General features: G+C 39.6%; 11 protein-coding genes, 1 non-coding gene and 1 pseudogene across 32 annotated transcripts in view; 6 read left to right on the plus strand and 7 right to left on the minus strand.

Moving 5' to 3' along the window:
• The window catches only part of stxbp5b (syntaxin binding protein 5b (tomosyn)), a 25,526-nt gene extending 5,194 nt beyond the window's left edge, over positions 1–20,332 (minus strand). The window contains exons 1-24 of one of the 9 annotated variants that reach the window (XM_027011209.3): positions 19,829–20,332; positions 18,150–18,247; positions 12,312–12,393; positions 11,833–11,933; positions 11,204–11,338; positions 10,286–10,349; positions 10,099–10,182; positions 8,240–8,363; positions 7,980–8,058; positions 7,714–7,868; positions 7,409–7,481; positions 7,180–7,327; positions 6,978–7,045; positions 6,817–6,857; positions 6,430–6,650; positions 5,975–6,162; positions 5,674–5,799; positions 5,360–5,511; positions 4,409–4,471; positions 4,119–4,175; positions 3,970–4,017; positions 2,933–2,980; positions 1,452–1,568; positions 8–247 (exon numbers count right to left, since the gene is read on the minus strand). In XM_027011209.3, coding sequence (XP_026867010.2) covers positions 8–247; positions 1,452–1,568; positions 2,933–2,980; positions 3,970–4,017; positions 4,119–4,175; positions 4,409–4,471; positions 5,360–5,511; positions 5,674–5,799; positions 5,975–6,162; positions 6,430–6,650; positions 6,817–6,857; positions 6,978–7,045; positions 7,180–7,327; positions 7,409–7,481; positions 7,714–7,868; positions 7,980–8,058; positions 8,240–8,363; positions 10,099–10,182; positions 10,286–10,349; positions 11,204–11,338; positions 11,833–11,933; positions 12,312–12,393; positions 18,150–18,247; positions 19,829–19,972 — 2,656 coding nt within the window. In that variant the 5' untranslated portion in view covers positions 19,973–20,332. Of the gene's footprint in view, positions 1–7; positions 248–1,451; positions 1,569–2,932; positions 2,981–3,969; positions 4,018–4,118; positions 4,176–4,408; positions 4,475–5,359; positions 5,512–5,673; positions 5,800–5,974; positions 6,163–6,429; positions 6,651–6,816; positions 6,858–6,977; positions 7,046–7,179; positions 7,328–7,408; positions 7,482–7,713; positions 7,869–7,979; positions 8,059–8,239; positions 8,364–10,098; positions 10,183–10,285; positions 10,350–11,203; positions 11,339–11,832; positions 11,934–12,311; positions 12,394–18,149; positions 18,248–19,828 lie in introns of all 9 variants that reach the window. The other 8 variants (XM_027011202.3, XM_027011201.3, XM_081721506.1 and 5 more) reach the window with 8 other exon arrangements.
• An 8,902-nt stretch (positions 20,333–29,234) lies between these two features.
• grm1b (glutamate receptor, metabotropic 1b) lies at positions 29,235–45,875 on the minus strand. 2 transcript variants are annotated; one of them, XM_027011198.3, is made up of 9 exons: positions 45,506–45,873; positions 44,272–45,125; positions 42,960–43,209; positions 40,630–40,865; positions 37,623–37,869; positions 37,227–37,395; positions 36,354–36,480; positions 33,707–34,637; positions 29,235–33,200 (listed from the first exon to the last, which is right to left on the minus strand). In XM_027011198.3, the coding sequence occupies exons 2-9, from the start codon at positions 45,050–45,052 to the stop codon at positions 32,369–32,371; spliced, it is 3,573 nt and encodes a 1,190-aa protein (XP_026866999.2). In that variant the 5' UTR covers positions 45,053–45,125; positions 45,506–45,873; the 3' UTR covers positions 29,235–32,368. The 2 variants fall into 2 exon arrangements, with proteins under 2 accessions (XP_026866999.2, XP_026867001.1); XM_027011200.3 differs by having other exon boundaries at positions 32,913–33,165; positions 45,506–45,875.
• Positions 45,876–46,143: 268 nt separating this feature from the next.
• On the plus strand, positions 46,144–60,042 carry shprh (SNF2 histone linker PHD RING helicase). Of its 9 annotated transcripts, none has more exons than XM_027011186.3 (28): positions 46,144–47,225; positions 47,545–47,674; positions 47,808–48,026; positions 48,168–48,246; positions 48,405–48,555; positions 48,758–48,851; positions 48,973–49,223; positions 49,594–50,271; positions 50,936–51,187; positions 51,310–51,388; positions 51,496–51,659; positions 51,855–52,111; positions 52,345–52,466; positions 52,572–52,660; positions 52,780–52,872; positions 53,519–53,626; positions 53,710–53,852; positions 53,931–54,104; positions 54,268–54,330; positions 54,455–54,818; positions 54,928–55,029; positions 55,466–55,537; positions 55,715–55,903; positions 57,554–57,646; positions 57,899–57,985; positions 58,156–58,334; positions 58,440–58,520; positions 58,632–60,042. In XM_027011186.3, exons 1-28 carry the CDS (start codon positions 46,674–46,676, stop codon positions 58,726–58,728), a joined length of 4,962 nt encoding a protein of 1,653 aa, XP_026866987.2. In that variant the 5' UTR covers positions 46,144–46,673; the 3' UTR covers positions 58,729–60,042. The 9 variants fall into 9 exon arrangements, with proteins under 9 accessions (XP_026866987.2, XP_026866990.2, XP_081577672.1 ...); XM_027011189.3 differs by having other exon boundaries at positions 48,973–49,217; positions 49,597–50,271; XM_081721546.1 differs by having other exon boundaries at positions 58,156–58,520.
• A 586-nt stretch (positions 60,043–60,628) lies between these two features.
• Positions 60,629–67,469, plus strand: si:dkeyp-110a12.4 (pancreatic secretory granule membrane major glycoprotein GP2). 2 transcript variants are annotated; one of them, XM_027011231.3, is made up of 11 exons: positions 60,923–61,058; positions 61,218–61,239; positions 61,413–61,528; positions 61,661–61,749; positions 61,888–61,992; positions 63,968–64,128; positions 64,435–64,570; positions 65,205–65,299; positions 66,281–66,449; positions 66,756–66,861; positions 67,006–67,469. In XM_027011231.3, exons 3-11 carry the CDS (start codon positions 61,501–61,503, stop codon positions 67,176–67,178), a joined length of 1,062 nt encoding a protein of 353 aa, XP_026867032.2. In that variant the 5' UTR covers positions 60,923–61,058; positions 61,218–61,239; positions 61,413–61,500; the 3' UTR covers positions 67,179–67,469. The 2 variants fall into 2 exon arrangements, with proteins under 2 accessions (XP_026867031.2, XP_026867032.2); XM_027011230.3 differs by lacking the exons at positions 61,218–61,239; positions 61,413–61,528 and having other exon boundaries at positions 60,629–61,058.
• Positions 67,470–67,726: 257 nt separating this feature from the next.
• fbxo30a (F-box protein 30a) lies at positions 67,727–73,229 on the plus strand. Its single transcript, XM_027011210.3, has 3 exons — positions 67,727–67,885; positions 69,311–71,417; positions 71,541–73,229. The coding sequence occupies exons 2-3, from the start codon at positions 69,348–69,350 to the stop codon at positions 71,742–71,744; spliced, it is 2,274 nt and encodes a 757-aa protein (XP_026867011.2). The 5' UTR covers positions 67,727–67,885; positions 69,311–69,347; the 3' UTR covers positions 71,745–73,229.
• Positions 73,230–79,528: 6,299 nt separating this feature from the next.
• LOC113578166 (utrophin-like) lies at positions 79,529–99,022 on the minus strand. The gene is made up of 17 exons (XM_027011250.3): positions 98,021–99,022; positions 97,588–97,876; positions 93,120–93,247; positions 91,039–91,168; positions 89,709–89,832; positions 88,339–88,457; positions 87,594–87,731; positions 86,528–86,606; positions 86,312–86,372; positions 86,093–86,154; positions 85,819–85,893; positions 85,013–85,214; positions 84,657–84,742; positions 84,284–84,441; positions 83,000–83,166; positions 82,674–82,785; positions 79,529–80,217 (listed from the first exon to the last, which is right to left on the minus strand). Exons 2-17 carry the CDS (start codon positions 97,777–97,779, stop codon positions 80,080–80,082), a joined length of 1,971 nt encoding a protein of 656 aa, XP_026867051.2. The 5' UTR covers positions 97,780–97,876; positions 98,021–99,022; the 3' UTR covers positions 79,529–80,079.
• Positions 99,023–100,454: 1,432 nt separating this feature from the next.
• On the plus strand, positions 100,455–109,321 carry LOC113578133 (uncharacterized). The gene is made up of 4 exons (XM_027011173.3): positions 100,455–101,538; positions 105,556–105,664; positions 106,768–107,176; positions 107,396–109,321. Exons 1-4 carry the CDS (start codon positions 101,252–101,254, stop codon positions 108,778–108,780), a joined length of 2,190 nt encoding a protein of 729 aa, XP_026866974.3. The 5' UTR covers positions 100,455–101,251; the 3' UTR covers positions 108,781–109,321.
• A 3-nt stretch (positions 109,322–109,324) lies between these two features.
• Positions 109,325–115,945, minus strand: LOC113578134 (kelch-like protein 10; annotated as a pseudogene).
• On the minus strand, positions 115,905–115,987 carry trnal-uaa (transfer RNA leucine (anticodon UAA)). The gene has a single exon. It is a non-coding gene; the product is annotated as a tRNA-Leu (tRNA).
• Positions 115,988–118,086: 2,099 nt separating this feature from the next.
• On the minus strand, positions 118,087–120,940 carry stx11a (syntaxin 11a). 2 transcript variants are annotated; one of them, XM_027011237.3, is made up of 2 exons: positions 120,605–120,940; positions 118,087–119,650 (listed from the first exon to the last, which is right to left on the minus strand). In XM_027011237.3, the coding sequence occupies exon 2, from the start codon at positions 119,643–119,645 to the stop codon at positions 118,761–118,763; it is 885 nt and encodes a 294-aa protein (XP_026867038.1). In that variant the 5' UTR covers positions 119,646–119,650; positions 120,605–120,940; the 3' UTR covers positions 118,087–118,760. The 2 variants fall into 2 exon arrangements, with proteins under 2 accessions (XP_026867038.1, XP_026867037.1); XM_027011236.3 differs by having other exon boundaries at positions 118,089–119,650; positions 120,600–120,934.
• Positions 120,941–127,756: 6,816 nt separating this feature from the next.
• On the plus strand, positions 127,757–139,273 carry akap12a (A kinase (PRKA) anchor protein 12a). Its single transcript, XM_027011185.3, has 3 exons — positions 127,757–127,977; positions 131,200–131,299; positions 139,073–139,273. The coding sequence occupies exons 1-3, from the start codon at positions 127,873–127,875 to the stop codon at positions 139,270–139,272; spliced, it is 405 nt and encodes a 134-aa protein (XP_026866986.1). The 5' UTR covers positions 127,757–127,872; the 3' UTR covers position 139,273.
• On the plus strand, positions 131,486–136,748 carry LOC145659469 (uncharacterized). Its single transcript, XM_081722213.1, has one exon. It carries the CDS (start codon positions 131,582–131,584, stop codon positions 136,520–136,522), a length of 4,941 nt encoding a protein of 1,646 aa, XP_081578339.1. The 5' UTR covers positions 131,486–131,581; the 3' UTR covers positions 136,523–136,748.
• A 99-nt stretch (positions 139,274–139,372) lies between the features above and the next one.
• The window catches only part of zbtb2a (zinc finger and BTB domain containing 2a), a 2,725-nt gene continuing 411 nt past the window's right edge, over positions 139,373–141,686 (minus strand). Inside the window, exons 1-3 of one of the 2 annotated variants that reach the window (XM_081722214.1) lie at positions 141,525–141,686; positions 141,019–141,199; positions 139,373–140,874 (exon numbers count right to left, since the gene is read on the minus strand). The exon at positions 141,525–141,686 is cut by the window's right edge and continues 237 nt beyond it. In XM_081722214.1, the coding sequence (XP_081578340.1) occupies positions 139,734–140,874; positions 141,019–141,191 (1,314 nt within the window). In that variant the 5' untranslated portion in view covers positions 141,192–141,199; positions 141,525–141,686 and the 3' untranslated portion in view covers positions 139,373–139,733. The remainder of the gene's footprint in view (positions 140,875–141,018; positions 141,200–141,524) is intronic. The other variant, XM_027011218.3, reaches the window with a different exon arrangement.

Genomic DNA, 141,686 nt, shown 5'->3' on the forward strand with positions numbered 1-141,686 from the left:
GTCTTACCACAGAAGGAGACGGCTACGGCTTGCTGCAGCCTCAGCTCTGAGGCAGAGGGCACCAAGAGAGAGATTGCCAGCACAGTGCCCAGGGAGGTGCCCAGCCAGAGGCTGGGGACTGGCACCAGCTCGTTCTTCCTGGACAGAGTCTCGAAGAAATGAAGGGAAGAGATGACCTCGCGAGCCTCTCTGTCAATACTGCCCATGCTGGAGCTGCGGGAGTGGATGAAGGAGCCATCCCTGGCATCTGCGAGAGCAGGAGCCCACAAAGGACAAAAGGAGGAGAGAGAGAGAGAGAGAGAAGGGGTTTAAGGACAAAAATACTTCAGTTAAAGCTGAAAGCAAAGGAGGAGTTTAAAAAAGCATTCAGATCAAGTCAATGAGCGACATGTTTGTAAATTTATGCTTTCTGTGCTGTTTTCTGAGGAACAACGATGCTTTAGAATACCACTCCTCGGCTCTGAATGAAAGAACGCAATTATTAAGCACACCTTTGGAAATGCATATAGAACAGTCAGCAAGTTAGCACTGTAAACTCCAGAAAGTGTACTTTCAGCCTGTAAAATTACTCAAACATCACATCTCTTTGTTGTCATTGTAGTCATTCATATAATTAGATCAGCATCACATGCTCTAGTGGATCATCTTTACAATGTGGGTTTTTTGGCCAAAATACAGTCCATTGAAAATCAGGTGTCCAAAGCAAAAACTGCAAGCATCTTTAATTTTCAAAAAATTACAATGTAAAGATGTCCAGAATCCACCAGCAGTCTTAGTAGTTTCAGAGCTTAATGTATATGAAAGCTCAACCTCCAGAGCCCAGTTAAATGCATAAGAAACATTAGCCTGGTTTCCTAACAGCGTTTTAGCATAAAAACCATTTCAGTTAGTAAACCGAGTTCTCCCTCTGCAATGATCTGCCATGACAACAGAATGTCCAGTGATACAGTTTACATCAAGTAGCATCTACTTTGCATTAAAAAAAGATTTGCCCTGACCTTACAATTGTCCCTGTAAATAAAATTTACAATTAACAGGTTCCATGAGAGATGCAGTGCTATAAAAGTCCCCTTTTTGTTGCTGAAGATGATTCAAGTTATACTCTGGATACACATACCGCACCTTAGCGATTGCTGCAACTTTAATTGATGGTTAATTAGTGGTAAGACCATTTGGTTGATATTTGGTTGGGGAACACCAGTAGGAACAATACAGGAAGGTGTGAAATGGTCCTTCTTCCAAACAACTATTAATCTGCGTCATTTATTATTTTGTACATATACTCTCCTTAACTTGTCTTAATCCATAATCTGTGCAATATATATGGGGAAAAATCCAAAAAAGAGAATGTTTCTGCTCCACCAAGAACATGGCTACATTAGTGAGCATATTTGGGGCCAGGCCCCATTGCAGTCAGACTCAACTCACAAAAGACAGACAGGGCCACGCACTGAGGCTGGGCTCAAAGTGTGTCCCATAGACAGATGCTGCTTTTCTTCGGGACAATGCCTCCTCTGCCTCACACACACACTTATTAACAGGGAGAAAGAGCTGCCGCCACACATCCCCTTCCACAGACAATGCAAATAATCAAAATAGTGACGCAGACAGACTGATGACCCCACAAACAAGCATATACAGGGGAAACAACAAGACTCCTACCTTCAGTCAGGTAGGACCTTCTTTAATATAAACATTACACATCCTTAAAGGGTTGCTTTTATGAATACATGTTATAGAATCAATCACTGGCCACTTTATTAGGTAGACCTATTCACCTGCTCGTTCTAAAATCAGCCATTCACATGGCAGTAACTCAATGCATTTAGGCATGTAGACATGGGCTGCATTTGAATTATCCTACTACATACTACTCACGAACTGACTGCATCAGAAGTGGGGGGAAAAAGATAATTTAAGTGACTTTGAACATGGCATGGATGTTAGTGCTGGATAGGCTGGTCTCCAGTTTGCTGGGATTGTATGCACAACCATCTTTAGGGTTTACAGAGAACGGTCTGAAAGAGAAAATATCCAGTGGGCAACAGTTCCCTGGGCGAAAAAATGCCTTGGTGATGTCAGAGCTCAGAGTGAATGGCCAGGCTGGTTCAAGCTGATAGAAAGGCCACAGTAACTCAAATGACCATTCGTTACAACTGAGGTATGCAGAAGAGCATCTCTAAATGCACAGCACATCAAAACCTGAAGCAGATGGGCTGAAGCAGCAGAAGACTACACTGGGTGTGACTCCTGTCAGCTAAAAACAGACAACTACAGAGGCTACAATTTGTACACCAAAATTGGACAATAGAAGATTCGAAAAACATTGTCTGGTCTGATGAGTTGAGTTCTGCTGCAATATTTGGATGGTAGGGTCAGAATTTGGAGTAAACAAAATAAATGCATGGAATCATTCTGCATTGTATGAACGGTTCAAGCTGGTGGCGGTGTAATAGGGTGGGGCATATTTTCATGGCCCCTTAATACCAATAGAACATAACTTAAAATCCCATTATGACCACAGGGTACCCATCTTCTGATGGCTACTTCCAGCAGGATAAGACACCATGTCAGAAAGCTCAAATTATCCCAATAGAGTGGTGGAATGTGAGATTTGCATCATAGATGTGCAGGTGACAAATCTGCAGCAACTGCATCATGCGGTCATGTCAACATGGACCAAAATCTTTGAGGAATGTTTCCAGCACCTTGTTGAATCTATGCCATAATGAATTAAAGCAGTTTTGAAGATAAAAAGGGGGTCCAACCAAGTACTAGCAAAGTGTACATAATAAAGTAGCCAATAAGTGTATATTCATATAAAAGATGCATAATTGGCCTCACCAGACCCTGTGAACAGAGAACTTCATAGGATCTACAGCTACTCCACCTACCTACACACGTAAAGTGAGAGAGCAAAGTTCAGGCTTACCATCATGTTTCTGATCAGCAGCCATGCTAAATATCCGTGACATCTTAGCTGGAAAAAAAACACATTACAGCCCTGAACAAAAGTGATGCTGAGGACAAAAAAATAATTCTGAGAAATACAATCATCTCTGGACAGACTGGAAAACAAGAGAGAAAGAAAAAGCAACTAGACAGTCTTCATCTTCCTCCATTTAGCTCGAGACAAAAAGCAGAAGCTGGTGAAAGAAAAACTGGTTGGGGGGGAAAAAAAAAACAGGTTGGAAAAAAAAGTGTGGGTCATGATAAAGTCAAGCCATTAAAGTCATTCATGAACTCTACAGTATCCCTTAAAAAGATTTTAGATTTAGACCCACTGCAGTTTGACCATGCATAGAGATAGTAAAAGTGAGGACTAGCACCATCCAAGCAGCGCACCAGAGGACTCAGAGACTCGGAGAGAAATTCAATGTTGTGATTGTGTTCTGTGCAACCAGAATCTCACATGAACAGACTGTTAATTTGTAAACATGTATAAAGTGACTGTAAGGAGACAGAAGTCTGGATGCATGTGTTACCCTTCCAATGTGTCACAATGCTGTGCGCATCTTCTGAAATGTTAAACAAGGTTAGACACAGTAAATGCAACATCTATATGCCTTTGAAGAAAAACTGGAGGAGACAAGTTAGTAGAGGGTGACTGTTTTAAAGCTAGATATCTATGGCTCAACAGAGGAGTTGTTAAGTTTTCAAGTCTAAATTACTGCCCTGTGGACTAATACAGTTGAAGATTAAGTTCTGATTACTTCACCCAGAAGACAATCATTACAGAGACCAAATCACCATGCAAAAGCATATGCAGCTATTCCAAGCTGTGGTTATCCCAAATCACTCAAATTTCCATTGTACTTTTTTGTTTATTACTACAGCCTGCTTCACTGGAGTTATTGAGTAGTATAAATGTCACTTTTGTTAGGAGCTCAGAATCAAAGCCCAGTATATTAGTGGAAAGAAAGCAATAAATCAATCAGTCAAGCAAACAAACAAAAACTCATACAGTACCAAAGTCATTGGCAACACTCTTTGATATCAGCCTGCTTTTGGATTTCACTGGAAAATGTTTTAAAAAAGAATATGTCAAGGAGGAGTGCAATCTATAGTACAATTACTATGAAACTTGGGTAATTACAGTAATATCGCCAGTGCCCTACCCTTTTCCAGAAACTTCTGTTTGCTGTCTTCATCTGAATGGTAGGGAGAACCACAGCCTACACAGTGACAAGAGATTCCATAAAACTGTGCACCATTTCACAGTGGTACCAGACTACGGACTCTCAGCTCCTCGGTAATTTTTGCAGGCCAGTTGTATAGACTGCAATACGCAGCACATAAGCTGAATACCAAGAAATGCACATTATGAGTGGATGAGGTTTTATAGAACAAACAAAAAGAAGTTATTCTGAAATGAATAACGTGGGTAATAAAGTGGATTATAAATCACCTGATGTAGGTGACTTGCAGCGGTCTTCCGAGGTAGCACCACCATCATTACCATCACAGAGACCTACTGAAGACAAACAAGTTATAAAGAAATTAATCCTAGATGGCTATACAGGTTACCGCATGTTAAGTCATGTGATCATTTAAAACAAAGTATCGAACCAAAAACTAGCCTAGTGACAGGCGTAACCACCACAGTGAAAACGGAGAGAGGGAAAAAAATAGATGCTACATGATATCTGGTGACTTACTGAAATGAGAAGAGTGCAGTTTTTTCAGAGTTTCAGAACAAAAGATAGAAAGGCCAGGCATGCAAGACTTCTTATGTAGATTGGCTTTACAAGACCAGAGAGAGAGACCACCAAGGATGAGTACAAGCAGCCACAGAAAACAACAGTTAAAATGCCCCCGAACCAACATAGCCAATAGACCGAATTCAGAACTGTGTGTTTACACTAAATATTCTAGTAAAGCTTCTATTCAATGAATAACACTAAATAATAAATCAGGCATAGATACGAATCCAGTCCTAGGCCACAGAGGTTTCCAAAGGCTTTGAACTTGCACAACAAAGAGAGCAGATGGAAAAACTCAGACCAGATCAGAAAACGGAGAAGAATTTTTTTTTTTTTTAAAAAGCACCCCACATATGAACATTAAAATATAAAAAAGGTGAAAATGATGACTTCACAAATAAGTTCCCGCAGGTACTGCATATGATCATATTCATTCGCTTTGATCGCAAGGCCAGATGGCCAGGCAGCCAGGAGCAGCTCCGTGCAGTGCCAGGGTTAGCGAGCACAGCAAGGACACATGGGCTTTAGAGCTGATCCTGCCCATCAGGTGCCCAGCCTGCATAGCATGGCAGCCAAGCAAACACGTAGCCTGGTTGATGCTCATCCACACTGTCCATGAGGGCTAGTCGGAAACACGCCGTGGGCTCCTGGCTCACCTCCGGACGGGTGCCTGCCCTTGCGGGGTGAGCGCGGTTGTCTCTGATGGGGATCAGGCAAGCCGTGCATCTCTGCTGTGGTCACGTTGAGCAGCAAGGTCTTCTGGAGGTAGTCCACTACAGCCACTCCATTACCGTTACCCAGAACCACTCTGTGACACATGAGAGAAAGAGAGAGAGACAGACAGAAACAGAAAAGCAGGTCCAGTTTGGTTCAACATCATTAAAGTTCTCAGCGGAGGACATGTGCAAGGCGTGAGGTATGGTGGCATGCAGTAAGGTGAGATATGAGAGGGTGGCATGTGATGGCTTACAAGCCGTAGGCGGAGTTGACAGCCAGGCTGGAGATCTGCTGCGGTGGCTCCCCACTCACCCACAGCAGCTGGATGACCAGTTCCACCTGGTAGCCGGGGGACTGTTTGAGTGGACTGCTCCTGACCCTGCAGCACACAACCAAAGCCAAACACTACAAACAAAACCACCAAACAGCCTGGGCACTGCCATTGAAGCCACACAACAAGGGTAACAGCACACAAACACACACAGCGCTCCATCTCTTGATACTGAAACCAAATGCCGACAGCCTGAGCGAAGGGAAGTGCAGGTTGGTCATACTTGAGGCAGGGCACGTTGTCCCGCAGGCCCTCGGAGGAGCTGGTGCTGCTGCTTGATGGGTGCGGTTGCGGCGTACTGCCCTGAGGGCTGGACGAGGCTCCCGGAGTGGACACAGCCGACGCCTGCTCCCCGCCTCCCTCCAGACTGTCCACGTCATTAAGCTCACACTGCATGCGCACCTCTAGCAGCTAGGCACGCAGGAAACAAACGCAGCAAAACCACAGCAAAAAATGTTTATGCACTGTGCTTGAATCAACATGTGAACAAGCAAAGACTTGATAGCTTTTTAAATTGTTTCCCCTCATAACTAAAGGAATGTAATGCACCCATGAGTACTTTATCATTGCAGAGGTACAGTTCCTGAGTCAGGCAGAACAGCACAGGTATGGAGCTCTGTTCAGAACACCCTAGCTCAGCACTCTCAGAGCTGCTTAGTGAGCGCAGGCTAGTCATACCTGAACAGTTTCCGTGGTGACTTCATGCTTGCTGAAGCGGTAAACAATGACATGGGCGGAGACAGCTGCCAGACAGAGCACGCGGCTCTCTGGACACCAGGACAGGCTGTGGATGGCGAAAGGGTCTTCATCCACGACATCAGGGCTGGGCTTCTCCTCCTTGGCTGTGACCTTCTCAAACACTTTGGCTGTCTTCAGCTTGTACAGCACCTGCAGCATCACTGAAGGAGGAGACAGTAGCAGACAGACTCAACCCGCACAGTGTACATCCACAGACCTTTCTTTTAGCAAGGTGTATCAATGATTCCCTCTAGATGTTATGAGGAAATAGAATGTAAGGTCCAAAATATGGTGCTTAACATTTAGTAAAGGTTCCAGGTCACTCACATGCAGAAGCATCCCAGAATTTGACAGACCCATCAGCATGTCTGCAGTTCATAAAAAGATTTTAAAAAAGTAGTGAGGTAGCAGCACATATGATGGGATGTACATGATGTACAAGGATGATAGAGAGAGAGAGAGAGAGATAGACAGACAGACAGACTCACCCTGTGATAATGATCTCGGGGTAGCTTTGCGCTCCCTGGCCCCAGTTACCACCACTTATAGGCCATTCCTGGAATTCAACACAGATCTTGGGTCACATTTCACCACTGAATAGAACACCTTTTTACCAAGAACTGGACACTAGGACATTCATGCTGAACAACATTGTGCAAGTAAGCATGGACCCCAGGTCCCAGGGGTTACCTTTTTACTATAGCCCTGTCTCTTCTGCCTGGAGCCCACAGAGTAAAGAGCAGGAATGAGTTCAGCAGGGCAGTCAGCAAAGTACTCGCAGCAAGTCACCGGGGACTCGTGGATGCTCAGAGGATACGGGTTCTCAAAGCTAGGGTACCTGCAGAGGAAGATGTGGATGTCTGCAGTCAGAACGTGGAAACATCCTTCCTTTTGTATCGTATCTCAAGCATTTACTCACCCTGTTTGTGCAAGGTCAACAACTACTAAGTCCTTCTCCAGCAGGACCACTACAGCATATGGCTCCTGATAATCTGGGGAGAGTGTTTGCATCCATTTTTATATACTTACATTAAATGTAATGTAACAGCACCAGATGGTGCTGAAGCAAAACAACAGCTCTTGGGAGTGGTGACCCAAGGCTTTTCACTATTTAGCGGTGTTGGCAAAAAATGAGGTTAATGAAACATTCCTCATGAAAAGACAACCAAGACAAATGCAACTTCACTTTGGCAGTAAACGGTTTGGTCTGGAGCAATGGCTCACCGTTTGGATAAGGAGTTTCACAGAGCGTTAAGAAGTCCACGATGGGGTAGTCCATCTCCAGCACAGCGGTGCTTTTCCCATGCATCACCGTCAGACAGGCCCTGCGCCCCACTGTATCATATGAGAGACCTCCAGACAGGACCATGAAAGGTTCCCTAAAACAAAACCAGAGGGAAAAAAAATTCCAAGCCAACATAGGAGACAAAACCAGGAAGTGTGAAGAGCACAATCATGAGGAAGAGCTCTCAAGAATGCCACATCCTTACCCGGCCTTGGCCGTTTTGTATTCCACTTTCAGAATGGGCTTGCATGGGTCAGGTTTTCTCCCATCCCTGGGCTGTTTGCCTGGAAGGACATTCCAGGCAAACTTCTAATTTATTTTTTCCATTTGATTATATTCATGAGGATATTTATCCTGTTAAGTTCAGCCATCTTAAGACCACAGAAGCCTTTAATACAATAGCCTGCAGTACAGTTCAGGCTGAGGTATGCATGTGAGGGAGTATACATTTGTGAAGGTGTTTACCGTGCGGTGTGATGATCTGGGCAGGCTTTGCAGGTGAACGTACATTCCATGTAGTCAGTGTGCCATCTGAGTGACTGCACACAAATTGTTTCCCTTCATGGTGCCAGGCCACAGAGTGGATTGCCTACAGGCCAAACAAAGGATGAGTAATCAAACTTGGAGCATCTACAGAAACTATATATAGTGACTTCTTATAAGGTGGAAAAAACCCACAAAATTTTAAATCTACTTTTTTATTCATGGAAACGAGTTTACATGAAAAATAAATGACTAAATTTTTAATAATTGGATACTCATTACAGAGGCTCTTTGCTTATTGGTGATTGTGTGCAGCTCTGGTTCCCTGAGCTGTTCCCAGTGATTGTGTGCAGCTCTGGTTCCCTGAGCTGTTCCCAGTGATTGTGTGCAGCTCTGGTTCCCTGAGCTGTTCCCAGTGATTGTGTGCAGCTCTGGTTCCCTGAGCTGTTCCCAGTGATTGTGTGCAGCTCTGGTTCCCTGAGCTGTTCCCAGTGATTGTGTGCAGCTCTGGTTCCCTGAGCTGTTCCCAGTGATTGTGTGCAGCTCTGGTTCCCTGAGCTGTTCCCAGTGATTGTGTGCAGCTCTGGTTCCCTGAGCTGTTCCCAGTGATTGTGTGCAGCTCTGGTTCCCTGAGCTGTTCCCAGTGATTGTGTGCAGCTCTGGTTCCCTGAGCTGTTCCCAGTGATTGTGTGCAGCTCTGGTTCCCTGAGCTGTTCCCAGTGATTGTGTGCAGCTCTGGTTCCCTGAGCTGTTCCCAGTGATTGTGTGCAGCTCTGGTTCCCTGAGCTGTTCCCAGTGATTGTGTGCAGCTCTGGTTCCCTGAGCTGTTCCCAGTGATTGTGTGCAGCTCTGGTTCCCTGAGCTGTTCCCAGTGATTGTGTGCAGCTCTGGTTCCCTGAGCTGTTCCCAGTGATTGTGTGCAGCTCTGGTTCCCTGAGCTGTTCCCAGTGATTGTGTGCAGCTCTGGTTCCCTGAGCTGTTCCCAGTGATTGTGTGCAGCTCTGGTTCCCTGAGCTGTTCCCAGTGATTGTGTGCAGCTCTGGTTCCCTGAGCTGTTCCCAGTGATTGTGTGCAGCTCTGGTTCCCTGAGCTGTTCCCAGTGATTGTGTGCAGCTCTGGTTCCCTGAGCTGTTCCCAGTGATTGTGTGCAGCTCTGGTTCCCTGAGCTGTTCCCAGTGATTGTGTGCAGCTCTGGTTCCCTGAGCTGTTCCCAGTGATTGTGTGCAGCTCTGGTTCCCTGAGCTGTTCCCAGTGATTGTGTGCAGCTCTGGTTCCCTGAGCTGTTCCCAGTGATTGTGTGCAGCTCTGGTTCCCTGAGCTGTTCCCAGTGATTGTGTGCAGCTCTGGTTCCCTGAGCTGTTCCCAGTGATTATGTGCAGCTCTGGTTCCCTGAGCTGTTCCCAGTGATTATGTGCAGCTCTGGTTCCCTGAGCTGTTCCCAGTGATTATGTGCAGTGGTGGGAAGAGGCAGAGGAAGCTAACAAGAAGCAGGGAGCTAAGCATTACTTCAAGCACAGTACATAATTACAAGCAGGGCTGGTAAACTGAGAAGTCACAGTAAACAGCTTCTCACAAGACTAAAGAAGGCATGGGTTCCCGTAATGCCCAGTACCGCCATCTCAGGGGAAAGACTCAGGGAAACTGTGTAGTCATCAATCGATCTAGATGTATCCCTAAATGAACCCAGAATGAGCAATCTATCTAAACCTTTAAACTGCATCCATCCTCTCAAAACACACCAATTTATGTAATTTTTCAAATAAGTTAAAACAAAGATAATAGAAGTCATCTTCATCTGGAAAATTAACAATTAGATTTTAAGAATCAAAGATGCATCATACCTCATCGTAACTGTAGCGGTAGTCAGCTTTCTTTGATCTCAAGTCCCACAGCACAACAATACCACATTCAAAACCAATCAAAAGCTATAAACATGAACAAAGGCATAGAGTAAAACATTTTAATTTGATATTAATAACACAAAACCAATGCACAAGTGTGTTATTATTGCAGCTAAAGGTCACTTACCTTTCCTTCATCCATAGGGTTATCACTGATGTGTACCACAGGTCCAGGGTGGTTCTTTGAAGAGCTGAAAATTGAGTGCAGGAAGCCAGAAAGACTGAGGTTTAAAAAAGGAACTGAAAACTGTCTGACTTAAAATAATCTAGAAAGAGGGTGACTGTGAGAGGAACAGACATTTAGGATGCACTCCGATGACCTCAAGCACACATCAAAAGAACATTTATCTACTTCAGTGGTCTTGGAAAGTAATTTAATTACACCCCCTGGAATATGAAAGATTCAATCTCCATAGCAACAGCAGCAGGAACAGCCAAGTGAAGATGGACACCAGAGAGGCAGCATCTTTGTAGACTGACCACACATTGTTGCTCATCTAACTACTCTCTTCGACTGCATCATTACCATGTTCTAAACATAAGAGAAAACTATTGATGTTTTCAATGTTTTCACCTTTTAGTGACCAACATGTAGATAATCAGCTCAGAACAGTTCAAAATGTCTTTGAATGAACAGTTTTCTCTGTCTCGTTATAAGGCAGAAATGTGCCTACACTTTATGAGTGACACTTCAAAACATTCAGTTGAGCAATTCTAACTTTATTGCTTTAGAGCTTAGTTCACAGCTACAAAATGAACAAAATCAAATGTTTGCATTCTTTTAACTTCTTTCTTGTTTCTATGACAACTCATCTGGAGGTCTGGATCTGAGACAGACAAGAGTGTAGATGGGCAAAGATGGCCACAGTGCGGTAATATAAAACAGCCTCAATATTAAACAGGCGTAGTCAAAGGAGACCTATAAATCCCAGTGAAAGAGAAATACTTCTTGTGCTAAGTGGAGTATGTTGCTGAAAGTACAGTCATAAACAGAGACAGGGAGAGGGCCACATACCCAGGTAGGAATAAATTCAAGCAGACTCACAGCTCAATGGCTTTGTTCCACATGATGACATAGCCTGAGAGAGTGAAGGACTCCACATTGACAATGTGAATGTTGCCTCTTTCTGTGCCAATGTACAGCCACTTACTCTGGAAGGGCAAATGGCAGAACGTAATCCTGGCAAAACACAGGGAGTGGGAGAAAGCTGGCATCATGCATGGCAAATACTCTCTTTTTAACAAACATCCCAAGAACCCAGCAAGTCCTGACATTATGACAGCTTTGTGGTTTAAGCAGGACAAAGTGTCAACAGCAAAATCTATACTGCGAAAAATACAGTGACATCTGGCAGAATGAATGAAATATCTGCATTCTACACATGGCTATGGCTCTATGAATCGGAATAAATCAAATGATAACAGACTATGCTTAGCCGTCCTGGTGTAATATGCCCTCAGGGAATGTCAAGGCAAAGTTGGAGACTCTAGCCACTTAAGGATAGGTCTTTATTTTTTCTTTTGAATACTGATGCAACTGAGAGAGTTAATGACAGGTCATGGTCAACAATGCATAGTTCAATATTGGAGTCTCAACATTGTTTCAAAACATTTCAAACATTGAAAATGTGGCTGTGAAGACAGCTATTGACATATATGCAATGTCACATGTACCTCTCCCTGTTGAATTTAAGGGAATGGAGAATTGCTGGAATCTTCTGTCTCAAATTCCATAAGTGAATGCTGTCATCACTTAAAGCACTCACCAGCGCCCCCTGTGGAACAGACCAGAGAACTGCTAAACCCGCAAGAGAAACCAAATGCATGATAATCATTTCACTTTAAAAAAGCAGAATAAAAGTTTTCAAAATCACATTTAGAGAATTTGTCAGACTATTATCCAGAGCAATTTACACATTTATTAGGATTGCCAGGGAAGTGCATGAAGCAATGTACTGCTAGTTTGTGCTGGAAATAGAACCCCACTACCTTGGCATTACTGGTACCTTGCTTTACTAGCTGAGCTACCAGTTGAAGGACTTATTTACACGTGGTTGTTCAAATTTCAAAAACAAAAAGACAATAAGGGCAGGCTGGCAGCAGGGGGTGCAGGGCTAGCTGATGAAGCTGGTCAGGCTCAGATAAGCACTCACCTCATTGATGAGAAACTGCAGCTGGATGACAGCTGAGTTGCCCTCGTGCTGGCAATAACACTCCAATCCTGCTCGGCCAAAGCTGGGTAAGCTCAGTCAAGGTTAACTTAACTTACTGGAACTCTAATATGCACAAAACTCTGAACAACTCATTTTCATGCCCAAACCAAAGAATACATGGTTAAGATATGCATAATTAACATGAAATTTCCCCATGAGTTTCCTCCTGACAAATAAAATCAGTGAGCCCTTCATGCCTGGCACTAGAGGGAGCCTAGTTCCAGAGGGACACTAATGAGGGTCTCATGCATTGTCTTTGATAAAAGGATTACGCAGGATTCCTGAGCACAGGACTGAGCCATTTATACATGCGGTTTACACAGCGGTTCTTTAAAGAATAAAGAAACACCATCACCCTCCACCACAAGACAGCCACATGGTCTGTACATGGCCACACAGCTGTGTGGGTGGTCATATGGCTATGAAGTTGTCAAAGGCCAGTACATGTGCTTGACCACACCGTCACTCCCACTCAGCAACAGCAGGCAAGGGTTGCCATGTGCTAGGCCAAGGCATCAGGGAGGAGCGCAAGTAGACAGCACACCTGCAGAAGGCCACGCAGACCAAAATGGGACATGCTGGGGATGGACACAACCTAGTGTGTTACTGGTGACAGATTCCATGTGGTCCAAAGTAAATAAGCGGGCTGGGAAATAGTGGAGCTGATTGAGAAAAATACACAAAAGGGAACACAACAGTTATTTCACTTCTGGTTTCCTCCACCCTCCAGAGGGACATTTGTGCTTTATAGTCAGGTGATGACCAGGCCACAGTAGTACTTGGATAAGAGTAGAAGAAAGCCCAGCCCCCAAAGGTCTGTGGGGCTGTCTTTCTCACAGGCAGGGAGGGCCCCAAAGCAGGGCTCAGCTCACCAACACATTCCCTGGATTAAAAGAGCTATTTAATCACAGTTACCAAACGGTGATAGAAATGTGACTATTAAAATGAAAAAAGCCTTTTGGTCATTTGAAAACCAGACATCCTGCCAATTAAATAGAATCAAGGCTAAAGTGCTTGAAACTATAAACAGAATATGTCAGTTATGCATAAAATGTGCAGCTAGGTCATGATATATAATAGGAACAAACTATAGTGCCAAAGTAGCTTTACCAAGGGGGGCCGGGGGGGTTTAAGGCACTTCTGCAAAGTTTTTCTTATCAATAACCCCAAAGCTAATTGTACCAGCATGAGCTAAAAGAAGAAATCTTCTATAAAAGCTTTGTTAAACATCATGTGGCAGGACAGGAAATTGCATCAGTGGTGAATAACTCACTTTGCTGACTCAAACACTTCGCATTCAAGTACAAAAGGGCAAGCGAATTAGATGAAGAGAGAGAGAGAGAGAGAGAGAGAGAGAGACAGAACACCACTACCACCACCAAATGGATGTTTATGTCTTCCATGACAGCTTAATAATTTATGTTCAAAACCTGGAGAATCATCTCTTCATTTGGTTATGGTAATACTTCACATCACAACGGATGAGGGCTCTTGCTGAAAAATACGTGACCTAATCTGGCAGTGGGGTGTAGAGCAGTCTCCCCTCCACTCATACGTACTGGGGAAGGAATGGGGCTCTTCTTTACCCAGCAGGCTTAGCTTCCCCACACTCAGTACTGGGGCTAAATAAATAACAGTGGGCCATTATAAATAAAGACCAGTGGACCTTGACTGCATCATTTGTTCATAAATGCATGTGTCAGGCAGACGAACACGGGTGGAGGGGGCACCTGCGCACGCTGCAGCTCAGCATGGAGTGGAGCTCAACAGCAGGCAGCAGCGTGTCGTGCTACTCAGGGGCAGAACCCCCAGACACCACAACAGGCCTGCTGTACAGTGCTCGTATCACCACACAGAGAGCTCACTGTGGAGCCACCAACACAATTCAACATTGCCAGATAGCTGACTTCAGATCTGATGGTAGACTGAAGAGACACACGGCAAAGACTGTACGAATGTTCTTACAGCAATGGACACACACACAAACTTGGAATGGTACAATACTTCTGACATGGGTTCTCTCATTGCATGCATTTTAGTTACTGCTGTCTGTTGAGCTCTCGGGCTCAGCCTGCATGAACATGTTCGCCCTTCACTTTGTTTCTATTTCTTGGACTCCTGTCTCTCTCAGACTCCTATTTCTGCCCTGCAGTTGCTCTGTAAGCTAGCTCTAAAGACACCTTATCATGCCGCATTGTGCTACTGTGCTACATGAGGCGACTCATGTCAAACAGCAGACATTTCCGGTGAAAAACAAACATCCTCACCATCTGATAAGGCTGCTGTCATACACTTAGCACACCTCAAGTGCAAGATATATGCCTTATTGGTATAAAGGTTCAGGTTGACAGCTTTCCTTGTAACTTATGACCAATGTCAGACAAGGTAAGAGAACTTGTGTGCGAGCATGCGTGAGAGAGAGAGAGAGAGAGAGACTGACATAAATTCTCATGTGCTTTAGAATAAAAACTGAGGAAGTCTTAAATCCAAAAAATGGCTTTGAAGTTTTGAACATTTTTAGCAACATTTTTCGAAACCTCTGATGTTTGCACAATACACCTCCATACAAGGGCCAGATCATAGAAAATATTACCTCCTTTCCTTTCATAACATAATGACTCAAGAGTGGGTTACACCTTAACAGTTAGTTATCAGATATGAGCTGGTATTCAGCAAAAACCCAGCATATTACAACATTTCAGCATAATCTAAACACTGTCAATTTGAAATCTTCACCACAAAATTCAGTGTGTAAGAACAATGTTATCTAGGCCTTTCACACATTCTTCAACTGTATGAAGTAAAACTCAATACAAAACATGGAAATTAAAGGCTTTTTGTTTTTTTAACTAAGTACTCACACATGGAGCCACAAACATTAATGAATGACAAACTGCACACTGAAATGAAATCGCATCAACCTACCGACTGAGAAGACAGTGCTTTCTGTGTGAATGCAGGCCTCATTAGTGCTGTTCACAGTGGCAAAATGGAGATAGGATTTGCTCAAACAAGATTATTACTGGTGTTACCAAACTGGCCCTGTATGCTTTAAACAAACTCCAGTTAAGTCTCGAATGGCTGACAGTTGTCATATTCCATACAAATGCAGCTTAGCCCATATGGCAATAAGCAACAGCAGAAAGAAAGATATACTAGTCAACACAAATGCCGTAGACATGTTGAACAATAAAGACCTGGACTTGCAGGATGCTTTCATTAAGCAATTAAGACAATAACCTTAGGAATTTTTATCAGTTCCTTAATGAAAATGTTTTTCAGTGAAATAAAATAATAAATGAAGGAAAAGTCAAAATGTTAAACAAGCAAATTCTTTTTAATATTTATTTATTATTTTTTATTTATTTATTATGTGTTGAGAATCTACAACTTGAAACAACTTATTTCTTATTTTCTCAGTCCTACACTACTGGTTACACTACACAATTTGTTCTAATTCTACTTTTTTAATAAACAAATCCAGGAAATCCCTCCCATGCTGCAAATGTGTGTCAATTCAGTGCTAATCACAGGTAGGGGTGGTGTTTCTTGGCTCCAATTGTATGTGTAACATTAGCCATGTTAGAGGATACATGAAAAAAAGAGGGGGAGCAGGATACGGAAGGCACCATTGCGGTCTTGGGAATGATCCTGAATACAGAATGTCAGTGGAATGTTGTCACAGGAAAAGGGAGTCATGCGGCCATTAACTGTTTAACGGCTCGATTCACTGGCTCTTACCTACTCTACTCCAATCTTACAAATTATTCTTACAGACTACCCCACTCTTCTTAACCCTTACAGGTTACTGTATTCCTCTTATAGACTACCTCACTCTACTCCACCTTTAGATTACTCCAATCTTACAAAGTACCGCACACTTCTCCACCTTCAGAGATTACTTCAGTTTTACACACTACCGCAGCCTTACAGAATACTCCACCCTTCTAGAGGACTCTACTCTTACACACTACAAGGCCTCAGAGATTACCCCACTAACACTGCCACACACTACTTCATCCTTAGATTACCCTATTCACAGACTACTCCACTTTACTTCACCCGTTGATTACTCTCACATACTACCCCATTCTACTGCACCCTTACAAACTCCAGAACTCTGCTGCACTCTTAAAACAAGAGAACTAAGAAATTTCTGGCTCCTTGACAGAGAAACACTTCCTCATTTGGTAAACCAAAGTGGTCTGTGGTGAGGCACTGAGTGAGCTGCATGACTTTGATCACATCACAAACAGTCACAAGGACTGTAAGAGCATACAAAACACAATACAAGTATGAATCTTATCTTTTTCCATCCCAAAACTTACACCTACTTAATTTTTAACCACTTAGGTCCCAAAACGTTTTGCGCTAAAAAAATCTAACTACTGAGCACATTTTGCCAGTGGCAGACAGGATATTGCAATGATATAAATTGTTAGTATACTCCTGATAGTTGATAGACATAAAACATATCCTATACTATTTCACAAGCACTACTGATCAGAAGTAGAGACAGTACAATACCACTTTTTGGTTTTCAGTAACGATACTGAAACATTAAGGATCAGCTGGTGCTGAACAGATATGCATTTCCTTTAAAAATAGCCTACTAATTTCTAAAATTAGTTGTTATCAGATTGGAAAGCTACCTGTCTGTAGTTCACATAAAACAACAATTCCACTAACTACCTGTGTCAGGGAAAGCACCACCTCCATAGAAAAAAAAAGGATGCCAGGATACCTTTAAACAACTGGACACAACTTTTCCTCTGTTAAAAGTTCTCGAGAAAAACAAGGCCATTTTAAAGAATGAAAACAGAGCCCCAAAGACATGATGAAATGAAATGTGTATTAATCATGTTAACTTTAAAGTAAGTCAGTTTGGCTGTGATACCCAGTGCTGAGAGGGATGAAGCAATTGATGCAGCCCTTTTTTGATAAGCAGACCAAGCAAGCCAAACGTCAAATTCATCAACACCCCCCAAGCACATTAACACATCCAGACAGCCGCTGATTTTCTGATCTCAACACTCCTCAGTACACTGTGAACAAAATGAGCAAAATCAAGCAGTCCATGGGCTTCTGGTCTAACAAAAAGACAACAGACACATCTACACAGCAGAGCCATCCCATTAATACATTTGCAGCCACCATGAAGTAAGAATCGCAGTAATGCTACCCTAAAGACAAAGCACAGTCACTCAGAACATATGGCCAATCAGAATTGAACCGCAATTTGTGCCCGTGCAGACTCGTGGCACTGGGATCCAACATAGACAAAGGTGATGAAGGAGCTCGACTGTGGAAACGCACTGATAGACGGTTAACATGTCATGAAAGATATGATGGCCAGGCCACGCAGGCCAGTACACAGCTTGCAGAACCTATGCCGATTCCAGCACGTGTGAGGTGCAGACAGTTAGAAGCGGTGAAGATGAGGCCAGCTCTGCGGCATATGGTGAACACAGCTGCTCGTGTCAAAGCACAGACATCATTAATGAGCACAACTCTTCCAGGAATTCAGCAATTCACAGGCGGCTGCTGAGAAACACATCACTGAAACCACACAGAAAAATAGGAGAGAATCTGAACCACCCAGTGGCCTGACTTAAAGGACTTATTACTAATGAATGTCCAGCTTCTAAATTAAGATGGGAAGGAAAGAAAAATGAATGTCGAATACGTTCAAAGATTAGTCCTTACTCACATTACTCAGGTATAGGAGATGCATCTTGAGCTGTTTACGGTTATTGCTATGGTTAGGGTGAAGGATACAGCCTTAGGGCTCCACTTTGTGTTCCAATGACTAGTATTTTTTGCACAGGGTCAAAGGCCATGGCAGAGGGTTGATAAGGGAAGCCATGTCGCACTGTCTGTGAAACAAAACAGGAGTTGCATGGGGAAATTTTTCATTACCAGTAAGGGACAATTTACATTGTACAAACAAATACTCAATACAGTATTAATGAAATACCCACATCACTCTGACTAAGGAGCAGCCATCCTTATGATGCACCAAAACTTTCACCAAACTAACTGTTGACATAATATCTCTGTTAAGTTAAGAATTGCCTTATGCACAAAGCAAAAAAGGGATACAAACAATAAGTCATACCTAGTTATAAAAAAAAAAAGGTTTAATACATAAAACATAACAGCAAAACAACAACAACCACACAAAAACCAGAAAGGTACTGTTTAATTGTACACGCATTATACAGAAGACCTGCTGTAGTGTTAAAAGGCTAGTTTTAAATAATCAATATTTAGCTAGTGGTCTAAACAAATTCAGGTGCCTTGGGTGTGTTTTGGCAACAAAACCGTGGACACAACTGTCAGTTGTGGCGGACACAACTGGTTAGTTCATAACAGCAGCAAATCTAGCTAGCGTTAGCCAACACAGTACCAGGTCCGTAAAAAGAAACTTCACGAGTTAACCATACTAAGGTTACTTTGACAACTGTAGACAGCCTTTGGCATTTAAGACATTACTAAGATAGAGGGCAATATCTGAAATATTCCAGATATCGTTTAAACTAGCTAGGTAATTTACTAAATAGCACTGAGAAGTCGCAAATAACAACGGCAGTAAGTTAACATAGAAAACTTGTAACAAATAACACAACGGTAGAAAGAAATGTTGATACACAACTGCAGCTACATGTATAGTAAAGAAATCCATGTCTACAAAGGTAACTAGCTAGATAAATAGGGAAATACAACTGAAATTCTATCACATCAACTGAAAGGCATTAAGCAAGCCAACACCATGCACACTTAATTTGGATAGTTAGTTAAGTATAAAGTTAACGTGATCATTTAGAGAATTACCAAAGCCATATCTATCTGGTTATCGATCTACCTCATGGGTCTCATGACAGTAGTCTCTGGGACCTCGGCTTGCTGCATCACCGATTACAACTAATTCGTTCAAAACAAACGAGGGTATCTAGTTCTTAACAAGCCAGCCTAACTAACGCTAGCGTTAGCCAAGTTATCAAGAAATCTGATCGATCACGTTTTGTAGTTGCCAAATGTCTTCTTACACAAAAGATATGTCCAAGATATAACATCCGCACCAAACTGCCTAAGACGCTCCAATAATAATAATAATAATAATAATAATAATAATAATAATAATACCCTGGCTGTCCAGCTAGCTAGATTAACCCACTGAAGCGCTTGTACTACGAAACACTGCTAACAAGCGTATTTTTGTCACAGCTATTCCGAGGTTTACTAAAAAGCATTACTGTTGACAAACATGGATCTGGTTTTCTATATAGAAGCGAATTACAGATTGGATGGCAGCCTGGTGCTGTTATTGCGCTGGCTAAGAGGGCGCTAGCTAGTGTGTGGGATCGAAAGGTGACCAATATTAGCTAGATAATATAACCTAGCTAGGTAGCAACCGTCTGCGACACTCCACAAAGCCTATTTTTTATTGAACCTACCTTACACAGCTGAAAATGTTCTGACTGCAAAGTCTCCTGAATAATGTCATTTTCCCTGTTACTCGGCTGAGGTGATGCGGATGAGGAAGAGGAGGAAACCGCAGTCAAGCCATCAAACACCTTTCTGATATTAAACTTCTTCATGCTTCCTCCCGTAGACGTGGATTTTACCTAATGCATTAACAGAGAAACCGTAAAAACGTATAACCTAATTAAACGTATAACCTAGGGTTAGCTAAGGGAGATACAGCCGCTCTCCTACAGTTTTGTTGGACGTTTCACATGACAGGCAGTGTTACTAAGCTGTCCCTCCTGCTGAAGTTAACAGGTATACTTCGGTACACATTATACAGATCTTAACGCGTTGTCTAACAGTAGCTACTTTTTTCCATTTGTAGCTCTGCACTGGATAAATCAGCCGAAATCAGTCAAACGCTACTATTTCCTTCCCTCGGTGCCCGACACGGAAACGCAGGCAACTGCAACCTAAAAGGAGTCGGCGGGTCGGAGCGACACCCGGATGTGTGGCAGAGACAGTACAGTACAGTTCAGCGTGTCACATTTCAAATTACGGGTTTTTGCATCGTTCAAGCATGAGTCTGTCGAGATTTTCAAAATGTGTTTTCTTGTTATTGTTTAGATTATTTTTTTTTAAATTAGCTTTGTGTTGGAAAGCTAGCAATGACACTTCGATGGTTCCGTTATGTGTTTTGTCAGTAATATAACGTTTTACGTGTTGTTCCTGGTGCATACAAACAAGTGAATAAACATATGTATTTGTTTGTTTATACATCAAACATCAACCATAACACAGTGTACAGTCAAGGTTCTGTTACAGACTGATCTGTTGGAATATAAACTCATTAGTCTTCTTCTACTCTGTGTCACTGGTCACGTTTTTCTACATAGTCTCTGCTGACTGGTCTTCATTTGGGTGGCACTTTGGGTCAGGGAAAACTCTGACCGGTAGTGGTATGGTTCTGGGTGTGAGCTGGTACAAGTTTATCAGGCTCAGCAGTGGTGCTGGGATTTGGCTGTATATCCAAAGTGGCTGATGGGTGTATATCTCTGTCAATAAGCATATTTCATGGAAATGTATATAGAAAAGCCACATGCCTGATTATGTCATATTAATTTCCTACCCAAGTACTGGCACAAAAACAAGTTAGTTGGATGCTCTGAGGAAAATCTGTTCCCACAGGAATGACTGGTTTTTCTGGCTGTTTTGGGGCTTAGTATTACATCAATCCCTAGGGTCACATTTTACGGCATCATTAAGGGCTGGATTCACACTTGCTTTTCTGTTTTGTTGACTGCATTAACATATCTCTTTCTGTGAACTCAGCTGTTTGATTAAGACAATGGCAGAGGTACAATCGAAACCATTAGCATGGGAATAATCACTTTTTTGTGCACGGCACAATGTCTCCTAAGTTATTAGAGACATATATGCATGTTTGACCAAACGCATAATTTTGTGACAAAGAAGAGAAGCTTAAAGCAACTGGCAAAATGTACACGTGTACTATTGTTATACTGTGCTTTGGTAGCTTCTGCTTTGAGTTACGTATGACAGATTTAAATAATGCACGCGTTTGGTTTAACCACTAGATGGTGCCATATTCCTTGTTAGAGTTTAAATATATGGTGGGAAAACTGGTGTAAAACCTAAGGAATGTTACTAAAGCTAGTAAAGTTTTCATTTTTTTAACACCTCGGCATATATGATAAAGTAAAATTAACACACACTCAACATCCACATTATTAGAAATACTGCTTCACCAAAAACACCTTGTAGAAATACAGTTGGAGTCTATAGCCCATCTGTTTCAATGCATCCTGTTAGGCACATCATCCAGTCAGTTTCTGAACAAAGGAACAATGCTGGCTGTATATTTTTGAGTTACTCTAAACCTCTTAGCAACACTGCTGTGCTTATTGAACGTGGACCAGCTCAGCATCCAATAACATGTCACAGTGGTCCTCTGGTCAGAAACTGACCAGTGATGTTTGGTAAACAGGATGGCTAGTGAACTGGGCCAAAAGGTGGGCTATAGTCTATATCTATACACCTATAAAAATGTTCCTACAGTATAAGATAAATGTATCATTAGATTGATCAATGACAGCAGGTACAATGTAGGTCATCCTAATGAAGTGGATATTAAGTACAGCATACCAGTTATTCAGGCTCATGTTACAAATTTGGATATCAATCACTGTGTTAATTTGGAATTTAGAGCTGTTTTTGTCTCAAATATTAATAATTTTAATTTCTCTTTGATTATATAAATGTGCCAGAGCATATACATTTTTACCCATTTGTTAGTCTTATTGTTTCACACAGCTTTTTTTCCATTTAGAACAGCATAAAAGGGTTTAAGTAAATAAGACAATCACGTAATAGTTACAAGAAAAAGCATGATTGTCTTCTGTCAAATACAGAATCACTGCCATCAATCACTGTCTTTGTGTACTTCCAGAATGGGCAAATACTCAAATAAAATACATCAGAACTAAATGTCCTCAGTCCTTGCCTGTTTTCCTCAGGCTCCCCATGCCTACAGAATCATGATCCACTTCTCCACGAGAGCCATCTGCTCTCAAGCATGGGACTGCTGCCATGTCTCACTGGATGAGCTCTGACCACTCAGGATCATCCTCAGCCCTCTCTCCTCAGCTACCTCTCATACTGACTCCCACAGCCCTAGAGCTTCTGCCCACTGACACTGACACCTCAGCTTTAGGCTAATATAGTGATCAGGGCAATGGCATTTTCATCAGATTTCATATTTAAAAGCCAGTTACAGGTTTAAATTTGGCAAAGAAGGCAGTGTCACACACTGATTTTGAATATTAAGAACAAGACTATTTTTTTAAAAATGTGAACAAAAACATTGCACTAAAGCTCTATAAGATAACATTTTTGCTTTAAAGCAATTAGTCAATACAATTATAATGAAATCGTTAAAGATATATACCTACTAATTCAGTGAGAATGCATATCTGGAGTAATTGGAGTATACCACCAGGCAATTGTTCTGTTCATCTAAAAAACAGCATCTTTTTTTATTCAGTACCATCTTTCACTGGTATGAGTCTTCAAACCAGGTGGCAGTGCTGCACTTCACACTGTAAAGACAATCCCAATTAGACCGCTTACCTACAGCCAATACCACATCTAAATCAAACCAAACCAAGATTACACATTTTACACATTTGATTACCTCTGTATTTTAATGATGACACTGTTGCACATGATTTTATTAGCATTATTAGAATGATTTAACTGTTGCATCTTATCACTCAAGACATATATGCAAACATCCTTTCAAGTGGCCTCTGAAACTGGGTCTGATGTATCTAGGGCATGAGCTCTTATTTAGAAATGATGCCTCTCTAATACATCTTTTTTCCCAGTACAAGATGCACTTAATTTAACAGTCACTCTACTTGAACTGCACTGCTGCATTACTAATGCCAGTAAGATTAGGCATATGGGACTCTGGGAATATGGGAATGCCCTTAAGTTATCTTAATTTATAGTAAATGTGACTGATCAAAATCGTCAACATATTTTCCAAGGATATTCACCAAGAGAACCTGTTAATTGAGTGTAAATGTTTGTAAATGGGATAAAGACACTGGAATAAGTGGTATGTAGAACAGATCCCCAGACACAGAGCAAGGACACTGGAAAGTAAAATTGCCGGACAATGCAGAACAGATGGGTTGAGTAAAAATATCTTCCTTCCAAATACACTCCATGTCAGCAAAACCCAGACCTAAGGTATGGCTTTTACAGACAAACATAAGTCTGGCACGAGACCACCTCAGTGCTCTGTAATCGAGAAAACAGTCGGAAGAGCGTCAGCTAAAATTCACTAACAGGTGAGATTTGGTTGGCATGTTTCTGTAGATGTGAGGATTTGTCCTAATAAGTATCAGTTAAAAACATAACTAAAGTTATTTTAGCAGTTGCTGCTAGCTAGTGCTAAGAACTAGAACACTTCTCCATGTGCATTAATTACATTTCCTTAAAATAATTGTATCATTTACTGTCTCCAGCAATTAATTACCTTAATTAATTCACCCTATTTGATTTACTTAATAATGAGTCATGAAAATGATGTTGTTGTTCATCTGATGACTCTATGAATGCACAGATTCCATTTTTGATTAGTATAATTTTGCTATTAAAGGTATAATTTCCATCATAACCTCCTCATAAAGGCTCAAGAGTGAAGCAGTAATATAGACATATTCATTTATTCACTATATTTGTTTCCAGCATTTTCATCTTCTCACCATGATTCTGAATTTCTCTGAACACAGAACAAGTGCAGAAAAAAACAAGTGCAGAACAAAATTATACTTTGTCGGAGACTCCACTGAGCAAAATAATGTGAAATGTGAATTTATCACCTGCAAACATGTTTAGGCAGGTGCAGTATGTGCCAAGCAAATCAGAGCAAACATAATTTTGGAAAAGGCTGTGATAACTTTAGATGTGTGATTTTAATTTTATCTCAGAGAAGTCTTGTTTTTTTTTTGTCTATTTACATACCAAACAGATGGTAGGTATTTCTTTGGGCCTCTAGGGAAACACTATAAAAGGTATGCATGGTAAAACATAATCATCACACACTTGCGACACTGTTTTCACTATGCCTGAGAAAATCCCATATAAAACGCATAATATCCTAAAACTAACCTACAGATCTCATCACAGTACAGTACAGTGCTGGTCAAGACCAATTGAAATCATTAATCCAATGTAGTTCACTGAATATAGCACAGGTCTCTAGGGACTACAACAGTATGTTGCAATTCCAAACACTTCCTCAAGCAAACATCGGAGAACTGGGTCAAGATGGTAGTTACCACCTGTACCTGCATAATCCAGTAGTGTGTCTGAAATCTCATCACTTCTAGTGGCTTCTCATGTCCTGGATACTTTTGCTTGTTGTTAATGCTTGAGGAATAGCTTGCTCTCTGTTTCTGTCTTCTCTGAATTTTTGAGAGTATTTGACTAAGAAATTACAAAGCACCCTGTACCACCCTGTATTACATAAGGGAACTATATGATAAAAAAAAAAGGTTCCCTGCAGCAGCAAACTATTAGAACAGTGCCAAAGAACTCCAGCCATGCTGATCTGTTAATTAGCCTGTGAGCTGCTGCCAGATTAACAAAGGAAATAAAATGAGACACCAGGGAGGTGTTTATTAGACACTCTGCATGTGCACCACACTCCAGGTATCATCGCTACCTCAGCTGAATATTACTCTCATCGTTTATGAAGGAACTTAAGTGCACACAAAACTTTGATCAGACCAAACAACTGGTTGATGCACACTGAATTTTCATTGCTTTTGTCTGTTATTGTTGCAGTGCAAAATCTTTGTTTGGTAAATCTTTTTTGTTTGCATTTTTTGGGATTTTTATATTTTATTGTTTACTTAATTTTAAGGCAAGTATTTGATAAGTACCATAAATTGTTAATTACAATGAAACGTTTGCAATTTTTGAGAGCGGGGGGTGTAACTCATAAAATGGCAGTCATTTATATGAATAAGTTTTTATCAAAATGCTTATATTTCTAATTTGCTCCAATCCTAATTTTTGTTTTAAAAACATGTTATCTCTCTTATTGTTTGCAATAAACATGTCCTTATATTCCATAAATACAGCAGGAGACTGTCTTAGGCAGGCTGCTCTTCTCTGTGGTCTTTGACTGCATTTGCAACTGAATCCTGGCTCCTAGATGGTGGAATGAACTTCCACTTGCTGCCCGGACAGCATTTGCAGTCTTCAAACGCAGACTGAAGATACAGCTATTTGTGGAATATTTAAATGACCACTGACCCTGCTCTTATGTTGACTAACTTAAACTAGTACTTATTGTAGGGTATTGTTTATTACACTGATGTAGACTATCAAACTAGTTCTTATTGTTTATTGCACTTATCATTCTCTAAGATAGAGCTTATATATTTTATACTAATGGGCATTAGCACTAACCCCTGTATTTGTACAGTATTCTAGTTCATTGGTATACTGGATTCTAACCTACTCTGCTGGCAAGGATATATTCTATGAGCAAATGACAAAGCACTTTTGTAAGTCGCTCTGGATAAGAGCGTAAATGTAAATGAATCCTCTCCCAGGAGAATGTTTCTCAAGAGCGTCACCAGCTCCATACACATTATCACTCTCCCAAAGTCAAATCCTCGGTTTCCACTTAAAAAAAGGAAAAGAAAATAACAGGTTGCTGCATTTTTTACAAAAAGGGACTACATCAAAACTATCGCCAAGTATATCATTACTTTTTTACCTCCCATATTTACTTCAGTATTTCAACAGCTTCTAGATGTGGGTGTTTTATGCATGTGTCATTTGATGTCTATTTAATGTATTGTTTATGTAGCAAATCTTTACACACTATACTAAATGCGTAGATAAAAATGGTGTTTGCACGCCTTTTCACCTTGTATTTGTCACGCAGCCCTCCTCAACTCACTCGTCCAGGTGACGGACTTTCCTCCTGGCGTTTGTTTTGTTTATAAGTGCGTCCGTGAGTCTTCATGTTAATGTTTCGTTATTTTTGACTTAGTGTTTTCGTTGTCTAGTCTTTGCGTGTTGAGCGTCTCTTTTTACTTTCGTTTTCATTAAACGGTTTTTAAAATCACATAAAACAACCCATGAGTTGAGTTAACTCACCTTTGCAGAGTTCTCATACCATTGTTTTCCTGCAGAGTTTAATCATTAGGCAGCAACCATACCTGTATTTATGTAAATTACTTAAGCAGGATAGAAGACTTTGCAATCAAGGTCAAGTTTCCAGTTCCAGCCCCCTTCATCAATAACTCCTCTGCCATGCCATATGACTTAAAACATTTTTTTCCTAAGGTCAGGAGAATTAACATTAATAGTAAACAGTTACTAGTATCTGGAGTAGGAAGGTTTTGGATTAAGGTTAAAATTCTGACTAAAGGTATAAATTGAAAAAAATTAATGTGACATCTTCAAGGAAGGATTAAAATGTGATTGTGAAGAGAGAGCAACTTTACTGAGATTTGGTCAAACAAATAAAAAGAAGAGGAAATGTCAAGCAAAAGGCACTGAGAACTCCTCTCAGTAGCATGAGCCACACTCCTTCTGGGTGTACAGCAACAGGCAAAGTGCAGGAGGAACCTTGCTGTGAGCCTACAGTCGTGGCCAAACGTTTTGAGAGTGACGCAAATTTTGGTTTTCACAAAGTTTACTGCCTCAGTTTTTTTTTTAGATCCTTTTGTCAGATATTTATATAATATAGTGAAGTAGAATTATAAGCATTTCATAAGTTTTTTAACTTTTTATTGACAAATGCATCCAGTTTAAGCAAAGACTTAATATTTACAGTGTGGACTCTTCTTTTTTAAGACTTCTGCAATTCGCCTTGGCATGCTGGATATCAGCTTCTGGGCAAAATCTTGACTGATGGCAGCCTATTCTTGTCTAATCAGTCCTTGGAGTTGATCACAGTTTCTGTGTTTTTGTTTGTCCACGCTCTTTTTGAGTATTGACCACAGGTTCTCAATAGAATTGAGATCTGGGGAGTTTCCTGGCCATGGACCCAAAATTTCAATGTTTTGGTCACCAAGCCACTTGGTTATCACTTTTACCTTGTGACATCATGCTCCATCATGCTGGAAAAATCATTGTTCATCACCAAATTGCTAGTGGATTGTTGGGAGAAGTTGCTCTTGGAGGATGTTTTGATAGCATTCCTTATTCATCGCAGTGTTCTTAGGCAAAATTTTGAGCAAACCCACTCCCTTGGATGAGAAGCAACCCTACACATGAATGGTCACAGGATTCCTCACTGTTGACATGGCACAGGACTCATAGTAGTGCTCACCTTTTCTTCTCTGGACAATAATTTGTCCAGATGTCCCAAACAGTCTGAAGGGGGCGTCATCAGAGAATATAACTTTACCCCAGTCCTCTGCAGTCCAATCCCTATACTTCCTGCAGAATGTCAGTCTGTCCTTGATGTTTTTTCTTGGAGAGAAGTGGCTTCTTTGCTGCCCTTCTTGACACTAAGCCATCCTCCATCCTTCACCTCACTGTGTGTGCAGATGCATTCGCACCTGCCTTCTGCCATTCCTGAGCAAGCTCTCATCCAAAGGAGTGGGTAGGCAGTTAACCGTGTGAAAAACAAAATTTGTGTCAGTCTGAAATCTTTTGATTAATACTGTAAATAGAGCACAGTGCCGATGACAGATGTGTGCAGTATAGGTTAATAAGATTGTGATTGGGGTCAGGGGAGGCGTGGTGAAGTGGGAGTGAGGGGTGTCTATGTCTGTGTGTGTGTGGGCATGTTGCTCTGTCTGGATGCCAACTGAACTGTGACCGGCACTAGAACAACTGTGTAAGGCTGACCATTAACCAAATGAGGCCTTGCCTGAACAGCCAGGCTGAAGTACATAAATCACTAAACCTCTACCTAGCAGGGTCAGTGCGCAGAGCAGTATGGCTGGTTTATAATATATGGAAGGCTTAAAATACACAGACACTCCACCTTCCATCTTTATTATTTGATCTTTAAAAAATGTAGTTAAGTTGAAATTAATACTTCTAGAGCTGATGGCTATAAAACATCAGTCAGCTTTCCTTTTCACTCATTGAAGGAATTCAATTACATTACAATACAATGACTGTTTATACAAAAAATCCACTTCCATATAAAGCTGATGTTCAAGATGAGGATTAAGTCACTTTAAATTATAATGATCCAAATAATATCAGGCTGAACACAGTGATTCTAAAACAGGTGGAGCTGAAAGCAGCCACTCAAGCTTGTGTGCTATCTTCATGACTAATCTATGAAAGCAACAAGAAATTCTGGTATGAATTACTAAGCAAAGAGGAGACTAATCAGTCTTAATGAGCTGCAGGCATGAGTGACTGATCACAGTGAGCATTGGAAAGTACCACCAAACCCTGGTCATTGTGTCAAGTTGGAAAATAAAGTCAAGAAGGGGGAAGGGGGAACATTTAGAGGGGGAGGGGGGGAACATTTAGAACATTCTATGCTTCTTTAAAGGTTTGTTTTAATTTAGTGTGGGTCATGGGTTAAATATTCCTGGGAATTAACATATTGCTGGTTCATTAGGTTATTAACTTATTATTATAACTTATTACTGGAGATATATCTTTCAATTAAAGCTATTGTAATCTGATATATGGAAATTGGATGTAAGTTAAGACAATGTATTTAAGGCTTAATAATAAAAATATTTTAGAAATGGCATAAGCATATGTATTAAGAGCCTTGTAGCTAATGATGCTGCCTAGCTCATTACAGCTCATTACTCACTAGCACATTACAAAGAAATTTTAGACAGTGAAAACACTCAACTATTTTCAGCAAAAACAGTTTATTTCCTGTTATGAATAAACAATACTGCTATACCAAGAAGAAATTGTAGAGAACTTAGGTGATATGATTATATAATAACTGTCTGAAAAAATGTAATGAAATGTAATCGTATGTCATAATTTGCCAAATAGAATAAATCAATTATTTTCCAGGGGAAGGCAGGTCCAAAGAGTAAAATCGTGTCCAATTGCTATGTTAGAGATCATTTCTCAGGCCAATTCAACTTTATAACTATGGTAAATTTCCCTATGGTCACTGACTGAGAGATTAAGTTCACTGTTCCAGAATATATCTATGAAATTTAGCGGGTATCGAGATATAGCAACACTTTACCTACATTTACATTTACATTTACAGCATTTAATCGTTCCACTGTTGTGTACACCTACTTACTAGAAGTGGTGTTTCTTTAATCCTGACTAATGTACCTTTAAATACTGCAGCACTAATAAAAATAGAATATGCTGGTTGACACTAACCCAATGACATTCAGTACTTGTGTTGTTTCATATTGTTTACCTAGTCTATTACACTGTTACTAATGGTATATTAACACTGTAACACAAGTTATTTAATGTAACGTTTTTGTATGCAATACCTGTAGCCCAAGGATACTCTTATATAATAAGCACTGTGTTAGTTTGCTTTTTATAAAACACTGCTGCATATCAGTCAGGAAGCGTCTATGGGCCAACTTTACCTACATTTACATTTAGATTTATACGCTCTTATCCAGAGTGACTTACAAAATTGAGTCGCTCTGGATAAGAATGTCTGCTAAATGCCATAAATGCAAATGTAAACGTAGGTAAAGTGCTGCTATATCTCGATACCTGCTATATCTCATAGCTATATTCTGTAACAGTGATCTTAGTCTCAGTCAGTGGCCATATGAATGATCATTTGTAAACATATTGTCCTGTGTCCTGTTTCTTTTGATAGCAATGTGATTTCCGTAATACATACTTTTCAGTATGTAGGCTATGCTTTCTATTAATTACAAGTGAGAAAATAAAGAAAGTATGAGAATGATATAGGTGCTTTATATATCTAGAGTCCATTATTAGTGCAAATGAATTTTTATCATTTCAATTGTTTCCATTATTGGCAATCTGCTACAGGTATGGCTCTTGCACCAGTAAAACAGAGCAAATGTGATCAAATGTACTCAAATTAAATCAAATGTAATCAAATGATCTTTCTGCACACAGGTTCTGTGCTATATTGCTGTAATCAATCAGTAACATTTATCACCTTTTTTGTGAAAACATTGTAAATTTTATACAATAACAACCCTGAGAACACATTTACAAAAACATATAGTATTTAATTTAACATGACTAAGAAAACATAATTGTATGTTTTAAACTAATTAGTGGTCAAACATACAGTGCATATTTTATCTATCTGAAGAAACACAAAGCTTATCATAGGCTTAATATACATCTACATACAGACTATTAGGAAGCAAGGATTTTAAGACAACAGGGATATGCTATGCTACAAAGATGTATTTATGGGTTAGAGAGCTAACTTAGGGTTACATTTAAGTAGATCTAAGATCAGTCAGAATTACCTTAAATGCAAGCTTAAGTTAGCTTGCTATCTTTTGACTCCTGCGTAATAGTACAGTATGCGCAGAGTATTATAACAGCATCACACTGATCTTACTACTGCTGTGCTAATCAAGCCTATTTGATGCTGCTAAGTCTAGCAGGGAACAGTATTGCAGTGAACCAGAAAAAAAAAAAACTTTATACTATACAACAATAATAATAATAAATAATTATCTAAAATTTTGCAAAATACAAGACAATATTCTATGTTCACTTAACACTTTAGAACAATTTTTAATAAATATGGATGTGACTTAAATGGTCATAACTCGAAAGATGATGCTGTCTATGCTCTGAAACCATCAGCATGCAGAGAACGTCTGCCACACAATTGATTAAAGCTACATTCTGGAGAAACTGCCGTCGGTGGCCCTGTAGAGCAAAAGTGCTTCTCTAAATATTATAACACACTGACTGTATGAAGATCTCATGGCATAGAAAATGGAGAGAACATGTTTCATTTGGAAATTATATAGTAGACAGAACAGTCTACACAACATTGTATGTAAAAGGACAAAAAGAAAAAATCAGGTAAAAGCTTTAAAGTGCAAAGGAACATTTGATATTACGGTGTATTCTACTGGGGTTATGACCATTTAAATTGCGCAGTCTATAATTTGCTACATATAGAGTTTAGACTAAATTTATTGATCAATTTTTTTTAAATAAATTTTATAAATAAACGGCAACATCCAAGTTATTATTCTGTACAGGATAGTAATGTTATAAACACTCACAGATCTCACAAAAAATATATATAAAAAACAAACTACAAAAATGCTTTGACAAATAAAAGCATCATAACATTGACATGGCATTTAACACACATCTGCTACATTTTAACACGCATCTGATATTTATCTATCTATCTATATATGTATTTTTATTAATTTATGCCTAGATTACTGCATATGTTTATGATAAAGTATTCTTACAAGAGTGCTTGTGCTGTTTTAAGAGTATGATGATGTTTAATACTGGTATGTTACCTAACTAAAGATTTAAACTTCAATTTAGAAAAGTTGCATTGACTGTAGAAATCAGATTCAGATGACATATTCTACTTGCTACAGTTTTGGCATTTAATGAATAATACTTAAATCATCATTTATCACTACATACACACTCATACATATTTATGAGAGTCCATTTGAACATTTGATAAAATCCGACATAAACTGTGTAGCCTGGTAGGAAGTGATAATGTATTTGTTGTCAGCATGTCCAAGAATACGCTGAAAAAAAAGACTTAATTCACAAGCACTTATTCCAAATGCATTCAATGTACTTATTCAAATGCTGAAGTTATTTTTTTCTTTGAACATACTTGAAAAAAACAAAAATAAAAAACTATCCCTTAAAGGATGGCTTGGATTTTGCATATTTGATTATTACATTACAATCCAGAGACACACCAGATAATCTGGTACTTTGATGAGGCTAGTATTTTTGTGTTTCCTTGTTTGTTTGTTTTTTAATGTATTTTTTGTCAAGCTCACTCACAGGGTAGAGGAGCTCTGTTTGTAGTCTCTGAGGATGACGGAAGCGTATGTGACACTCGGCGGGGTGCACAGGATGGACTCAGACACAGGGGAGTTGGGAATGGGGCTGCCTGCACCCACAGAGTCCCGAAAAGGGGAGGGAGGCATGAGGGCCACAGAGTCCCCCATCACATGCTTAATCTGCGCCAGGTCCTCCTCGTCATGAATTTGAGCATTGTCATACATGTAGCCGTGGAGGAGACCAAACTGCTCACCTTCAACCTCCTCCTCTTCCTCCTCCTCCTCCAGTGGGGAGACAAGCTCCTTCGAGTAAGGGCCATGCTGGTTTGGGAGGATGAGGGGCGGGTACGCAGGCCTCATCCCTGTGTCTGGCTCAGGCATGTTAATAATGTCATCCAGATCGGACATGCTGGAGCCGAGCTCGCCCACCACCTCCTGAAGGTGGTCTACAGTAGCATGCTGGGGGAGGATGCATTTGTGTGGCAGGTGCTGCTCAGGGGTGTAAAACTGCTGCTCCACAGCCCCTTCGTTCATGGGCTTGCTGTCAGGCGCCTGCCTGTGAGCGATCATCGCAGTGCTGACTGGGGGCTTGTATCTGACTGGGTCACCCTCATCCTCCTCAGCTACATTGTACAGAGTCTTGGTGCTTAGGTCTGAGAACTCCAGGCCTGTGTTATGGTAGGTATTAGTTAGAGGTTTGATGACAGCCATCTGATTGGAGCCGGCCTCCTGTCTCTTCACATGCACAGACAGTCTGTGCCACATGTGATCTCCTTTCGGAGGATGTCTTGAACCTGGTTCAGACCATGACACAGACTTTCCATTAGAACTATGAACAAAATAAAGATGGCAGTTATTTCACAGGAACCAAGAAAGGTGGACACAAGAACAACATTTCTGGTTCATGTAAAAATTGCTGTCAATTTGTTTGATCACGCATTATAATTTGAATATATAAACAAATATTTACTAAATATTTGTTTTCTGTTATTTTATATTGCATTGAATAATTTAATTTCAATCATTTCTTTGTACAAAGTTCTAGTTTAGCAATGATTCATGTAATGGTGATTAAACGGTTCTATAGAAGCTTATATGGAGCAGAGCCTCTCTCGGCCCTGTTGCTGAGACCCCCTTGGGTGTTCCTGTTTTAATTGCAGTAGACCTGCAAGTTGGAGATGTCTACAGAAACTGTTAATTGAAGGTTGCCCCCAAAATGGCATGACCCGCAGGTCTCGGGCGACACGTGAATTAAGAGACTGGGCCCGTGGGTACTGGTACTCATGCAACAGGATGGAGAGAGGCTATCCTACACTGCAGCTGAGTGTCACTTACTTTGCACTTCCGGGACCATTCTTCTTGCGCTTAAACATGTTGATGAGACTGTTGCTCCTGCAGGCGATCTTTCCATCGCCTACGTGCATGCGTACGACGTCTGACGTGGTGAAAGCACTGCGAACATTGCGCTCTGGCTTGGCAATGATGATGTACATCTTGGGTGTGAACATGCAGCCCAGTGCCACGGTGACACTCAGGCTCACCGAGAACGACGTGGTGATGATCTTGTAGTTGGAGCCGAAGTAGATGGGCACGAAAGCTAACCAGATGATGCAGGTGGTGTACATGGTGAAGGCGATGTACTTGGCCTCGTTGAAGTTGGCTGGAACATTGCGTGTCTTGAAGGCATAGTAGGTGCAGCTGAGGATCAGCAGGCCATTGTAGCCCAGCGGCGCCACCATGCCCATGTTGCTGGTATTGCAGATGAGATAGACCTCCCGGATGCTGGGGTAAGACTTTATTGGCTCCGGGGGCTCTAGTATGATGAGTGTCACCTCCAGTGTGAGCTGCACACTGATGAGGATGAAGGCAATGATCACCTGGGCCCAGGCACTCATGAATCGTGGCTTCCGCGTGCAGATCTTCTTCTTGCTGCCGGCCAGGATGCGTGCGATGCGGTTGGTCTTGGTGACCAGTGCTGAGTAGCACATGGAGGCCGATAAGCCCACCAGAAGGCGCTGCAGGTAACAGGAAGCCACAGAAGGCCGGGCTATGAGAGTAAAGGGGCATATGTAGCCCAGGAAGATCCCAGCCAAGATGATGTAGCAGAGCTCACGGCTGGAGGACTTTACCACAGGCGTGTCTCTGTACAGGATGAAGACGAAGGTAACGAAACTGGTCACCAGGATGCCCAGGCACGAGAAGACCACTGCTACAATGGACTCAGCATGGCTCCACTCCAGATAGCGCAGGGGAATGGGCTCACAGCCTGTGAAGACAAGGAAAAAACAAAAATCTGTTTTTAAACTGTAAAATCTACTGATTTGAATATGTTAATAAATAAATGTGATGTGTTTGGCCCAGCACTGAAGGAACGGCCAAAACTGAAGCAAGCAAGCTGCTGGATATTTTTCTGATACTAAAAATCGCTCACAAGGGTTCAAGAAGCAGGTCATTTCCTTATGTATGTCTGTATGAGCAAACAGTTTTAATGGCAAATTTGAAAATGCATTAAAATAATATGGGAGAGCTCACAATCTGTACTTGGTCAGTCACATAAACCATCCAAATGTCACCATCCAGAAACATTTGGAAATCATGGCACAAATGGACCAACTAATAATTTATAACAATTTATAAACATATAAACATACTTGATGGTCCCATTAGAGGGCAGAGGGCAGAGATTTAGAGTCAGGCACATAAATGCATATAAAAGGATGTAAATGAAAAATAGCAAAGGCATTTGCTGTAATATTGGCCATCTGCGTGTGACCAGTTCTCCAATGTACCAAGTGCTAAAGTAGGTTTCCAGTTCAACTAAAAATAAACAGACTCTCCACTAAGGGAGTGGCCATAAGACAAAGCCAGGCCAGGGGAGGGAAGAAGGACTGCGGCAAGAGAGAGGCTACAGCATGCACCCGCTGCTCCAGAGGTGTGGACATTCATCATTCTAATGGCACTTAGTGTATGCTTAACTAATTTATTATGAGTTATTGAATTAATTATCTAATGATCTAATCAGCTAATTATGGAAACAGCTATGACATAAAAGAGACAACAAATGTATACATATATAACATATAATGCATCTGACCCTTATTAGCATGTCCTCACACATATTATATATAGCATGTCCTCACACATATTATAAATATATATATATATGTCACAATGTTTTATATATATATATATCTGGAATATCTGGAAAGAGCTATAAGCTATTATATATATATATATATATATATATATATATATATATATATATATATATATATATATATATATATATATATATATATATATATATAAAACATTGTGACAGTGACAATACAAAATATCTTTTTTCAGTGTTAGTGCATTATGTACCCAGATCTAAAGGAGCAGCCTTGAAAATATGTATCATGCATTAAATTAACATATACGGTACATAGATAGGTAGGGCAATCTATAAGAGGGTAGATTTGACATTGAACATCACTGAAGACCTTTGAAAACAGGCCAGAAAAGCAAGAAGTAGGTCTGTTATAAGTGCACCGAGAGAGCAATCTGTAAAATGATAAATGGCCTTCAAGTGTCAGGAGAAACCTTTTGAAAATAGGATAAAGCAGAATTCTTAAACAACAAAATCACAATATGAATCTTTGGTATGGATCTTTGGATGAATAATCATTAATGTTATTTTTAGGTCCAAAGACCAAAAAGGTTCACATAATACCCTGCACCCTGAACATCAGCGTGCTAAACCTGACTGGACTCTGCAACTCATCCAGTAAATCTTAAGGAGCAATTGGCCCTATTGCCATAAATTTCATTATGTGAAATAAATACAATGTCTCCAACTACCCATGCAAGTTTACTTGTTACAGAGCACTGGCTATTGCTATGCAACAGTTCATGCAGTAATACATTCAGAGATATACTGTAGTTGCTATGGGCCTCCAGTGTGAGAGCCGTGTTGAGTGAGACTGAAATGTTGGTCTACCTTGCAGCTCTTCATCAGGCCACCAGCCCAGCTCACACGCCTTGCAGGTAAATTCATCCTGGACATACTCGTTATCCTTGCAGGCTGTGCAGATCCAGCAGCAGCTCACCTCTCCTTTCCTGATCACCTGGAGGGGGAACATAAGAGGAGCAACACACACCTGCTAATTACACTGCTCCACTGCATCAAAACCATTTTACTGTTGTTGTGCTGAAGCATATCAAATGACAAAGACACAGTTCTTCAAACCTGACAATGCATTTTCATCTACATCGAATGCATTCCTATTGATTCCTGACAGTTTTAGGAACTTCATTTTTAAACCTCAATTGTTCTATGTCTTTGTATATCAAAATAAAGAGCTTTTTAAATTCAGTGTGGTTTCCCTCTCCATCAGTTTTAGAAAACAGGTCTACAGGTCTGTATTTTCATTCAGTATTTAGAAAGTCCAGGGCTACATCTGTCACTGCTGACTGGTTCTCGCTGTAAAGGTCCAATTAGGAAACAATAATAACCAAGCACATTTTACTTATGTTCTTACACCTTAAAAACTTTCTGGACTACTGGACATAGAGCCTTGTATGTATGCATTAGTCATCCTCTTAGAATGGTACTTGTTACTTATTATTCACACTAGTCATGTTTCACCAAATAACTTCTTGTGACATCAGAACAGAAAGGAATTCTGATGTCTGAGCCTCTGTAGGAAGCAAATCCATTTTCTTTTTTTACACACCACCCAGTGCCCTCACCTACAGTTACCACAGTTTACTCCATTCACTTTCTATGACCATTTTCCTACTTCCTCAAGTTTCAGCAGATAAAATGCATACTTATTAACTTCAAGTCCATAATAATCAAAACCAGTCTCACCTTGATCTCTCCTTTGGAGCAGGGCTCACTGCAGACTGAGCGCACCATCTCACTCCGGTTCATCTGGATCATGAAGTCATCAATACTCAGGATGCCCTCGTGCCAGGAACCCACGTTGATGTAGTCATACACACCAGGAGCCACATGCTGCAGGTTCATTATGTCATACCTGAGAGGGAAGGATAGGATGCTGCACTTCTTTCTAAAGAAAATGTACAGTATGCACTTCTTCCTAAAAACTAAAATTGTACAACTTTTTCCCAAGTCACCATAGTCATGAATCTCAAAAAAAAAAAAGAAAATTATTTTAAAAGATTAAATGTGTGATATAAAAGTAACACATTGGATAAATTTGATCTACATTTATTTCAAATTTATATATTTTTGATTAAATACCTGCCAGGTGAATCTCCATTCTCATCGAACCACACGTCCTCCCCGGACACTCCAGTAAAGGAAGTCTTAAGCAGGAATTCCAGCAGTTTGCTGCCGTCGATAGTCTCCATGGCGTCACACAGGCCCATGTAGCCAGGACACAGATACTCGTGCATGTCATGGAGACCATGAGCCATAGCGTTGATCGCATTGATGACAAAACCCATCTTACTGTCCTGCACATAGTTCTCTTCAAGGTTCTCATAACCTGCCAATACAATCAAATGAGACCGACACAAAATTACCTTTTCTGACATGTATTCAGACTTTGGCTTTTGATTCATGTGTAAATCATATAATTGTTCATTGAACTATCATGTTTTATTAAAGGCTTTTACTTTATTAACAGGTGCTTAAAAGCATCCACATGGCCACACAATTCAGCAATGGTAAATCACACTAGAGTTTCAGACACAGTGTAGTGGAGAGAAAACAGAATGATAGGGTGTCCAGAGACCCATGATTCTCCCAAAGCTAAGGGGGCAGGACACATTGTTTGCTCTTTCAAATCAAAGGATCAGCAGCATTAAACCAGACTATAGAAAGCATGCTTGTTTCCATGAAGACACAATTCTTTTCTGCACAAATCTTTTCTGCAATGTTATTACTATTAACTGGGTGAAGAAATTAATAATTTACTCATGTTGTTATAATGTTCTCATTCTGCCCGTTTGCCATCACAAATCAGAATAGAGATGCCACACTACTATTCTAAAAATTGTTATGGGTTGGGAACCATCATGAAATTAAAAGAAACAGAGAATGTCAAAGGACACCCTATCAGTGCACAGTGCCTTGTGATCTGGACCAAGCTGGCAGGAAAAGCAGCATCAGGCATTACAGTTGATGATTTAATAGAAAAACCGAGTAAAATGAAGTAGGATACATCTCATTATGAGGGGGCTTTCATTTCAACTTATCCATTTAAGTGGGATGCAGCAAGCTGGATGTATCAGACTAAACCAAGACATGCTTATGAGAACTGCTGCCTCCATGAGATAAAATATGTTCAAACTGCCTTCAAGATATTATGCAGAAGGTTCAGACTACTGCAAAAAATAGCAGAGAGTAAATTACATATATTGTGAAGTATGATGTTTATTGCAATTATCAGGACTCTATGGACAATAATATATTTCATCCATAGCCATAATACAGGACAACATATTTCATCCATTCTTCATAGCTAAAGGGAAAGGAAAGCAGGCTTGTTGCTTCTTCTGTCATCTTATGAATTGCAGGCCAATCAGAGTTAGTCAATCTCAAAACCTCGTCCTGCGACTATTTTGTGTCTTTGAGCCAATTAAAAGTGCAATGTAATTGGCTATATAAGCATTAACAGGGGCATGTGCTAGTCCCCATCTTTCCAGCCTGTGAGCTACCAGTGACACTTTTTATGAGAACGTGAACTGTCCTTTGGCTCTAACTAAACTAGGACAAAAAATGCTATAGCGGAAACCGGCTACTGAGGAAGAAAAGAAAAAAGAAAAAAAAAATGTCATTAAAGTTTTAAAAACGACATGCAGAGTAGAAGAGCAGGTATTGTGGTCCTACTGTGATTCTGTAAACATATGATACTGTGTCTGATTTATCCCATTGTCTGCCAAAGTGCATTAAAAGTAACATATCTGTGATTCTAAGATGCAAAGCCATGATATTTGTATATCCTCACAGTATCACAAATTGGGTTTTAGGGAGAGCATTATCTGTAGATATTAGAAAAGCATTCACAGCTGCTGTCTTTATTCTAAAATTTATGATTCAGATCTCATTGTGTGCATAAGCAACCAAAGGGTGCATGGTGGCCCATAAAGTTCCCACTCTGGAACATGCAGCAAAGCCAGTTGGCACGTGATAGCTAAAATCAATGTTATTGGGATCTAAAGTCACATACAACGAAGTGTCCACTGTTGTTACTGCAGTTCACAAAATATCCCAATAACTTCGTATATATTAGAGGTCTACCGATACACAATGTTTGTTCTGTATTGTGTTGTAGTATTATTACTATGATGATCAGCATCAACAATCAACAATTATGACAAGCACATAGTTGCACACTTTAATGACCATGATGATATAATGATTTGAAGATACAGTACATGATTGTGTGATATCAGTTGACCTCTATCTATATTGCTGAAGTAAAGAGCCTCCAAGATATCCATTCAGAAATATTTACTTACCGTCTCGTAACTCTAGATAGAAAAATAATAGAGGTAACAAAACAGCAAACTATGACTATTTCTTGGTGTCAGCATTTATAAAAGGTATTTGTTACTGTGCCTTAGGTTAGAAGGCTTTAGAAGGCTTAAAACCACAAGTGTATGGCATATATTACTTCAGTCTGATGAAAAAGTAAGTGAAATGTAAACAAGATGACATGAAATGTGTGCTTACACAACAGGATGGAAAATAAACACATAAAAAGTGCATGTAAAAAAGACACAAACAAAAAAAATTAAATCAGATCAGACAGTAATAGTTGCATGTTTCTCTATATTTACGTTTGTCTTCAAAATAACTTAAAAAATAATTTGTTTTATTTAGCAACATTTAGCAAAGTTCAAATGGAAACGTAAATATATTACACAATTTATGAAGGTGGAACAAAGTATTTGTGACTTTGAAAACATGCTTGTTGAGCATTGTTTTACACAGTCTAATGCTTATGTCTATGGGACATATTAATAATCTAATTGCTTATGCTAAGCAAAAAACAAAACAAAAATTTACCTAGGTCACCTTCTTAGTCAGCAGAGAAAATTATTAAAAATACAAAAAGAGCAAAGAAGGAAAAAAGTTTGTAATACAAACATCAAATCAAGAGGACAGCGCTTCATTGATTTTCTCTCCATCAGCCCACTATTCTGTTAATAATGCATTTTACGTGCTGTCTTCGATTCACAACTCTCCCCTTTCCCTGGCTACCTGCAGCAGAACCTCTCTGTGAGCTCACTGCACTCACCTGAGCAGTTTTTCATGTAGTTCCTGTTCTCCTGGGGGTGTCCAGGGATGCGACATTGGAAGCGATGTTGCCAGAACTCAGCGAACCATGGGTTCCTGGTGTTCGTATTAAGGCGCAGCTTCAGGTAGTAGTCATTAAAGGATGTGACCTCCTCAGACTGAAGCTTCATGGTGATGCCACCTGCTGCTTCCTGCTCATAGCCTTCCACCACCTCGTCTCGATCCGCCCAGCCATCACTAATAGAAGTAGGTCATACAGTTGAATTAATCTACTAATTATGGCTAGCTTCCTTTACAGACTCACACCTACAGTGCCTGAACAACAGGACTGAAAAACACTGATACACGTGAGTGAACTGACCTAGTTAAGCACAAGCTTCTGAAACTTGGCACATCCTCCTGTCCCTTCCTTTGAAGCCATGGTATGTTACTTAAGAAATGCTTGTGTTTTGTCTCAGGCTCTTCATTCGGCTGAGACCATAGAAATAAGACCTTATGAAATTTTCAATCTGACTTTATAACATTTTTAAATGTGGGAATAGAAGTGAACTGAATAATGTTTTAACATCATTTTCAATGCATGGATGTTCTTGCATATAAACATTATGGTCAGATTGCTGTAGAAAGGTTTCAGTGAAGAGGAGGTGATGGCTAAAAAGGTTATGCATATAGCCATTTTACAAAACCTTTAAAGCCCATCTACTCTAGTATATCATAGACAACATTAGACAGATTGTGCATTTTACACTTTAAACTATGCATAAATTCTCAGACAGGATTTATTTTACGTATTGAATTTTCGCAAGACTTTGATAATAACAAAAGTTCTCATGAGCCTGATAACATTATTAAAAACAGCTCATTACAATGCCATTGGGGTGCTTTTCTGAGCATGCGTTCAGTGGTCTTTCTCTCTCAGGCATCAGCAGGACTCAACTATGGTGGTACATTTCATTAATCCAGATGAAAAAAGTCACAAAGTGAGTTGATGGGAAGCAGGTACCTTTGCAGGTATTTGTGTACAGTACTGAGACACTTTCAGAGGTGACATCAGAATTCTCCAGTGATCATACATCAGACACTAATAAGTCAGTATAACATAGTAGTATTTTGTTTTTCCTCTTGAAAAAGGTGTATTTTCTATCACTGCACAGTGCTAACACAGCCATCTGTCTCCCAGCACCCTCTCTATAATGTGTGCCAAGAATGGTCTATTCTTAGGGTGCATGATCATAATATGCAGGCAAATCACCTCTTGCAGCTAAAGGATACTAGTGTTTCCTGAATTACATTTATAGCATTTAGCTGACACTTTTATCTAAAGCAACTTAGAATTATGACTTAATACAACTTGAGCAACTGAGGATTAAGGGCCTTGTTCAGAAGCCCAACAGTGGCAACTTTATGGTGGTGGGGTTTGAACTGGAAAACTTCTGATTACTAGTCAAGTACCTTAACAACAAAGCTACCACCAGGGATATATATATACTCTTGTAGAAGAAATTTCCCAGTCATGAATGAGACTCTGTGAATCTCAACAGTCATTTTGGGAACGTCTGACTACCTGACTATCTCAGGGTCTCTGGCACTGTTTTCCTAAGTTACTGCAAAGCTTTGAATAAGCCCCTTTTGAAACTCTCCTTGACCCAGAATAGAACAGCCTTGGCCAATTCATGTTCTCTTTTTCAGTCCTCTGAGACTTCCCTGGTGGCAGGAGAGAAGAAAAAAATATTACATCTTAACAAAAAGGAGTATCCAACTGCTCAGGGAGAGCACAGAGTCTGTCAAAGAACAACATCTCACAGTCAATCACTTTGATATCTTTTACAGTACTGTTTCAAAATGAGCTATTTCATGATCATTTTATTTCTGTCTCTACTAGTCCATAATTATAATATCAGGGTTTTAAATTGATGTCCTTTGAAGAGCGTTTATCTGTATCCCTAAACAGTGATACTAAACAAAGGAGGAGGCTCCATACAGAGCATTTCCATGTCTAGCGCACAGGCTGTTGACCTCCACAAGCATCTTTCAGTCTGATCTGACACAGTAGGACAGGCCAGTGTGGATGAATTATGCATGAGGCAACATTTGAAAGGGGATGCAGATGTAGGGATGTCCTCCCTGACCTGAGGAGATATAATACCTTCTAGGCTTCTGCATGGTCACGTTAGAATCAAACAAACACTAACTCCAGTTTCCAGAACATATGAACTCGCAAACATTCCAAAGTATTTTCAAAGTAAAGCATGATTCTTAATGGAGAAAAGAAAGTGAGGTCTATAATTGATTGGTGACTTGTGCTGTGCCTGTTAGTAGAATGTAAATCACCTTCCAATGAGGAGAAACTCTCCAGCTACACCAAGGCGTCTCATGGCCATGAGGAGGCCGCGGACAGTCATGCCTTCACAAAAACACACCACCACTCGTGCCTTGGGCAGCCGCTCTCGAAGTTTCCGCAGCAGGCGGTCGAAGTGCTTCTCCCCAGCATTGCTGTAGATCTTGTCAGAGTGAGCAATGCACAAGCCCTCCTGGGAAGCCAGCTCCTTAAAAGCCTCCATCCCGCTCTCACCATAGTTCCCTAGGAGAAATAGATGGACACAGTAAGCTCTGCTTCACAGAATCTGTTAGGTCTGTGCTCTTATTGGATTCATCACCACTGGCCTGAAACGCTTGGATTGGGGAAACAGGGCCCCCTCTTTGGACCCTTCTTTGGGCCCTTCATCTTAGTCCTGCAAACTAGTTATTCTCTCTAACTGCTTGACAACAGCCATGCACCATTAGCTCCATTTATGATTGTGATGAACCTGGAGCAAAGCTGCTATGACCCACATCACTCTGCAATCCATCAGTAAATCCACAGGCTGATGATGTGGTTAGTATTGCTGATGGTCATAACTAGAAAAGCATCACAAGCCTCACAAATATCAGCCACTATAAACTGAAAGAGTTTGTATCCTTAAAATTGTTTTCCCTGCACCGGTTTTCTCATAAACTAAAACAACTGAATTCAAGACATTGTTTAGCTTCTACAATCAGAATATACGAAGCTCAGAATTTAATATATAAATAAAAGTGATTTCAGCTTTGAATTTCAGGAAGAATTTTCAGACAGAAGACATGAATATATTTTGCATAGCACTGGAATTGTGTGAAGAAGAGAGAGTAGGTTTTTTTTATCTGACCCCCTAAATGCAGTAATTTACATAAAGAGCCTCTCTTGGCAAGTTTGACAAGCCGAAGCATCACCTGCCAAGCTGCCTTCACTGCCATGTAGGACACTTTTGGAATGACTAGAACAAATCGGTTTGTTCACCACTCTGAGAAAGTAATCTCGTGAAATTAGACATGGTAAACCTATGACTAATGAATAAAAACAACTACCCAGGTCTTTACAATCATTCCGTCTTCCAATGTTTAGCACAGCAGCTACCAGGTGCTTTCAAAATATTTTTGATGTACAGACACTGCAACTAAGCTACACAGTATTCTAAGCAAATTGATAAAGTCACGATGCACAGTTACTGTGCAAATATTTTTTAAACATGCAAATTGTTCTACTGATCAGAATGATTATATGTTCTAGCGGTGAACGATCAGCAAGAGGACTACAGAAATATGAATTATGCAGTTGCTCGCTCACCTTCAGTGTGCACAGCCGATACATAAGTCCAGTTATAGCGTTTAACAATGTCCAGAAGGGCCCTGGCCTGTAGTGTGTCAGAGGGTACCACTCTGAGGAAATACTTATAGAGGGTTTTATCACTCAGATCAATGCTAGTGGCAGAGTAGGCAATCTGGGGGATGTTGAACAGTTGCAATAGATTTTGAACCTGAATGGCCACTGAGCTGGAGCCTGGTCCGATCACACCAGCTATGGGCTTCTTAGTGGCAGGTGGTTGACTGGATGGAGGCCCGTCAAAGCACCACTTTGTTCCCTCCCTGTCATCACGGATTGAAATTAGAGAGTCCCTTATAAATTCAATACTTTGTTCCAAAGCCACTGACGAGTGCCAGCAAGAGTCCCTGATTTCACAGCCCAGAGTAATGTTCGGTAGAAGATCCGGATCAGCGTTGATTCTGTCCAGTGTGTGGAACATCGCCTCGACCCGTTGAATTCCATACTGCTCCCTGACTTCTCCGCACGTCCTCTCAGCGACGTTTTCCGCCGACGGTTGGTGATGTACAGAAAAAAGAGCTCCAATTATTATATCACCGTCCATTCGGGCCACGGAGCGGGTTGCAGCTCTGGGTACCAATGACCTCTCATAGATGTTACTTGCCAGTGCGCAAAACAACAAAAGTGACAGAAATAAAATGGTAATGAAATTCATTCTCTTTATTCTCCACATGGTCTTAAAGACTTCGGTTGCTGATTGATATATGTATGTAAGCTTGGTGGTGCGAAGAAGCGACGTAGGCATCCGTTTTCTCCATGTTTACCGTATCAACCATTGTCCAATTGCAACTAACTCAAGGAAATCATCATCAAATATCCTGCGAACAAAAGTGAAATCTCCATCATGCAACAGTACTAGAAACTTTTAATTAATGTCTTAACTTATTACAATTAGTCACGAGGGTATGTGCTTGGCGTAAATCAGCACCATGGACAGAAACATTAATGCAATAGAAATCTCTAACTTTATCCTAACGTGTAGTCATGTAAATTAGTAGATTTTCATAACCTTAAAAAAAACACCGCTGAAACCTTTTCGTTGTAAAAATTTCCAGAAGACCAAACACCAAAAATCCGAATAGGCTACAAGTTGCAAAAAATCTACGCCAGTATCATATCAATCAAAATCGTCAGACAGCGAAGGTGTTTGGTAGAACATGCACCGAATCCTCTAACTATTAAAACAATGCATGCTTACCCGAAATCCGATAACAAGTCATCCCGTATCCTCTACTGGACCATTCAATCTTATACTGCAGTTCACTTTCTACTGCACGTGTAGTTTTTTTCTTCATCCCCGAAAACGAGCGCGGATGCCCCCTCCTTTTCATGCTATCACTGCGCCTAAAATCGGGTCACATCAACCGCAGTGTAGGTACGATGCAGTGAAAAGACTAATTATAAAGATTTAAAGTATTTTAAAACTACTGTATTCACCAATTATAATTTAAGTGTGTTTAATGTTTCATTGGCGTTTTTAGGAACCTAATTTCCACTAAGATATTAACCCATTTTTCCATCCCGTCTTTTTTTCGGAGACAAACAAGTGTTCAAAATGTGAGGGAGGATGCGCAATTATTTTCCTTGACGATCAGTAACATGACTCGGGGGCGGGGGGGGGGTTCCTGAGAAAATATAAAAACAGGCTCATATCTATATATAGAATTTAAACTAACAAATAATACACTTTCTAACAACTACGATATTGAGGTGACCGAAAAAGTAATCGCGGCACTTTAAAGACTGGGAGTTACTATAAAAACGGATCTATAGTGCCATCTACTGATTCGGATGTGAATATCATTGCGCTTTGTTTGGGTCGAAAATACGTCACATCCTGTATTTTAAACATGGCGGATTGTTGTAGGGTATTAGACAACAATACTGGACGTGAAGTTAAAATAAAGTAATTTTCTGACAGTTATTTTGTTTCTGCAAGGAGGACAGTTGTTCCACAATTGAGTAAATATTGCACGAGGCTTATTTAACATTTCATTGTAATACGTAGGTTAACTAACACGGTGATGGCGATTCGCTTCTCGGATTCCTTGCACAATTACACTGATCTTACGCTTAGAATTAGGCTCATTATGCTTTTCTTGTTTATGCAAAATGTGTCTCCAGAAAAGTCATGTGCATTGCACATCACCTGCGATGTATTACATTGTACGTGCTAGAACGTTAGATCGTGTTGATTCTTGTATAAATCGGACTACTGATTTTGCAAAAGTCTCAGTGTAGATAGAATGGAGAGCTTCTTTCACAGATGGGGGCATTGACATTGGATGTAATGCTTAGACAGGTATAGCAATCTTTGGATGTTAAAGTATAAAAATAATTTTAACTCAACTCTGTAAGCTAACAAAATGAGCAGCAGAAGAAAACGCGCGCCACCCGTCCGCATGGATGAGGAGTCTAAGAAGAAACTGAACTGGAATATGCTCGAGGACCGGAAGAACGAGGGTGATTTGGAAGTCGGTGAGACCATTTCTCCGGCTTCTGTGAGCTGTCAGCTGGTTCTTGAGGACAATGGGAAAAATGTAACCTGCAATTTTTTTCAACCACTTGCTGAGAAAGAAGAAGAACCAGAGTGCTCTTTCCAGGACTCCTCTTCTGAAACCACTGAGCTTTATGTGGTGCCCTTGTCTTCTGTGGACCTTGGGTGGAACGCACTCATTGGAGAGTTAAACCTCTGTCTGAAAGGTCCAAATGTTCCCATTGAGGTTTCAGACATTACTTTATGTCTGCAGCAAATTGGTGATGCTTTGTTGCTGAATTATGCCAGCTCAGCGCTGGATGAACCCAGGAATTTTCCTGTTGAGTTCTCCCTTGGTGGACTTTCACTGGAGGATTTGGACTGGCTGCAGAAGAGGAAGGTGATCCAGTTGGGCCACTTGTCTGTAGAGGGAGTACTGAAGGTATGTGCTTATCTGTTGAGTGTCTTGTGCACAGTCCAGACACACAGCTCGGCGCTATATATCAGTGTATAATGTGTTCATGAGTTTATGCTTCACAGATCTTTCAGGGTTTGGTAGGTTATGAATCTGTTTCTTAATTTAATGTGGTCTTCGGAGAAACCTACTTAATTTAATATTGCTTCTATTTTAGGATGAGTCTATATGGAAAGATCTGTATGGAAAGAATTGCATGTTTTGGACTGCATGAAAATTTCAAATTTAATTTTATGTTAAAATAATAAAACAAGAAAATATATTTTTTTTTAAATTTCTTTTACAGCTGAAAATGTTTCTTTTGGAGGCAGGATTGGGGCGACCAGAATTTCTCAGTGAAGGAAATGGACGTATAAGAAGAACCAGTCAGCTGCTGCAGAAGCTGATGGAGTTGTTTTATGGCTTCATCATCCCTGGTAGCCCTTCTGTTTATGCTCAACTGGATTCTCATTTACAGAGTGTACTTTATTTTGAAAATACAGTGTCCGTTTGTGCTCCAGCATTGTGAGGTCACATAAAACCTTAATGTGTAACATTTTCTTGTGGCAGAGATCATGGAGAATGAGGAAGAAGAGTGTGACACGGACCTGGAGCGGCAGAATGTGGAGGAGCTGTATGACTATGTTAGGCACCTCCACCAACGGGAGGAGCAGGAGGAGAGCTTTGATGTGCAGCATTCTGCCCTTGTCCCAGTGCTGCGACTGTACCAGAGCCAGGCTGTCAACTGGATGCTGAGGAGGGAAAGGTATAAGAGAGAAAGTCCTCAAGGTACCATTATCACACTTCTACACTTGTTCTCTCACAGCACTAAGTCTTATTAGGAAGAGACGACTTTATGTTTTCATTACACATAAATATATTAAAATTTAATCAGATATGATTTTACATACTGACATTTTTCATCAACAGAACAAACACTACATTTCCTTTGGAGGGAAGTGGTTACAATGTGTGGAAAGAAGCTGTTTTATAACCCCTACACTGGCTGGTAAGACAGTTGTGTCAGTGATCCAGCAAGTGTTTGGCTTGCTGATATATGTGCATTTCTTGCAAGAAACTGTGCAGAAATCAATGAGTGTAGCAATTATCTGAAAGGGAGGCTAAAAGCATTTTTATATCCTGCCTGATCCTTTTCAACTTGTGTAGTCTGATCCAGGAGTTTCCTCTGGCTGGTCTGGACTGGCCTGGTGGGATCCTTGCTGATGAGATGGGTCTGGGGAAGACTGTGGAGGTGCTGGCCCTTATCCTGTGCAACACCCGGCAAGGTGTGAAGCAGGGTGCTCTCACTTTGCCTGTGGTGAGTGGGGCCAAAAGTCAAAAGTTAATATCCACATTTCTCAGTACACGTTTTACTAAGATTTAAAGAGCTACAAACCGAGCCGCTTATTTGCCTTCACAGTATGGTTTCCTGAGATTTTGTAGGAGAGTAACATAATGCATGGGTCATGATGTGTGCACTGGTGTGAAAGGGTATGGTTGAGTAGTCCTTGTGTTCTCAGGGGAAGTCAGTGAACTATTACGTCCCTCCACCACCGTTAGAGCGACAGAGGAAGCGGACTGAGGTGAAGCCCAGAGAGAAAATTACCTATCCTGGTACGATGGCCAAACATAAAATATCCTACCATGGCAAGGGTTCATGTTTGTAATGCAGGAGTGCATTTATTGTAGTGTGTACACATATTTAAAAATGTAATTATCTGTATTCTTGTTATAGCTGTACGTGTGATGCTTCTAACTGCTATTAAGGAAGTGAAGGTTGGAAAAGGATCTTCGGTCAATGCTGTTTTCACATACCTCCGGGATATGTACAAATATGACCCACTGAAGAACCGCAGCCACATTAAGAAGGCATTGACCAAACTCCTAACTGAAAGATTAGTGGAGCAGATCAAAGGTCGAGGTCTAGCCGGGTCGTTCAAACTGGGAAAGAACTACAAAGAAAAGAAGATGAAACCTGTGGTACCTGTGTGTATTTTTGGCATTGTTGAGTACAGGTGGTGGAAGAAACAATGGAAATACCTTTTGTTTTTATGTACATTAGTAATATAGCACGCAACTGCATTTTGTCTTGAGATCAACTTCAGGGTTTCTTGGAACACTGTTATACAGTTTTGATCCTGGTTTTTCTGTTTTTCTTTTTTCTCTTTCTTTTGGTAGATCCAGTGGAAGTTTTCATGTTTCTGTCACTGCTTGTCTTTTGGGCATGTGCTGTTCCATTGTTTTGTCCACCTCCAGTGTATTTGCAAATATTTATTTACATAATGTATGTGGTTTAGAATGAAGGTTTTAGTTAATTGCATTTAATTTTCTACCATTTATTTTTCTGTTCTTTTAGAAGAAGTCACCTAGAGAGGTTGTCCCCAGAAGAATCTCTCATCGATGTGCAGGACAGGAGCGAGAGGCAATAACGACCTTATGCAGCACAGCCTCTGACTCCATGGACACTCTAATCAGCACGGCTCCTTCTACCCTTACAGAAGAACCAGAGGAAGGGTGTGGATCTCTGTCAGAGTCAGAAGCACTTGGTGACAAACCCAGTAGCCATTCTCAGCCAGATAACTGCACCACATCCCAGGCACCTTTACATGACCACGAGAAACAGAGAGCAGACACTCCTGCAGTTAAATCAGAGCCAGTGGACATGGGTGAAAGTGTGCAGCAGGAATCACATGGTAGTCCAGGTTTTCAGTCAGTTCCTCCAACTCCCACTCGAGCATCTGTGGTCCCCTTCAATACACCCGATTATCGCTTTGAGTGCATCTGTGGCGAGCTGGGTCTGGTGGACTACAAGGCTCGGGTACAGTGTATAAACTGCTTGCTGTGGCAGCATGCAGAGTGTGTGAACTATAAGGAAGAAGATCTGGAGACAACACCATTCTACTGCCCACACTGCCTGGTGGCCATGACTCCTGTTCCCACTGGGGCCACACTCATCATCTCCCCCAGCTCCATCTGCCAGCAGTGGGTGGAGGAGATCAACCGACACATCCGCTCCTCCTCTCTCCGAGTATTGGTAAACATCCAAGATGACAAAAGAATTTGACAGAGATGACACATTCACTCTGGGATAGATGGATGGAAGGATGAAAGGATGGAGGAATGGATGATTGGAGGGAGGGAGGGAAAAAGTTCTTTATTAATCCTTGAGGGAAATTGTTGTCACAGCAATACACAAAGTACGTTAAGCACTATTAACACAAAATTCATAAACAACACAGTTTCCAGACAATGGTAATGAGGTAATTTGAAAGTTGTATGATGATAAAGTATCAAGTTATTATACTAAAGTGTCATTGTTTAGAGTATTATAAAGTACTAATCAATAGTGGCCAGAAGAAAGTTGAAACAAATAAATAATAAATACAGTGCATGTAAGGAATGCAGAAATGTCTGGTGGCTATACACTGTCCTGAGTGTTGTTCAAGAAGCTCAGCTGACTCCTGATATGTTATCCAGCATGGTTGCACCAACCAAGCAGGAACAAAATTCCAGTTTGGATGCAAATTTGGACACTGTCAAAGCAAGTGATTAATTCTCATTTTTATGGAGAACGCTTCATGTGCATTAGGTTTCTGTATTTGCATTATTGGTAAATTATTATATATTTGGACATTTACCATATAGTAGCACTTTTGGGCTTTCAGAGAAAGTAGAGCCTAGCTGGGTTTGTCTTGTAGGTGTACCAGGGTGTGAAGAGGCACGGTTTCCTTCAGCCTCATATCCTAGCTGAGCAGGATGTGGTCATCACCACCTATGATGTCTTGCGCAGTGAGCTTAACTACGTAGACCTCCCTCACAGTAACAGCAAAGATGGGCGACGCTTCCGCAACCAGAAGCGTTACATGGCTGTGCCGAGTCCCCTGGTGGCCGTGGAGTGGTGGCGCATTTGTCTAGACGAGGCTCAAATGGTTGAGTGCACCACAGCTAAGGTGAGCTCATATTATGACGTTCCCAGCCACAGAATGGGGGCTGTTTATGGGACATATCTGGGTACAAATGGAGGAGATTTGGTTGAATGGAAAACTTGTTTTATGCACTCTCTACTCTGCAGGCTGCAGAAATGGCTCTGAGACTCACATCCATAAATCGCTGGTGTGTAAGTGGAACACCTGTACAGAGAGGTCTAGAAGGTGAGTTGGAATTGGACAAGTCTTTTAAGTTTCTGTACAGAATTAAGCTCAGTGGTGCACTTTCTTTTCATTTACCAATTTGTAACTGATGTGATAATGCTCTGCAGATTTGTATGGTCTTGTTCTGTTTCTGGGAGTTGACCCATACTGGGTGAAATACTGGTGGGAACAGCTGCTCTATAGACCATACCGGCGTGGCAACCCAGGCCCACTCTACAACATCATTGGCCAGTTGTTATGGCGATCTGCCAAAAAAGATGTCATTGATCAGGTTGTTCATCAACAAATTTTCAAGCTCCCTGACGAACAGGAGCTTTAAAAAGCACTTTGCTCACTGATACACATTATCATTAATGCACACTGTGGATTTATTTGCCTGATGATGCACATTATTGTTACCCCCAAAAATTCAGGTGATGCTGTCCAATTAGAAAATAAGTGTTTTGAATTTTGGTGTGAATTTCAGATCCAAATTCCCCCTCAGACAGAGGAGATCCATTGGCTGAACTTCTCACCGGTGGAGAGCCACTTCTACCACCGGCAGCATGAGGTGTGCTCACAGGATGCATTGGTCAAGCTGCGCAGGATCTCAGACTGGTCCCTGAGGCTGGGCACCCTGGACCGCCGCACAGTCACCACCATTCTGTACCCGCTCCTGCGTCTGCGCCAGGCATGCTGCCACCCCCAGGCCGTCAGGGGAGAGTTCCTACCCTTCCAGAAGAGGTCAGTGACATGCTGCTTGCCAGCAGTCTCCTCTAATTGTCAGTAATACCCTTCAGTGTGGGCCTCAATTAGCTGAGATATCTGGAAACAATGAGAGTTGAGCAAGGATTAAAACCACAACTGTGCTAACATGGTCAAAAGGAGCAATCCGTGCATAGAGCTTCAACCTTTTCCACCATTTAATCATTTTTGATATCACCACCGATTCCCACTCTACTTGCTGCTTGACTCAGTACAATGACGATGGAGGAGTTGCTGAAGTCCCTGCAGAAGAAGTGTCGCGTGGAGTGTGAGGAGGCACACAGGCAGCTTGTGTGTGCACTCAATGGCCTGGCAGGAATCCACATCATCAGAGGTACTCTGGTCTAAAACACCACCATACCTCTCTCTGCTCACGTGGACAAAAGTGCAACAGAGGCCTGGTTAAAACTCTTTTTTTTTGTGCATGTGTGTCTGGTAGGTGAGTTTGTTGAGGCAGCGGAGATGTACAGAGAAGTTCTTCGTTCGTCGGAGGAACACAAAGACCGGCTTAAGACAGATTCACTGCAGGTGCAGCTCTCCTCACCTTCTCTACAGGGATAATCCAGTTCCACAGGGATTTGAGGGAAGGTTATGACTTTAAATGAATGTTCATGTTAACTTCAGAGAATCTTTTATCCTAAATATAGAGACTTCATGCTACACACAATCTGATGGAGCTGTTAAGTGCAAAGCATCCTGGGATACCTCCTACTCTTCGAGATGACCGTTTGAAAGAGGAGGTTAGTAGTTTATACTTCCAATGGAGGTTTAATGAAAGGGGCTTATTTTTCATGCCTTCAGAAAAAAGGCTTCTCCCCTGCACCACCTGGAACAAGTGGAAGCACTGACGTAGTAGTACACAGCTTTAAAGAAGACTGTAACTGTCACATAACGATGCCCCCCCCCCCCCTTATTCCTAAACCTGCTCACTCCACTCTATCCTCCCCCTCTTCAATCCTAAACCTGCTCACTCCACTCTATCCTCCCCCTTTTCAATCCTAAACCTGCTCACTCCACTCTGTCCTCCTCCCCCAGGTTGCCGGCATTTTTTTTTCTGTGCTCTGTGAGTGGAAGTTGGAGGGAAAATAAAGAAATAAGAAGCGTGAAAGGAAGAAATGTAACAAAGTCCTTCTATTAGCTTCAGCATTTAGTGAAGGTGTTGTGGATAGCCTGTGGGAGACCAAGCAGGCTTAGTTGGAGTGGCTGTCCTTAAGTGTGCCCTATTCCCTGATCTAGATTGCTAACTTCGTTCCAAACAGAGACATTGTCTTGCTGGGGACTCCTCTTGAAAGGAACACCATACAGGCGAAGGAAAGAATGAATTCAAACCCCTTGTGCTGTCATTTTCTTGAGCATGTTCAGTTATTCAGACTGTGCTGTTGCTAGGCGGAGCAGCTGAAACAACACTACATGACCAAGGTTAGCTCTGAGGTGTCAGAAGCCCAGCAGAACCTGCTGCCTGTTCTGCAGAATATTAGAGAGCTCAAACGCAAGGTAGGACCCTCCCAGGAACCTCACACTGTTCCTCTACACCATGTGTGCAGAAATCAACCAGGTTTCTCTCTGACCTGTTTTAGGTGAACCTACGCTCCCCTTGGTGGTTGGATGTCATCCAGCAGGCTATTCAATACTCCATGGATGATGACTTGGTTAGCCGCATCCAAAATGAGCTCACTTGCAGTTACAAACAGCAAGACAACAAACTCTCGATGGCAGAAAAGTAATATAGCTGAAGTTTTAGTACAGTTGAACTGTTAAGTTTGTGTGATACTTTATTCATCCTGATCTTTCTTCTCAGGTTCCGGGATGCCCGAGGTCTCCAGTTTTTGCTCAGTACTCAGATGGACGAGCTGATGAAATCCCAGAAAACTGTTCAGGATGCTGTCAAAAAGCTTGAGGCTCCACCATCTCAGGAAGTCATTGAAGAGGCAACTGCTTGTCACTTGAGACCAGTGCGTCTTCCACTCAACAAGTAAGAACCCATCAGTTGAGATGATTTCATTTTGTAGCTGTACCTAAGAGCTTACAAATCAGAGTATTTCAAAGTTAGACTTGGGTAAAGACTTTGGTCTAGTAAAACTATTGTATTCCTCAAAATTTGGCACATTTAATAGGCTTGGATAATTTGTTTCCAGCTGTGTGTTTTGCAAAGCTGATGAACTCTTCACAGATTATGAGTCAAAACTGTTCTCTCACACGTAAGTAAAAAACAAAACCTTTTTGAATATTTTAAAGTGAAACTTACACTTCAGATTTCTTAATAAGTCATTAATTTATAAAAGGGACCTTTTGAAAGAATTTTGCCTGTATCATCTGCATCAGAGTTAAAGGCCAGACAGCCATTTTTGAAGAGATGATCGAAGATGAGGATGGCCTGGTGGATGACAGGCTCCCCACTACAAGCCGCGGTCTGTGGGCTGCTAGTGAGACAGAGCGTACCCTCAAAGCCATCCTGTCCTTTGCTAAGATCCGCCGCATTGAGCCTGAGCTCATCGAGGAGGGCGGTGCTTTCATGGAGCTCTTCGAGGCCTGGAAAAAGGAGTATAAGGTGCTGCATGAGTACTGGATGACTCTGCGGGATCGCGTGTCTGCCATAGATGAGCTGGGCATGGCGACTGAGCGCCTGCGGGTCCGCCTCCCTGACGAGCCCCGTCCCAAAGTCCTGCACATCATTGAGCCACACGAGGTGGGTGTCAACGTGCCAATCCGCGCTATCCTAAGACGGAACCAGCCGACTGCTAACACTGCCTGGGCCTGTGTGTGTGGTGTTTGTCCACCTGTTTCCGTGGGTCCAGGTGGAGCAGAATAGAGTGAAGCTGTTGAACGACAAGGCTGTGGCTAAATCGCAGGTGCAGAAGAAACTCGGGCAGTTTCTTTATCTCACTAATTTAGAGAAGGTAAGAGCTGAATGTGCATTGTATGTTCTATACATTTTTTATATATATATATATATATATATATATATATAAGTGGAATTTGGAATTTGCAGTACTTGTTAATGGTCTGCTGTGTTGGATTTCTACATTTGCTGAAATATTAAGGGAAAGATTATATCGTTTAATGATAGGAGTTATTGGACTGGACTATTGTAAAGAGACATGCAGCCTAACAGCATTCCCTGAGTTGGCAAAGTGCCACAAAAGTTCACGTTCCACCATTGTGCCAAGCCATGTGACCAACCAAGTTAGCATGAGTTAATATGCAGTCAGATATATCCACCTGTTCCAGTAGTTGGACATTTAGAGTTGTGTTTGGATTATTTCTGAAGTTAAATATTCAAATTCCTATTTATTGAACAATAATACTCTTATCTTCACTGCTCCATTGTTCCAGTCTCAGGATAAATCCACAGGAGGTTTGAATCCAGAGCCATGCCCCATTTGTGCCCGCCCTCTGGGCCAGGAGGTGAGAAGAAATAAAAAATGTACACAGCACACAGCAGGATCGTACATTTGACCTAACACATGCATGAAGGTGTGACATCAGATTACACTCTATAATAGCACTTTGTGTGTAAAGCAGTGTTGGAAAGCTTGTTGTGTCTGCCAGTTTGGCTGAGAGTGTTTATTTTGTGTTTTGCAGTGGGCAGTGCTCACCTGTGGACACTGTTTCTGCAATGAGTGCATTTCCATCATCGTGGAGCAGTACAGCATCGGCAATCGAAAGCGAGCGATAAAGTGCGCTATCTGCAGGCAGACCACCTCCCACAGTGAAATATCCTACGTCTTTACCACGCAGGCGGCCGACCAGGGCCAGGAAATCCCTGTCAAAGTCAGTGCATTTCTGAGTGTTTCTGCCATGACAGGGATAAGCCTAATCTGTTATTACTGAAGAGTGTGATCACTTTACTGTCTACTTTGTTTGGTGTTTTGTTTTGTTTTTTGGGGGGGGGGGGGTGATAGAAACATAAATTCCACTATTGAGGTGTCATTTTAAGAGGAAGTTTGCAGAATCAGTTTTATTTACCAGGTGCATTACACATAATGAAGAATTTGTTGGGTGAGTAAACACTAAGGTTATTGATACACCTACCTACAGTAAAAAGCACAAAATAGAGAATATCCTTAAATAAACTAAGCTAAAGCAAAAAAAATCTTTGAAATTATAACAGATTTTAAAAGGAGTTTAGAATATGTTTATATGGGCATAGTCTGGGGAGACATATGATACAAAGACATATACAGTATAAACAGTTAAATCTGGTAGATGGAGCATTTGTGTATATTTGTGTCTGACTAGAGGTGAAAAGATGACTCTGGGGAGAGGGGTCAGGGGTTGTCGGGTTGGTAGGGCTGGGGGCTGTCCTTTGCTCTTTTAAATCTACAGAAGTTATTCAGGTGGTTAGTGAGCTGGTGATTGTTGAGTTCGGGGGGCTTCTTTCAGTCTGAACTCCTGGAGGCCTTTTCAGACTTGTGGTGTTAGCAGAAAACTAACTTCTTTTTTTCGCTTTTCTGAATATTCTCTCATTGCTGCTTTAATCTCCTGTATTTGGCCTCTTTGTAACCTTCTTTGTTATCCCCATTCCTGAGTGCTACCTTCTTTTCTTAGCTCAGAGGCATGGGTTGCCATTATTGTTCCTCACCCATCTTGTAGAATACAGCTTTCTTCACAGAAACTAATGTTTGACATCACAGTGTCTGTGTACTCTAGCAGCCCCTTTGTCATATCTTTGTGGATGCTGCAGTTTGTCTTGCAGCTTTACAGTGGCTTCAGTGTTCCACCCCTTCGCTGAGGTAATAGGCTTATCGGTTTGGATGAAGTGAATTAGATTGTGTTCAGAATGCCTAAGAGCTGCTGCATTATGCAAGATTAAGCTCGATATGCATCTTTAATAGTGGTGTAGCAGTGGTCCTGATTTTTTTTCTTCCCTTGTGGCACAAGTGACATGTTGTCGATACTTGGACATGTCCTTCATTAGGTTAGCACTGTTCAAGTATTTTTCTACTTTTGGTCTATTAGCTGTTTTAGTACCCCACAGGTTTGGGGTAGGATGTACACACCAATGAAAATGAAAGAGGTGAACTCTCTAGGAGAGTAAAATAGTTTAAATTTTATGAAATAGATTCTAGAACATGAACTGCGATCAGGTCAGAAAACCAGGTTTCGGTAAACGAAAGAGCACATGTTGAAAATATTCATGGTTTTGTTGAGAAGAATATTTTTCATGTTGTTATGCAGGGAACATAATTTGTTGGAATGTAAAGAGGTACTCATACTTTGCCCAAGACATGAGGGCATCGGTGTGCTTACCTATCAGTTTCTCATAAAGTTAAGATGTGTGAGGGCTCACTGATTCACTCATGATTCAGTCTTGATGACATTAACAAACAGAAACACGCACAGCCAGCAGGAGTCATCCTGCATCTAGCACTTTGTTTTGAAGCATGTTCAATTGGAATTCTGGAACCTTGTGCCCCATAGGGAAGTCACTCCACTAAAGTAGAGGCTGTGGTTCGAGCTCTCAAGAAAATCCAGATGACTGACCCAGGAGCGAAATCCCTTGTTTTCTCCACGGTAATATTTTCTTGCAAAATTTTCAGAGCATCTTTATAAGATTGCAACAATGTATATTGAACTTTACCATCCATGTTGCAAATTAAAAGTATGTGTCATGCTGAATCCAGAAATATATTCTTTACCAATAAATAATAAGCAATTATATGAGTGCTGTCCATATTTTTCATGTAATGCATCTTTATAAGATTGCAAGGAGGAAAATTACCATGCCAGGCTAGACAAAATGACATCATCTTATATATCTCCCAGTGGCAAGGAGTGCTGGACATCATTGCCAAAGCACTTTTTGACAACAACATGGAGTTCTCACAGATCAATGGAATTCATAAGTTTCAGGTTTGTGCTTCTATTTATTTCTGTGTGGTCTATGTGACTTCTCTGTTTGGCTGTGGATTTGACTTTGATTGTGTTTTCATGCACATATTGAAACTTCATTTCTTAAACTAAGCCAGCGATAACAGTAGAACAGTTGCCACTTGATAATACATGTGCAATTTCCTTTTCAGGAGAACTTGAGTTCTTTCAAATACGAGGAGAAGATCAACATCCTGCTGTTGCCCCTACACACTGGCTCAAACGGTCTGAACATCATTGAGGCTACACACGTGCTGTTGGTGGAGCCCATCCTGAATCCTGCCCATGAGCTGCAGGCCATTGGCAGAGTGCACCGCATCGGCCAGACCAAGTACACCGCTATCCAGTCACCTCATAGGACACAGGAGGATGCTGGATATTCTACAGGGAATATTTTGCCCATTCATGCCTCATCCACTGTTTTTCTCCTTCTTAGACCCACTTTTGTGCACCGGTTCCTGATTAAGTCAACTATTGAGGAGCGCATGCAGGCCATGCTAAAAACAGCAGAGAAAAGGTGAGAGAATGCGCTACTGCTGTGAGGCAAGAGGAGGATAGTTTTCACATTGTTCCTCTCCGTAAGTGTGTACAAACCCCCTATCCCCTGGTCCTTTCTGTTCATTTCCAGTCATGGAGCCACGGCCATGAAGCATTCGGAAGCCTCTGTGTTCACCGTGGCTGACCTTGCTGAACTGTTCACTGAGGATAGTGACACACTGGAGTGATTCTCTGATCCCAGCCACACAGTTTGGCTGGTGAGCATCAGTGTCAACAAGGGAGAGTGAAGAGGACCAATCTGCACCAACCAGCACATAGGCCCACCATGACTCCCAAATATTATGGTTTGCACTTTGTGCATTTCATACGGCAATTCCAGTGGTGTGGTTGATTTTTAAATATTTTATTTTCTTGGTGTCGTGCTCATATCATACTGATTATGTTGAAAAACATGACATGCCGCAGAAAAACAGAAGAACAGTAAGCCTATTTGCAAAGCAGCAACAGTAGGACATGTTTTTGAAAAGTAGCAGGGAGGAAGTACCCAGGGGGAACAAATAGCATATAGAGAAAATAAAATTTAGTCCTAAAACGTAGACAAAAGGTAATGGTTGCTGAGTAGAAAAAAATCCAGAGTGTGTTGTGGCAACTAGGCAAGAGGCAAACCACCCAAAACCATAATTTCTTGAAATTATTAAGATACTGGAAAACATTTTAAATATGTGAATCACACGGTTTATTGCAACAGCTGATGCCACTTGAAAATTCAGGCTGAATCACCCTTGCTAATATTTGAGAATATAAATAAACACTGCCTGGTAGGTCGTTGTTGATTGTAGATTCCATGCACAGTCACATTCCATTCCATTACTTTTTCAAACTGGTAAGATTTATCCACACTCCGCCATCATTGCAGAACCCAAGCATGGTTAATTAATTTTGGATCAGTTTTCTTCTGGTTAATGCTACAGTCCACATTTTGATTTGCACTTTTTTGCATTATATTAAAAAGATTCCATGCTTGACACTTCTCAGCAGCTTCTAAGGATGACCAAATTTTTCCTTGTAAGTTTCTAAATTCTCATTATAATGGTGATCAGAAGGACTGCAAGACCAAAATCTAAGAAAAAAAAAAAATTGTTCCTTTTTTTAATGTAATTTTTATTTGTAGCAAATTTCTCATTTGTTCATAAATTGTCTTTCTGCTAAATAAAAAGTAATGTATTTTGATGTAAAGGTGTTACATGTTTAATAAGAAAACCACTGGTCTTACCCATCTTGACCTTTCCAGAGTCTCCTTCTGTTGTTTGCAATGGGTCATCCAAAATAATGTGAAGAACCCATGAAAATGTTTTACCTATTTGCAAGACAAGACACATTATTCAATGTATATAAAACTTTATCCATTTATCACTGGCTAAAGATAAAAGTTAAATAAATGTTTTCTTTCTTTTGGGCTGTATTGTACACAGTTATGTTATTATTTATAATATTAGAATTGTTTTTAATCTGTAACTCATTTATAAATGATGATGTGAAAATGCTGCTATTTTTACATGGTCTATTCCCATTACATCTTATACTGGGATAAACTTGGCTAGGTCCCAGATTTCTGCCAATTTTCTGTTCTAAAATTCTCCATATTTTAAATTTCAGAAATGCCTAAAAGAAATACAATCTACCAAGTACTACCATCAGTTTAAGCAAGACGAAAGTGATTAATATTATGTACAACACTAAAATCCTTGCTCTAAGGTACATGTGTACAGATTTGTTACACAATGTAATGAAATGATGTCATGTACATGACAAGTTTGATGTAGTTTCTAGTAGGGCTCTGTTTGTTTTGACTTTAACTAGATTACTGGCATCTCCACACTCTCCGTCCACAAAAATTTATGGTCAGCTTCTCACCCACTGTCAGTGAACTGCCCTTGACTCAATGGTAAACCTTCTTTATATGCAAGTGACTTGGGGTTTCCGCAACAGTAAAGCTAACGCAAGTTCCTTTTAAAAAAATGTACAGACAAAAGAGTCTCACAAAACAGGATACCACCCTGTAATTCTCCACACCCTTTACACGATGAACAGACTCCTTATTGGCTAGTACATTCGAATATCGTTGTAAGGCGTCTGTTAAGTGGACTGTCAGCAGTATTTTTAGTCTTATTACTCCAAATCTACTTGGTCTGTGTTACCTCGGACTCCCCCGAGTTTGCTCTATTCATGTGTGGAATCTCATTGTTGGTGCAGGCATCATTCAAGCCGGTGTTTTAAGGCCAGAGGGAGGCTCCTACTTCAATACAGCCAGGTTTGAAGAGCTAGGGCAACTGCTACTACGACTTCCAGGGCTGGCGGCCAGTCGACGTGAATGGTAGGAAGGATTGAAAGATTTTAGACTGAAAAATGGCCAAAATGGTACTGAGGAGCAAAACTTCAGCTGTGGGGAAGCCAGAGCAAGCGAAACCCTCAAAGATGACACCTGCCGCACTGCCAATGGCTTGGTGCCTTCTCACGTTATGGACACTTACCTCAGCTGCACATTTTGAGGAGCAGGGTGAGTCCGCTTTCTGGGAGCTAAAATCACTTAAGGGCTCATAATAGCCTACATCCCTATTATATACGAATAGTTCTCTAAGATTATAAAAGTAAGGATTATTTCACACATTGATCCTCAAGGTTTTCCATTGACAATACTTTTTTAATCCCAAAATAGGCTTTATTTGTGCAGAAATCTGGTAATTTGGATTTTATTTATTCTTACATCATTGTTTTTACCTCTAAAACAATTACATAAATATTTAACACTAGGATTCTCTTAGTGTTAAGGTGTTATTTTTATAATGATACAAATGTGTGGAACATCTGGAAATGTATTACTTAATTAAACTTTTTTTTTTTTTTGCCCTAGAGCACTGGTTCTGACTAATAATGACAAATGCCAAGAAATCTTTAAATATATATTTTGAGAGCAATGCATTTAGTTACAATTGTACAACATGCAAGCAGATAATGTAACACCAAAGGGTAAGATTTTCCAGTATGGTAGAATAGACAGACTGTACTGAAATGTCTTTCAATAACATTATTCCTGCTTTAAAACTTTGAAAAAAAAAACCATCCAAAAACATGCATTTTTCCACTCCTTTTTTCCTACAGAGCTCAATGAAACTGTTATTTGTAATAATGACCAGATACAAGTTCTCATTCCCAGTGTCTTCTTTCTCAGCAAGGACCCTCCTGTTTACGTACGTTTGTGTTGACTCATATAAGATGTTTTTGTAATTAATGCATGACTCGGGTATACATAGTCATTCTCTATTCCCTCTATCCACTTTTTCAGGGGGTAGTGGATATTTGATGAACCACTAATCTTTTTTCCTCAGATTTGGGACCTGCATCTGAATGACCCAGAGTGTCGTGGGGCTGAGGTTGAGGATAACTTTGTCTTCACCATCAAGACTAATCTTACAGACTGTGGCACCATCATGGTAAGCATAGGAATAGTCATTTTATGAAAAAAATATACACTTAATTCAAATTAAACATGTTGTTTAGAATCAAAGGAAACCACCATTCATAAGATGTTAGGAACCTGACACTGCATATAAGATCTTTTTAATTCAGAAGATTATCAACATCAGTATTAATTCAAATTAAGCCTCATCACGTTTGTTTAACTTCTTTGGGTTTATAAAGTTGGTTATTGTTATTGTTATTGCCTTTGTTGGTTGATATGCTTTTATATGTTCTGTTCATTGCCAAAGATGACCTTGTGACAAACAATACTACAAAATAATAATATGTCATTCCTAAATTCCAGTTTAGCTGATTTCAAAGTTATAAATCCAAATATGAAATAAAGCTGCAGACTCAAGACTTAGCTGAAGAGAATAGCAGTTCCAATTGTTTATTGCAAGTTTATGATTAAGCATTTGAGGCATCCTGTCTGAGGGGTTACACAGAAGTTTAATTTTTATACAATTTTTTATAGATTTTTCTGCCTTTTTTACATATTGATCTTTAAATTTTCCATCATTATGTCCAAATCATGCATTATTACCATTATGCAAATTGATGTTCAATACTTATACCAGTTAGTTTGGTATCATTATATCCAAATGAGGGACGTCTCTTTAAAAAAAAAAAAAAAAGATCTCATATGCCCACCTACTATTGATAACATTGTTTCTTGTACCACCTCGTACCTGTGACTCGGCCAAACCAGAATAATCCGCTTTGCTCCTGCTCAGTGGCTTTGATGCTCTCTGTACTATGACCTAAGATACCCACAGAAACATTATAAATCTTCATGCTTTCAAACACAGTTTGGTACCACCCTGCACCTGTTACAGAGACCTTTAAAGCCCACTATGAGATCACAGATCACCATATAAAAATAATATTTGACTTTTCTTTTACCCCAAAACATTTTGATACTCAATCACAAAATACATTTTGTTACAAAAACTGTATCAAAACATGGATAAAACTCCAACTAATGATTACATATACCACAAACATTGGAGTAATATGCAGAAAGGGAGTGAGCAAGTTTTGCTTCCTTCCCTCCAAACTAGAGGGCTAAGCACTTTCAGAGCTGCAGGGGAGGACCAGTAGCCACACTGCTTTAAATTACCTTGATTTATATGGAAATGATGACTGTGTTTTCACCAGTGGTGAATAGGCTGACCATAATTCAGTGTCACACTTTGTAGTCCCTCTTTTCTTCAGCTCTGCAGCCTATCTCATCCAGTTGTAACACTGCCTAGAGGACGAGTTTCATTCTGGCAGGGTATAAATCTGTACTTGAGACCCTGAGTATCATTGAGAGGGTCACTCAGAATGCACAGGGGCATTTCTTGTAAAGCCAGCAAAAGGTTAACACAGCCTTGTGGGGATGAATACCCTCCTTCTACCCCCTCTAATGGTTTAGAAGGCTTTTTTAATACTGTTTTGTTGATACTGCTATTAATACTTTTACTGAGTGTAATCCATTTCATGCTATGACATGGCAATTTGCATTGAAAAACACATATGAAAATGTATACTGTTGAAGAAAAGATTGCTGTTTTCATTTAGTATAGAGGTTTTTGAAATAAAGACCCATTGTCCAGATGGTAGTGCAGTTACTGCTGGCATTAACCTAAAACAAATAACACTCTAAACATGGCCCTGCTGTGCTGACCACACACGGTCCCTTTAAACATGAGCGTAGAAGAAAGGATCGCCTGTTGTTATGGTGAGGGGATAGTTTACTGACATGCAGTAAAGCTTTCCAGATGGGGCGGAGAGCAGTTTGTCCTTTTCAGTAGCATAAAGGCTATTTCCTTGCAAACAGCCCTATTTCTCTGCAATTCTATTGCTTTTTGTCCTATTGCATTTGTTGCCTGGAGAATCATTCACAATTTTGCAGCAATTAAAAATGGCATCACTTCTTCTTCACAACGTCATTTTTTTCTTCAGGCATCTGATGATACTTACATCATGTTCATCAACACTATCCACAATAATGAAACGGATATCATCACAAGAAGTTATGTAAACATTACATTTGGATGTCGCTATCCTGTAAACTACATGGTACGGCAGCCCAATGGAGAAAATATGATCAGAGTGGATGTCAGGTGAGATTTGGCAGTCTGTTATATCACTAATTCATTAAGGACTCAATCCTACCAATGGATCTTTTCAGTATAAAGCACACTGTGTCCAGACCAGAGCATCTATATAATAATGCGTTTAATTATCCCCATTTGTCCAGGCTTAAATAGCACTGAGCCTCACATTAATTATTTGTTTTCCTGATCAACAAAAGAGGTAACCAGTGGTAACTAAAATGCATTCTGGGCTTTATCTGAAATGTCTATTACATATTCATTTCCCTTCGGTCTCCTTCAGAAGGTCCTTAAACCTTCTCTGCTGCCCTGCAGGACGATCACTCTGAATACAGAGGAAGGCAATTTCTCAGTGGCCATGCTGCTGTATAAAGATGAGGACTTTGAAGACAAATGGACAACTGTTCCCTCATTGATGCTTGAAGACAACATCTATGTAAAAGTTTATATGGTGTGTAAGTAGATGGATTAAATAGCATGCAGGAGATGGCGAGCTGTGTTTTGGGTCTTAAGAAAGGCCTCCGCAGATGTTGCCTGTAGGTGGCACCAGCTGAAACCCACTCTGGACTTCTTTCATTTTGACTGCTCTGTGTCTAATGAGTAGCATGCCCTTTTGTTGCATGGGCTGGCTGTATAGGTAACCAAACACTGAGATTTGGAGAGGAAATTGAGAGCTATCTTTCAGTCTTCTTATAAAAGTTTGCTATCAGTGCTAAATACCTGCCTTCAAAACCTGAGCTTTATATACAATACAGCTGCTTTCTCTTTTCCTATATAGAAACCTCTAGCATCTTCATAAAATCTATAGGTTTATTTTTAAAAAATCAGATTGCTGAATGCATATGTACTTTAAAAAAAATGTTTCTTGTAGATTAGATGAATTAATCCATTAAGTGACGGCTTCTCTGATACGTGATCTGGGGTAAATCTGTAATTCAGTTGTTGTTTTATCAGACTGTTGCCACACACCCTTGTTTACTTTCACCCTTGTTTATCTGCTGACTGCTTGGAACAGTGAGAACTCTGTGAGTTGCACCATTGTGTGTATGTGCTGGTCAGTGACTGTCTGGACTCTCTCCATGCAGACACCAGCTAATCTTATGCTCCGAGTGGAGAGATGCTGGGCCACACCCAATAATGATCCATACAGCAACGTCCAATACACTTTCATCGAGGACAGGTTTGTACATATGCATATTCAGCTTTTGTTAATTAATTATGAAGATATTTTATTCATGAATGTAAATGCCACTGAAAACCCTATTTTGGAAACACTACAAGTGGCCACCCTGTTGATGGTAGTAATGGAGACACCATTTCCTTTCCTTCCCTTCCAAATCCATTAGAAAACTCAGAACTAGTCCTAAGGTGTTTGTGGTAATCTGGGAAATTCCTTGTAGTGATTGTAGTGGTAATGGTTATTCTTCCATAGTATCAACACTGTTTTAGGCAATCTTTTTATATATTCTGTTTTAAAATTTTATACACAACATCTGTGTTATAGTTTTATATTTAGCTTTATTTTCTAATGGTTATCACCTGCACTGTGAAAAGGACGTCGTTGAGACACACTAAGACAGTTGCCAAGGGAGCTGAAGGCAAAACAACTTATACAAGCCGTATTCATGTGACCCCAGTCTTAGACAGTATGCATTTCACTATGACAGCTGTGCCTGCCCATTACTGCAAGATTTCTTCATATTTATTTTTGACTCCACATTTGATAGCAAATACACAGCATGTATAAATTAGGGATTTTACCACATTTCAGTCAGAAAAAAACCCATCATTGTTACTGTTGTATATAAAGTTCAGTGTAAGATTTTCTTTAATTGTTGTTTGCCATGATGAATCAGAGGGATGGCTAAATTGAGTCATGAATGAAATACCAGATCCTGTACACTGAGCCCTGTACAGCATACAGCCTTTCACAAGGTTCTGGGGTTCAAAACAGACTCTTATTATTATTCCATCTTATTAGCAATAAACACAATAAACTTTGCAAGTAAACACACAATTCATTCAGTGACACCCCCCCCCCCCCAAAAAAAGCCCAGTAATACATATTTGTAATTCTCAAATCTACTATTTTTGCCACAGAAGAATAAATAATTAGAATAGAAGAATATAAATAATGTATGAGACTTCCCTCCCTTCTTAGTTGCCCAGTGTTGGCGAACGACCAGACGCTGGACGTGATGAAGAATGGGCATGGCCCAGAAGCTCTGTTCAGGATCCAGATGTTTAAGTTTGTGGGCAGCTCCTACACAGACGTATTCCTCCACTGCAATATCCAGATCTGCCACAGCAGTGCAGGAGTGTGCCAGCCTGTGAGATCCCTCTCTCTCTCAATGGCTCACTTACGGATACACATTCTCTTACTGATACACGATCCTCCAACACACTAACAAAATACTGGATCTGGTAGATAAGTGAACAACTCTAAAGTGTACACAACACTTTAAAGTTATATGTAAGTTCTCTATTTTGGTATTTTGATTAAAATTCCTTTGTTTTATTAACAGTTTTATTAACAGTTATTAAGTCATATCAGTTTTATTCATAGATATTTTGGCCACATAACTCTCTTTTTTGGCTCTACTTCTGTTCGGATATCATCCCTTCAAAAATGACAGAACTGCTCCAGTGAAGATGTATCAGGTCGGACACGCAGGGAAGTCACTCTGTCCCACACAGTCTCTTATGGACCAATAAGACGACTCCAGGTTGACTCCAATCTAAGTAAGTTTCATATGTGCTTAAGTCTATGCTTTACATAATTTTTACCATGTATTTAAGCTTGTCAAGCACCAGGTCAGTGACACTGTTTTTATCTGATGTTAAACAATGAAATCATTGATGTCTCAATGCACATCTCCACTCCAGATGCAGGTATGCCACCAGTTGAAACCTTTGTGCTGGGAGGTCTGCTAGTGGTTCTGCTCCTCATCACTGGTGTGCTTGGGAGGCTGTGGCTCCATAGCAGACGGTCCTATCCCACCCAAGAAGCCCAACTCACCCTGTCCAACATCCATCATCTCTCTGAGGTTGCCACCTAGGATGTCTTGCACATAGAAATGCCTCTCTGACATGCACACACACACAGAAATGCATGCATATGCTCACAAGCACACACATACACAAAATAAAATATATATTCTCATTCTGTACAGAGAGCATTTGATAAGGTATAGTGTGCTGTTTTAAACAACTAGAAATAGGATCAAGTCAAACTGATAAAACTCAAATTGTTTTAAATACATGCAGATTGGTTTCTATTTTGATTTTTATGAATTACATGGCTAACAGAAAAGCAGAAACGTTTTTAAAATAAAAAACTTTCATGACTCTATTGTTTGTTTGTTTGTTTAGGTAGTTAGTTTTTAACAGCCTGCAATGAAGATATGTAGTAAAAACTAGAGTAAGCCTACTCTTACTACTCAGTTACTCTAATTTTATGCGGTACGTGTGTCAGATTTTGATGCTGATGTGTATTAGAACTTAGGATAAAAACTATTTTTTGGTGAGGCAATGTTACCAAGGGTTTGTTCTGTACATGGCACTGACGTACGCAAATCTCCGCCCCTAATATGCAAAACTGTTAAAGTAGCGTGCCAGTTCTCAGTCACCATAAACAAACGAGAGGAGTGTAGTAGGTGGCTGATTACATTAGGGTTAATACAGTGTGTTAAACATTGACTAAACAATACTTTTGACTTTTATGTAATATAAACATTTGTATTCAACAGTGTATTATACGGGCGTGGTAAGTGAACTTTTTTATAAACTATCCAGCTAGTGTTGCTAGACCTATGCTGTTATAATTTGTTCTTAACACGGTCAGATAAGCACAGGATTGCTATGCTTACTAGTTAGCTATCACAGCTAACCAGCTAGAACTTATTCTGCAGCAAGTTGGCTAACTAGCTAGCTAGCTTTTGCTTAGAAACTACTAGCTTCTCTGGTAGCTAGCCAAGATAGCTTAGCCATATAGCTATAATAGCTAGCTAATTAGCTAACAAACTAACTGAGTAGTACAAATGCTAGTCTAAACAGACACTTGTGCTAAATTTAGGTCTGCACTCTTTGTTAGTTAGCTAAGATAGCATGATTTAGCTAGCACAGCTAACGCTAGCAATGCGAGCTCTTTTCAATAATATGTAAATAGCAGAAACGTTTCGTACGCAACAGAATTCCTGTAGGTAGCAACGGAATTTAACGTTGGTAGCTAATTTAGCCAGTCAGTTAGCTAGTTAGCTTTAAGAGAAAACTTGTTATCCAGCTACATAGCTAAAATGAGCTGTTCCATTTTATTAAGCTTTGAAGATGTAAACACACTACAAAGTAGCTAGCAGGCTAAATTGCTTAGTCAGCCAGTGGTTTAGCTAGCTAGCTCACAGACATATTCACATTAGCTATGTACTGTGTAAGCGTGTCAAGCAACGCTTAACCACTACAGGTGAGCTGCCGGCGTCCAGCCGACATAGTTGAATTTAGCTAAAAAGGCCTATTCGTAAATGTCATGAAATGCCACTGGGTAGCTAGAAAATCGAGACGACCGTGTTTTGAGCTGCAGGTTTCGCAATGTTTTTGCACTGTTGCAGTCACGTGCGCTCCGGAGTTGAAAGAAGCTGTGGAATTCATAAATAGCCACAACAAAGCCGCCTCAGTACCGTGACCGTGAACTATGAAGCCCTTATCCCCTTATCTGGAAGTTTGAATGGAAACTTGGATAAAAACAAAATGATTGAATATATTTGTTTCTAAGAGACTCAACAGTCTTATTTTGTCGGGAACCGTGATGTTGTGATTGACAATATTTTTTAAGTTCCTTTCTGTGTGTGTGAGAAGGATGGTAGCGGTTGTTTTTATTGATTGTTTATTCATTGATCACTTTCAGTGATGGATTGTTAAGTAATGAAAAGTCATGTTGTGACCATGACCGTGCAACTTAAGAGGTGTTATGAAATGACCTGCAATGGCATGAACATTCAGTAAACAGGCCCCTACTGTGAAATTGTCACATAGACCAAATTACATTAAAATGTTATATCAGATCGTTAAGATATTCAAATTCACTTGCATATTTAAATACTTCCTCAACGATTCTTCTGTATCTTCAGCACAAGATGAGTCTCTGCATTTTTCAATTAATGAACAACCCTTTTCCTCATTTTCCCTTCTTATATAGGAAGCTCTGTGGCATCAGCTCAAATTAAATATTTGGAATGGAGGAACTACATATCCATTGCCAGAACTGTGTGAGCAGAAGATGTATGGCAAGGCCAAGGACTGGTGTTTCTTGCGACCTCATGAGCTGTCCTCTTGTGTGTGGGGCAGTTTTCCACTCATGTAAAGTGCTTGAACATCGTTTGCTGTGTCCATATGAAAGAGTGCCTTGCCTGAATCGTGGATTTGGATGCCCATTTTCGATTGCAAGAAACAAAATGGCACAGCACCTGGGAATATGCCCAGCCAGTGTCGTGTGCTGCACCATGGAGTGGAACCGATGGCCAGTGAGCTATGCTGATCGTAAGTCCTACGAGAACTTGAGCAAGGAAGTACACGATGTAGAACAACTAGATATGGCATTGGCCCTACAAGATCAGCGTATGCTGCTTGAGTCTCTCAAAGTAACAACCACTGTGACAAAAACTGTAGATGAAGAAAATGAAAAGATGAACTGTGGCATGCCAGAAGCAGAAATGACAAATGCACTCATTGAAATGGATGGGGAGTCATACAATGAGCTTTACAAGGCTTCAGTAGAAACCAGCAGAAGCTTAGCAGCTGCTTTGGACATTCTCAGCAGTGCTAACAAAGGTATTGACCTAATCATGCAAAACCTTGGTAGTGTGAAGGTTGATGAAAATGGAACTTGTAACAGTGGTCTAAATGGAGATTGTTGTTCAAAAGAATGTAAGAATGTGGTAATAAATCAAAGTGACACAGACTCAGAATGTGAGCTGGGGGCTGTAGGTGGAGCAGACTGTCCTATTCCAGCATACTTTGAAGAAGATAGTGAGTGGATAGAGCAAAGTAAACTTGATCTTTCTTCAGATGAAGAGGAGGAAATAAACAATGCAATGAAGACTGATGGACAGCTCATTTGTAATGGATTTAAAGATATAGAGGATGATCTCAATAAAGTCAGACTCGAAATGCATGTGGAGAGAGCCAGTGGCTCCTCAGACCTTAAACCAGCGATTCCTTACCATTCCATGCCTATTGTAGCACAGGAGCCAGAAATGGCCCGCCCACCCCAGTTAGCCCTGCCTCTCCCCATCCCTCTACCTGATTTGGTACAGAACAATGTTTTGCAGCAACTTCCTGTCGAAATTGAGGACCGGTGGTTGGAGCGTAAGTTGCAGCACCTTCAGGTGCTCAGGGGTATGAGTGTGTTTACAATTAATGGCCGGAAGACTCTGCTGTCCAATCCTTACTTGTTCCGGGCTAAAATGGAGGACAAGGCAGTGGATACATCTGACCTTGAGGTTACAGATGACCCAATAGGCCTCCACGGCATCGATCTCATCACAGCCGCTTTGCTCTTCTGTCTTGGGGATTCGCCAGGGGGCAGAGGCATTTCAGACAGCCGCTTTGTGGACGGTTATCGCATTGACTTTGGCACGCAGACATTTTCCTTTCCCTCTGCTATACTAGCCACCCGAACCATGGTGGGCGACATCGCCTCTGCTTCTGCCTGTGACCATGCCAGTCCACAGCTGTCCAACCCCAGCCCCTTCCATACCCTCAGACTGGACCTGGTGCTGGAGTGTGTGGCCCGCTACCAGACCAAGCAGCGCTCCATGTTCACATTTGTTTGTGGGCAGCTGTTTCGCAGGGACGAGTTCTCCTCTCATTTTAAGAACGTTCATGGGGACATACATGCCGGGCTTAATGGCTGGATGGAGCAAAGGTGTCCTCTTGCATTCTATGGCTGCACCTACTCACAGAGAAGGTTCTGCCCCTCAGTGCAGGGCTCTAGAATCATCCATGATAGCTACCTGGGCTCATTTGGTGTGCAGTCTGACTTGGCTGCATGTCAAGGTGAGCACCTATATCGGACCATCTGTCAATATGGCTCCCACTGTGATCACCTTAGCAGTTTGCCCTTTGAACTACTGCAGCATGTGGCCAGCTTCTTGGATGGTTTTAGTCTGTGCCAGTTGTCTCGAGTATCTCGCACCATGAGGGATGTTTGTGCTAGTCTGCTGCAATCACGTGGGATGGTGGTCCTGCTCTGGGCTAAGATGAGATGTAGTGATGGATCCTCCTCTTGGCAGATTCAAGACAAGGCAAGATATGTTTATGTGAAAAAATTACCTGATAATATTTTAGACAGGAATTTGCAAATACCCTTAGCTGTAGATTTGTGTCCTAAATTAATAAACTTATGTTCCTCTGTGTTTGGCTTTTAGGTATGGAGATTTAGCACGGCCTTTGGAACAGTGAATGAATGGAAGTTTGCCAACATTTCCAGCATGGCTGACCACCTAAAGGAGTGCAAGTTCAACATGGTGGCTCGTCGTGAAGAGGCCATCCCTCTGCCTTGTATGTGTTATGCAAGAGAGCTTACCAAAGAGGGCCGTTCGCTGCGCTCGCTGCTGCAGCCAGTGTTATAGGCTGAACTCAAGAGCAAAGAAATATGCTGCCCTAACACTTCCAGTCTCACAGACAAGTGTGATGTCAATTAACAAAGATGTCCTGTTTCTCATTTTTGTTTTTATTTTTTTTTTAATACTGTGCAGTTTAGGGTTAAACAAATACATCCTCGACATAACACACTTGACCTATTGGCATGTTTTTAACTAATAAAAACATGCCTAGTTTGTTATAAATATTTCATATTCTTTTGCACAGACACAAATAGTATGTCTTGATGAAGCATCATTGTTTGAAGGCATGTTCCCATAAGTCAGAAACTGCAAAGTCAAGTGGTGATGACCAAACACGAGGAGGCACTTTGCATGTCATTCTTGTATGAATGTCAAATTAAGTCGCCATTTGACTTCAGATTTTTGTCTCTTAATTTTGTGCGACTGCAGTTGGTCATAATGTGCAGTTTTCACTTGCATCAGTTAAACATGCAGTTTTAATTTTTGTAGCACTTTGAACAGTTGAAGTTTACTTTTCACAGCTGATGGGTACTTACTTCATTTAAAGCTGAAATGTCTTGATCTGACTCCACTCTCATTTTTTATTGTTGTTTTAAAATGAGCACTAATTATGCTACTCAGCTCTTTAAAGTTGTTGTTTAGCTTTCTTATATGTACTTCAATGCATTTGAATCCTTTGCTGTTTCAAAACTCCACATCTATACTCCTGTTTTGTCTTGAGCCATTAATGAAAGCCTGCTGGACAGGTCTAGGACTCCAGCTATCAAAAAATGGCTAATTTGTTGGACAATTCATTTCATACAGTTTTCTGCGGCTGTGTCTATCACATTTCCAAGTGTATCTCTTGTGCCTCTCAGGGTTCTAAAGATGAAAGACTGGACACTACTGTCTACAAAATGAAAGTTGATGTGAACTCATTGTACTTAAGTAGTCAATGTCAGTGTCACAGACAAGGAGACAAGAAAGGGGTTACAGCTACTGAAACATTCAGTATTGTTGTTACCATCATTGTTGAATGTTGAAATTGCTGTTCTGAAATGTTTATCTATTTTGATTCTGGGGAAACTTGTTTTATCTGCCTAAGGCATTTGAAAAGCATAACATCATAAAAGACACCCTGAATTAAAGTTCCACATTTATAAACTAATTTATATCTAGTGTGCAGAGTTCATGTGTAATTTCACATGGAATTGCATGTTGCATAAATTTTTATTTCTAGTTTAGAAAAACGATGAATTTTCTTCTCATGCAAATTGTAAAGTTTTGGATATTGAATTTCTTTTTGGTTAAAAACAAATTGGTCTTTTTCAGTTTTATACCAGAGAATGATTTAAGATTTAGCCTTAACATGTTGTGATAAACACCAGCAAATTGGCTGTACTGTTGTGATGCTGGAGACTTTACACAATAGTCTTTTACCCTTAAAGAGTTGTATGTATTGTGGATTGCATCTTGATAACATTTATTTAATAAATGACACTGAAATCCAAATGTTCTAGATTCAGGCTCCTTGCAGTTTTTGAACAGAATATAATTTGAGAGAACAAACACATGCAGTTAGGGAAATTGTCATTAAAATTAATGACAGAATAATTAATGTCAGAAAGATACAGAAACTGCATCTTTAAATATGTCTATATGTAAGTAACAGCTACATTATTCCTGTGGGAAGTTGCTTGAAGTAAGCATGTAATTATGTAATAACCCAACAATGGCAGTGCCATTTTTAAAACATAAGTGCCTTCCTATCCCTGTCTCCTCTTTACTCCACTTGATGTCTGGGGATGCGTTGATCCAGATTCATGTGATTCAAATTAAGGTTTCAGTTCAGATTAAAAGAGAGTCCACAGCTTTTACATGGGTGCACCAGAGGTGCTTACAACTTTTACCACAAGATGTTTGTGATGCATTTATCCTCCAAATCATACTCATTTGATTTTACTTTTCAGCCAGTTAGTAGGCTTAAATAATGCAGGACTGGGTGGGAAAACACTTTTCCCATGAGCCATGGTATTTCAGAACTGGTGTTTGGACTCATGCAATAATCAGAAATGTTCTATATATGCAAAGCAGGGTTCAAGTTGTAGCAGTTTTAGCCACATTTGCCACTTGTGTAAATATCATCCCCACCCCATCGGATAATTTTGAATATAACGTGTCCTTGATTGCAAATTCCTTAAAAGAAAGGAATGTATTTTAAGTCTAAGCCTAATCATGTTGCTAAATAATTGCAAACATAAGTCTGAAAAACGTACCCAAAAATTCCTCAAGGGGCTTAGGGCGATTATATATTAAATGGTGTTAAGACCAAATAGTAAGTGTTGACTCTTAATATTTTAATATTAAGATTTGGAGTCATCTTAACTTGGAGAGTGCCAAAGGGATAAAAGACAAAAAAAGTGAAATGTCCTGATACATCTTCTGGACAGACTTAATGGACAGGGTATTAATTGTGAGCATTACAGGTGAATCTCACTAAAATTATTTCTTGGAGCCTGGTGTCTCAGAAAAGGTTCCAGTCCCTTGAGCAAAAAGCTACACTGAATTAAAGTCTTAAGTTCACCTAGAAGAAGCAAGGAGCCTTCATTTGTTTGGTTTACAAACATTCAGTATGCCTGTTCCACATAGATTCCATTCAAGCATTGGTATGAGGATTGTGATGACTCATTTGCCACATGCCATTCTTTTTTATAGGCTGTCTCTGATAAACTACTGTTTTTCACTTTCACCATCACCCAAATAAAACAAACTTCCTCAAACAGGCTGTGCCAAGCCTTTAATGTGGCACTGCCTAACAGCCTTTACCCAGTAAGTGATGAGGGTTACTTAAATATTGATCTCAATATAGCAAACATTTAAAACTGCATTTTCCTGCTGATCCAGCTGATTCTAGTGAATACTTTGTACACTTTCTAAACATTGTATGGTGATCACAAATTTTTTCTACATGCTTTCACTGTCTTTCTGACTTTCTGTGGAAATCCACAGGTCACAATCATATCTGCTTTTCTAACAAGGGGTCACATCATGTTAGGTTTAGATTTCACATTTCTTCTTTCAGTAGCACCTCACACAGATGCTGCTAAAGCGTAACTCTACCATTAATTACAGTGTAACACACCAAGTAATAATGCCTGACGATACACAGATACTGTGTAGTTACAAAATGGATGATAAAAATATATGCACATAGAGTAATTGCAAAGTGAGTATAGAATATGGAACTGTTACTCATCTGAACATTATATAAGTAATCACTCTCTCCAGAACAAGCATGAAAAGACCAGCAGAAATCAACCCTATGGTAATTCATAAAAGCATACGAATAATTTATGATTGATCTTCAGTTCATAAGTTCACTAACGAAATCTGCCAACCGTAAACAGAAAAGAAAGCTGTGCATTTAAATCAGCTTTAATCACAAAGCAGCATAAAACTCTGGAGTTGTAACCTGTGACCTGTATCAAGTTACATATTTTTGTATAAAATTCAGACACAAGCAAGGACTGGCAACCTCTTTAAGAGAACATAAATGTAATATAAAGAGGCAGTAATTTAACATTTCAGCTGTTTTATGAAAAGGAGGGGGAAAAAAAAACAAATGCAGAGTTGGAGTTTTCTTTAATCTATCACTCTTGCTTCAAAATCAAGTTCAATGTAGTGTTAGAACTCTGGGGTGCATGTTCCAGATCATCTTTGATCTTGATATCATACACTACAAAAAAGCCATGCTAAGGAATTAAATCTTAAGCATCTGGTAAATCACAGAATTAGAATGGTGTATAAAGTGCTGGTTCTCTAAAACAACATTGTCACTCATTTGAATGCATAAAAGCCAGACAGAAGTCACAGCCCCTGAGCATAAAAAATACTTTTCAGTAATATTGAAATCTGTTTACATTTAGGTGCTATGAGGAATCAAACGGTGCGTAAAATTGGTAACCACAAAAGTGATTTCAATTAAATATCATTGAAGTCAGGACAGACTAACCGCAAAACCTATTGATAGTAGGATATATGGTATACCAAAATGGTTTAATGAGAGTCCTTAAAATCGCAAATCTCAAATCCTTGCAAAGCTAGTATTTATCAGCCTGCTGCAGCAATGAATGGTTTCCAAAACTAACATTAAATTATCATGATAATTAAACTGTAAAATATGTACATTTACTCTATTCTATGTAAACGATCTCAGCTATGGCCTCAAAAAAAATAAATAAATAAAAAATCACTGAATAAACCAGCATCCCTGTTTCATTTGGTACTGTTTCCAATTGTGGAAATCAGTAGATTTTGTAACTGGCATATCTTGGAAGAGTCTTGAGCACACCTGCCAGACAACAACTATTTTTAATTACCCAGAGTGATAATCTAATTTATGCCAATGGAAAATAATAATAATAAAAAAATGTATATTAAAAAAATAAGATATGTAGTATGTATGGTCATTTAATTAATTCAAATGTATTTTAGCAGTAACATTTTTTAATTCTTAATTTAATAATAGGTGTCCCATCACCACAGTGGCTTAGAGTTGAGGGCTGATTGAGGATGTTTGTGCATATGGAGATAGCAGAATTATAGTATGACATGAAAATATATGACAAGATATGACATTTATTCCTGTAAAACAATAATGAAACCATTATTCTTTTCTTGCAAAAACGAAGTCACTTCTTGGCTTTTTTACCAAAATGTATTATTGATCATGTCCTTAAGATGATGAACACAGAAAATAATTGGCCATCCAAAACATCCTTTTTACATTCAAGGTTTGCAAGCAAGTATGAGAAACCTGCATTTATCAGCTACTCAAAACACCTTGTAAGAGCCTATAACCCATTTGTTGACATGCATAATTTGTGCTAGCTATCCTCTAGCCCTTTATCAATGGTACACTTCTGTCCATAGGGCCAATGTTGGATGAATATTTTCGGGTGGTAGACCAAGCCAGAAGTGACACTAACATGCGCAAAAACCAGAGAAACACTGCTGTGCCTAAAAAACTATACCAACTCAACACCCACAGCCATATTACTATTACTATTATGCTTCTATCATACTGTCCATGCCAACAGATGGTCTGTAACTGTATACTTATAGAATACATATATAAAACGGGTATACCCAATACAGAGGATAGAGACATGCAATAGAAGAAACTGCCTTTAGTGTAGGTTTAATGAAAATTCATTATCTGCAAAAACCCCGTGTCATATTTTAAATGTAGCAGGTGGTATATGATTTGTTTGTAGGCTCAGATTGTCACACAAAATCAGACGTTTGATATAGGCCAAAATGATTACCTCTATTTATAGTACATCCGTGGTACCTCCCACACCAGACATAGGTGCAGTTATGTATGCATATCAAAGGCCTACACAGAGCTTCTGGATATCAAAGGTCTAAATATTGATTCTGAATAGTTATGATCACGATTTTGTTACTGTTCTAAACCCAGACCATTTGTTCTACTGCTGGGTGTCTTGCCAAGAGTGTCTCATGTCTCACTGTCTCTCTCTCTCGCTGTCTCTTAGTATTTAAAGAGTATTCTGCATGCTCTGTCATTTATAGCCTATTAAAACTTCATCATGTTATTTAAGTCTCAAAAATCTCACAGCAATCTTATTTGCATATTGTCAGTGTCTCCTCAAAACTGAAGTTTCAATCACTAATGTTAACTACAGCTTAATGTCAATGCCTTCACTTAATGCACTGCCATACTAATAACTGACTGCTTATCACTTGGATGTGTTAAGGGACTCGGAGTAGGTTTTCATAAGGTACAGGTACACGAAGAACCAACCCAACAAGGACAATATCAGATAATATAAAGGGAATAGGAAATTGAATCAGAAAATGAATGAAAGGGCATATATTTTCCTTGAAGTCTGAACAGAAAAAAACTGCATCATGTGATCACACAGAACCAAATCTTTGCTAGTTATATTTAGTCCATATTATACATCAGCATTTGGTAACATCTTGTACGTTTGGGTGTTACAGCTTTCTGTCCAAACACTATCCTGTCATCATTCTTGGGAGCAAATGAGAAGTAGAAGAGAGCTTTGCACAGGGAGTAGTGAGAAGGCAGATCCGTGGTACCTGTCTGTCTGCGTGCTCCTGAAAGGTCAGGCATCTGGGCCATGTCTGCTTCTTCCTGCCAATGGCATCCAGTGGCTGTCGACTGCTGGGCTGCTGGTCTTCTGTGGGGTCCTGGGTGGGGATTCCACACACACTTCACTGGGTGTGTCTTCTTCACTCCTGTAAGTATGACCACATGAGTGAGAATACGGCGACATACATTGGCAGCAATTATGTTCCAATCTTTATGGTCAAAGGAGGTTGTTTTTTCTGAAGTGGGAGAAAGGATGGAAACAAAACAGCAGCTGCCAGTTTGGATTCAGTTTAAATTAAAACATTTAAATTTATATTAAATTGCAAAACATTTTATTAATCCCATATTGTCAACAAAGTTAATATACCTGCCAACTGTAAGTTATGGAATCTATTCAAGTACAAATACATGAAAGCTTCACACAAGCTTGAATTGTCTCTGCATTAGGCAATGGTCTACTGGGATATAGTTATGGTAACATTTGTCTCATTCAAGCTTTTGTTTAAACTTGCTTTTAAAATAAATCAACAATACAAACATTTAAAAATGGTTCCTTATCTACACAGAGTAACTGAAAAGCATACAAAACCAAATTAATAAATCAAAACCCTAACAGAGGTCATATTATAGGTGCTCACATATATGAAATGAAAGGAGGTTATCATCATGTTCATAATTGAGGAGTTTGTGATTGAGTTTGTGCTCAGCAGCAGTAGGTTTAGATGTCTCAGTGGTATGGTGAGCAGCAGACAGGAACGCGGTCATTGATCATGTGTCACACCGATGGGAGTGACTCATGCTCTTCCTGCCGACAGGCCAAGGACAAAAGCAGCATCATACTTACTCTATCTGGGCTAGCTGAAACTAGGCCGTGTGAAAGATGGGACTCTCAGTGTCTTGTGTGAGGAGTACTGGAATATTTGCAATTGCATTGGTTACTCAAAATACAGAAATGCACTGAGAACCTATTGCAGTTATGAACAGATGAAAAGATATTCTAGTAATTTTTTAATTTAAGGAACATTAAAAACAAAAGCAACAAGGAGCTTTTCATCATATGGATCACATTAATGAAAAATTAGTGATAATTTATGGAATAACGTTTTAAAATAACCTTCAGCTGTAGATATACTATATATGAAGGTACAAAGTCATGCAGAAGTAGCTGTGGCTTTCAACTTGATTTTCAGTGGCTGTCATAGCTGACCTAATGGAAATGATTACTCAAAGTTTGAAGAAACCCTGTTTAAACAAAAGTTTTAAAAGTTCCTAAAAATAGTATGAATTTCCTGCATGTGTGTTAGTTAGTTTAGTCAAATTTGTAATACATTTTGTTCAATATTATATGGGTAGAGGAAGCTAGGAGGAAGAGGAGAGAGTGATAAAGAGTCGATGATGTGTACACTCACTCAAAACTGAGAACATGCTCAGCTCCAGGACAAGACAAGTCAGGGGAACATTGTTAAGTAAAAGACAGGCTGGCAGCAATAAAGACTAATCACCACAGGAAGCATCTGTTCATCCAGGTAACACCATTTCCGTTGGCCAGACACGCGCTCATAGTTCTAAAAAATGGGAGCTCCTGGCATAACAATTATTTATAGCAAAAGATAAGGTTAAAAGACAACATGGTGAAAGAAGAGCGCACGGATGAGAGGAGATGTGGGTCGGTGCAGCAGGAGCTGTGGAGGGCAGGTGGTGTGCTCTACTGTTAGAGGCAGCTGAGCATCTGGCAACCTGCCTGTCTTCACATCTCCAAGCTGATGTGCCTAAGCAGAGTTTGCTTCTGTAATTAAAACAACACCATATGAGCAGGGCCACCACTTTGTTTACATGCAAGTGTAAAAACCAAGCTGAAATTAAATGCTCCTCGGGCTGAGATCCATGGTTCCTCGTATTTGCCAGTGCAAGACTGGAGAATAAACAAGTAATTAAATTCAGCAATTCAAAATTCACCTATAGCAAGCAAAACCTCTCAGTGAAAACTCTGTGAACTCAGGCTTCTCAGTGAAACTGTGATGCCATGCATAATTACAACAAAGTGAAAGATACAGATGAATCATCTCACCATAATGTAAAGCATAAATAATATGAAAAAATGACAAAGGTATTCTACATGTGTGATTTGTTTGTATAGAAGTATTGGTCAGCAAATATGTGATACATATCATGAAGTAAGAGAAAAGCATCAGTTCACAAACAGTACAATTATATCATTAATACTCACGTGTCTGGATCACCCTCCATAATGGTGTGTACAGGTAGGTATCCAAGACGTGGGTGTTTGGTGAAGTACTTCTTTGACCGAAATTTGTTTTTCAGCACTTTGGTGAAGTCACGCACATTCTCCCCAGAGGTTGTCTGGAATAGAGTGCTGTCAGAGCCTTGCTCTGTTCTGGAGATTGTAAACAGATGCTACTGTCTGGCATATGTCTGTGCGTGGTGTGCATGATTAGTCAACACCTAGCTATTCAAACTGGTGTTTACACATCACACCTCAGACTTCAAATAATTCAACACAGTTAAAAGACAGAGACTGTATTCTGTACATCTGAGCCTATTCTTGTATTATTCCTTAAAGTAATTTATATTGGTCAGGTAAAAAAAAAAAAGATCCACCTTGTAAGGAAACTTTGATTAAGGAGTTATTAAAGACAATTATGTCACAAAGCCCTTCTGAAACTCCAAGGTTCTCTCTCTTATAGAACTGCTATTTATAAATGCTCTGTATACTGTATATGTTTTGTTTTATATGTATATCAATGTATTTTCTTATTTTCTGACTATTATAAGTGTCTTTGGGTCCTTGAAAATAAACAAATACAATGTATTATTATAGAACTGTTCTTGTTCATTAGCATATGGCAATGAAATGGAAAAAAATATAAAAGATTTGAAGACTTTATAATGAATTATTCCTTCTTGTGATATATACCTTGATAATCCTATGTGATAGATATGTATGGTTCCTTTCCTTTATATACACATGTTTAAAAGATCTGGCAGTCTTAGACACGAGGCATTAGGATATTTATTGCACCAGTCTGGAATTGCTTTGCTTGACTTGTGACAAAGACTTTTGAGCTGAGATGCTGATGTTCAAGTCTGTCATGTTCTACCTAACTGTCCCACTCTCATCCATGCCTTCTACTGTGGTGCCACACTGTGTTGCAGGCCTATTGATCAAAGGCTTATTGATCGGGTGACTATCGATCACCATCCTATTGATCAGTGGTCTACTGATCACCAGCCTATTCATTGCTGGCCTATTGATCACCTGTCCAGCTTGGCCACTGTCATGTTGTGTGTACCTATTCCCCTCTTTGCAAAAGCTCTTGCTACTTAGGAGTTTCTAAGCCGGTGTTTATCACATTCTTCCTTGCTGATTTGTGTTATTTGTCCTTTGTCTGTTTGTGTCATTTTGTGATATCCTGTCCTGTAGTAGTCCACTCGCCTATGCACTGACTCAAGCCAGTGTTTCTGCCTTACCAGTTGACTGCTGTTTGGTGCTCTGAGCATAGACTTCACTACACTGTTTCTAAAAGTTGGAATCCAGAACTTGCTTCCTGATTTCCAGGGCTGTTCATGATGTTAGTTACACTCGTTTAGTTTTTTTTTCTGGATTTTACCGTTATAATGGCTTTCTAACTAATAGAGTACAACTTGTTAAAGTAAATAAGACATAATCCTCACCTATCGTCACCAATGTAGGAGCTTCTCAAGGATGTGTCAGTTCTCCATATCTGTACACCAATGTTTGTAAAACTCAGGAACCAACTCATTTTATGGTGAAGATTTATGTTAATTCTGTACAATGATAAAACTAGTGTAATTAGTTATTAATAGGTTGGTAGACTGGTCATTAACACAAAAAAAAACTGAGGAAAATATTTTTGGTCATGCCCTACGATTTTATCTACCTAAAGTAACAATTTTAACAATGAAATTAAGCAAGTTATGTATGACAAATATCTTTGAGAGCACACAGATGCAACACTCTTGTGGAATATTTATATTGAGTTTATCTAATTTCTCCATAGATTAGGATCTTTTGGGGCAAATAATCAAATTTTGTTTTTGTTTTACACCTCTGTAATTCAAAGCAGTTTTAATAAAACTTGTAACAAAAGTATGGTAAGACTAGCCTATGGAATTTTCTCCAATCTGTTACACGCATTAAACAGTAAATACGATGTTATGCCCTCAAAAAGGCGGTTTAGAGTCCTTCAGCAAGACTCAGTTGGTCCAAAAACTCGTTCATAGTCCTCAGTCATCTTTGTTACTTAACAAGTGAACAAATATATTCTTATAAGAAGACTTACAAAAGTGTGTTTTCTTGTACTGTTTTATATGTTATGAGCTGTTTGGATGCTACATGAATTTTAGAGTAATCTGACAAAGAATATCGTATCATATTGTATTGTATCGTATCATATTACAATAACATGATTACAACTTTTAAATATTTTAAAGACTGTTTTACACAGGATGCAATTTTAACATAGCAAATTTTCAACAAATAGATCCAATCTATTATAAATTAGCACCTGCCTTTTGCTCTCAGAAAGAAAAGACATGTGATATTACATGTGGTCTGGAAAGTGCTCTGTGTCATTTTTGATAAGATGTAGTGTACAATAATTGCAGTTATTTATATATATATATATATATATATATATATATATATATATATATATATATATATATATATATATATATATAAATTAATAATTTGTGTGAGCGTGCATGGCAGGTGCTGGTGTAAGAGAGTTGTAAAAAGACTGAGATCACTATAAACCACAGTGCAGGATACTCACAGGGCTGCAATACTCCACCATGGGATAGTTTAGCTTGTGACCCTTGGTGTTTCGTCCAGAGAAAAAACACCTCTGGCATACATCATAGTTAAAATGCTTTAGACTGCGATACCTAAAAAATGAAAAGAAAAAAAGAAAAAAAACCAAACACTTATAACCTCTTGTACTTCTATCAGTATCAGCTTGATTTAGCAGAGTCCTGATACCGGTGCCAACCACAAGGTAATTATGAAACATAAAGGAGTGGGTTTCAGGATGCGTGCATGGTACCAGTAGTCCTACAGGTGAAAAAGGGAGCCATCATCCTATAAGAAAGTTTACTTTACCTAAAGCCCACTATGGGGAACCCTTTACAGATGTTGCACTTGGCCTGGTGCCTGGCAGTCTCGGCTGCAGCCACTCGGTGCAGCACTGGTAACCACACCATGGACTGGGGCTCCAGATGCATCCACTCCACAAACTGGTCCAGCTCAATTGTCTCCATACTACCCACCTAGGATACATCAGCACGGACAGATCACGGATTTGTGGGGCACTTTGGAAAATGTTTTCCACATGTCTATACTGTGCAGCTTTAAAAGAAAAAAACCTTCCTGTGATGCACCCAGTAAAAATCAGTGTTAGTGGTATGAAGTGGGCCCAGGACATGGAATCTCACAGGTGCCCCATAACATTGCATGGAAGGCAGGCTTCACAGCTTCAACCACCGGAGGACGTTATTCACTTACGTTGACTGAGATGGTGGGGGGGGGGGGTTCAAAAGGGCATTACAGTAGCACTTCAGAGGCATAATCATTTATTTTAAGAGTCAGTGTCCCAATTTATCAGGGGGCAGTATGATGTAATTTCATTAGAGTGGCTAAATGAAAGCATTATGGCTCATTCCAGCATTAGACCTGTTACTGCATTTATGGATCAATTACAGCAGCCAAATAAAATGCAGAGCTATCAAGTGCAAGTCCATCATATGGAACATTAAATAAAAGAGGCTCTAGTGTTGTAGACATGGAACAGTAAAGAGACAGCAACTCACTGGCTGTACTGTGAGCCAAACTTTTATAAACCTTTTTTGTCCAATATTTTTTATCTGTCCAAAATTTTTATATCATAAGACTTCCATCATAAGCACTCCATTTTATATATGGCCAAATATAAAATGGATTAATTTATAAGAAATTATGACAAAAAAAAACATGTTTTGGCAAGCAGATTCATCAGAAAATACAAATGCTGCACTTCATTTTAATGTCCTTCAGTACAACATGAGTCAATTTGCAGACTCCTTGCAGTGAGATTTTAGTCAGCAAATTAATTTCATTAGCAGAGTTGTAGAGAAGCTCCCAAGGTAGACCTGGAGTGATAATCAGATCATATCTTATTACAAATCCAAAATTAACTACCTCTGTACACAAACAAGCTCAAAACATATTACAAATCCAACATATTACAAATCCAAGATTAATTCCCTCTCTACACAAACAAGCCTAAAAACTCACTTAGGAACCTATACGTCTCCAAGCATTTTCCCAGATACTTTTATGAGAGTGTGATTGTGCAGTGTGATGTGTTTCCTAGCTGAGCCTTTGAGGGTCTGGCAGTTTTCCACTCACATGCTGAAAACAGCTCCAAACACTGGGCTCCACGTTGCTGCCCCCAAAGGCGGCTGCCTCACCCAGCTGGCGGGGGATCTGCATGGTGGTGTGCAGCAGTAGGGTCAGCTGCTGCGGGTCACAACCACCCCCTGAGCAGGCCACCTGGCTGAACAAGTCTGAGAAGGGTACCATCAATCAGGAATATGACTGATTCAGGACTGCGGAAAGAGATTGTTATTCCTGAGGGCATGTGGGTAAGAGCTTTGAGGAAAGAAATTAGGAGAAACAGTGATCTACTGGGTTGAACATCTATGGTGCTAGTGTTAGAGAAATCTTGGAGTACTGAATGGGGCACTGGCATTGGCAAAGACAAACAGAAAAAAGTACTTGCATTTGTACTTGTCATCAAGGTGTCCCTTTGAAAGAGAAAGCAGCCCAATCTTCATGGATAGGACTTGAACTTTCCCATTTCTACCACTATCAAATAGAAACCACAGATCATTAACATAAATTAATTCTTAAAATCACTGATATTTCAACCAAGTGACAACCTCGGATGAGGTCTAGTAAAAAAGATGGCTTCCAAAATCTTCTTCAAGGTTAAATAATTATTTCAGACTGAAAGGAAACAGCATCTAAGCTTGTATAGGAACTACCTGAATATAACTGGGAACATTTTAATCTTTAGGATTTTTGGAAAGTCACAGTCTAATATGTCTTGAGCCCTTGATCAAAACCCATACTCACCTGTCATAGACATTTAGAAGCCAATTAAGACATAGATCAACACAAAGAGGGACATTGATCCGTTCTGGATACACCTGATGAAGTCCAGTGTAGATTGTTAATAGACAGGCTATGACAGCTGGAACCTCCAGAAGATGAGCATTATGAATTAGCTGATGTTGATCAAAGGCACCCTGGGCCATGGACAACTCTAGAAGGTCCACTGGAACAAACACAGAGAACTCACTTACAATTACATCTCTATTCATTGTTTTCCCCACAGAGGCATCTTTAATGAATCCCATTCAATGCATATTAATGGAAAGCAACAAAGCAGAACTTTATTTGCTGTTGCGTAATGAAAGCTCCAAACTCATAAAGCTGTAAAAATAAAAAAAATTAAAAATAAAAAAAAACATTAATTTCCTATTAGGATTAATCAGATTTGCAACCAGTTATACATTCCCAACTACTTCCCAAACCTATAAGAACCATTATAGCAAACATGAGCCGTCCAACCTATGTGACAATACAATTTCAGCACTCTTTGTGTTGTAGTACTGTTGCCAGTAGCTGGATTTTGGCTACAAAGGTCTTTAAACCCCTACTGTGATAGTGAGCTACACTCAATAAAAGCCCCCATTAATGTTGACTAAAAATGGCCTACAGAAGATTACTCAAATTTCTTTTATCTGCCTTCATTAATCATCATACTGGATGACTCTTGCACTGCTAAGTGTTAAACACCTCAATGGGTTTGGCCATCAGATAAATGGAGCGTGATGGTATCATGTGCAGATGTGTAGAGAGGGTGAGGAGGCACTCACAGGCCAACACTCTCTGCACTCGTCGGCTCTTCATAGCTGTGCGGTAGGCAGAAAAACGTACATCTCCCAGCTCAGCTGTAGGACCGGGAGGGGGTGGGGTGGAAATGGAGACCATAATAGCACAAACCATAGAGTTCTCCCACATACCTGGGAGTTATCTTACACAGGAACACAAACGCACGGTGCTTAGGTTAAAAACAAATCACATTATTGACTATTTTATATACAGATCAGGCTATATAAAGGATCATTTTCAGTGAGAAGCAGAACTCACCCATTGACTTAAATAGCTGAGTCATTTTTGGATGATTCCATGATGTGGTCTGCCACTCATGGCTGAGTTTCAGTGTGTTAAACAAATCCAGTATAAACATAACCAAAACAAAAGCCACATTGCATTAGTAATCCTCCATCATTTCAGTGTAGTGTGTTAGGAAGAAAGGGTTGAATGTACACTGGGTGATTATGCTTGTGTATGCACATCCAAACTCACTTGATGTAGTAAGGAACACCGTTATGGAGCACTGCCCTCTGCCATGGAGACCAAACTGAGACTGTTAAGGAAACATAAACCCCTATGTATCTTAATTTGTAATCGTATCACATACCACTGCACTTTCCAGCAAATGTATTGTGGTAAGAAAAATGCTATATAACTTGAGTAATACTAGAATACAATACATGCCCACATTATTTACTGCCATTTTACCTGACAAGAAGTCTTGAGACAGTAGTGTGTTATCACCCTGAGCATCTAGGTGCCATCTGTGCTGATCCATCTCTATCCTCTGCAAAGATTACATAAGAGTTATCAGAACTACCACATAAGTTTGTAACTTAAGTTAAGAAGGACAGCAATATCAAACAGTAGTCTTTATTCTGACAGCGCTTTCAAATCTCAAATGCGATGATTGAAAGTTAAAAAAAAAACAGACAACCTCAACACTCCCCTGACACACTGCAATAATTTGAAGGCTCTCTCATCCAAACAGAGGCACTGGGTAGATGGCAGGTTGGTTGGGACAAAGATAAAGGAGCTTTAGTCCTGAAATGGCCAGATGCCATTGACATGCAAACTGTCCAAAGAGTGTGTTTGGGACTGTCCCGCACTGCAGTGAGCCCAAGGACTGCATTTTTTGCTTTATTCTCCCTCACTGTGATGAGACGTGTAGTGATGTCACTTTTTGGCTTTTCTTAAGAGTACTATAATGAATTGCCTAGACACTCTGGACTCTCCAAAAGTTCAAGGTTGTTGTTTGGATAGATGCAATTTTATCACTTTGAAGGCTTTAGTGTAGGAGGACCCAGGAGTCTTTCTGGAAGCAGAAGTTTAATTATTATTTCTCACTAGCAGCCAAGCTTGGCAACTCAACTGTATCCACAAGAGACTATGACAGTCAGATTATTATGAAAAGGCAGGACAAGGGGCCACACTCCACACAAAGCAAGGTGTAATGTGACGGTTACTTTAACATTAAATGTCACCAAATTTAGCTATGCTAATGATGAAAATGAAATCAACAAAAAGGTCAATTAGCTGTATCAAAATGATCAGATGATTTATTGTTCACTTAGCCCATGTTGAGATCTGATGCACTGTTGTACGAGCGAGCAAAATTATTTCACATCACATTTCATAGGCACACACAATGTCCATTCTTAATGACACTTAGACATTTTATTGTCTACTAAATCTGCCTGTGACCTTTCAGTAGCAAATTCATATTTCCAGCATATTTCAGCTTTGATTGATGTAACCCTACTGAGCCTCTTACCTCTGAAAGGTCCATTAGTGTTTTGGGGCTATGAGGTAGCGATGACGACACAGGACCCAGACGAATGTCAGGAGGGGGAACCAAACTGACATTCATGGCTGTTACATTGGGGTGGACCTCTGTTCTCTCAAAATGTCTCTGGTAAATTAAAAAAGGTTTGTTTTTTTTTCCCCCCACATTTACAGTTGTAATGCTTAACCAACAAAACCACATTAGGACATGTCAAAAATAACTTAAATTCAGCTCCTAGTCAATTGCAAGGATTTTTTTAGACCAGGAGCTGGCAAACCTAGGCCAACTGTGATTACCCAATTTAAATCAGGTGTATGCATTTGTCTGCACATATGAAGCCTATCAAAACACAAGCTCAGCAAACAAGGCTGTGTCAACACCCACAAATCCAATCGGGTGTTTTTAAAAAAGGAAATCTAATGGTTTTTGATTTAAGAAATTTACAGTGGTCTTACAGCACACAGTTAACCAAACAGTGTCCTACTGAATGCCACCCGTTCCCCATATATTCTCTCTCTCTCTCTCTCTCTCTCTCTCTCTCTCTCTCTCTCTCTCTCTCTCTCTCTCTCTCTCTCTCTCTCTCTCTCTCTCTCTCTCTCTCTCTCTCTCTCTCTCTCTCTCTCTCTCTCTCTCTCTCTCTCTCTCTCTCTCTCCCTCCCTCCCTCCCTCACACCCAGCTCAGCTCATCCACTGCTTCTTGGAAGGTGTGGTGCTTCCCCAGTGCCCAGCTGACCTGTTGCTGCCAGCTGCCTGCGTGACTATGGAGACATTTCCAGCACTGCTGGACGTCCACGGCATCATCCTGTACAGTTCCAGCCAAGCGCCCACAATCACTCTTCTGCAGAGTGCATGCTGGGTAGGAGCAAAAAATCCAGAGAGCTCTGAGAAGAGAGGCAGCTAAGAGATGACCCACACAAGAGTATACTGAACAAAAATGAGAAATACATGTTATGTAATGTCCAAAACATATAAAGTAGGACAATCACTGTGGCAGTAATAAATGTTTGATGTCTAGTTCATTCCTCTTTTATCTGTTATTTATTTTGTAGTTCTGAGTTGTTCTCCACTTAAAATGATGGATCATCAGTGTAGTCTCTTGAGATAAATTACCCAGAATAAACCTCTTCAGTGTCTCATACTATTTCAGGCAAAAATATTCTGGCCCATAATAAAGACAATATAAATCAAGGCCTCATTTCAATTTGGCATGAGACAATATATTAAAACATCAACTACAAGTAACAAGACCCAAAAGCTCAATGGATTACTAATTCATATTGTAATACAACAGACTTCAATTTCAATTATTTAACTTTGAATAAAAAACTCTGGCCCTAAATTTTGAAATCACTGGTAGCAAATCGGTTACATTAACTGCTCAATTCCCTGCTAATGATTACATGATCTGGGACTGAAAATTAGATTCAAGGGTCTGGAGTTGAAGACCAGTGGTGTAGAAGAACAATGGGGAAAGGCAGATATTAAAATTTCAGACAGGAGAGAAGGGAGAGGCAGATATATTCAAAATTCAAAAAGAATTTCATATACTGCTGCAATACAGGTCAGTACCTGCCTATGTGCTGCTTAAATAATAATCTGTCTATCCTTGGTTAAAAGTTGTTATAAAACTAGCTAAGATTTATACCCACCCCTTTCAAAACCTTTTTTAGTCAGATTTACTGTCTCCACTGAGCCATAGAAGTGACATGTATCAATTGACAATGATGCTACTGACATGCCAGAAGAGATGAACACAGGATTAGTTTTAAAAAGAATAACTCTTTCCTTGGTAAAGGTCAATGTTCAAAGCTATTAAGGAGGTATCAGTTGTAGCTGCTGAGACAAAGCCTAACTGCGGCAAACATTTTTATGATAGCCTGGAAAATGTGTACTGATTTAATGATCTTTGTGGATGTTTGAACGATAGCTAGATAGACAAAAAGAGAGAGAGGGAAAAAGAAAATGAGATTTTGTTTGTGTGTGTGTGTGTGTGTGTGTGTGTGTGTGTGTGTGTGTGAGAGAGAGAGAGAGAGAGAGAGAGTGAGAGAGAGAAGTTGCAAGATGCTTGGGAGGCATGAGGGCAATGGATGGTGGGTTTCTGACCTGCTGCTGCTTCAATGCTGACCTCCCTCAGATCCTCTGCAGGATGCGGAGCCAGGGCCAAGCACACCTGCTCAAGAGTGGAGTCCAAATTCTGACTCCCACTGCCTAGCACCCTCTCTAGAGCCTGAGATAAAACAGTGTACTGTATTAGAGAAAGGGGGCACTATCGGAGCAGCCATAGTACTGCCATATACCACTGATCTCAAATACTGTCCTAGACATGTCTAAATAGTAATTGCAATTGGAACTATTTAATAACTCATAAAGGATGTTTTGTGGACTAGGTCAAAATAAAATTAAAATAAAAACACTGAATTTGCTTTGGATTCAGTTTCTGTGAAAAGAAAGAATGAAGAATAAAACTCACTTTTAGAAGAAAAAAAAGAATTGCAGATGTATCTGGTTTTGGCTGAGATGAAAGTTACCATGAGAAACCAGATCTTTCATGCAGCACTTATTTTTTTAATCAATACTGAGAGCACAACTCTTTCTCAACTAGAGAGCAAAAATCATTCTCTGTGTTCCCTAGTGATAAAGCCAAATCGCTGATAATAACATTGGCCATTTTTAACCTTCAGTGTCATTACACTAACTCACTTAATAATGACAAGTCACTGGCTGAGAGGATGGCACTGCAGATGTGAATGGACTGGAAATCTGAAGGCCAGGTCTTAGTTTATGGGCAACAATTAATTGGGACAACTAAGATGAATTATGTTCTTCATTTACAGAACATCACAACTGTATTTGGTTAGAAACACCACTTTGATAAAAATATAATTTTACTGGAAACACCTTGAAGGACTACATTAATTGCAATGCACACCTTGTTCAAAAGCATCCTCTTCCCTGGTCAATTTCTGAACTCTGACCTGTTGTTGACTGAATATGTCTGAGAGGTGGGTCACTCAACCTACTACTGACACCTGACATGTGGAATAAACTCATGCAGTGATGCTGTGCCTGATGAACTCATACTAGCTTGGTACCCACAACCATGCCAGCAATAATAATAATAATAATAATAATAATAATAATAATAATGGTTAATAATTAACCAGCTTTGATCCACTTCTGGACACAGTGTGTTATGTTTACATAGAATATGGAGTTCACATTGAAAAGTTATATTCTAAACAGTAAAATTGAACTGAGAGAAAATTAACTGGACAGGAAGCCAAATGCATTAGAATGTAAAGTCACACTCAGGCACTCTGCACTGAAAACTGTGCTTGAAGTTTTATTTCTATGATTGATAGTCATCATATAGTGAAGTGCATTTTCGAGTATATGCATCCTGCCCAACTGACACACATCTAATGTAACTGACCAAGCAATAGCCTTGTTGCTGGAGTAGAATATGAAGATCATCTTCAGCAGGGCTTTGGCATGACAGCTCCTCTTCCTTCAAGCACACCCAGAACCACATCTCCTCCAGCAGAGCCAGAAGCCCTGCCCCCCTGTCACCCAGAGAAAACATGGCACATTACACAGCACTAAAGTTCATATTTTATATATATAGCGCTCCAGAAAAAAATAATAGACCACTCCAATTTTTTCTTAAATCAGCATCTCCACATGTACAGCAGCCATTCCATTCAAGTGTTTGTTGAATTCCTTCACAGATACACCTCACTCTACTTAATAAGATGCTGAAGAGGTGATCACCTATTCTATTCTAACGAGCAACAGTACAGAAACCACTGCTGCTGTCATCACTATTCTCTTGTTTATAGAACCAGCTGGATGGGAAAAGCCGTGCTAGGACTACTTAAAAAGTAAGTGTAGTCAAAATACAGCTACAGACCATGCCAAATGAGTTGAAAAGAAAGGTTCTTAATGAGGAAAAGAAGGGTTCAATTGTAGCTTTACTGACAGAGGGATACAGTGAGCGTCAGGTTGCTTCTATCTTGAAAATGTCAAAAACTATGGTTCATAAGAACAAGGTCAAGCAGCAAACACATGGGACAACAACAGCTATAGACTGGCAGAGGTCGAAAACAACTCTCTACCAACCGTGATAAATCGCCACCTCATTCGAATGTCACTTAACAACCGTAAGATGATGTCAAGTGGCCTACAAAAAGAATAGCATGCAGCAGCTGGAGTGAATTGCACAGCGAGGACGGTTCAAAACAGGCTTCTGGAGGCAGGGCTGAAGTGCAAAGCTAGAAAAAAGCCCTTCATCAATGAGAAGCAAAGAAGAGCCAGACTGAAGTTTGTGAAAGACCATAAGGATTGGACCGTAGAGGACTGGAGTAAGGCCATCTTCTCTGATGAGTGCAATTTTTAGCTTTGTCCAACACTTGGTCATGTAATGGTTAGACGGAGACCTGGAGAGGCCTCGCATCCACTGTGAAATTTGGTGCAGGATCGGTGATGATCTGGGGGTGTTTCACCAAGGCTGAAATTGGGCAGATCTGTCTTTGTGAAAGACACATAAATCAAGCCACTTACAAAACTGTGCTGGAAGAAACCTTGCTTCCTTCTGCTCCGACAGTGTTCCCCAACTCTGATGACTGGTTTTTTCAACAGGACAATGCCCACGTCACAGCCAGGTCAATCAAAGTGTGGATGAGGGACCACAAGATCAAGACCCTATCATGGCCAGCCCAATCTCCAGACCTGAACTCCACTGAAAACCTCTGGAATGCGATCAAGAGGAAGACGGATGGTCACAAGCCATCAAACAAAGCCAAGCTCATGGAATTTCTGTGCCAGGAGTGGCGTAAAGTTACCCAACAGCAATGTGAAAGACTGGTGGAAAGCATGCCAAGACACATGAAAGCTGTGATTAAAAATCAGGCTTATTCCACCAAATATTGATTTCTTGACTCATCCTAAGTTGAAATATTTGTACTGTGTTGTTTATAAATTAATATGAGCTTGTTTTCTTTCGATTATTTGTTGTCTGAAATTTCTGTTTTGTTATTTTGACCATTAGTCATTTTCATAAAAAAACATGCTCTAAAATACAATATTTTTTATCTGGAATTTGGAAGAAATGTTGCCAGTAGTTCATAGAATAAAACAAAACTGCTCAGCCAGGTCAAACACATACCCATCAATTGTAAAACTAGAGAAACTGATAATTATGTAGTGGTCTCTTATTTTTTTTCCATAGCTGTGTATACATGTACAATATATACATAAAGTACACTATATACATATAGTGTTCACCTGTGCACATCTAGCCTTAAATAAACACACTAGGTGTTAATACAATGCTGGGGATTTTTGTTATGGGTCTGATAATGCTAACAATGCATTCATTTCATAAGGTTTTGTTATTCATACCAAGTGTCGCAAATATTTTAATAAGGTTTTGTGATTCGTGTTAAATGACACAAGCATTATGATTGAGAAGGTGCAGCATGCCTGCACATATCTGTGCATACATGTAATGTGTACCTGCTAGCAAAGGCAGTATTCCCATCATTTTGCTGCATGATTTCATCATAACATATTGCTTGGATGCCCTGTGTTTGGTCCCTGTGCTTGGTCCCCCCTCTGAGAGAATCAATCTCTGCTTGTGGGTCCTAAATATAGATTGTAGAAACAATAATATGCAGAAATACACGCAACAAAGGAAGGAAAGTACCAAAATTATGATTGATTTCCTTCTAATATGATTGGTACAACAGAACAATTTGTACACCATATTAAACACTTCATTTTCTTCACTAAAGTACAGTTAACTGTATTACAGCAATGAGTTTGTATTGAGACAAGCTTTAAGTCTGGTGTAGAATTGGTAGTATTAAAACAGACTTATCAGAGGCTAAGAGGCCATACTGGACACATGACTACTGGCAAAACCCAGGAAAAAAAGAAGCCAGTAGGAAAAGCTCAAGGTATACTGCCCCAAAGCCTCATTAGCCGAGTGGCAACTCAAGTTGCTTTCGCATTACTACCCACAGTGGTGTAGCCCCTATAGAGTGACACAGAGGTGGATACTGAGACTACCTATTCACCAGAAAGCCTGCAAAAATTAGAAATATATTGCCCTGCTTTATCTAAGTTAGGATAAAGTCATAACTCCTGTGAGAAATTTTGAATTTCATAAGTAGTGTGGTGTGGTAATATAAGTACTAGAACATACAGAAGACTACCCATATTGTATTTTCCTGCGTCACTGTGAACAGCAGAAACGTAGTTGTCAAGCCTTTAATTTAGAGCAAAAGAACTGTGAATGTATCAAGCTATTCTTAAGAAGCATTTTATATGCCTGATATATACCCCCAGACTCAGTAAAAACTCAGATTTTACTATCTGATTCATTGCGGGACACGCCCACTGACACCCCCCCCCCCCCCCCCCGTCCGCTCCTAATCACCCAAATTATTGATCATGAGTACGTGTGCCTTTTATACCTCTTTTGTTCTCTTCTCTCCTTAAGCTCACCGCTACTCTCATTCAGCACTGTAAGTAGCCCATAAGTACTCTCCTCCAGCGCTTCATGTGCGTCGCCTACTCGTCAGCATCTCGGTGCCTCGGGTCATTACTGCCAGTGTGTTTTGCTTTTGTTTGTTTTCTGTTCAGCTCACTACTGTGCACCCCTTTTTATAAAATTCCTATTATAGAGAATAAAGAAACTCAATATTTCACACTCGCATCTCGCTCCCTCCCTGCCGCAGTCACACTTATGTAAAATGGGTTATATGAGACGATGTTATGCTGCACAGCCTGTGAGAAGGCCCTCTCCCACAGACTAAATCTCTGAGAGAGAGTGACAATTCTCTGTGGCACATAATCAACAAAGGCAGACCAAAGGGTCTGTATTCCACATAGCTTTAGCTATGTATATTTCTTGTATATCATGCGTCTATTGTGGGTACACTGTTGGGTTGACCTCGGTCTTAGGTTTTATACTCACATGCATGGGGAGCTGGAGAGGCTCTTGGGCTGAATGAAATGGACAAAGATGTGTGATTATATTGCTATATATTGTGATTACAGTATGCAATACACTGCACTACACTGGTGAACCTTTGATCTTTGAATACTGGCCTGCATTACTTTGACCAAACTGCATTTTGATTCAGCAAAACACTTACACAACAGTTATCAGTAATGGCTGAGATTGGTCAGAAACATAGATGTAGATTTTTTGGGGGGTGGACAGGGTGCATATGTCCCCACCTAATAATTCCTACTCACACTACTCACATAATGGGCTAGGTTGGGTGGTGTGAGCGATGTCCCCCCACCCCAAGTTGAAATGAAACCTACGCCACTGCTCGGAGTGCTCATAGCAAACACAGATGAAAACCCTGTGATTTGTTTGAGTGCTGATTTGCATATTGCGCTATCAGTCTTTTGCAATATTAATATTACAAAGTTTAACACTGAGATAATGACTACCAAGCTATATACTAATCAGCCGGAGCTAAAGGAAAAATTCCCCACACCGACATGGGTTAGAAGCTAATCGATTAAGCTAATGCAGTAAGATGAACCACAACTCATTCTCCCCTTATAAAAATAGCAAGGTCTCAAAATATTTTCTTTTTCCATCTTTGTGGACTGTCACATTGTCCTCACATAGTATAATTGTCTTCATAAGATCTTAGAATTAGAAGCAGTTGATCAGTTTGTGCTTATTGAAAAGAATAGCTTAATTGTTATTGCAGCTGGAGGGCTTAATCATTAGGAGCCCATTACAATCGTGGTTACAGTTATGGAATTAAAATGGTGTCATTCCCTCGAAACATATATTCAGTGATAAATGCAATAACAATAGAATTCCAAAGGCAGAATCTATTTCAAATCCGAAACCAAATGATAATTATGATGTACTAAAGTCTAGAATATTTAACTGTTTTTTTTTATTGTCATTAATCCCCTTCTGTGGGTTTGCTTGGTAAGTCCATATAAACACTACACAGGGTAAATCACACACCAGATAGTAAGGAAGAACAGGGCACTCAGAATAAGAAGTTGCTTGGTGTTGCATTTTAGTTTTTGTTTTGTCTCTTTCAAAGGCAAAAAAGACTGCTAATTTGTGTACCGTTTTATAATATATAACAGACATATAGTTTGATGAACTGTTTATCTTAAAGTAAGCCCAGCTTCAGAGACACAATCAACAGCATACAATGCACTATAATCTTCACATCAATGGTAGCTGAAAATAGGCCTAATGCTTTTTTTCCCACAGCATTGGGACTTTTATATCAATCTGTGGACACAGTATCGGTGGCTAGATTATACAGATAGATGATGAAAGGCACACGGACTGGCTGATGGGCCTCATTGTAGGTAGTTTGCCTCAGCAGCAGCACTCAGGCTGTATGACTTTCCCAGTTGGCACACTTCCATCCTAGAGAGTAATAAAAGTTCATAGTCTGCCACCACAATGACTGACAGCCTCCCAGAACAACAGCAGCTCACCTCCGCTCCATTCCACCATGCAGGCTTGACTCTCTCCACCTGATTAAGATATAAATTACATCGCTGCGTGCCGTCAACACACCGAACACCAGAATGGAGCTCTTGCACCAAGTTGTTCTGTCACTTCAAGGGCTTAATAAAACAATGATTTGCAGTACGGCAGCTCTTTACTAATTGTTATACACCACCAATGTTTTTCAAAGTTTCCATCAGCCATATAAGAATATTTAAATTCAATAAAATTAACACTGCAAAGTGTGTCACACCCTACACCGAGGGATTCGTAACATGGCATGCATTCAAAAATTTTAAAAAGACAAATATACTGCTATAATAAATCAAGACAAAATATACTAAAAGGAATTTGAATTTCAGTTGTGAAAGTAACTTCTTAGGGTGAAAACTGTCCAGTAGCCAAGGCCTTTATGTATGTTGTAACATTATAAACTGAGCAGTTAACCATTTAATCAATCATAATTAAAAATGCACAGAATCTAATAATGATTAACCGCAATGATGAACTATGAAATACTGAAACATGAAAGTGATCACCTTCCATATGTAATGCATCTTCAGTGGATCTATCAACATACCTACCTACAAAATAAGTCACCCATATTATTAGCATGCATTGTCAGCAATAAGTAGCTTATTTCTCTGTATCCCAGTTAATTAATAAACTCACATACCTAATTTCCCAAAAATGCTTTTATTTACTTTGAGGAAACCAATATGGCCTTATAATGGTTATGATTATTATTACTCTCAAAAAAGATGTTGAGAAATTGAAATGAATGCATACCATATGTAAGAGAAAGTCAACCTAAGTCAAAAGCAATTGTAGGATACTGAATATTGTGTTAGATCTACTGAAATGAGACTGGATTTACCAAAGTTAAGACTTCGTGTTACTGGTATCCACTTCACATCCTGCCTGTTTTTAACTCCCATTATTGAGTTAATTGTCCCTAACTCTAACAGGGGGTGGCAGACAAGCAGTAATCCATTTTGACTTTTAACATTTCTTCAGTTATTACCAGTGTGTCCACATGACAGCTTTTCAAAACTACTATGTAAAACTGTGAACTAGAAGAACAAAGCAATAAAAAGGAGAGAAAATCTCTTTTAGCTACAAACTGTGATAACATATATGGATTTACACTGGCATGAGTACCACTTTACATCTCATCTGCAACTGTTTGGACAGATATAATGATGACTGTTCTTAATATATCATTATTGATCATTTCAGTATTTTATTTACAATATCTGAATGATCTAGACATCATTTAGTTTCTATCTCCTTTCTTTCACATTTAACACCCTTTATGTTTAATACTTCTTTTGTAACATTCACTACAAAAAAAGTCTTGACACACCCACATTAAACATCAACATAAAGTACAGCACACAGGCCATACGAAAGCATACCATGAGCACAGCATCGGATGTATATAATAAGTAATGCAAATTAAAATCACCATACCTTACGCAGTTTTCGATATTTCTGTGATGTGAAAGCAACCCTTTGGATTCTGTGCAGAAAGAGCATCACTTTTTGTAGTGAGGACCTCACCATAGCCATTACCCTCTGGCTTCTGGACTCCTGAAAGCTCCTCAGGATTCTCATCCTACAGACAGGGGAACGTCCTGCCCTCCCACCGCGTGCACTGAGCATGGTACTCCCTGGTGTCTCTGGTAGTTCACCTCCACACTTCTCAACAGTCCACCTCCGGAACTGAGGTCATAGGTGAGTGGAAAAGGTGGAAGAGAGACTGGATTGCAGCACAGTGCAAAGACCAGCAGAAAGACATGCAGTTCAAGCAATGAATTCCATGAATGCTTACTGTATAAATTCCATAAATGCTGCCTAAATCCTCAGAAACAGAACATCAAGAATAAATATGTCTACCAGCTACCTTGGCAGCAGGTCTCTCTGCTTGAGGACGAGATTTGAACAAGAAAGAGGCTAAGAAAGGGAGGGGTGGAGAGCTCACATGGTAAGCACTCCAGACACTGCGCCTTATGACAGCAGCATCCTCAATCTGCCCTTTCTGCATAAATTGAGTTTAGCTGAAATAGTGTCATCCTTTTTGTTGTGACTAAGGAAGCTCAATCACTAATATAAATCATCCTTATGAACTGCATTACTCAGACCCTCACATCCCCAAAACAGCTCACCAAACTGAGGTGAGGGTAGGGTGTGGCGCGGTTCAACTTGATTTTCGGTTTAAGTGTACTGCCCATAATATGTATTAACTGGTGTGTTCCAAGAAAGTTGGTGTGTATAAACTAGTTACAATAGTTCTATCAAACAATTTCAGTATGTGCAAAACGTGTTTAACGGTTACTTTGTCACTACTAAAACGTCAGTATAATGTTAACAAACATTCTTCCTTATTTGTTTTGTGTGGCAGTACTCAAAGACTACGTTTTTCCAATATTTTAGTTAAAACTAAATTCTGACATCTAGTGGCAAAATAACATAACAACATAACAAACTGAAGATATTTGTGACTGAAAATCATTTCTATGTGATCAGATTAAGCTGTATAAACCCTGTTCTCCGGAGTCGACACAAGCGACACCTAAACCCGAGAGGCAGAATATGAAGACACTTGATACTTCTGTTGGAAGTTCGCGCGGTTTCTATGAAGTTTCAGAACGCAAGAAAAGTTACCACGAGGACAAAAAAGACTTCAACACTTACATAAAGTAATGAATACAATAACATAATTATTTTTGGTATATGTGCAATATACCAATCTAAATAGACCTGTTTAAGTCCAACTGATCATTGAGCTTAGGAGACCGTTTACAACGTTAACAGTTTACGGTGGCCGGAAAGACCCATCGCGCTACAAAAGAAAAAACGTGCTGCTACTACACAAAATATATCCATCAAAATGACAACATATACGCTACATTTCAGAAATGCGATGCAAATTCACGGACACCTTACGAATTAAGAAAACATTTTATTCAAAATGACAACTTCGGAAACGCAGTAAACGTTGTCACGGCACAACGGAAGTATTTCCGTGGGACCCGGAAAAGGGATAGACAACCGATCAGCTAGTGACAAGAAATTTGGATTCGCGATTACCGCGGTTTTTTCAATGGTATTATGGTACAGAATGAACAATTTGCCTATTCTTTCGTTTGTTGCTGCTGTTCGGTTGTAAAGCCTTAAAAAAACGATGATAAAACAAAATCCCATTTAACACAAATATAAACATGACCCCAATATCAACCTAATGAGACACTGTCTAATACAGCTCAGTTTCTGTGTATATACCTACATTTAGAGTGATATTGATTTCAAATCATATTTGCATGCATGTAAAAACATCACACTTCAGATAAGACAGCAAGAATAGGACACGACCATCTGGTTACTGTAGCAGACCAGCTAACCAAACTGGTCATTCTAGCAGACCAATTAAGCCATCAATTTTGAACGTAAACCTACCCTATGCTGCACATGAGTAACACACTCTGAATGTACCTAAGCTAACCTAGCTAACTGGGTATTAAGACAAACTTGGTCGTATTAAATGGGATTTTTATTATTTATTTAAGGCTGCGTTCTATACAACCTATAAACAGTCAAAATGCAGAGCATTAATGGGTTGTTCATTCCGTATCAGCCTGTATGATAAAACTATGGGAATCACAAATATAATTTACTTTTTATAAGATACTCAGTTACTGCTGGTCTGACAGGAGTCCATCCCCTCTGTGTGTCCTCCCGAAACATTTCTGATGTGTTGTGACTTGATTTGCAGCGTTTCTTAAGTTGTATGCGTTTTTTGAATTTGCCCTGCATTTCAGAAATGTAACTAGCAGACCTGTTTTCATTTTTATATATTCATTTTTATGAATTTGTATTTCATCTGCAGCACGATGGGTCTTCACGGACACCGTACTTCTGGCACTATGCACAAAAAACATAAATTATATAGATTCACATACTTGCTGCCATAGAATCAAAATTGTAACTGTATATATTTGCAAAATAAAGACTATATTGTCGATATCTTAATATAAAAGCTTCATTTGCAAACACATACCACCCTTTAGTGGCCAAACCCAAAATTATGATAAATATCTCATCATTCCAGATTTCTCCAACCGTCCTGGAAAAAAAAATCCAAATCTGATCTCATTGTATTAATTAGAGAAGAACCAAGATGAGGGCGTTTTTATTTTAAACTAGGTTTCGGGGGTGGAGGTATGGCATTGGATGTATGCTGTGGCTGTTTTTACCACTACGCAAACCAGAGATCAGGGCCCCCTGCTGCCCACAAACGGTTCAACAAACAACAACAAACAAACAAACAACGCTTAGACGCATTCTTTGTTTCATTGAGATACCGTAACACTTTAGCCCGCTAATCGGGACTTTTGAACGTAACCATAAAACGCTATTATCCTAGCCGCGCACAAAAAGAAAGAAAATTAAGGAATTGAAACCTGGATGTTAATCTTAAACTGTAGTAAGAATATAGGTAAAGATCCTACAGGGTGGATAAATGTTGTATTTTAAAGTAAAATGTCTTTGATCATGGCTACCAGACATAACCCCAGCATGTGAACTATGAGCACCAGATGGATCCTACGCTAGAAGTAGCCTCACGGGGTTTGTTTACATGCACCCATGTGGCATGGTGAAAAGTACATGGAAGTACCTTCAAGTAGGTAGATTTTTGTGTCTGATTACATAGCTAATTTTAGTAGTTGTTCGCGCTTTTTGATCACCGGGTGCTAATAAGGTGCACCGTGTTTTAAAAGCTTAGATTAATTCACTTTAAGTTAAAAGTAAGCCTCGTTTTTTACAGAGAGCTTCATTTCGCCATCACTAGTTAACTGACGTGGTTTTTAATGTTTTATTCTATTTTTCTAAATCAACATTGTTGACAGGAATAACACGAATATCAACTAAAATAAACGAATTGAAACTAGTCGCTTCTCTGAGATAAAAGGTGCTCTGAGTGTAAATGCGCATGAGCGAGATTGTAAACGCCGCATGGTTTCACCTAGCCATAATCTCTTGAACGATGTGCACAGGGAATTACTAGTTACAAGGTTTAAGGAGGAAAAATATTGTCACTTTAGGGGACATATTACATCCAGTGCGCGAAGTGGCGATGGACAGCGAAGAAATTAGTGGGGCATCGTTCGAAAATGATAGAATACGTGTTGGCGATCGGTTTTCTTCTTTCATTGAATTGGAGGAGGCAATCCGCCTGCTTGAACAAGCGCAAGGCATAACTTTCTGGAAGAGAGACAGCAGAACTATTCAGGGAGCGTACAGAAGAGGCAAGAATAGACTGATCAACCCGGTTTTGAAATACCAGAAGGTGGTCTGGACTTGTATGAGAGGTGGACGGTCGTTTGTCTCCCGTGCAAACGGACAAAGTCTTCAGAACGCGAGGTGGGAATTTCACATTTAACTCGTTTTTAGTATACAAACTTGTCACCAGACTGTAACGTTGAATATATTTAGTATGATTCTAACTGACGCTGATAAATTGCAAGTACGTGTGTCTGTGCTTGTTTTTGAAATCGAATTTTTGCCTACTTGTTGCAACGCATACTGCAACAGTATATACTGTGTACTGCATACTGGTTCAGTAGTATACAGTATATTATCCAGTAATTGACAATTTCATGCACATTGACTAGATTATTAGGTTGCTAAAGTACACACGGAATCGTTAAAAGGGAGACTTGAGCTGCTTTTCCACTCAGTATGCTTGAATAACTGTTAAATGGAACACCTTTTGCTGCTACGAACCATAGATGTACATGCTTTAAACAATCAGTGAGACAATGGCAGTCAAGATTAGTTTAAACTTTAATTTTATAGGAGGAGTCCATCTTGCACTACACGAATGTTTATTACACACTTAAAGAAGGAAATTACTAAATCAAATACATTTCTTAGTACTTTTATATACAGTTTTCAAATTCCAAATTGTAATAATTGAACATAAATGACTACACACTAAAGACCACAAACTAAAGTTTAACACAAAAGCAATAACACGTTGTGCATCAGTGTTATAGAAATGTATAATTGTCACATTTAATGACATAAATACACATGCTCATACTCCACTAGAAGTTTATTATTTCTGTTAATTAACTGAATGAAAAACAGCAAAAAGAATTCATAAAATAGTTTTGGGAAAGCTACAGAAAACATACATTAAATAACATGAACATATATTCAATTCTAAAAAAAGCTTTAGAACCTCTTAATTATGACATTTATTTTTGAGTATATATATATATATATATATATATATATATATCCTCCTGAGACCCAGTGGGGGGGGAAAAATGTAGTTCAGTTTAGGGTTTTGTGTTATTTTCTGTCTCTTAAGAGTAAGACAAACCTCTTACAATTCACAGTTTTTCAAAATTTATTTTATTCTTAATTTAACTGCTTGTCCACTGTAGCGGACGTCAGGATAATTTTAATGGGGAAAAAGCTTTTCTGTATTTGACATTCCAGCTCTACAGGTGATATTAAACCAGGTGCATAGTGAATTTTTTCACATTCTGTATTGACATATTTCAGTTAAACAAAAATCATATTTCATTCTGTTTCTTTAAAATTCTTGGTTCTGCTTGACATTTTGTAAAAACTCAGCATTCGGTCACAAGTCCACCACTCCCATGTTTTCATTGTATTCACTGATGACTGCTGGTCTTCTCACTTGGATGTGAGACTTCTCTTTGTTAGACCATCTTGTGCAGATGTCCTCAGGATCTGATGTATGGTAGAGTCCATTAATACTGGTTTATAGTCATACCATTTTGCAATTGCCAGCTCAGGACCATTTCTGACCACCATAACTGATGCGCATCTGCCTTCTTTTTGCAATTGTTTGTCACCAGTTAGCGGACATGGCTTTGGGACCCTGTTTATCATTAGGGTTCCAGTTGCAGCAAGTCCCTTTTCCAGCAATACATCCATTAGGTTCACTGACATGAAATATCGGTCGAAGAACACCTGACTTCCTGCGTGCACAGATTCAACACAGGACCGCTGCTGCCCCAATGCCTGATTTTTTTTGTCAGCAAATATATCCTTCCCCTGGTACACTTCAAAGTCTAGCATCAAACCATCTGGAGAAACAAGGACAAATGACTACAAGCCAGTAGGGTACGGCTTGTCTTGAACAAACTGCCTGATTGGACAACGGCCTGTAAAAGGAATGATTTGGTCATCGATGCAGAGCTTTCTTGGTTTGGAAGGCTAAGGCATCCCTGCCTCACTTGGTCAAGGAGAGGTCTTCCTTTCCAAAGAAAATCTGTTTTCTTTGTTTCTTCTGTCACATCCAGGTCATCAACTATTTTTAGTGAGTTTCTTAGCTTGAAGAACCCATTATTGGCACCAAAACATCTTAATTCTTTGGTAATCAAGGCAGGCCATGTGAACTGATATTCCAAAGAACACCTTAATTTCCTGTACACCAGTTTCACTAGTTTTACAATTGATGGGTATGTGTTTGACCAGGCTGGGCAGCTTTGCTTTATTCTAAAAGTACTTGCAACATTTCTTCCAAATTCCAGATAAAAATATTGTATTTTAGAGCATGTTTTTTATGAAAATGACTAATGATCAAAATAACAAAACAGTTACAGAAAATTCAGAGCAGAAATAATGCAAAGAAAACAAGCTCATATTCATTTATTAAATTCAAAGTTTATTTGTCACGTACATACTCATACATGGTATAACTGGCAGGGAAATGCTTATGAAAATTATAAATAACACAGTACTAATATTTCAACTTAGGATGAGTCAAGAAATCAATATTTGGTGGAATAACCCTGATTTTTAATCACAACTTTCATGTGTCTTGGCATGCTTTCCACCAGTCTTTCACATTGCTGTTGGGTAACTTTACACCATTCCTGGCACAGAAATTCCATGAGCTCAGCTTTGTTTGATGGCTTGTGACCATCCATCTTCCTCTTGATCACATTCCAGAGGTTTTCAGTGGAGTTCAGGTCTGGAGATTGGGCTGGCCATGATAGGGTCTTGATCTTGTGGTCCCTCATCCACACTTTGATTGACCTGGCTGTGATGTGGGCATTGTCCTGTTGAAAAAAAAACAGTCATCAGAGTTGGGGAACACTGTCGGTGCAGAAGGAAGCAAGGTTTCTTCCAGCACAGTTTTGTAAGTGGCTTGATTTATGTGTCTTTCACAAAGACAAATCTGCCTTATTCCAGCCTTGCTGAAACACCCCCAGATCATCACCGATCCTGCACCAAATTTCACAGTGGGTGCGAGACACTCTGGCTTGTAGGCCTCTCCAGGTCTCCGTCTAACCATTACACGACCAGGTGTTGGACAAAGCTGAAAATTGTACTCATCAGAGATGAGCTTTGCACGACTTCAGCCCTGCCTCCAGAAGCCTGTTTCGAACCGTCCTGGCTGTGCAATTCACTTGCTAATATCAGACAATTTAAGTCAATGATGCTTAACTTATCAGTCAGCTAATGTAAACTAATGGTCTATACCACCATTCTGAACTGTAATGATGGTAATATGCAGAACCTTTTTTCACTTATATTCAATATTACTATTGAAGTTTTATTATTACAACTATAGCTCACTGGCACTGTTAGCATGCTGGCATCTTATAACACTGTCAAAAAAATGTCAGTGTTTCATTGTGGGAAGCAGTATATCGCAAGAATACATATAGTCATGTACTTAAATATTTGGCTTAAGTAGTACACACAGTGTTACTGGCATACTGGCAAAATCCATGTTGGTCACATACTGTGTACTACTTGCTACTTTTGGGTAAGATGAATACCTGACCAGTATATAATATGCTGTTTCCCACACAGCCTGGGATATTATGCTGTAATTCTCGAAGGATCTAATGGTTAAGTTGGACTGTACAGAATGTCATGTGTGCACGCTAAATGTGTATAGCATGTTAAAGTTGTATAACTAACAAATTAGTGATGTAGCACATACACGTAAAAGCAATTTACGAACTGAACATTCCTGCTGCATGTGTCATGATACTGAAATTTTCAGCTTCTGTATGATCATTTGGAATATATTGATTTTCAATACCATTTACAGGTAATGTTGATTTTCATTTTATTGTTTTATTTTTGCCTTGATTTCCCTCCCATACTGCAAGCAGGAATCCAGCACAGTAGAATCCCTGCATCCGATAATGGAGGCAGGAATCCAGCACAGCTGAATCCAGCACAGTTAAACACACCTGATTCAACTCCTCACTTAACCCCCAGTTTTAGTGCGGGTGTTGGAGCAGGGAAATCAACCCAACTGAGCTGGAGCTCTGTTCCAAGACAAACGCAAGCCTAGAACTTTTACACACGTCACAAATGGAGAGCAGTGACTGAGCGGGTGCAGGTGCTTATCTTTCTTTATTTTGTCCTCTGATTCAGGTCCTTCAAGAGCAGCTGTCTTGCCTGCGTCAAAGTCATCGCAAGTAAAGATGGTCAGAGCTTAGTGGTGGTGAAAGCCATCCTTGAGCATAACCATCCCCCGCTTAAGGTAAGTTATATGTTCGCAGAGGTGGCACTGATTTTGTTTCTGTTTTAAATATATGCAATTATTACATGTCGTCATTTATTCAGGTGAGGTTTAAGGTGTAAGCAGCATAGATGGAGTTGTGAAGACGTGGAATGTAGAAGTGTCTGATAGTTACAGTCCCAACTGGCTCATGCAGTGTGGCATGAGAGTCTTGCAGGTGATTTAGTTAAATTAACAAATATCAGTGCCTGGTGATGCCAGAGGCATCTCTGTTTGGGAGTCCAGGAGGCAGTATAACTGGCTTCCATGTGGGCATCTTGTGGCCAGTATAGGCGAAGCTGGCTCTAAGCGCTCTCCTCCAAGCATGTTGAACTGTCCATTCATGTCTCGCTGGTGGTAGTTCTAAAAGATGTGGGACAGCTATGTGTGTATCAGAGGGAGCAGGTGCCGGCCTCCCCCCTCCTGCTTGGTGGCATCATAGGGGGACCTGGTTAGGCAGTGGGTGGAATTAAAGACAACTAACAATGGGAGAAAAACAGGATGAGAAAAGATAATAAATATTTACTGCATTAATGAACATTACAAACACCCAAGAAAAACTGTATGGAGAAACTCTACTCTATACAGTATGATTGATAACAAGGTCATTAACAAGGTCATCATCATTTTAAAGGCCCTGCAGTTGTTTTTTAAAATCTTTGAAAAATAAATATTTCTGCAAAGAATGTTATATATTCCAGTTTCCTTCCAATTTTTTCCCCTAAAAGGACATTAAAGTGGGTGTTTTTGAATTTTCTTTTTTTCTCTGTCACCATTCTGGAGTGTAGGCATGGACCCCAGAAGGTTGATCAATGGTCTCATTGCCAAACATCACCACCCAGTCAGTATGGCACAAACTGGAAATCGGATCACATCAACGCAGCATTACATTTGAGTAGTTCAAAGCAATGTTGTTTTGTGCTACAATGAAGGGAGGCTATGAAGTTATTTATGACTGTACTTTAATATGAACAGTAATGAAAGGGAAAGCTAATCACATAGTTTTGACAGTTTATGCTTTATGGGCACGTGTGTGTGTGTGTGTGTGTGTGTGTGTGTATGTATGGGTGGGGGGGGGGGGTCAGGTGCTGCTGCCTCGCAGAGAGAAGTGCTTCATACAGCACAAAATGCTGAGGAGTTTTTCAAAGATCCAAAAAACCCAAACTGCTCTCATGGATGAGCAAGGCCTGGATTCGAAAGTGCAGCCAGATCAAGAGCCATCAGAGCAATGTGCCCACAGCCCCAGGCCGGACCGCACCGTAACCCAGCGCCCCAGGCCGGACCGCAGCGTAACCCAGCGCCCCAGGCCGGACCGCAGCGTAACCCAGCGCCCCAGGCCGGACCGCACCGTGACCCAGCGCCCCAGGCCGGACCGCACCGTGACCCAGCGCCCCAGGCCGGACCGCACCGTGACCCAGCGCCCCGGGCTGGACAGCACCCAGGCTCAGAGCTCTGAGCTGGACCACACACTGGCTAAGCTTAAACATGATGCAGGTATTTGAAATAAGTCTTTTTTTTTATTATTTATTTATTTATTTATTTATTTATTTATTTTTTACACAGAGATCCTTAAAAGAATCAGATGCTATATTCACTTTGAATGAACTGCCTTACCACTAATAATACATCGGTATATAATAATTCTACCATTAGCAGTAATGTTTTAATTTGTCGTTTTTCTTTTCTTCCTGCCACTTTTCTTCTTTCCTACAGGCTGTACAGTGGAAGTCCTTGTTGATCAGGACAACATTCTGAAGGGCATATTTTATCAGGATACAACAATGCAAAAGCATTTTGACCTGTTTCCTGAGGTTCTAGTGGTGACCACAGCCTGTAGGCTGTTTGACATGTACGTGTATGTGCAGCTAGCTGTGGACGGTAATGGACACAGTGATCTTGTGTCCATGTTCGTGGTTAGTGACAGCTCCAAATCCATCTCGGCTATGGTGGACATATTCAAACGGTACAATCGTGCGTGGGAGAGGATCCAGGTGGTGGTAATGGCTGAGTATCGCATGGAGAGACTGGTGTATGCTTCACACTATCCCAAGGCCCAAATATTCATCACACCCTCCCGCGTCACCCGAACCATGAAGCAGGAGATAAGTCAGATGGACACCCTAACTGTCCAGCAGAAACAGGAGAGTCTGCATCTTCTTCAGCAGATAGCTCACTCTAACGGAGAGCAGTCCTACCAGAAGAATGTCGAGCACCTGCACAAGATAGGAATCCAGCTGGTCATAGACTATTATAACCGAACATGGCACCCAATCAGGGAGCATTGGGTAGTGGGCCTGAAGGAGTGTTGCCTCTACAGCCAGAACACCACCAGGCAACTGGCCCAGTTTCAGCGCCGGCTGAACCAGTGCATCCATGCGTTGGGTGACCTCCGGGGCTTTTGTCAGGATATTAAGACACTAGTTGACAGCCTGCGGGGGGTGCTGAGGGAGGCAGCGATAGCACAGCTGCATGTGAAGGCAGAAGCGGGCGAACTAGTATTGTTGAGCTCTGTCTGGCACCGATACCTGAACCTGTTGACACCCTACGCCAGCCAGCTCGTTGCCAGGCAGCTGGGCCTCTCTGAGCAGGTGGATTTTGAACAGGAGCTCACAGCAGGAGACACAGTTGTGCTGGACTCTGCCTCGGGCATCATAACTATTACTGCCACATCCTGTACCTGTCCATTTGCCACACTCAACAGGTTGCCATGCCGACATATGTTTGCGTTCAGGGAGAAGTGTGGCCTGAATCTTTTCTCAGAGGAAGGGTTGGCACCAAGGTGGTGTCTCAAACACAGCTGCAGGAACGATCAGCAGGGAGAATTGGGTGGAGGAGGAGGGGACTTGGGTAGAGAGGAGCAGGGCGATTCATGTGGAGAGGAGCAGGGGGGTGGAGCAGACCAGGGCAGCTCTGAGCACACTGCGGCCAGACATCACAGGCGAGCTGCGCGCATGGCTCGAGCCCTGATGTTGCTCATCTGCGCTACGTCCTCCTCTGCTCTGCATGAAGAGCGAATCGCTGTCCTGCAGCAGGTGCTCCATCTGTGGGAGGAGGACAAACATGCCACCGTGGTGGAGCTCATACAGGTCACAGTCTGAGGAGTGCCCAGAGCAGGAAATCTAGCATGGACGTGGCTGACCATCTGAGGGATTAGGGTTTATCTGTACATATTTTCATATTTTCATAGTTATATAAATGTTAAGTCTATATATGGATATTCTAACACTACCCAGTTCACTCTGACTGATTGTAAATATTCATTTGAAATGCCACTTCAGTTAATACTTTTCTTTCACATAAAATGAATTCATTGATGATTTTTTGGTGGATTTTCCCCTTGTCATTTTTCTTCATTTTTGTACAGACAAAACTCTTTGTATTTATAAAACAAGCACAGTTAAGGTTTTTATACTGTCATGTCCTACTCAAGGGCTGGAGGTGCTGGAGCAGGGAAAACACTCACCCCCAGGGAAAACAAACATCATGACTCTTCTTTTCCACTGATATCGGTTCAGTTTCTAAGATGTTCGTTATATTGCTCTAGGTAACAGAAACTCTGTACCACTGTAAGACCAGGACCATTTCTCTTTGGTATCTCTGAACTTTGCAGTTCCTCCTTGTGAATAATAAAATGGTATTGTATTATCTGCTGTCTGCTAAGTCTGTGTTGATTAGGGGATTGTTAACGAGGTCCTGCAGGGCTGTGGCATCGCACCGACAGGATGCTGTTGGTGGTGGATGGCTTTGGTTCGTCTTGGGGCTCTGGGGGGCATCCTGCACTACATTGGGCACACCAGGCAACAAGCAGCGGCTCAGGGCGCACCAGAAGATGCCCTTGTCATGGGCGTCATACCTGTGGCAGGGATACAAGAGCACATGGGTTCATGACACCGCTCATTCCATTTTCAGATATGTGGGGGAACCTAAATGCACCATGCTTCCGTTGTCTTATCATAGCACTCCATGTTATAGGTAGTGGTGAAGCCATTGAGTCCACCAACCACAAACATGAGGTTGTCAACCACCTGCACAGTGTGGGGTAGAGAGAATGCAATCTAAATACCTTTAGCCTAAAAAACTTAAATACATAAACACTTGTAGCTTAAATACTTTAGCATAATGCCTGTATCTTAAGTGCCTAGAGATAAATGGGACATGTTTTATAGTACAAAATACTGCCCCAATCATCATCACCTCTGTTAGTATGTGTTGGTGAGAGAGATTGTGTTGCCACCTCTGTGCCAAAGGTGCAACAGCTGAACATGTACAGTTATGTGCAAAGTAATAGCAGTCTAACATCACTAATGTATTTAATTACTGATTTTGGCAGAAAAGATAATACAACATAGGAAAAAAATAATGACTAGGTGCAGCCGAGTAATGGGTAACCAACAGAATCAACAGTCATGACATGCTCGCTGCTAATTGGGTGTAATTGACTTATTTAATGAAAGGGGCGTGTTCAAATTAATAGCAGTGTGGAGTTCAATTAGTGAGGTCATTCATTCTATGAAGAAACAGGTCTCAATTATGGCCCTTATTTAAAGAAGGAAGCAAATGTTGTACCTGCTAGTTTTAGCCCTTGCTTAGTGAGTAAAATGGTTCATTCCAGACATTGTACCAAAGGAGAAAGAACTTTGATCAAGAAGTTGATTGGAGAGGGGAAAACATAAAGAAGTGCAGAAAATAATTGGCTGCTCAGCTAAAACGATCTCAAATGCTTTAAAATGGCAAACAAAACCTGAAACACGTGGTAGGAAATAAATACTACCATCCACGTAGATCATAGAATAACAAAAATGGCAAATAAGCATCCAATGATCAGCTCCAGGGAAATCAACGAAGATCTTTAGTCACTTGAATATTGCAACAATCAGAAGACACCTACGTGAAGCCAAACTATTTGCAAGAAACCCTTGTAAAGTGCCATTGCTGAAAAAAGTTGTGTTGAAAAGGTTACAGTTTGCCAAAAAACACATTGACTGGCCTAAAGAGAAGTGGTGCAACATTCTATGGACAGATGAGGGCAAGATTGTTCTTTTTGGGTCTAAAGGCCACAGTTTGTGAGACAACCTATAAACTCGGAATTCAAGCCACAGTACACTATGAAGACTGTAAAATATGGAGATGCAAGCATAACGGTTTGGGGATGTTTCTCATACTTTGGAGTCTGACCCATTTATCCCATACCAGGCACCATGGACCAGTTTGAATATATCAAAATACTGGAAGAGGTCATGTTGCCTTATGCTGAAGAAGAAATGCCCTTGAAATGGGTGTTTCAGCAGGACAACGACCCCAAACACACCAGCTAGCAGGCAACATCCTGGTTCCAAACCAACAAGATTGATGTTATGAAGTGGCCAGCCCAATCCCCAGTCCTCAATCTGATTGACGATTTGTGGTGTGACATCAAAAATGCTGTTTTTGATGCAAAACCCAAGATTGCAGAAGAACTGTGGAATGTAGTCCAGTCAGCTTGCGCTGGAATATTGTTTGCAGCTGTCAGATGTTAGTTGACTCCATGCCACACAGATGTAAAGCAGTTATCAGAAATGAAGGTTATACAACTAAAATATTAGTTCAGTGATCAACAGAAAAGCTAAATCTGTAAACAACTTTCAGTTTATACTGTAAATATTTGATTTTGTAAATGAAAATGGAGATACTGCTGTTTTTTTGAAGAGCCCATTACCTTTTTTCTTCATTTTCAGTTTAAAAATTGATATTTCGTTCATGTTTTCTTTTGGAATTGAATGTGCAGTGCTCCCAGTGCCTTTGTGTATATGGAAATAATGCTATTATGAGGATTGCGCGTTTTCTCAGTTGTTTTAAACACACTGCTATTATTTTGCACATAACTGTGTGTGTGTGTGTGTGTGTGTGTGTGTGTGTGTGTGTGTGTGTATATTGGGGGGGGGGTCCGTACAGCATTGATCTGCTCTCCGTAGGTGATCATTCCCACTCCTTTGCGTCTTTGTTCCTCATGAGAGCAATGACACAATGACAGAGGGTATGCAATGCACACATACAATGCTGACTAATATATCAGACCCCATCAATTGTCACCATAATACAATATGGACTTTAAATGAATGTTTCAGTGAAAAACCAAATATACTTAAGTTTCCAATTACCTAGCCATACATGTGTGGTATCCATTTCCAATTTGCACTGAACTCATGAGACTAATCTATCTAGTAAGTATCGGAAGCTGTTTCCCGCTAAATCTTCTTGTTAAAAAACATGCCCAAATCTTCACTGAAGTTTTTAAACAACACTATTATGCTACATTATCTCATTTTTAAATAAAACATTTAGTTAAAATAATCCATAGAGAAATTTAAGATTAGATTGGCAATGTATTATCATGTGCCTTCTAGCTTTCTGGTACAATTCTGCATTCAAAGGTTAAAAAAAATGTGATTATGATTGTCTAAGATGATTAGTCCATAACTCTGCATTGTTGAACTATACAATGTAGTTTGTTTTTTTTATATATGTATTACTGTAAGTACAGAGTATGTGACATGACTTGAGAACAGATTGTGGTTTGAGGCAAGTATGTGAATACTTAAGTATGAATTTACAGAAAAGATTTTGGGTGAATTTGCCTATACTTGCTAGTTAGTTTAGCCTGTTACTCCAGTGCAATATAAAGCCAACACAACACTTGGCTGACTACATTTGGGGTAAGTTGAAAATTCTGTGAATTAGGGTTTTCTTTCAAGCAACAGCTTTATGTGTTCTTTAAATTTTCCTTACAGAAAGTGCAAATGGGCACTCCCACAGTGTGCTAACACAGCATCCTCCCCCTGCTCGTGTAAGCATGCACATATATGTGAGACATTAGGGTTTATATTCAAGTGTGAACACAAGCATTTGTATGCACTGGCATGCAGACATTTCTCAGCGCTTGTGTATGTGTGAACCTGGGTTATTAGCACTGAAATTGGTCCTGTATGAATGCAGCTTACCATACAGTGTGGTTGCACTAGCATTCCTCCACACTGTGTGCATGTTTAATGTGTGCATATGCACATGTGTATGTATGTGGGTGCCTGTGTTTGTGCACACCTTGCCATGCATTGTTTTAGCACTAGCATCCCAGCTTTGCTCGTGCATTGGTGTGATCATCGTCCACTGGTTGGTCGCTGGTTCATAGTGTTGTGTTCATAGTGTAGTGCTGTGTTGAAGCGGATATGGATATGGAGGTCAAAGTAGTCCGTAGCATATATACAGCCACCAACAATACATACTAAGCAACCTGAAACACATATCTGGATAAGAGTGTACAAAATGCCATAAATGTAAATATTGCCCATAATCAGTTACACAGCAAACTAAAACACATAGACCATAGACAAAGCATATACAGCAAAGCACAGTTACTGACCTGATGCCAGGTCCTGGTCACAGGGTTAAATTTTCTCACACTGTTGTAGTACTCAATGCTGTCAAATCCTCCTACACAGTACACAAATCCATTCAGATATGCTGCACTATGATAGGCTTGTGGACTCTCTTCCTCCTGTATCACCCAACCATCTGCCCTTGCATCATATGCCTCAATGTCATTTGTGGGACTACCACCACGCCAGCCACCTGTGGCCAATAGGATGGTGTTGGGCAGATGAGGGGCGGGCGAGAGGGTTTATGAAGTCAGAATGACTTCCATTCATGTGAATGGTCCATTCATGTTCAGGTCGATGATGATGGGCTTAGTCTTACAGTCCTCACTGTCTTTCAGTACAGCATTGGTCTTTATATTGTTCATGAAGTAGTCAGCGGTCATCAGTGCCATCCTCACCTGGGTAAAAGAGATTTTTATTTGAATTACAAGACAACAAATCCTTTAAAGGCTGGAAACTAAACTAATGCATTAAAATGATAAAGTGTCCTTTTTCTTATCTTTCTTTCTTTCTTTCTTTTTAAACAAAACGTCAGCTGATTTGGACTGCCAACACTACACTGGAGCACAAGATATCTAAATATTTGTGGTTGGCAGTTTATGTCACTCAGAGAAACTCTGTCTAACCTAATGGACTCCATGAGAATGGTGAGGCCCCATTTAAGCTGCCCATGGAGAACCAGACCACAGCTCCATAAGGGAGGCCTCAGTGTGATGCTGGAGCTACTACCTGTTTATCATTAATTGTACAACACAGAGGGGTTGACCACTTTGTAAAACTGATTAGGCACTTTAACCCCCTTAAGTGTGAATAACTGAACATTTCAAGGTAGAGTTGGAATGTTATGTGAATGTTAGATGATCTCAGGTAAATATTAAATGGTGTTAGGTGAACGTCAGCGGATATTGAATGATATAGTGCATGTTAAGTGACTAATGTTAGGTGATGACTGGTAAATGATAGGTGTTAGGAGTGATAGGTGGTGTTAGGTAAATACTGAGTGGTAGGAGTTGCTACGTTATATTTCGGACTTTTTGTCAACCCATTGGTATTGTTTTGTATAAGATAGAATTTTACAACTGTATGACTGAGATTCATGAAATTAAGACTATGACAAGAAGGTCACTATACCAGCAATGTCTCTTTCTGATCTTTGGCAGCAAGATGGCAATGTGTCCCGCCCTCTCCTGCGGTGCATGTGTGACCCATCGTAGGATGGCCTCGAATACTACATCATGTTTGACGTTGAGGTTGTCCTTCTCAATAATCTCAAATAGCTCAGTCAGTGACAGCTCCAAGAACTCTTCTGAGGCACACACTATCTCTTCAAAACAGTGTAGGATGAACAGGTAGGCTTCCTGTCGCAGGTCCCAACATGAGTACAAGTTGGCCAGCTTCCAGAAGCCTATGTTGTTTTCCAGATCCAGCTGAGCCTCAAGGAACTGACAGCAGGTGTGCACCACACCCAGGAAGAAGAACTGGTTTGCAGCTACCAGCAGCTCCTCCACATTGTCTTCGTTTACAAGCACTGAGTGTATGTAGGCGTAATCGACAAGCAGCCACATTATGTCTGGTGAAACACCAGTGATGTTGTAGGTGAACGTCTCTGGTGGGCTCCTGTCACTGGCGAACAGTGTCCTGTGGAAGATGGATACTGGTCACTATGAAGTGTTCAGGTTTTCAGTTTGATGCCTTTAGGATTCTTTAAAAATAGTTTCATCTCTGTATTTGTGTTTATGTTCTGGATCATGAAGTGGGCCCCAGAGGAAATGCAGCTTCACATGCGTTCATTGTATTCACAAATAAAATGTCACACTGAAAAATAAGCTGTAAATAAAAGAAACACTTCAAAAGCTTCAAAACAACTGAACACACTTCAAAACAACCAAACAGATAGTGCCGAAATTTAGATTCATACGGTTTTGTCATTGGTATAATGGTACAGAATGAACATTTTGCCTATTCTTGCTTTGCATTCTTGCGTTTGTTGCTGTTCCTCGGCTGTAAAGGATGCAGCCTTAAAGAGTACTGATAAAACAAAATCCCATTTAACACAAATATAAACCTTATCATAATATAAACATAATGAAATATTGTCTCATACGACTCAGTTTCTGTGTATATAACTGTATTTAGAATGTTTTAAATCATATTTTGTATGCATGTAAAACATCACATTTCAGATAAGACAGTAAGAATAAGACAGCTGCCCATCTGGTTACTGTAGCAGACCAGCTAACTGGTCACAGTACCAGACCAATTAAGCCGTCAATCTTGAACGTAAACCTACCCTATGCTGCACATGTGTAACACTCTGAATGTACCTAAGCTAACCTAGCTAACTGGGTATTAAGACAAATGTGTTAAATGGGATTTTTATTATTTATTTAAGGCTGCGTTCTGTACAACCTAGAAACAGTAAATACACAAAATGAAGAGCATTAATGAGTTGTTCATTCTATATCAGCCTAACCAATGATAAAACCCTGATAATATAATTACGTTTTATCAGCTACTTAATTACGGCTGGTCTCATAGGAGTCCATCATCTCTGCGTGTCCTCCGGAAATACTTCCCTTCTGTTGTGGCTTGATTTGCAGTATTTCTGAACTTGCATGAGTTTTATTTTTGTTTGTTTTTTAAATTTGCACAGCATTTCGGAAATGCAGCGTACGTTTTTTCAGTTTAATGAAAACCATGATTTGTGAAATTGCAGCGCGATTTGTCCTCCCGTCCACCATAGTTTACGGCCTTTAGCATTTACTCTGTTAACGCTACGCGATACTTTGTGAAATACACCAGCAAGAGCTTACCAGGAGTGGGGTTTGAACCCACGAGGACATTTGTCCATTGGATCTTAAGTCCAACGCCTTAACCACTCAGCCATCCTGGTTACACTTCCCTATGTATTCTGTTAGGGATCACAATACTGTGTCCATATTTCACCAAAAAGTACTTCTGGTGATGCAACCATGCTGTAGCATCATCTGTCAAGTCAGCCACATCTCAGCTTCAGTAGTTTCTTGTCTGTTCCCAACTCAGCGAAACTTGAAAGATTAACTTTGCCATTGTTGTCGGTGTAGTGTAGTGTAACCTTGCCCTTACTATCTTGTCACAGTGCCCCTCTTCTTGTAGGCTTTTTCCAATAGAGCAGGGCTCCATGGTCTCATTTCTCATCACACATTAATGATGTAATTAGTTTTGATTGCACTCTTGTATATACTTCTGGGTATGTAACTATCCATTCTGCAAGCAGCCCAAACCTGTTTCAGGTGGGATTAGCCCAGACATGCTTTGTTGTTTTCTACATGAGAAATTTGTTCAGCTGTACTAATTTACTTACAAGTTCTAATTTGTTAATTTCTTGACCCCAATGAAAAACAAGCTCAGGGATAGACACTCATGAAGTCAACATAGTACAAATATCTACTGATCAAATAAAACCAGCGAATGTAATATTAAAGCCAAGTCAAGTACCTTAACCACTAAGCCACTGCCAAACAACTCTCAAAAAAATTATATATAAACAAAGCTTTATATATACAAAGAAGCACAAAAGTGATTAAATTTATCTCATCTTATGCTAAACTTCAAAAAATCATAACTAGAAATAGAGCTATATGATTGTGCAATATGATATTTTTCAAGGAAACCCATGACATAAAATGGGAGGTCTAGATAAGCTGGAATGGAGTCATTAATGTATACTGTATGAAAATGTAAACAAGCAATCCAGCATTATCCCATTATCAATGCCTACCATCTATTCTACTGTCCTCTCCTGTCATGTCCAGTACTTAGTGAAGATTTCATCTACTATATAGAGATTAGCATTGTATAAATGTATAATATTAACTGTGTAGTTCCAATATTGTCTGTATTTATTATATTTGCACTGTTGCAGTGTTTGCACTGTTTTCTACTGTTGTTTGAGGTCAATTCCCTGTCATGAAGAAAGACAAGCCATAAAATAAATCTAATTTTATCATCTTTTATCATCAAGTCACACCTTCAAGCAATATAATTGTTTAAGAAAATATTAAGTAAGATGTGTGAATAACTATCTACCTTATATACATTTCACTTTGTAAATGAATCTCTCACATCATCAATTCTTGTAATTTCACAACTTCCTATTTCACTGGGGTTTGACCCAGAGGTGGTGCCCATGGCGACCGCTGTGCTATTGTGTCATAAGGAAGGTGACAGCACATCTACAAAGTGTAATGAAGGGTCTGCATAAGTGCCTATACTAATGTGCTAGGTCTGAAAATACCCATTTCCACTAGTAAAATAATAATTAACAGTGTGACCCATGAAATGAATCATAGTGGATGAAATGTGATGCAGAGATATTTTTGATTTCGTAAAGACCTCACAAATACATTGAAGCAAAATCTGGCTCCCTCTGCTAGAACTCAGCAACTGGGTCATGGAATCGACCAGTAGGATGAGAATGAATCAAAGTGTCCAACTTAACCCACCCTGAATTCTCATGGACTACAGTCCATTGTACAAGAAAAGTGTTTCTACTAAAGTGGCTGGTGTGTGCAATTGTCTAATAGACAATGGGGTGTTGATTTTACAAGTTTCTTAAACTCTACTGTTTATAAGTTATGCACCTTTCATGTTTTTGTAGATTCATGTGACTTCAATGCAACCTGTCATACCATTAACAAGCCCCAATGCAGGATTTAGAGTTAATATTCAAGTACACACAAAGCAGATCTGATTTACCTCAAAAAGAACATTAAACATGTATTTACACACAACTCACAGATTGTATTCTTTGTGTTGTAGCTCAAACTTAATCTAACAATTACAGTGCATTTCCAGCATGTGCAAGCCAGTATTCTCTGCCAGTGTCATCTTAATGTGAGAGTCTTGATGTAGAGCCTAATAGCTAGACTGCATATGCACCCAGAATGAATGGTAAGCAAATTTAGTACTTATATTTATGGAATTAATTTCCATACTATTTATTGCATGCTCTATAGTCTTGGCTCTCCTTACTACATTTCAGTAACCTTTGATAATACATGCGTTGCAGCATCTTCCATCATGAGTTACATTAAGGAACATAGAATAGAGAAGTTAAAAATATCACTACTATGACAAGATGGTAAAACTGAAAGAGGAAAATTATTTATTAAATTAATGCCAAAATTTAAAACAATATACATCAATAACAGGTATTACTGATTGTTTAATAATTGTGCCCACCTTATAGAGAAAAAGGGCTTTTTGTATTGTTCAGACACTGTACCTTTTAAATACTTTTTACACTGACAATTAAGAACACCACAGAATTCTTTAGCATTGTTATGCAGAGGAACATTCTTTAACATTCACATGACAGAAACTGTGACTGAACAACACTGAGACAATGTGCATTGATACTCTTGTGGTTAGCAAGACACTTGGTTCTGTCACACCTGCCAAGACCAGGCCACGGGCCTATGACATTCTATATGTGCCAAGCAGCCAGAAATAATGAAAATGTGAAAGAAAACAGGGTGGAATGCACAACCTTGTGAATAACATGACTTTGTGCAACTATGGTATGCTGCTCCACACTAGCATGATCAATTGCACAATTTAGTTAACCGTTCTTTAAATTACTATGCCTTCTGTAAACTGTTATTGTGAAATTGACACATTATTCATCACTTATTGCAACAAGGGAAACAGCAACAAAGTAACTGTCTGCATGGGTGTTTCTTCTTATATCTCACAGCCTTCTTTATCTCGGCCGTAGCTTTAAATACATATTCTTGTGTTGCACACACATTGGCCTCAATGTTGTTCACCATAGCTCCTTGCTCCTCTACCAGCAAAGCCAGCTGGAAAAAGAGATCATGAATGTCCCTTATGCGACTCTCCAGCTCCAGAAGCTCCTTGTGGCGGTTCTCGATCTCATTGAGCACTGAGCGGAACGTTCGCCCATCTGCGACCAGGTCATCCGAGAACATGTTCCACTTGCCGGTCTCAACCATCTCTTCAATCTGATCGCCGGTCACCTCCTTGCCCATGATCTCCGCCTGTCTCTGGATGCGCGTCTTGCAGTTTTCCCTCTGTGCCATCTCTGCCTCGTTATATTCAGACATCGCCTGATGGAAGGCGCCGGTCAAGGAGACGTACTGGGAGTGTGCCATGCGGGCCAGTGTTGACTGGGGCCCGTGCTTCTCCTCCAGCTCCCGGCACAGTGCGTCCATCTGCTGTAGCCTGGCGTACAACTTCTCTCCGTCGGCCTTGATGCTGCGCGCGATGGCACTGCTGTCACGCTTGATGCTGCTGATGCGCCTGACGGAGGTGAGGAAGCGTGTGTTCTGCTTGCCCAGTCTCTTGACCTCCACTCTCAGGTGAGCTATCTTTTTGTGCATGGCCTGCGCCTCCCTGAACACACTGTCCATGACATCCTCCCCCTCGAACACCACCACGTGCTGATGCATCAGCTCGCTGCTGTCTGCGTGCTCCCCATTCTCTGTTGCAGCCTCCTCCTGGGGCACCCTAAGCACAGCATCACTCAGGTCACACAATCGGTCCTTCATTTTGCCTACATGACAAAGGACAAACAAGACATGATTAGCTGAACAACAATGGCTCTGGTGACTCATTCAGCAAGGTTGGCCTAGACAAGTAGTAAATGATTGCATCATGTGATGCCTTAGCAAGCTTCAGAGATGTGGTCACATTCTAATGCAACAATTGCAGATGTTTTGTGGGACTTCTGAGATGAGCAGGCTGGCCTCTTGCCACTTTTTAGGGCAAGGGTAATGATTTAGTACAGTCACCAATACCCTGTGTTGCAAAAGCCACAGCAGTACCATTATGTGCCATATAGTTAGTTATTACTAATGTTTTCTGAGTAATGCAAATCATGATGCTTACTTCCCATCAAGCTAAGTATATCTAGAGATTGGGTGGGAACTTCCCTTATCTCTGGCAGCAGAAAGCAGCCAATTTTTATTTGTATAAATCTTTATTTGGGTTTAAACATCTTTACTTGCTTCATGACTCAATACTAATAGAAACAGTAATTAATATTATGCAATTGTGAAATCTGTATTTAAATTATAAATGCGGTGTAGGATTATGATACATAAATCTACTTTTTGAAGGACATTTCATGTACACATTGATGCTCTTAAATGTATATATTCACACATTTATAGACATATAGATAGTTAATTATTCTTAAATCACATGTCAGTGAAGATGGTTCCCACTTTATTGAAGCATATCAGGCGTATACTCTGAGCATGGTTCTTCATCAAACCATCCAAGATGCTTTCTTAATCAAACGATTCAGTGCTAGTTTGTTAAGAAACACAAATTACATCAAACAAGCTTCGTGGGCGTTAAGATCGCATTTCTTGCGATTTCTTTGACCACCTGCAAAACTCTAGATGGAGCGAATAAAACTAATGATAAGCTTAATGATGGCACACACACTAAAATTATGTGGGTAGAAAACAAATAATAAAGAGGAGTATGTAACATACCTTACTTCATGCTCTTTAAACTATCCGAAATTCGTTAATTTAAAATACAGTGGAACGAAGTTCTTTTTTTTCCCTCCTCCACCACAGGTTTCACATCGTTGCAGGAAATAACAGACAATCGAGCGGTGGGCGTTTCCGAAAACATGTGTGTTCCATTTCTTTTACCCTCGATTTGGCTGTTTCTCAAGACTGACGTTTATTTAATCGCTAACTATCCTAATATATGCATTCCTAAAGTTATGGTTTAAAAATACTTAACCTGGTGGTGATATTGCCCATGTGAGATTGCCAGATGCCTCGCACAAGCTTCCTCCTTTACAGCTTGCTTAACCTAATCGTGCGGTGTTATATTACTAGGCCCATTCCTTGCTTAAGGAAACGTGTATGACACCAGCTTTGCCAGTAACTGAACCGTGCAAAACCGTATAACATATCACACGTTACATGTGCCTAGTGAAAAAGGTCATGCCTAGCAGCCCCTGAACTATATGGGCAAAATACTTGGCTTGTTTTGATTATATTGCTATATATGCTGTGACATGCCTAAAACTCAATAATGAATGTATTTTGGTCGGCATTATTTTTGATCTAATTATTTTGAGTTTGTTACATACATAATGCTTGCCAGGAATGTAAATGCGGCGAACTCGCTTAAAAATCAAAGATAAAGTAAAGACTGAAGTTGCACTTTTCAAATTGCCTTATCAAATTGCCCATAGCTAAATCAATGCTGTACAAAGTGATCTCCCTTATATATACACACAGCGCGATTAATCCTGAGTTAGTCTAACTTCAGTGTTTAAAATGCCTTTACACAGCAAAGTAAAGTGAAATGCATAAACGTTAGATGTGATTGCCCATTTTTGCCACTATTTTAAATAACTGGTAGATAAAGGTTTAAATTGTGAATCCGCATGACAGCGCCATTGCGCTCTTAGGCCTGGAAGCATCCTGGAAGCTCTTAGGCCTGGAAGCATTCTTCAGTCCTAGTCCTATTTAAGTCAACATTGAAAGGTCTACACCCTCCATACTCCGAATATATACTTTTAAAATAATTTTATTTCCTCTATCATTTAAATTCCATTTAATTTATATTTTTCCTTCTCCCTCCTGGGATTCTATCTATTTAGAACAGGTTTTAAGTTTTACTCAGTCAAAAATAACTAAAATTGGCATGGCGGATTTGGTCTAAAAGAAAGGACTTCAAACAACAACAGTTCTAAAGGACTAACCCTAGTAAAACTGAGTTGCCCAATATGACAGAAAGAATTTTAGTTACACTATATACGTTCTACAGAGATTGTCTTTTGGGCATTTGAATTGACTTGAGTATAACTTAAAAGTTGTGTACTTCACCACTTTTTCAAAGACCTATAATAGGTTACTTTCATTTGACAACAGTGGTCAAGTCTTAACAATAGTTTTGCATTCCATATCATTTCATATCTGATCTACCAATAAGTAAATACAATTGCAAAACATGTTGGCAGTAAAAAGTAATTCTAAGGAAGTAATATTTGTGTGAGTTCAGTTTTATAGTTATTCTCAGTTGATAAAACAACAATATGTACAGTAAGTTCATGTTCATGGGGCTATCTTAGTGTTTATCCCCCAGTCTTACAGTTGAGGTTTGATGTCTGTTAGCACAAGGGCCTGTATTACTCATAAACTAAAAATTTAACCAGCATAATTTTAATATAAGACTGGTATAAAGGAGTTAACTAGGATGCAACCTCAAGATAATGTGTGAATAAATAGCTACAGTTCTATGGGAAGTTATGCTTTCTGTCTATATGAAGTGAAATTGGCAATGAGGAGTTTTTACATGTGTCCTAAAATTCACAGATGAACAGGCTTGGTATTTCTGCAATGGTGCAAAATGTGAAATGGAATCAAACTGAAAGAACAAAAGAGGAAAATGAGCCTTTGAACAAGATATGCAACATTGATGCAATTTTGGAAAGTTCACACAAACATTTTTCCAAGATCAAAAAGGTCATTGTAAATTTATAACATAAAATAAAGCTAGCATGGTTTAGCAAAAGATTTATCTAGCAGCCTGTGTGCCTGATTTAGACTTTTAAAATATTGTACAGGGTTTAGGCCCATCAGAGTTCTGAAATTATCACAGACCTTTATTTATTTATTTACTCAACTGTTTGTTTGTTTACATGAAATCTTTTTTTTTTTTTTTTTTTTTTTTTTTTTTTTTTTTTTTTAATGACTTGATCTCCTATCCATTCAGAAACCTGGCTGTTAAATGCTTGTAAATATAGGTTTCGAGGCAAGCAACTGTATTGTCAGTATAGTGCTGATTATATTATTTTCAGATGAACAGTTTCATTTTGTAACCACATGATGGCAGTAATGAGTTGTACTCTGGCTTGGCTAAGATGGTAAGTAGATCAGATTTTATGTTTATCAGTTCAGTTTATTCTCACGTGCTTCTGAAATGGAGTGTATGTGATAATTTGATTGACCTCAGACTGAAAAAGTCAAGGTCTGTTTACAAAAAATGTCTACAGTCTTTTAGAAGATGGTAATAATGTTCTCTCATTGGAGCTCATGACTCCATGCTCTGAAGTTCAGTATGCCATTATATTCTGTGTCTTTGTGTTGTGTGTTTGATGCCATTATACGGTATATCTTTGTGTTGTATGTTTTGATGTTTAATTGGAAACATCTACTGAATAACACAATTACAATCAGGTTCAAGTGATTCATGTAAATATCATTAGTGAACATTTTTAATATTGTTTATGACCTTTTTGAATTCAGTTTATGTATTCACCTTTTTGTTAATGACTGGCTTTATAAACTGTAAACATATACTTACTGTGCACTACACAGATTGTATAAAAGTATTGTTTGGATATTAATGTATAGTAATATCACAAAAAAAATAATACTATCTAAAGCATTTTGCAACTTAGTTGAATTCAATATTTGAGCTTTTTCAGAGATCGACAAGTCAGTAAATTTCTAAAGCTCTTCTAGTTCTGTAGTACACAATTTAAACAGATTAGGTAGACATAGGTAGGCATGTACACTTATAGTACTTTTATATAAATGCTTTCTGAAAATAGTTTCTTCTTATCTAGGTTTTCACATAAGGCTATTCAGACATATTTGAGACACATCGAAGGAACCAATGTCCTGTTAATGTGACCAGTACTGGAGGAAATGAGGTGAAATTCTGTCAGTGCTCCAGCTATTTTTGTGCTGTCAAGACAAACCAGCCAACAAAACAAAGAAGCATTTCATCATTTGATGGACAGTTAAGTTCCATTAAGTTACAGTGTTGCACTTTTCTTTCTAATTGTTGTGTAGATTTTATTATGTTAACTTGTAGTGGCATTTTGTTTGCTCAGTAGCTTGCTTGTTATTGTAATTGAATGTCTATTCTGTGATTGGCTCCTTATCTGAAAAGGTATATAATGCTTACCAAGCTATGGAATGTCTGTGCATCATAATACTTGTTTCTTTAATTTTGCATTGATGATATCATGGTTATTATTTTTAATTATAACACAAAATTAGTTATAAATTAAAAAGGTTTAACTTTTAGTTTATGTAGTGAGTTTATGTAGCTTTTCTGACTGGATATATTTTTTAAAAATTAACATGGTTAATAATGAAGCTAAAATAAGAGTATATCTGATACACTTGGGAGGAACAGTTTATTTTGTAAATCCATGGAACTAATAACAATTATTCCTAAAAATCCTGAAATAGGAAGAGTACTGAGGATCATTTCACTTTGGTTTTTCCAGAAGCATATGACTTTTCACAAGGCAGACCATGCATGGTGCCAGTACAGATGAAAAGGCTTAGACGGAGTGGTTAAGCTGATAAGGGATATTCCATTTTAACTTTGCATCCTATACACTGTGCACAGCTGCCTTCGTAAAGGATTGATGATGATGACTTATGACAAAGTATGAAGACATAATCAAAGTTCACTTCAGTAAATTTAAATGTTTTATTTCTCTCTCAAAGCAAAAATCATAGAACCATTGTTCAAGTGTTGTGTTTCAGTAATGTTAGGTTATTGTTACATAAGATATGGAGCTAAAACAATCTGTATATTGCCTGTAATTATATTATGAAATTGGTTAGAGAAAATGCAACATGTCCAAAATCTCCGAAATATCCGTCTATCTTATCCGTCTATCTTAAACCATGAACCATGCTTCTTCGGGCATCCTTTCAGCAACCTTGGTGGTTAAGTTCACCCCAAAATAAATGTTGATTTAGTTAGTATTTTATAATGAAGAACCACCTCACAATTATGTCACATTTGAGTACTTACAGCACCTGGGAAAGAATACCATCTTCACTTACTGACAAGCACTGATCTAGTCTTATTTCTTTTAACCACTGATGCATAAAAGGAAGCTGAAAATACAAAACTGTTAATCTAAAAGTTTATCCTTCATTGGAGAAAAAATTCCATTCCATCGAAAATCAGTTTCAGGATACAAGGACGGAGAAGGATGACAACCATTCTTAGTGGTTATAAATATTAAATGTTTGGCATTTAGCTGATGCTTTTATTCCACCACCACCCCCCCAAAACAAACAACAACTTATAAATCACCGGCCCCAACAGTGGCAGGGATTGAACTAGCAACCTTCCAATTACAACACAAGTACCATAACCACTGAGCTACCATTGCCCTCTCTCATGGCACTGTGTTCGCTGAGTCTTTAAACAAGAAAACAAGTTATTTTTGGTTAGCTGAACTGTGAGCTGTGACCTAAATGAACTGAGCAGTCTGCATGGGACTCTGCACTGCAGTGCCAATGTTTTAGGGCCTTGCACTGGCTATACATTTGTGTTGGTCATGCATTTCGAAATACAGATTCAGCTGAATGCTGAATAATTTTTTGCATCTATGAAAAAAGACTTTACTGAATGAACAAAATATGTACTTCTTGGTTATAAACAATGTTGCACCTCAGCTGTATTCATCTCAGTTAAAAGGAAAACATAGCCCTCCAAATAAACACACTTAGATTATCTTATGTACTATATTTATTTTTGTATAAATCAGCACTTTTCTCCTGATGCCCGTTGGGCTCGTAGATTCTTCACATAGCAAATTACAGTTATTCTGATTACTTTAATTCATGCAATGCCACAGGTCCTCAAAGCAGTCTGGAATACAGTAGTATGGGGTTACATAGCCAAAACCTCATGATATCCCTCTTCATATTTGTCAGGCTTTCATGGTTCTTTTATGGGCTCTCTGTCTTATATTCATAGACACAACATGATGCATTGTGATCCAGGGTGTCTACATTGAAATAGAGATTATCAATTCTGAGGGCAGAGTTCGGTCTCTCACAGTGAGGCCTGGCCTCAGAATCCAAGCAAGTTCCAAAGGCTTTGATGTACACTGCATCAGGATTTAGTGTATTTTAGTATTTCCACCTTTGCTAGATTAGGAATTGAGGTCAAAGGGCCCAGTGCCAGATTCAGCAGAGGACCTAGCACAGGTCTTGCTTCATGCCACCTTTGGTTTATATACAGCAAATATAACCTTACAGATCACATATAGTAGTCTCATCAATTGATATGTGCTGAATATGCTGAAAGGTCAGTGAAGCAAAAATGTACTGCAAAATAGCTTAGCGGCCTCATTGTACTATAACATATACCATTGGATACATTTTTCAAAAATGAGATGATCTACAAATCCAGTTACATTAGGTAATTTTTACTTTGATATACTGCAGAATACAGTGAAGCATAGGAACAGGACCAATGGCCATCACAGTTCCATTCCCAGGTTATTCCTAAAGTAAAACCAAATAGACTACAGGTATTTATTTACTCTAAAAGAGGACTTTACTTTTAGTTTCATATTTGTATGCTCTGCATACATTAAAGGTCATGCATTTTGAGAGAGGAATGAAAATGTGTTCAAATGAACATCAAATTATCAGAGAAATCCATGTAGGATGAGGAACAGGAGGAAACAGTTTCAGGCCATTTTGTGCAAATTGTTAACCATGCTTGTGATATTTGATTCACATGGCTGTGTTTAAACTTAAAATTTCATTATGCTCAATAAATCTTTCCAGGAAAACACATTTGAAGAGCCACTTGATCTCAAATCACCCTGTATCCAGCCAGTCAGCTCTTTTTAAATATTTGCTTTTGAATGCCAAAATGTTTGACAAATTTTTCCTAATGAGCAGAGGTCTCTGATCGCTAGAGGTCTGCCCTTAAGGTCAGCACAGGCAGAGAGACCCAGATAATAAAAGTCATTCTACCAGCTTTTTAGGATGAACTAAATTTCACAGGCTACTCTCATAAGCCTTTTATTTGTTAACAAGAACCCAAAGTTAGTTCTAGTTTTAATCACATCAGAAGGGAAATGTTTTAATGTACATACTGTAAAAGCACTTGTAAATACTGTTTATGTAAACACTTAAGAATACAACACAAACAAATATATACTGGTGCATATGCATTATTATATACATACAGAAACATTGAGACTTCACCATTTTTAAAACAGGTAATTCTTAAATAGGCCACTGAAAATAAGACATGACTGTGCAGACAAGAAGACAAGCTACCATCAGTAAATTAGTCAATTAAGTTCTGAGGATTGGTAGCCTATTTTCTACTGAATAGAAGTCTTAATATTAACTGTAAGTACAAATAATAAACTAGCCACTCACTCTATGTTTATATTCACAGTAGACGCTGACTTCAAGCCTTATCTGCAAAGTTGGGGGTGTAGTGAAATTTGAATATCAGTTAATCAAGGTACTTGTGGTAGTTACTTCAAAGAGAAACTCCAAACATTCTATTAGACACGGTGTGCGTATGCAGCTGTGGCTTTAGAGCCCATAAGGAGTCTTGCAGCACATTAAGCAATGCCGTTAATATATATGCTGCGGTGACCGCTAAGAACAATGTTGCTGGTATTTGTGAAACAAGCTACATCTATGTGATATCTACAAACGGGCGCAGTGTCGAATTCGATTATTCGACAAATGAAACTGCGAAATGATTTTCCCGCAGTCATCTCTTACCCTCACTGATGTATCAAGGCGTGCCGCTGCCCCCTGCATGTGATAGCAAGAGTGGCATGCTTTCTAAAAAGCATTACTAACGAGTCAACCGCATCAACTGTGAGTCCAACTGCATTGGGGTCGCTTACTCCGTGGTCAGTGACCGAGTGCTGTATATTTGTTGTCGCCGAAAACGTATCGAACTTAAATCAGACCAGGAACAGAGAAGAGGTTCTTTGACATGGGTGCGACCTCTTCATCGCAGCGTTTCGGCAAATTCGAGGAAGAAGATGACGAACAAAATACAGGACCGAATAAGGCACAAGATGACATCGCTGAGGACAAGGTGATAACAGGACAATAATGATTAAACTGATTACAAACCATGCAGAAAATGCTTTTAAATGACATGTGTTGCCTCGTAGCTAATACTAAAATACAGTTGTAGTAAAACAGGGAAAACAGTACTGTGGACTAGATGTAAAAACTGCGGAAAACTTTTTTTTTTTTGGCTGCAGCAGCTACTGCAGTGAATAATCCTAGTAACCCTATGACGGCATGATGCTAGTGTCAGGATACGGGATAACGTTAATGCCATTCTAGCTAATTGGCTGCATTTGTCAATTATTAATTTTCAGTTATATATTTATAAAACTACATTAACATAACCTAAGAATAAATATTTTGAACGTACTCTTAATTGGTTTTGTGGCACATTTCTGACACTCTTCTCCCAAAGGAAATATAGAATTTCCTGCGGCTGCACTCGAAATAGCATGTGCATCGATTTCCCGTTAAACATGGTGTCAGTCTCAATGCAACAGAAAATGAGATGTCTCTGTTACTCTTCACAGAGATAATTGATGCTTTAGTTTCAAGATCGTACTGATTTATTTTATTAGCTTGAAGAATGTACATTTAGAACGTCTCTGACTAATGTTTGTAATAAAATGATTTTGTTGTTGTTATTCACTTGTAACTTAAGACTTTTGTTTTTAACATACAAGGTAATCATAACATAATTTGCATTTAGCTGACGCTTTTATCCAACAAGACTTGAGGGTTAAGGGTTTTGCTCAGGGGTCCAACAGGAGCAATTAGACAGCATTGAGGCTTGAACCAGCAACCATCCCCTCATAAGTCAAGCATCGTAACCACTAAGCTACCACTGCAATTTGTAACACTAAACATAAATTACCACTTGCCACTGTGACCTATATTCTCTTTGAATTTTAATGAATTTTATGCAGGATTTAGGATAGATCCACAATTACCATCCCTGGCCAGATCATCAGTAATGATAGGAGAACCAGTTTCAGGAGCAAACAAAGTACATTCCATATTTCTTCTACAATGCAGTGGCATTTTGTTACTATTACATAGCCAGTGTCTTTTTTTGCATCAATTCATGTTGAGTTCATATCCACTCATAAGATATTACCGAATGAGCTCTTCTGTTCTTAGGATTCTGTAGTGGTTTATATGTATGGTGTGCTCTCACAACAGCCACAACATTTTTGTTCATTTTGCCCACAGTGCCACAGCCATCTATGACTAGAAATCTATAAAAGTAGTGCAGTAGTTAGGATTGAGACATTAGAGGCTTCATGTCATGGTGAACCCAAATGAGGGCCTCTGTTTAGTCACAATTCAGCATTGAGGTAACTGGTCACACTCCTGCAGTTATTAGAAGCTTTTGATAAAACACCCCAGAGAGAGGTCAATAATGCTGTGCAACTGACAGTTTTTCCTCACTCAGTTTTAATTTTTAAGGGTTTGTTTTTGCTTCAAGAGGGTATCTGTTGTTGTATATTAGCCACCTCAGCAAAGCTGTGTGCAAAATGTATGATTCAGAAAGATGAATATAAATAATTACATTTGATATAGTTTGGTGTACATAAACTACATGTAACATTAGCTTGTTAGAATGTCTTAGAGCCTATTGCTGATCAAGAGACTTCTGGTTTAGTTTGGTGAAACATCAAATTTCACTAATTGTTTTTCCCACAAAGTGAAGCTAGTCATCCAATTCATGTTTGCTTGCTTCTTTAGTTTTGCAGCAGAGTTACAAAACTAATGCAGTTAGCAAGTAAGTTAATTAACCTATTTATCTATTTAAATCAGACAAAGTACAACAAAAAAAAACAGGCTTGCAATGGCTGCTGCTGTTTACTTACATAACATACATCTCCTTTTAACATACATCTCCATAATGTGCTATGAGGACAGATTAATGTATGCCTGCTTGATTTTAAAATACTTTTAGTCCCTTAACATGGTTTAGAAATCTTTTAATTTCTAAACAGCAACAGATATCTCAAAAATAATAATAAATGCTTTTAAAATAAATCTGACTTCACTTGCGCAGAAGTGAGTCTTCATTTGTGCAAACGTGAGCTTTTTTATTGTGTCACTTTCTGTCCCTCTGCTTTTGTAAATATAGTCTAATTGTACTTAGACACACACACACACACACACACAACATCTGAGTCAAAGTGGATGTTGTGAAGGAAAACGTAACTGCCAAAATAAGGTTAATACAAACATATATTGCTTTTAATGTTACATTTTAAAGCCTAGTTGTGAACACACTCTTATCTATTGTCCACATGACGTTTAAGGTCAGCAATAGCTTGACCACAACAAAATGCTATATTGCTTATACAGCCAAAGTGAATATGCATGTTGAATGCACAAATTCTCCTATACATTAAGACACAACTACAAAATATCTGTAAATATCAAAAGTGGTTTATAATGCCTTGAATTGGAAACATTGGCTTTGAGGAACATTCATGGTGCAGTACTCAAAAAGTGTTTGACAAGGCATGTGATGTCCTTCCTGTTAACCTATTGACAGTAAATCTTAGATAACCAAGTCTGTGTTTTGAAATACATTATATTTTAAAATGATAATAAAACAACTTTATATAATCTGGTTGGTATAATAAGTGGTATAAATCTGAACCTACAGAGAGAGCTTTAGTTCTTCTCATTTAACTCGCAATGTAATGTCAGTGATACAATTCCATTTTAAGAATATTTTTGCTATAACAGCTAAAACATGCAATATTATTGCTGATTCTTTTTGATGTTCATATCAGCAATGCCACTATACGGCTCCTGCGCCTCGAAGTCTTCGTGTTTTTGCATGGTCACGTCCTCTCGTGTTTCTCACCTGACCCTTGTTCTGTGTCATTATCATGCTCGTATACAAGGCTCTTGTCTAGTCATGGATGTTGTTGATGTTTAACCCCAATAGCCTGCGAGCTACGTCTTCTTTGTTGTGTGTGCTATATGTCTCTATTTTTACTCAACTCGTCCCCGCATCCTGCTCTGCCTCCTCAACATTACAAGCAATTTCATCTTAGTATATATTCTTGAATCATGACTGGTATTATGCAGTTTTCAAAAAAAGTCAATGGGTGACTGTGACTCATGGAAACTTTTACTAAGGTGAAGGTTCTCCTGATTTAAACCTACTATGCTCTCACTATTTTCATTTTTAGTAGAACAATTTAAATTTGCTTTTTGGTGGAAATCTTAACATGTCAGACCGTGTTTCTAGTTGCTACAGAACAATGGGCAAGACTCAGGCCTGAAAGAGAAGAACGAAAATCAGTCTGAGGAGTTAAATGGCCACTGTGAGGATAGGGTCATTGGAGATGGTGAGTATGTTATCACTATTATTGGCCTCAAAATGTTTTTGTTTACTGTTCCATTTATAAGTAAATGTACTGTTTTACATTTCAAAATTCAGTTGACACCCATAGTGAACACAAGTTTTTGTTTTCCCCCAACTCTCAAATTATACCACAACTCATCTAATTTCAGTTGGATCTGGGATTGTGACACTGAAAGAAGATGGTGTTGAGATAGAAGATCTTCAAGGTTATGTCTCTGAGACAAATGCTGATAATGTAGGCAAGGAAACTGTTAATGCAGATGGCATGACAATGAAAGAGGGAACTGAGGCTGACAGCAAACTGAATGACATTGAAGTTGGCTTCAAAAAAATATTCAGATTTGTTGGATTTAAGTTCACTCTGAAAAAAGACAAGTGTGACACTACTGCTTCAGAGGAGCGAGTCACAAATAAGCAATATGCAAAAATCACAAGTCCTTCAAAGGATTCCAATGACACCACAGAAGAGAGTTCTGTCTGCATAAGGGAAAGGGATGCAGAAGAGATGCAAAAGGAGTCAATTAATGGTAAAATAAGTGTTGAGTCTAAGAACAGTGACCTCTCTCCAAAGACAGACAGTGAAATGCCAGGTGGTCAAATCTCAGAAATCACAGATTATAATGAGCAAGTCATTCCTGATAAAGAACTGGTGAAGGAGGTCCCAGCAAGCCTGGAGCCTGAGGAACCCACTTCCCAAATTAAGCGATTCTTCACACAAGGAATCTGGCTTAGTGTAAGAAAGAGAAGAAAAGGGGAAGAGGCTTCAAAAGAGAATAGACATGAAGAAATTAAAATAACTGACAAAGAAGAAGGTGAAACATTTGATAGGGCAGCACAGGAAGATAGTACATGTGTATGTCTAGATGTGTTTAATTTTACATTTGAAGAAAGTAAAGATTTACAGGCCGGTGAGAGACATGAGGGCATGTCTGTAGTTGACGAAGCACTAATGAATCCCCATGAACAAGAAAAAGTACAAGATAGTCCATTTAGGAGGATTTTTAGGTCTTTTTCAAGAAGACAGAAAGAAACAAAACCTGTTGAACCAAATTTGATCAACTCCAGAGAATATCTGAATGAAAGTCTTCTATCATCCACAGAATTAATGAAGGTCCAAAAACAGGAAAAAGAAGCAAAGGTAGAACAACCGATGCCTACTGAGGAAGAGCAGGTTACAGATGCTAAGTTTGAAGAATCAAAAAAGAAATTAGACTCAGCAGTTTCCTGGGAAACCCTGATATGTGGTGGGTCTATCAAGAAGAGGTCCAGAAAAACATTTCATTTTGATGATGAAACCCAAGACAAGGGAGATGAGCTCAAAAATACAACAGAATCACTATTTGGAAGCTCCATTGAAGGTGATTTTGATCATCTATCATCTTCCAATGAACACACTGAGAGTCCTGCAGAAGGAGAAGGTGGATCCACATGGAAATCACTCAAAAAACTAGTTACTCCAAAAAGGAAGGTCAGAACAGAAGAAAGTGGTTCACCTGAGCAGATACCTTCAGACAGTGAGTTTTCCAAAGATGAATCTTCATGTTCTATAAAGAATCTTATCTCAAGACGAAAAAAGAGGACGTCTAATGGGTGGCAAGAACACTCATCCTCGGATGAAACAGGCAAAGGCATAGCAACGGACACTGAAGATGATGACACACCAGTGGTTGTTCCACTATCTGAATATGAAATAATGGAACCCGAAAACCTGAAAGAGATTACTGAGAGTACAGGCAAATTTACAATTAAGAAAGAGATGTATCCCATGACTGAAGAGGACAACTCTAATGGAAAAAATCTTTCACTGACACTTTCATATGCTGGTGGACCATCATTTATACCCAATCCCCCAAATTATGTTGAAGACCTGACAGAATTCATAAGCAAACATCAGCAACTCAGTGACATTCCAGAGGAAGGAATTATCGAGGAAAGTGTTCAAACACCAGTATCCTCTACTGAGTGGACAACTCAAGATGACACGTTAGCTGAGGATATTATAGAACTGACAGCTGATGCAGTGACTGCCCCTGAACCCACAACTGATCACTTTAATGAGGATGAAAATACTGAAATGGTATCAGCAGTTTCCCACCTAACAGAGTCCCCTAAAACATCTAGAAATATAACACCAGCACCAAGCCAATATGATATGACAGATGCAGATGTAGTGCTTCAGGAAGTTGTTGAAACTATCTGTAGGACTCCAAGTGTTCTGTCCTTCAAAACAACAGACAGAAACCCAGAAACTCTGTTAGTCTCAGTTTCTCCATGTGTTGTAGAGTCAACTGTATCACATAAGACAAACGTTTTAGTTGCCCCTGAAAAAACAGAAGTTACACCAATGTGTATAGGACTTGTTTCTCAGGACATTGACGCTGTTGAAGAATTTCTTTCTTTGCCCTTAGTTGAAGGAATTCATGAGACTAATGAAGCTGTACCAACAGAATTGGTCTGTATAGACTTGCCAGAAGAATCCAAGGCAGTAGGGATAGCAACAAATGAGGTCTGTGAGTTTGTAGTCAGTGAATTAGAATCTGAATTCCATGAAGCAGTTTCAGATGATAACACACATTTTGTTGAAACTGAGAAGAAAGCAGAGATACCTATAATAATGCATACAGATTTGCTTAAGGAAAGCCGAAAGGATGAAATCTTAAATGTGGTACAGGTGGAAGAATATCCAATTGAAGTACTGTATCGCAGTGAGGAACACATGCCAGTGGCATTTAAGGGTGCATTACAAGGTGAATGTCAGCCTACTGAGAAGAAAGTTATTACAAAGAATATAAATAGACCTGAGAATGAGGGTCCACTGGACACAGCAATAAAGGAAGCTGTGTGTGAACAGCAAGCACATTATGAGGAAATATGTGCTGAAGGTGAAAAAGAGCAAAAACTCCCAGATTTTGAATTATCAACTATTGATGCTGAGGAAGTCACTCAAGCTGAAATAGATGAGTGTGTAGTGCACAACACCATATTCTGTATGTCTGACAGTGCTATAAACAAAGCATCAGAAATGTTAGAGAATGCTGTTCAAGTCACACTAGCTGAAGTAGTTGAAACTGTAACACATGATGTCATAGTCCCAGGGCAAGATACCAATATACATGAAATCAGAGAGGAAATGAGTGATGTTCTTGCTTCAGCTGTAGTATGTCCAGAGACAATTAGCATAGTTAGAACAATCTCAAATTCTGTAAAGCTAGATGCAGAAGAATTGAAAAATTATGCTCAAATGGGAAATGTTCCTTCACTACATTTTATGAAATACCATGATATTCAAGCTGAAGTGATGAATACAGAGTTAAAAACAGCAATGGCAAATGTTGAAAGAGAACTTGAGTTTACTGCTGCAGTGGTTGTAGCAGGTATCTATGACAAAGTAGCAGCAATCACAAAAGGAGCAACAGGGCAACATAAGATTGAACCTATATCAGCAGAAGAGAGTGGGGAAATTGTTACTAGGAATGTTTTTCACAGCAATAAAGCTGAAAACATCTCAGGAAATTTAAATGAGTTACCATGTGAGGAAAAGGACCTATCAGCAAAGGAAGCCTCTCTTCTTGAAACTGTTACCAATGATGAAGGTAGAGCAGCTGAGAAGTTAGAAGACATATCCAAGGTTTCTATAGACCTTGATAAATATATAAATACAGAGATAACTCCTGTTCAAGATCTCAAAACAAAACAATGCATAGGTGAAAAGGAGGAGGTGAGTAGGAAAGAACCAGTCATCTGTGAGCAACCAAGTCTTCAAATTGAATTTGCCCAAAAAGGAAGGCAATCATTGGCCAATACCACAGTAGTGTCACAACCAAAAAGTCAGAAGGATTCTGAACTGAGTGCAGATACACATATCAAAGAGGCAGCTCCAGAATCTGTGGAAGAAGAATCACCAATGACACGTCAGGTTAAAAGAGCATGTGTGGATGCTGCATCCATGATTTCTGACACACATTTGAATAATGTTCCAGAAACCAATGAAAGAACAGCAAAACCTGAAACTGATTTTGAAATCACTACAAAGACAGGTACTCCATATACTAAAATTGAACCTCAAAGGGGCATAGAGCAACTACAAAAAGAAATTGAAAGTGAGAATGAATCAAGTGAAGATAAGAAAGTAATGGAAAATTATCTGAAAGTCACTGAAACAATTTCAGAGATATCTATCATATATGTAGGGGAAGCAAATAGCTCTAAGGTAGTTTCAACTACTGATAAGGAGTCTAATGATATTGAAAACACATGTGAACTACAAAACTATACAGTTGCTAAGCCAGGAGTGGAATCTGAAATATCTGAGGAGCCAGTAGAAAGCATTCAGAGTTCTGAAGAAACATTTTGTGGTGGCAGAGCAATAGGGACTTCAAGTGAGCCTGTAAGTATGAAAAAATCTGATAAGACCACTGAGGTCCAGTTAATAGTTAAACATGAGCAAGAAGCTTTGTTCAAACCTGAACTAACTGAACTGTGTGAACCAGTAGCTACAGAAGTGTGTGAGCTTGTAAGTAAACATAAATCTCAAATAATAGAATGTTCTCAAAAGTACACAAACTTTCCATATGTGACTGAATATGAAGTAGGAACTGAACTGAAGGTAGCAAAGACAGCAGCTTCTGCATTGGCCATAGAAACACTAGCTATGATGGAAATAAAAGAGGAATTAACCATAATCAGTACTCAAGAAGACACAGCAGAGTCAGCTGAGCAGGTAACAGAACCAATGTTCATTAAGAATAAAATTAAGACAGTCACACAGCCACAGGCAGAAAAGCAAGTAAAGAGTCATCTTGAAGTAGAGAGACCAGAGGTAACTGAATCAAAGATAGAAACACCCGTAGTAACAGAGGTTAAGGTGGAAGTAATAACTGATGTACAAACAGAAACACGAGTTTTGACATCAGTACCAAGGATTTTTGATACGATCCCCACTGCTGAAATGTCAGTGATTAAAGATACTAAAGTGCAATCACACTTTTTAACATTAATCAAAGAACCAGAAATAGCTGCAGGCATCACTGCAGTAGAAACACTGGCACTGAGGGAAACACAAGCAGTGCGCCAAGATTCACAGAGAGCAACAAGGGCAGCAGTAGTCCAACTGCCAGCTTTTTTGCCAGTGTCAAAGGAAGCAGAAGTGCTAGCGGAGGCGTCTAAAAAAAAAGGACGCACAAGTCAAGACACCAGTGGCAGATAAAGTAAAAGAACTACCACTAGAAATGTCTGTAGCTGCAGAAGTAGTGCAAACATCAGTGGATATAGAGAAAGAGCACAAATACCATCTGTGAAAATCATTATGTGAAACTGAAATCTTGATGAGGACACATTTGGAAAGGAATCTTCATCCACAGACCAATTTTGTGACATTGGTGAAAGAAGTGGGGTCCACAGTAATGACAGCAGTAGTCAATGAACCACAATTAAAAGTAGAAGTGATCCCAGTGGTACAAACGCCAGATGTGGACCAAGTGGAGTAAAAATCAGTTGTTCCATTAGTATAGAATTAAAGGAAACAAAGCTTGAGACATCAGGTGCAGTTGGCATTTGTGCACCAAAGACTGAAACATCTGTGTTAAAAATAAAAGTAGAACCATCTGTAGTAACTAAACAAAAGTAAAAACACCAACTCTAACACCAGTGGTAACAGTGATGGAAGTGACACCTTTGAAAGAAGAATATGGTTATCAACAACAACATTGGTTGTTAAAGAACAAATAAAACTGCCAACAGTGGCTCTAGGGGTCCAGACTAACAATGGTTCCAGCATTGTTTCATCTACCAACTCTTACACAAGTGAAAGGAACACTGGCAAATGATACAGTAGTGAATGAACTAGAAACACCAGTTGTAGCACCAGAAGAAATCGCAAGGCAAAATCAGGCATAATTTGAAGACAAGGTTGCACTTAAACTTCCAACTCTAACTGAGCCACGGCTAAAAGCAACTGAGATGATTGAACAAGTTTCTGATGAAGAACAAAGTGCAGACTCCAAAGAGGACACAGTCTTGAAATAGTAAGCAAAGCATTAGAAGAGACTGATATCCCCATGGAAAAGACAGCCAAGTCCCTACCAGAAGGGGAACATGATATGTGGAAAGATGTCATAGACAATATTAGAGATGAGTTTTCTGTGACAGAACCAAATGACATGGTGCATAAACACTAACACAAAATTGTTCAGTATGATGAGACAAATATCATTAATAAACATTGTTAGATGCTTTAATACCATCAGTAACCATATTTATCTCTTTAAATATAATAACATTTATACTGTACAATATGATACCTGGTTTTAATCTAATTGTTTCATTAAAAGGTTGCACAGTCCAAATCTTTCAAACGAATGTCATTCTAGAGGCAAGAGGCTTCAGTCAGTTGCTGGCAACCTCAACATTAACAATATTTCAAAGATTTGGGGCACAAGTTAAAAATCCTTTGCCCTTAATATTAATACTGGACCAAACACTTGAGAAACAATGCAAGTCCAGATGCACAGAAGAATAATCTTGTGTCCAAGCAATTTTGTAGTCTAGGACTGGCACAAAATATAATTAATTGACCTATAATTGTATGCTAGTTTTCATAAAGGCCTTGAAATTCATTGGTGCAATCCATTACAACAATGAAGTTACTAAAATTTGATTTTATATCTATATCAACCTGATCACCACATATAAATTATTTAAACATATGCGCTAAACCCACTTTAGTACACAGATCTTGTAGCTATGCAATTACTCCCAACTGCTACCCTTTCTGGCTATATCACTTCGTTTGGATGGCTGATCATTTTCAACATAGCAGTGACACTAACATGGTAGAAGCATTATACTGGGTGTTGTGCTGATTTGATTGTATCAGGCACATCAGTGTCACAGCTGGCTTGTCTGTGGTCCTGTGGTTAGAAACAGGCCATTAATGGAGCTTGTGAACGACTAACACAAATCAGTATTTCTAAAGAGGTGGGTAGTGAGTAAAACAATGCACATGTAAGTATGAACTATGCCATACCTCAGGGGGAAACAGTTTCTCTGCAATATCTATGCATGGAACAGCCGTACACTTTGAGTTAAAAGTATTTATTATATTAAAGCGAACAGAAATCTTTAGTAAGCAAGATTGCTTGAACTTCACATTAACTTTAAATACATTAAGATGCTTTAGAAGCCTAACTAAATTATATAAATTATATCTCTAAATTTGTCTAATAACTGGGTTTTATGCTGCACAGGAACTTCACTGTGATACATGAACTATCAACCTGCTATCTATTTAGAAGACATTCTGCATTGTATTATCATTCTTTTAAATCATACTTGTTTGTGTTAGGCAAATTATGCCTGTTTAGAACTGACCAGTTCAAACAGTGAAACGCATAATAAATGCAGAGCACTTATCATAATATTTGTTACTATAGCTAATGGGGTTGAATATGATATCTTATTTGTTTCAATGGTGTTGTCTGGGCAACATTTTCAAAGCATTTTAGATGCCTGAGCATTCCATTTTTCAAAACATTTTAATCCATCCAATTCTGCAGATATCAAAATAGATAGTGTAACTGTACATCTTCTAAGAAATTGTATTAACAATGAACTTGTCACGTTTGGTCAGCCAGATAGCAGGAGGGACACGCCCACTCCTGCTAAGGATCACAGCTCGTACCTGCCACGTTCCCAGTCCCCGATTACTGATTACCTTCACATGTTCCTTATTCACTCTCTGCCATATTTAAACCCACAGATCCCAGGAGACGGGGCTGCACATTAGTGGTCCTTCTAGATCAAGGTAAACAGAGTCATCGCATCTTTCTGAGGAAGAGTAAAGACCTCTACAATTTGTTTTGTTTAGAGCTTGTTATCACGAACGCAATGGATAATAAAGAGCACCTCTTTGCAACCCCACCTCTCGCTTCCATTCAACTGCCGCCATCACAGAACTAAACAAAAATATATCTGATCATATTTTTAAATGAATTTCTACAATTTGTATGAATTAATGCAAATTATGCTCATTTTGTTTAAATAAAATAACCCAAAAGGGTCCATGGTCAATATTTTTATTATATAGAGCAAGTGCAAAAATGTACTAAAATAATGAAAACACTTCTTCCAAAAACCACTTCAGATAAATAAATAAATTAATGGGATACAAATTTCTTTATACACCCTCTCTGAAAAAGCCAGAACTGAGATCATAAAATTCAGTTTGGTTTACTCATCAATATTTTGCAGACAATAACATTCCCTCATGCACTGTTAGATTTTTAGCAAAACAGGTTTCACACACAAACAGATATAAAGAGAGAAAGCAAAATATAAAAATTAATTTTTTTTTTTTTTTCTGGGGGCAAGAAATTCATGTACCCAGTTCCATTTCTGCAAAGTTTCCTCAATGGGCATGGTTACTGGTCAGTAACAGGTTCTTCAGTTATTGAGCTGCTTTTTCTGTGTTCATCAGAGGGGTTATCTTGCGTGACCATCACTGTTGCTATAGCTGGACACTGATGTCTGAAGACCTCAGAAGGGCTGCCAAAAGGCAGTGCACATACACTGCATTTATAGGGTCTGCTTGAAGACAGGAAAAGTGCCTCAACCTGATTGTTTTCCTCCCCACCACAGAGCACCATGCTCTCCTTGTTCACCATGGTATACGACTCTGCACCTTGATTCAAGCAGACATGCCGCGCAGCTTGGCTAGCCCTGCAGAAGCTCTTCCCACAGGTGCTGCAGTGGTATGGCTTGCCCGTGTGGATGTACATGTGCTCCCGCCAGTGGCTCTTCTGGATGAACTTGCGGCCACAAGTTGGACACTCGAACTTCCGTCGCTTCACCTCACGCTCGAGGGCTTCCAGGTTGTCAATATCAGCAATGTCCGAGGGAGGCGGGGTCTTCTCCCTCTTCATTTGTTGCTCAGTATCGCTTATGTCGTCGCTATCAATACGCAAAGCCTCATCTTCCCCCTCATGATGCTCCAGTTCCACAGTGCAGCCATCCACCACAGATGATATACAATGTTCAAAGGCCTGGGTAGCATGGAGGAGTAGATGCTCCTTTAGTAGATATCTCTGGCTGAACCGACTATCACAGTGAGTGCATACGTATTGCTTCCTGAAGGAGGCATTTCTCCTTATAATACCAGAGGTGAAATGTTGGGAATTCACAGTGTTCTCAGAGGGCAACTCTAGACTACAAACATCTGCATTGTTGACCTTTGTTTCAGGAACTTCTGAAAAGTCATTGGCCAGGGTTTCACTTTTGGACCAGGTGTGGTATTTACATACTGTGTTTGTATAGGGCATACCACATGGCTGATCAGAGATCTGAATTCCATACAGAGAGTTGGTCAAAGGGACACAATGGGACTCTGGGTTAATAAGAAGACTTGCCTCCTGTAAAAGGGGATATGCATGCAGGAATTTTACTCCCTGCTCCAGGCAAAGAGGATCTATCAGCTGTGTGGTCAACTTTCCTGTGTACATCAAATTAAGCAGATAGCTGAAGATTTCTGGTTGTATATCTGAGGGCTTCAGGCGTACACATTCACTGGAAAAAAGGAAGTAAAATTGACCTTACATTTTCCCCACTACTCACATGTACCATGATTACAAATCAAAACATTAGTGACAAAACATTCAACTGTAGAACAACTCAGAAAAAATACACGTTCAAGTGTTTTTTTTCCTTTACCTGTCCTGGTGGATGAACAACATGCGGAAGTAGTTTGAAAAAGCAGCAAGAACAGCCTTGTGAGCTTTAAAATAAACATCCCCGATGGCCACTGTGCAGTCACACAGGAAACCATACTCCCGCTGAGCATTGAGCTGCTGTAGCAGAACAAGACCGTGGTGGGCTAGCTCCATTCTTCACCCTGCACAAAAACAAAGTAGACATCAAACAGTTTTTTGTTTTTTAAAAAGCTGACATTCTAAGCCATTTTAAAAATTGTATTTCATTCTATTTAACTGAGAACATTTTAATCACATTAGCGTTTATCATTAATTCTGTATATATCATTAGTCCTGGCATTTGTTTATAGCCTATATAATTAACGAGCCACAGAGATTAATCCTCTTGTATCTGTTGTCTTACATCTTCACATGTAGGCCAATAGGTTATATGACATCAGCTATTTACTTGAACATGAGTATTCAAGGTAGTAGTTCTCTTCAATAAAGATGCGCTGATATACTAACCCGTAAATATAGGCAGATAGGTAGTATGAAACGTGAATTTAATAGCGATATAGCAGAGTAGCTAGCTGTAAGTCACCATCCATGGCCATGGCAACTGCCGTAACCGCGCCAAGCAGAAGAGACGGTTTTGACATCTGACGATCAACTTCAGAAAGGGTATAC

This window comes from Electrophorus electricus, chromosome 10 (genome assembly GCF_041902795.1).
Source record: "Electrophorus electricus isolate QZ-2024a chromosome 10, ASM4190279v1, whole genome shotgun sequence".
NCBI lineage: Eukaryota > Metazoa > Chordata > Actinopteri > Gymnotiformes > Gymnotidae > Electrophorus > Electrophorus electricus.

Bases quoted from the DNA above. Each gene is read 5' to 3' on its own strand.
- grm1b (XM_027011198.3), bottom strand. From the start codon at position 45,052: ATGCCTACGTCGCTTCTTCGCACCACCAAGCTTACATACATATATCAA. The intron at 36,481-37,226 runs GTGAGACTGGTT...TTCCCCCTCCAG, and splicing joins GCTCCAAAGGAGAGATCAAG to GTGATCAGGAAAGGAGAGGT. The intron at 33,201-33,706 runs GTAAGTGACACT...TTTTGTTCATAG, and splicing joins AATGGTCCCGGAAGTGCAAA to TTCTAATGGAAAGTCTGTGT.
- shprh (XM_081721546.1), top strand. From the start codon at position 46,674: ATGAGCAGCAGAAGAAAACGCGCGCCACCCGTCCGCATGGATGAGGAG. The intron at 48,247-48,404 runs GTAAGACAGTTG...CAACTTGTGTAG, and splicing joins TATAACCCCTACACTGGCTG to TCTGATCCAGGAGTTTCCTC. The intron at 55,538-55,714 runs GTGAGAAGAAAT...TGTGTTTTGCAG, and splicing joins CCCGCCCTCTGGGCCAGGAG to TGGGCAGTGCTCACCTGTGG.
- si:dkeyp-110a12.4 (XM_027011230.3), top strand. From the start codon at position 60,908: ATGGCCAAAATGGTACTGAGGAGCAAAACTTCAGCTGTGGGGAAGCCA. The intron at 65,300-66,280 runs GTTTGTACATAT...CTCCCTTCTTAG, and splicing joins TACACTTTCATCGAGGACAG to TTGCCCAGTGTTGGCGAACG. The intron at 66,862-67,005 runs GTAAGTTTCATA...TCTCCACTCCAG, and splicing joins CCAGGTTGACTCCAATCTAA to ATGCAGGTATGCCACCAGTT.
- fbxo30a (XM_027011210.3), top strand. From the start codon at position 69,348: ATGGAGGAACTACATATCCATTGCCAGAACTGTGTGAGCAGAAGATGT. The intron at 71,418-71,540 runs GCAAGATATGTT...TTTGGCTTTTAG, and splicing joins CTTGGCAGATTCAAGACAAG to GTATGGAGATTTAGCACGGC.
- LOC113578166 (XM_027011250.3), bottom strand. From the start codon at position 97,779: ATGCTCAGTGCACGCGGTGGGAGGGCAGGACGTTCCCCTGTCTGTAGG. The intron at 89,833-91,038 runs GTCAGTTACATT...GTTTTATCTCAG, and splicing joins AGCAACAAGGCTATTGCTTG to GCTCTAGAGAGGGTGCTAGG. The intron at 82,786-82,999 runs GTAAAGTAAACT...TTCATTTTTTAG, and splicing joins TTCCCCATAGTGGGCTTTAG to GTATCGCAGTCTAAAGCATT.
- LOC113578133 (XM_027011173.3), top strand. From the start codon at position 101,252: ATGGACAGCGAAGAAATTAGTGGGGCATCGTTCGAAAATGATAGAATA. The intron at 101,539-105,555 runs GTGGGAATTTCA...CCTCTGATTCAG, and splicing joins CAAAGTCTTCAGAACGCGAG to GTCCTTCAAGAGCAGCTGTC. The intron at 105,665-106,767 runs GTAAGTTATATG...GGGGGGGGTCAG, and splicing joins ATAACCATCCCCCGCTTAAG to GTGCTGCTGCCTCGCAGAGA.
- stx11a (XM_027011237.3), bottom strand. From the start codon at position 119,645: ATGAAGGACCGATTGTGTGACCTGAGTGATGCTGTGCTTAGGGTGCCC.
- akap12a (XM_027011185.3), top strand. From the start codon at position 127,873: ATGGGTGCGACCTCTTCATCGCAGCGTTTCGGCAAATTCGAGGAAGAA. The intron at 127,978-131,199 runs GTGATAACAGGA...CCGTGTTTCTAG, and splicing joins ATGACATCGCTGAGGACAAG to TTGCTACAGAACAATGGGCA. The intron at 131,300-139,072 runs GTGAGTATGTTA...TTAAACCCACAG, and splicing joins GGATAGGGTCATTGGAGATG to ATCCCAGGAGACGGGGCTGC.
- LOC145659469 (XM_081722213.1), top strand. From the start codon at position 131,582: ATGACAATGAAAGAGGGAACTGAGGCTGACAGCAAACTGAATGACATT.